General features: G+C 46.4%; 4 protein-coding genes across 5 annotated transcripts; 2 read left to right on the top strand and 2 right to left on the bottom strand.

Moving 5' to 3' along the window:
• Positions 1-50,417: 50,417 nt before the first annotated feature.
• ZNF593OS (ZNF593 opposite strand) lies at positions 50,418-66,836 on the top strand. Of its 2 annotated transcripts, none has more exons than XM_066572483.1 (3): positions 50,418-50,551; positions 65,668-65,780; positions 65,908-66,836. In XM_066572483.1, exons 1-3 carry the CDS (start codon positions 50,443-50,445, stop codon positions 66,052-66,054), a joined length of 369 nt encoding a protein of 122 aa, XP_066428580.1. In that variant the 5' UTR covers positions 50,418-50,442; the 3' UTR covers positions 66,055-66,836. The 2 variants fall into 2 exon arrangements, with proteins under 2 accessions (XP_066428580.1, XP_066428585.1); XM_066572488.1 differs by lacking the exon at positions 50,418-50,551 and adding an exon at positions 65,246-65,322.
• A 436-nt stretch (positions 66,837-67,272) lies between these two features.
• On the bottom strand, positions 67,273-77,893 carry ZNF593 (zinc finger protein 593). The gene is made up of 4 exons (XM_066572478.1): positions 77,843-77,893; positions 74,762-74,976; positions 67,848-67,910; positions 67,273-67,676 (listed from the first exon to the last, which is right to left on the bottom strand). Exons 2-4 carry the CDS (start codon positions 74,959-74,961, stop codon positions 67,556-67,558), a joined length of 384 nt encoding a protein of 127 aa, XP_066428575.1. The 5' UTR covers positions 74,962-74,976; positions 77,843-77,893; the 3' UTR covers positions 67,273-67,555.
• C1H1orf232 (chromosome 1 C1orf232 homolog) lies at positions 67,673-120,870 on the top strand. The gene is made up of 5 exons (XM_066572469.1): positions 67,673-67,934; positions 87,290-87,384; positions 90,623-90,703; positions 120,445-120,551; positions 120,640-120,870. The coding sequence occupies exons 2-5, from the start codon at positions 87,301-87,303 to the stop codon at positions 120,866-120,868; spliced, it is 501 nt and encodes a 166-aa protein (XP_066428566.1). The 5' UTR covers positions 67,673-67,934; positions 87,290-87,300; the 3' UTR covers positions 120,869-120,870.
• Positions 120,871-121,199: 329 nt separating this feature from the next.
• FAM110D (family with sequence similarity 110 member D) lies at positions 121,200-124,445 on the bottom strand. The gene is made up of 2 exons (XM_066572462.1): positions 123,774-124,445; positions 121,200-122,771 (listed from the first exon to the last, which is right to left on the bottom strand). Exon 2 carries the CDS (start codon positions 122,667-122,669, stop codon positions 121,542-121,544), a length of 1,128 nt encoding a protein of 375 aa, XP_066428559.1. The 5' UTR covers positions 122,670-122,771; positions 123,774-124,445; the 3' UTR covers positions 121,200-121,541.
• Positions 124,446-144,179: the final 19,734 nt, after the last annotated feature.

Raw genomic sequence — 144,179 nt, 5'->3', positions numbered from 1 at the left:
CCACATTTGGGGTCAGGAAGGAATTATTTTTCCCCCTAAGACTAAGCTCTCCGGGGTTTTTCTTCGCCTTCCTCTGGATCTTTGGGGTGTGGCTCTTAACTCCGGACCTGACTTAGGAGTCACCACCCTCGTTATTACATAGGATATAAGTCATTATTATTGGCTCCACTGCTTATTGCTAATAAATAAAGGTGTAACAACAAGCGGCTCTCGTGTCGTTCTTCTCAGGGTTATTATATCTCACAGTTACCAGGATGAGTTAGACAAGACTTCTCCATAGACCATGCCGATCTGGAGCAGAACCAGACTATTCCCGGTCCATCATCCGCTATCCCGATATAATATAAGGCTGCAGTCACACAATATGATAATCCACCACAACAGCCGGATGGACAATATCAGAGACTTAATGTCAGATGTTGCGTTATCTGCGTTGTATCACTGGGTCGTTATGTGGGGTCTGTGGCGGGTTCTAGAAGGGGCGCTACACTACATTCCCCCACCACATCTGAAGCTGCTCCTGGGGACTCCTTCACACGGACAGATTTGCGTGTGCAAAATGTACATACACAATACATAGAGAATAAAACCCATTGATGGGTTTGTCTGCTGCACGCAAATGGCCATGTGCAAAAAGTACAGTAAAATACGCCATTATGTATGCAAAAAAGCCTCGCACATAGCACAAATATATTGCGCTGAGCCACGCACAACAACGCATACGCCCGTGTGAAGGAGCCTTAAGGCCGACATATTTCCGCATGCATTAGCGCTGCATATTTGCGCTACGGGTGTTGCATTTCTGTGCGCATGTATGTTACTATATTTTTTGCTCACATATGCTCCTGCGTATTTGCGTGCGCAAAAAACACACGTTAACTCGCTCCCGGGGATCTTAATGGGCAATTCAGTTTAATTAGATATGCGCTATTTTTGTGCTTAATACGCATGAAAAGCGAACACGCTGCGTATATTTTTGCTCAAACAGAATACGTACGTGCATGTGAACGAGCCCATTTAAATCGATGGGTTCTATTCACTGCGTATTGTACGCGGGCGTTTTACAAACATAATACGCAGCGAAAATGTGTTCGTGTGAATAAGACCTAACTGACCGACACAAAGCAGAAGTATATAGTAGCAGATAAACCGATCCCAGCCATAGCATTGGTTCATCCAGCGCTCCACTGATTCGGTGAGCAGTGGCTGAAGAACCAATCAGAGCCATCGCTTTCTGGTGGTGAATCCCGTAACCAGTAAGTGATGTTGTACGAGCGGCGAAGGTCTGCGGGAACCGCACCGAATCACGCTAAACCTCTAGAGAGCAGCGGGAGGGGCCTGGACCGAGCCTGTTGGGTAATGGATTCTTTTTTTTTAATGTAGTGTAACTAAGGCTTATTTTCGGGGAAACAGGATATATATTAATGTATATATATATATATACAGGGGCGTACCTAAAGGCTCAAGGGCCCGGGTGCAAAAGTTCAGCTCGGGGCCCCCCCTTGGGCCTCCATCCTACACTCCCCCGTACCCATACCCATATCGTGCTGCATACATGATCTGTCCCTTGGCGTAATCTTTCCAAACATGACGCATTTCCTGAACATGAAAATTTGTTTGTAGCCCCGCAGGCCACTCTCACACACACCGCTTTTTACCGCTATTAGCGCGGTGTCCCGAGCGCCATACTAACCGCGGTACAACACTCCCATAGATTTTATTGAGCTTACTTAAACCTGCGCTGGAACACGGTGTCCCTAACGCTGTGATTTTTGAGAGCTGTTCGTTCTATTTTTGCATGTTTGTGGTTTTTAACACATCACATCACTAGGGATGAGCGAGTATACTCGCTAAGGCACTGCTCGCTCGAGTAATGTGCCTTAGCCGAGTATCTCCCTGCTCGTCACGAAAGATTCAGGGGCCGGCGCGGGGCGGGGAGCTGCAGGGGAGAGCGGGGAGGAACGGAGGGGAGATCTCTCTCTCCCTCTCTCTCGCCCGCTCTCCCCTGCTCCCCGCCGCAACTCACCTGTCAGCCACGGCGGCCCCCGAATCTTCAGGGACGAGCAGGGAGATACTCGGCTAAGGCACATTACTCGAGCGAGTAGTGCCTTAGCGAGTATACTCGCTCATCCCTACACATCACCCATCACAATGATGGGGTGCATTAAAAAGCGCTGTCACACGCTGTAACCTGTGTTCGAAAAGGCTGCTTCAAATTCCGGTGAAAATGCCAGGATTTCAAGCTGCGTTTTCTGAACACGTGTGAGAGCGGCCTCAGGGGGGTCATGTGTTTGTTGCACTTTTGAACCACAATAAAGAAAAACACATAAAAACCTGCATGCAGTATTTAAAGACCGCGTACGGTATTAGGGTGACTGCCCACTACAGGTTTTTTCACAGTGAAATTCGCAGCGTTTTTTTTTCTGCAGGGGTCTATGGGACTTGTAATGTTAAAATCATGATCGCGCAAAATTGCGATTTTGCAGTAAATTGCGATTTTGCACGATCACTATTTTAACATTACAAGTCCCATAGACCCCTGCAGAAAAAAAAACGCTGCGAATTTCACTGTGAAAAAAACCTGTAGTGGGCGGTCACCCTAAAGGAGCCGCAGACACTATTAATAACCGCATGCGGTTTTGATGCGTTTTTTAATTGTGTGTAAAGGGTGCAAATAAATACAGTAAATCTAGGGAGATGTATAACTTATACCAGAGAGAGAGAGAGATATGTGATAGATAGATAGATAGATAGATAGATAGATAGATAGATAGATAGATAGATAGATAGATAGATAGATAGATAGATAGATAGATAGATATGAGAGAGATATGAGAGAGATATATAGATAGATATGAGAGAGAGAGATAGATAGAGATAGAGATAGAGAGAGAGATAGAAAGAGAGAGAGAGAGAAAGAGAGAGAGAGAGAGAGAAAGAGAGAGAGAGAGAGATAGATAGAGAGATAGAGATGGATGGATGGATAGAGAGATAGAGATGGATGGATGGAGAGATAGAGAGAGAGATAGAGAGAGATAGATAGAGAGATAGATAGATAGGAGAGAGATAGATAGATAGGAGAGAGATAGATAGATAGGAGAGAGAGAGATAGATAGGAGATAGATAGATAGATAGGAGATAGATATGAGAGATAGATAGAGAGATAGATAGATAGATAGATAGATAGATATGAGATAGATAGATAGATATGAGATAGATAGATAAATAGATAGGTAGATAGATATGTGATAGATAGATGGACAGATAGGAGAGAGATAGATAGATATGAGAGAGATAGATATGAGAGAGATAGATATGAGAGAGATAGATATGAGATAGATAGAGAGATATGAGAACGATAGATAGATAGATAGATAGATAGATAGATAGATATGAGAGAGATAGATAGATATGAGAGAGATAGATATGAGAGATAGATATGAGATAGATAGAGAGATTTGAGAGCGATAGATAGATAGATAGATAGATAGATAGATAGATAGATAGATAGATAGATAGATAGATAGATAAAGGAGGGAGACAGACAGACAGATGCACACACATATATACACTTACCCCAGGGCTCGGTCCACTTCTCCTCCATGTGACAGCAGCAGCAGTAGATGTAAACTCAGAGGCTTCCGTGCAACAGGAAGCAGGGGGCAGCACATGATCACATGATCATTGTGCCCTGCCGTGCCATGTGACTTCCTCCCTCCTTCCCTGCCGGCCCATGGGAGTACCTCCCTGCTTTTCCTCTCAGGCTGGCCGTTCTGGCTACCGCATCATGCGGGGGAAAGAACGGCCAGCCATTAATGCACTGAATGTGCATGTGGGTATGGCAGAGGGCGGCCACGGGGCCCCCTGAGCACAGGGGCCGGGTCGCCATGGCGACCCCAGCACCCCCTGACGCTACGCCTATGCCTTACTTCAGACAATGATGATGTTAGCACTGGATACAGTGGCGTTGGGGAATTAGGCCTCCCGAGTCTAGCAAGATGGCTACCAGATGAGGGAGGGGCGGGGCTTGGGGCTGCAGATCTTCTGGGTGAGGCAAGATGGCTGCCAAAGGAGGAAGGGGCAGGGCTTAGTCCTGTCCCGGCAGCATATTTGGAATTTCAGCCGCACTTAAGCGGCGCTGCTAATTAGAGCCACCTGATTGGCTCTTCGCCACCACGTGGCTACACAGCGTGCACGCTGATTGCCTTAAGCAGCCGTGCACTACACACTAGAGTTAAGCAGCCGTGCACTACACACTACAGTTAAGCAGCCGTGTATTACACACTACACTTAAGCAGCCGTGCACGATGAGCCATGCACGGTGGGTCACATGATTTGTGCTTTGGCCGCGCTTTACACAGGACTACTCGTGTGCACAGGGAGTAGAACATTTGGCTGCGTTTTCTGCATATATTGTGTGGTTTTGCCCAAGCTTTACACAGGACTACTTGTGTGCATTTTCTGCATATATTGTTTGATTTGGCCGCGTTATTTGCAAATTCCGTGCTGAACTCACATTTGGCAGCGTTTCGGAAAGGACTACTCGTGCTTCGCTCGGACACCATCTGACATAAATCGCCGAGGTAAGCTGCTGCATCTGGCCATTTTTTCACGCTACATCAATAAAATACATTTGCGAATCCTGCGCTCAGTGGCGAGCGGAGATTTATTGCGATCTGACTTCCCCAGCGCATTGGCGGCCAAGCATGCTGCATCATTGTCCCCAAGCGCATAAGTATTGCGATCGCCTGCGCGAGGCGGCCAATTCGCAGCATGCTGCCAATTGCCCCCATTCTCCACGCTCAACCTATCTATCAGATAGGGCTCACCGGCAGAGAATCGCCCACGCCGGCTCCTGCGCCTGAACTTCTCGTGCTGAGAGGGTGATGTTTGGCCATGCTTATGTGCATGTTTTCCCGTGCATGTGCTCATATTCGTACGTGTTCGCGTGCATGTGTTCATATTGGCATATTTTCACCTATATGTGCTCATATTTGCATGTGTTTGTGTGCATGCGCTCATATGTGCATATTTGCATGCGTTCGCATGCATGTGCTCATCTTTGCATATTTTTGTGTGCATGTGCTCATATTTGCATGTGTACGCGTGCATGTGCTCTCATTTGCACGTGTTCGCGTGCATGTGCTCATATTTGTGATCTGGAATATGATTTCTCCAGCAGGCTTTGGGGTATTTTGTCGCTTTCCGAATTGAGTGTCGTGTGCACACATCGACCAGAATCAGACACAAATGCTGGTCTAAAACCGGGAGAGAGTCTCTACCATGTGTAGAGGCTCAGGCTTTTTATTATAACACATGACAACCGCCCTTCAATGGGCGTGCAACCGATTACATCAGTAACATATAAGATTCTCATTTGTCGGATCATACAGAATCCCCCACCTCTCTGTCCACCCCCTCCAAGTGTTGAGGTGGTATGGACTTCGTCCTCTAGCTGAAGTCATCTCCGTGTAGTGATGACTCATTGTTTACCTAGCTTCAGGATGAGGAGTGGAAGGGGGCTAGACAAACACTCAGTATTAAACACAGGATATAAGGATATACACGACACTATAGCCCTTAACTCTTAGAAGCTGGTTGTGCAACTTGTGTAACTTCTATGTACTTAACTAACATTAGATCAGACATCCATTGTCTAGCAAATACTATGATTAGATTGTGTGTGTGTCCTTTAAACTCCTGAGCTAAAAGTCATTACAATAGCAAAATACATTTGGGTTATATTAAACGATAGACATTTTATAAATAATCATCATGTCTATCACATTTGCACGTGTTCGCGTGCATGTGCTCATATGTGCATATTTGCATGCATGTGCTCATCCTTGCATATTTTCGTGTGCATGTGCTCATATTGGCCTATTTGCATGTTTTCGCATGCATGTGCTCATATTTGTATGTGTTCACCTGCATGTGCTCATATGTGCATGTGTCCATGTGCATGTGCTCATATGTGCATATTTTTGCCTGCATGTGCTCATATGTGCATGTGTCCATGTGCATGTGCTCATATGTGCATATTTTTGCCTGCATGTGCTCGTATTTGCATGTGTTCGCGTGCATGTGCTCATATGTGCATATTTTTGCTTGCATGTGCTCGTATTTGCATGTGTTCGCGTGCATGTGCTCATATGTGCATATTTTTGCTTGCATGTGCTCATATGTGCATGTGTCCATGTGCATGTGCTATGTGCATATTTTTGCCTGCATGTGCTTATATGTGCATGTGTCCATGTGCATGTGCTCATATGTGCATATTTTTGCCTGCATGTGCTCATATGTGCATGTGTCCATGTGATTTGCTCATATGTGCATATTTTTGCCTGCATGTGCTAGTATTTGCATGTGTTCGCGTGCATGTGCTCATATGTGCATATTTTTGCTTGCATGTGCTCATATGTGCACGTGTCCATGTGCATGTGCTCATATGTGCATATTTTTGCCTGCATGTGCTCATATGTGCATGTGTCCATGTGCATGTGCTCATATGTGCATATTTTTGCCTGCATGTGCTCGTATTTGCATGTGTTTGCGTGCATGTGCTCATATGTGCATATTTGCATGCGTTCGCATGCATGTGCTCATCTTTGCATATTTTCGTGTGCATGTGCTCATATTGGCCTATTTGCATGTTTTCACGTGCATGTGCTTTTATGTGCATATTTACGCCTGCTTGTGCTCATATTTGCACGTGTGTACGTGCATGTGCTCATATGTGCACGTGTTTGCGTTCATGTGCTCATATGTGCATGTATGCTCATAATTGTAGCAGATGCTCAATTTTGCATATTTGCATACTTTTGCCTGCACGTCTGCATGATTTGTCTTGATTGTCGCATGTGCTACTATTTGCATATTTGCATGTTTTCGTGTGCATGTATTGTCATGATTCTAGCATGTGCTCAGATTTGCATTTTTTCACCTACATGTGTGCATGTATGCGTATGCTAATGATTCTGCCAGGTGCCCACTTTTGCATATTTGCATGTTTTCTTGTGCTTGTGCACATGTATGGTCATGATTATGCAGTTTTCTAGCATGTGCTCATTTTTGGATATTTTTATGCCATTTGCTAGCATGTGCTTATACTTATGCAATGCATATGCTACGTGTCGTTGCGTCACCGTAGTGTGCTACTGCATGTTTATGCAATGCAAATACTATGTGTTGTTGCGTGCAGGTGCTGTGCATGTTTATGCAATATATACTGTGTTGTATGAATATCGTGCATATTAGCATGTGTTGTGTTATGTGACGCATATTAGTGTATGGATATCTGTGTATGCAGTACAGGTAGTGCATATTATGCATTGGTATGTGTGTTAGGCTACTGCGTGGTGGTGTGCTATCATGTGGTCATGTGTTTTTTTTTAGTTAGCGCGCATGTGTTGTGCTAGTGTTTTTATACAGTGCATGTGCTGTGGTCGTGTGTATGTGGTACATACTTGTGTGTGTAGGCTGTGGGGTGGAGCCAGAGCATGTAAGCGTGTCGTTCTCTGTGTATGTGTGGTGTGGTTGTGTGTATGCAGTATGTGTGGTGTACTAGCATGTGCTTGTGTGTATGCAGTACGTTAAAGCATGTGTAGGCTGTGTATGTGGCGTGCACGTGCATGGGCCTCCTTATGCAGTATGTGTGTTGTGTGAATATGGCACATATTTGTGTGTGTACGTGATGCATTTTTGTGCGTGTGTTTGCGCACATGCACTGCATATTAGCACATGTGGTACATATCAGCGCGTGTGGTGCATTTTTGTGCATGTGTACACTAGTGTGCACATATAAGCATGTGTATTTGCGCACACAGCATATTAGCGTGCAGAGTCTATATTACGATATGTGCATGCGTGGAGTGCATATTAGCGTGTGGTTGTGTGTCTTGGGTGGGCTGCCTGTTAGGGTGTGGTTGTGTGTGGGGGGGATACCTATCTGCTTGTGGTTGTGTGTGGCGCGTCTATTAGTGTGGGGTGTAACTGTGTGTGTGTGGGGGCCTAGTAGCATGCGGTTTTGCGTGTCTGGTGCTTATTAGAACGACGAGGTTGTGCATATGGATGGAGGGTGCCTAGTAACGTGTGTGTGTGGTGCCTATTAGCGTGTGGTTGTGTGTATATGCGGTATTGTTGTTTGTGTTGTTGCTTTGCCCTGCAAACAGCAGTTGGATAGGAAGCTCATCCGGTTGCTGCTTCCCTGTTCAGACTGAAGTTCTCAGTCAGTGTCTTGCGTGTTTCTCTGGTGTTGCTCTTTTCATGCGTGCTGCGTGTTGGGATCTCGCCGTGCGTGCTGCGTGTTGGGATCTCGCCGTGCGTGCTGCGTGTTGGGATCTCGCCGTGCGTGCTGCGTGTTGGGATCTCGCCGTGCGTGCTGCGTGTTGGGATCTCGCCGTGCGTGCTGCGTGTTTGGATCTCGCCGTGCGTGCTGCGTGTTTGGATCTCGCCGTGCGTGCTGCGTGTTTGGATCTTGCCGTGCGTGCTGCGTGTTGGGATCTCGCCGTGCGTGCTGCGTGTTGGGATCTCGCCGTGCGTGCTGCGTGTTGGGATCTCGACGTGCGTGCGGCGTGTTGGGATCTCGACGTGCGTGCGGCGTGTTGGGATCTCGACGTGCGTGCGGCGTGTTGGGATCTCGACGTGCGTGCGGCGTGTTGGGATCCCGACGTGCGTGCGGCGTGTTGGGATCTCGACGTGCGTGCGGCGTGTTGGGATCTCGACGTGCGTGCGGCGTGTTGGGATCTCGACGTGCGTGCTGCGTGTTGGGATCTCAACGTGCGTGTTGCGATCTCTATTTCATGCATATTACGTGATTGTAAAGTTGCTTTCTTAATTTCTGCAGCTCTCACTTGGGATCTCGCTCCTCTGACTCACTGCGCCTTTTGAGACCGTCACGCGGAGAGTTAAAGCGACATGGAAGCTACCGAACAAAATGATGTCATTATTCCTACAAACAGCGGGATTTTGGTCTCCAAAAGTAATAGTACCGTTGTTTTGAGATTATGTTGCAAAACAAAAGAGGAATTTCTGTAATGGAAGGAAGAATATGAAAATTTAAACTATGTAACTTACAGAGTCTTACGAGGAAGACATTGCACGGGCAGTAAAGTGTTATTAAAGGTAAGTGAGATGTTGGCAATCGCTATATGTATACGCTATATATATAGGTGGTGTATTGGCTATGTGCATAGACGATCTGGTTATGATTAATAAAATTTATTTCACGTGAAAAATGCAGTTAACATACACGCAATCGTCGTCTTTTACCCTTTTCTGGATGTGGATGCTGACATACAGGCCTAGTAGAATTGTAATATTTGTAGAGTTATAACTGTCTCTTATTTTTTATTGGGGGAGGGGTGAGAGATGGTCCATAATGGAAGGAAAACTTGTTGATTGTGGTGACTTTATATTGTCGGCTCCTTTTATGGCTTCTTCTTTTACTTAATTTTCTAATTCATTTGTTAGTGTATGTGGGTTACCGTATTTCACTGGGTATAAGACAATGTTTTTTAACAAAAATGTAACCCCAAAAATCAGGGTGCATCTTATACACATTAGTCAGGAACATTGCGCTGTCTTAGGCCGATTTTCCTGACTACTCCGCTGTGTCACGGGTCTGGCAGCAGTGGCATGTACAGTGTGCCTGAACCGTGACACACCTTCCTACTGATACACGCAGACATAACATACAGATATTCCATTACATGACATACATAAGAACATACATAAAACAGGGATTATAAACACCCACCTAACCTGTGACTGGGGGCATACTAATCCTAAGCATACGCTCGCTTACCATATAATAAAACATATCTTATAATAACCAATACTTACAATTTCTTGCTGAAAACGTGGGTTGGCCACAGCTTTATTAACATTTTTTAAACATATATTATAACCTTTACTTTTAACCTAACTACCTAAGTCTAAATTCCTCACGCTTTCCCATGCCTAAACTGTTGAACTTTTATTACCGGAACGGCCACAGGACGTTCGTAAGCCCCTTGTTACCTCGGGCTTGCAAACCCTCCTCTAAGCCGTAGCCCGCATGGGAAGCTCCCGGCCTACAATTCCCCAGCTGTGACAACTTCCGCCTCTCTAGAACACCTTGCATCCTTGCACCCTACCCCTTACCTGGGCGGGTGGGTGGGCGTCTGCTCTCCTCCTACGTCCTTCTTCTTCCACTCCTCGGTCGTTTGTGGCTTTTCCCGCTCTTCTCCTTACTACTTCCTGTTCTAACTCCTCCCTCCCCACTACCTTTGCTCGCTAATTGACTAAACCCCTCACCCCCCTGCCCCCAGTCCCACGCCGCCTCGTTAATCACTTTGCGGCTTGCAAGACTGGGGGCATACTAATCCTAAGCATACGCTCGCTTACCATATAATAAAACATATCTTATAATAACCAATACTTACAACTTCTTGCTGAAAACGTGGGTTGGCCACAGCTTTATTAACATTTTTTAAACATATATTATAACCTTTACTTTTAACCTAACTACCTAAGTCTAAATTCCTCACGCTTTCCCATGCCTAAACTGTTGAACTTTTATTACCGGAACGGCCACAGGACGTTCGTAAGCCCCTTGTTACCTCGGGCTTGCAAACCCTCCTCTAAGCCGTAGCCCGCATGGGAAGCTCCCGGCACGCGGTATGCGCCGTATTCCTATGGCGCATCCCGCCCCACCACGCCAACCCTAGCCAATGCCATTTCCACACCGTCCTGGAGTCCTGACAAAAACGTGTCCAAACCAACATCGTTAAGGTGCACTCCATCCTCCCTAAGTGCTCCTCTTTCCTTGTCCTCGAGTTCCCAATGGCGAACTGCCACTCCGCCCAACGATTTAACGAATCTGGACATCCTAAGGTTGATTAATCTTCTTACTCTCTCAATCGCGTCACCGTCTCTGGCACCCCGCCAGCATCTCCTGGCCACGATGTCTGACCATACGAGCACACAATCCTGGAAACAGTCCCGGAAACGCATCATGTCCTGTTTCATGAGTACTAGCAATTCGTTCATTTTTGTTTTTCCTAAGTCGTTCCCCCCAGCGTGAACGACCAGTATAACTCTCCGGGGGGTCCACCTGCTGATTTTGAGAACGAATTGCAGAATCCTGGGCCATAGAAGCCCCCGCACACCCATCCAGTTTACCAGCGCGCCACTCAGACCCAGATTCCGTCCCATAGGTCGAGTGGCCGCTCTTCTCTCCGCCCAATATATAAACGAATGGCCGATGATCCAAACATGCCATGGGTCAGACGCTGAAACAAGAAAAACATAGCAAATACCCACAAATTGCAAGAAAAACGCCTACATAACGCTAAGTCTTTCGTACACATCAGTCCTATTCCAAAACCACGTCTACCGTACGATCCGGTCGTATGTACGACTTGTACGCTTGCGATTTCCATCGCCCCAATCGTTTTAAACCGTCCTCCGACATACCATGGGCTTCCGCTGTCGTAGCGGCCCCAATCCTAAAAGAATGCGTCCCGAATTCCCCCGGCTCCAAACCGCACTTCTTTAACGCCGAACTCAAAACCGCCGAAAATTGGAAACGCGTGAGCGGGGAACCAGAGGAATGTACTAAAAACTGCCCGCTCTGTGGGCGCTTTTTTAAGAACTCACTGATGACCTGAACCGGGCACCATCCTGCCCCTAATTGGTTAATGGTGAGCCATTCACCTCTTCCGTATACATCCGTTTTCGACTTCCTTATACCTATCCGTATGGCTGATCCCGTAGCTATCACGTCGGCGGCCCGTAGGCCACCCAACTTGACTTTACTCGCCGGGACCATCTCCCCGATACGTAAGGCCCGCGAAAAATGCTAATGAAAAAGCCGTTCTAAACAACAGTGTTTTGTATTCGTCCGCACAGACCGCCTCCAAAACTGACAACAGGCTTGTCAATACTGGAAACGTGATTGGACGGCGTGTATCCGTCTGGACCTTTTCTTTTCTCCACCCGCGAATTATTTGTTGGAACACGAAATCCTTAGTCACATCTATCCTACCGTGTAATTTTAACAAAAACGCCACTCCCGCTAGATGCTTTCTGGCTGCTCCCACCGACAAACGCTTTTTACGCAACTCCGTCAGCATATCCAAGGTTGCTGACTTTGCCCTTTCCCCTCCTACCACTGCTCCCCCTGCAAATTTCAACCATAATAACCAGACTGAATTGTAATTTTTCCACGTTGCAGCCGCCACCGATGACTCCACCAGCTTCAACAACTCTCCTCTGCCAGATTCCATAAGGAAGGCGGGCAGCGTACCCCTTCGGCATCCGCCTGCGGGTACCGTTCCCTGAACAGCTCCATCTGTGAACGAGAGAGTGCATCAGCTGCTCTGTTGTCATATCCCGGGACATGCTTCGCACGCAAATACATATTGCCCTGTAAGCATCTTAGCACCACGTGTCTCAACAAAGCCAAAACCGGCGGGGAGGCCGACGATTGTTTGTTTATCGTCTGTACAACCGCCGCATTATCCGACCAAAAACAAACTCTCCGATCTCGTAACTCTGCTCCCCATAACTCAATTGCTACCACCACCGGGAAAAATTCCAGCAGAGTTACGTTCTTCGTCCACCGTTTTTCTCTCCATGACCTTGGCCAGGACTCCCTGCACCAATGGCTGTTGAAGATCACGCCAAAACCGCCCGAACCCGCCGCATCGGCAAACAAACTGATTTCAGTTCCTTCCACATCTTCCCTAGGGCATACCACCTGCCCGTTGAAAGAATGCAGGAAAACCGTCCATAAATGCAAGTCAGCCTTAATTCCTGCCGTCACACGTATAAAATGATGTGGTTCGCGGACCCCCACGGTTGCCAATGACAGTCTCCTGGCAAACGGCCGCCCCATGGGAATCACTTTGCAGGCGAAATTTAAAAGACCCAACAAAACTTGCACCTGCCGCAGCGTCACCTTTTTACATTTAGCCACTTCGCCCACTGTTTGCCGCAACCTGGCCACTTTATCCGCCGGCAACCTGAACACCATATCCACCGAATCAATTTCTATACCTAAAAACGTTAGGCATGTAACTGGGCCCATTGTCTTTTCCTCAGACAATGGGACCCCAGCTAAACGCATTAACCTCTTAAAATTTGTCATTAGGAAACCGCAATCACCCGATGTCTCTGAGCCGACGAACAAAAAATCGTCCAAATAATGGATCACCGATGTGATACCCGTCTCATACTTTAACATCCATTCAAGGAAGGAACTAAATAACTCAAAAAAATAGCATGAGATCGAGCATCCCATCGGTAAGCACATGTCGACGAAAAACTGGTCCTCGATTCTACAACCCAAAAGATGAAAGCACTCCGGGTGAACCGGAAGCAAACGGAACGCTGATTCAATATCAGCTTTAGCCAAATGCGCAAATCTACCCGCCGACCTTACCAGCCGAACCGCACAATCGAATGACGTGTAGGCTACCGCTGCTTCTTCTTTTGAGATGCCATCATTGACCGATCCCCCTATTGGGAACGATAAATGATGTATCAGTCGGAACTTCCCGGTTTCCTTCTTAGGTACCAGACCCAAAGGAGACACTCGCAAGTTCTCGAAAGGAGGAATACTGAAAGGGCCGGCCATCCGGCCCAACTCCACTTCCTTTTGAACCTTCTCTTTTACCAATTCGATATCGTCCCTTGCCGATTTCAAATTGGGGCATAACATAGTGGCAGGCTGATGCGCGTACGGAATTCCAAAGCCTTCTCGAAATCCTAACCTAAGGATTTCTGCTTCCTGTTTCCTGTGGTACATGTTTAACCACGGATCCAGGTACTGGCTTCTCACCGGAGTTCGCATTTCCGCCGGTGCTAACCACCGCGGGTACCGACCTCTGTTTCTTGAAACAGCGGATCGCTGCATGCTGCCCCCCGCATACCGAGCACTCGTGCCGGAATTTGCAGGTTGCGTAAAATCGACAATGGCCCTCATTGTACAACCAACAGGAGCCATTCGGCCTTGGAGATGCCGCGGGTGGTTGAGATGCCCCTCCCGCGGCTCCCCCGGGAAAGGAAGTCCTAGCTGGACGCTGCGCTAGGATCAGCTGAATCCATACATCAGTGGCCTTAGAGGCCCAACTCGTATGCGTTCCCGACACGCGACGCCGAAAATCTTCGTCATAGCGCCACCATGCTGCACCTCCGTGCAACCGATACGCGCTATAAATGGTATTTAGATATACCATCATCTCTGTCGCTTTGCGCGGCTGAAACTGACACGTTACATGAACCAAAATCACAAAAGCCTGCAACCAATTACCAAAAGTTTTTGCAATCTTCGGTTTTTTGTCAGCACCTCGCTCTGCCGACCGCTCCTTGTCAACCATTACGTGGTCCGAAGAAAGCAAAGACCATATATCAATATACAAGCCATTTTTAATCTTTTCCACTACATCATCGGGCAGACCCACCCCCAAAGGGGCAACACCACAAAACAACGAATCAGCATATTGTAAACTATCCGTTGGAACACTTTCTGTGCCCGCTGCTGAGCAAGCACCAATATTACCCGCAGGCGGGCCTGCGCCCCCTGGAGCCACACAGGACACTGAAAGCCCCTTTTCTGAATCAACCTTGCTCAACAGCGACCTCAGAACCGACACCAAATCATCTTTTTCCGCACCCGCTGCGGGATCCGACACACTTTTAAGGACATTGTATAAGGTAGACTCACCGCCTGGACGGACCTCCGGCGTTGCCAAGGGTGATGCCCTCGCTGTACCGCTCCCTTGGTTCCGTCCTACTTCATACGCGGACTGCCGACCAATCGATTGCCGAACCCTCCTCGTGTCATCCGATTGGGACGTGCCAGGCTGGTCCGGCCCTGACCGATCCTGCGCAAGCTCTTGCCACCTCCTGCGTTCCCGGACCTTCCGATAAAGGGATGACTGCGGGTCCGCTCTCCGTGGCTGCTCCCTTCGCACGCAATATTCGTCCTGATCGCTGCTAGGCACTTCGTCGCTTGACTCGCGCGGCCTGCTGCTGGCACTACGCCCTACGCTGGCCTTCTCTAGCTGCGCCTGGAACTCTCTATCCTGCCTCTCCTGCTTGGCTCGCTCTTTCTGCCTCTGCCTAGCGCCTTGGCCCTGCTTCTTAGAACTCCGGCGTGGGACCTGGCTATGTGTGGGAAGGTAAACTGCGGGGTCTGCTGGAGGGGGAATGTAGTGGGGGTTCACGTAGCACTGTCTGTATTCGTTGGTCTGGGCTGGTGGGCGCTGGTACAGGGTAAAGGAGGGTGGGAGTTGTTGTTGGTGGGGGTGGCAGGCCTGGAATGTGTCCATGTACCGGGGAGGGGGGGGGGGGGGTTGGCTAGGCCATGTGTCTAAATGTACCCTCCCCGCTCCCCCCTGAGGGCTATGTGGGGTCCTACATGGCCTGTTTCCTTCCCTGTATTGTGCTGACCCTGCACCCTGTGCTGGCACTGCAGGGTAGCGTGACCTGCCTCCCCCCTCCCTGCTACTGCTGGACCCGCTGGTGCTACCCGGGCTGTGTGTCAGGGGGGGGTTGCGTGGGCCCCAGCTTTCCGTGCTCCCCCTCTCTCTCCCTCTCCCCCCACCCCCTCCCCCCCTGCCCACCGGGCTTCTTCTTTTTCGCGCCCTCGGCGCTGCCTGTGCCGCCACGTGCGCTGCGCCGCCATCTTGCGGGGACGTGCGGCCGGACCGCGCGCTCCCCTGCTCCTCTCTGCTGCTTGCACTCAGCTCACCTCGCACTAGTCCGGTCATCCTGCGCCCGGCTGCGCGATGTTGCCTCAGTTCGGCGCCCGCTGTCACTCCCGAGCGCCGTCCTCCGAGCTCCGGACCCTCCGCTGGCACAGTCCTCTGAGCCTCCGATGCCGGTCCTCCTGCCGTACCTCTCAGTGCCGGCGCCGACTTCCGGTTAGCTCCTCCGTCCTTCCTGGTGCCTGCGCTGCCCTGGCTGGCTCTTCCTCCTCCCCTCTTCGGCGCGGGGCTCGGACTGAGCCTCGCCGGGGGCTGCTTTCGCCGGCGCGGTCTCCCTCGCGGTGCCTCTTGCGGGCTGACTGGCTCCTGTCCCGATCTCCGCTGCGGTCTCCCAGGCGGTGTATCTTGCGTGCTGGCTGGCCCCTTTCTCGGTCTCTGCTGCGGTCTTCCTCGTGGTGTATCTTGCGTGCTGGCTGGCTCCTTTCCAGGTCTCTGCTGCGGTCTTCCTTGCGGCGGTTCTTGCGTGCAGGCTGGCTCCTCTCCCGATCTCCGCTGCTGTCCTTCTTCTCCGGCTGGTTCTCTGGCTCCGGCGGTCGTCCTGCAGCTTGCCAGCACCTCTTCAAGCCATCCGATGCCGTCTTGCATCACTGCTTCTTGGATCATGGCACGTAAGTCGTCCATTTTCTTTCTTGTTCCTCCGCTGTTACTGTCTTCCACCCGACTCTTCAAGCTTGTCAGCTGATGGCTTCTTTCTTGCCCGACTCCTGTCTTCTGCGCTCCCCGACTTGCTTTTTTTGTTCTTTGTCTTTTCTGCTTCTATCTTTCTTCTGCTCGTCTGCTCTCCTCCTACGTCCTTCTTCTTCCACTCCTCGGTCGTTTGTGGCTTTTCCCGCTCTTCTCCTTACTACTTCCTGTTCTAACTCCTCCCTCCCCACTACCTTTGCTCGCTAATTGACTAAACCCCTCACCCCCCTGCCCCCAGTCCCACGCCGCCTCGTTAATCACTTTGCGGCTTGCAATTCAGCTGTCAATCAGACCTGGCCTCTGTGAGGCCCTTATAGCAACGGGGCCGGGACTTCTGCTCTCCAGAGCTATTCCGGGCCCTGTTGAAGTGAGGACCGCACAGAGGCCAGTTCTGATTGACAGATGAAGCAGGAAGTTTGTCCGGTACTTATAATCTGTGTTTTATGTATGTTCTACGTAGGTATGTCAGGTAATGGAATGTTTGCATGTTCTGTCTATCTGTACTGTGTGTATGTTGTGTCTGTAGAAAGAGGTTTCATGGCTCGGGCACCTTTTACAAGCCGCCGTGGCTCTCCACTCCACAGTGCCAAGGGGGCCCAACCTGTGAACTGGTACTAGGGACAGTATTTAAACATACTACAGTACAAATGAAAAATCTGTGCTGTATTATGTTTTAAAATTTGTATTCGCATTTTGGTGGGGGGCCTCTTGCACACGGTAAAATATGTAAAATATGTTTCAATTAGAGATGAGCGAGCATACTCGCTAAGGGCAATTGCTCGATCGAGCATTGCCCTTAGCGAGTACCTGCCCGCTCGAGAGCAAAGATTCAGCTGCGGGCAGGGGAGAGCGGGGAGGAACGGAGGGTAGATCTCTCTCTCTCCCTCTCTCCCCCCTGCTCACTGCCGCAACTCACCTCTCACCTGCGCCGGCACTCGAACTTTTGCTCCCGAGCGGGGAGATACTCGCTAAGGATAATGCTTGATCGAGCAATTGTCCTTAGCGAGTATGCTCGCTCATCTCTAGTTTCAATGCATAATTTGGTCATAAGAAAAGTAAATGGGATGGGTGTATGACACTGTTTATAGCGCTGCTGCGAAATTTCTTACAGGAAAAAAAAATCCAGCGTATAAGACGACCCCCAACTTTTCCAGTTAAAATATAAAGTTTGGGATATACTCGCCGTATAAGAGTACCCCTGCGGTGATTGACTGATGGTTGCTCCTGCAACATCACACCCATTCTCAGCACACATCCACTCATGCTTAGCCACCATCGCTCCCAGCAGCCACACACAGACACACACTCTGCTCCTCACACAGCCGCCCGCCTGCTCACCCACTTACTCAGCCACCTTCTCTCTCTCACACACACACAAGGCCATACTCACCAGCACTGGCAGGCAGCAGCCGGACACTTTCTGGTTATGTCAACGCGACACCTCACTGACAGAATCAGGAACTATTCAGCTGCCTGCAGCATCTGCCGGGTAAGACAATAGCCAGTGTATAACATGACTGCCGCCTTTGGAGACGAATGTACTGTGTTAAAAATTTGTCTTATAGCCCGGAAAATACAGTAAATAACATTTTGAGTATTGAAATGTTTTCAGTATTTTTGTATACACTAATTGCTTTTATTATTTTTTTTAGAAAATGTACAGGTGCCATCATAATACTGTACCAAGTGATCACAAAGTCAAAAAACCTTCGGAAAAACATACCGATTGTCCAAATAAGATGTCTGTAACTATTAAAGTAGTGGTAAAGCAAAGCAGGTACAGTATTTAGCCTATAGATGCTTAGAAATTAATTAGCCAATAACTACGCAACACCCTCAGAATGAACCTAATTGCAGGATTAATTAATTATACTTTTTTTTTGTTCTTTACTGGTCAGCTGATACATTTTTGCCAGAATACCCAACTGTGGTTACAATGTCCGGTGCTCACAATCACAGAGTTCTATCAGCAGAGAGCCTAAAGTTCCGAGATGTTGGGTCAGAAGTACGCTTAAAATTTATTGAAATTTTCAAAGCTGGAAATGGCCCATCTCACGCTTTGGAACTACATAAACTGGACCTGATGGAGCAGTACGATGAAGATTATTATCGGGTTGCATGTGATGCTGCTCACTGTCAAAGTTTGTACAATAAGCTATTTAAAGAAGAATATGGTGATTTTTACAAAGAAAAAGATTTTGGAGTCAATTGTTTCCAGAGAAGAAGTGTTAAAAAGTGAAGGTATTAAGATTACTTGCAGCACTTTATCAGACAACTTTTGCATTAGTATGTGCACACCTATCATGGAAAGGGTTCACACATTGGAGAGTTCTGGGAGTATTTGCTTCATGGACTCGTCCGGGAACGCTGACCGATACAATTGCAGAATCTTCTTAATAATGACTGACAGCCGTGTGGGTGGCCTACCCCTTGGAGTTTTGTTAATAAGTTCAGAGTCCGAGAAAGTACTTATTCAAGCTCTTCAAGATTACAAGTTACTTTTAACCGACAGTGCCTTTGGTGGACGAGGACAACTTGGCCCAGTTGTTTTCCAAACGGACGATTGTAAGGCTGAGCAGAATGCTATAAAAATGGTATTTCCAAGTGCCACCAGACTTTTATGCATCTTTCATATTTTGCAAGCTGTTTGGCGTTGGTTACTTGACTCTAAGCATGGCATTTCGAAACTGGAAAGACAGGAGAGCTTCACAAAAATAAGACAACTTCTGTACTGCAGTTCACCTGAGGAATTTGAAGAATTATTCCAGAATCTTATTACCTCTGATCTTTCCCCTGACCTTCGAGTGTATGTAGAAAATCTGTGCCGCCGTCGTGAGCATTGGGCATTATGCTTTCGCAAAAGACCTGCCCTATTGTGGAAATAACACAAACAATATAACTGAATCTGCCATCCGCGTTCTAAAAGACAATATTTTGCTCCGTAACAGAGCATACAGGGTTGTGCAGCCTTTGCAGTTCCTGGTTTCAGATTTGGCCCTGTATTCCGAAAAAAAAATTATACATATTGTTATAGTAGAAAAAAATCGAAAATGGCTTGTATAAAGTAAAGTCAAGTGAAAGTGATGTCTGGTGCACTGTAGACTTACAATTAGGTCTGTGTGAATGCTATGTAGGCAGAAACGGTGGACCATGTAAACACCAGCATGCTATAACTTTGCAGCAAAACATCTGCTGTTCAAATTCGACTCTCAGACCAAGAAACTCCTGTTCTGGGTTGCAACTGGAAAGAAAAATATTCCAGAAGGCTGGTTTGGATCTTTACGGTTGGAGAGTCCTCAAAAGTTAGAACCACAGGCGCAACATTATGCGTGTGAAGAACCTAGCTGCAGTAATGCAAACAGCAGCCTTGAATTCCCTGAAACTGACAGTCAATTATTCGGGAGAAAGCTCCAGAATGTTAAAAGAGATATTTGACGATTTACTATGCAGAAAACAAAACAATGAGAGAGATTCACATGGCTATTGGATCATTCCACAAAAAATATTTTAAGTTAAAAACAGAATCATCCATTTTAACTTTCTTACAATCTGGTGGCGCCAAAGAGACAATTTTAAGACTATCCAAAAAGGCGGGGAAAATAGGGGTACAGCCCACCGCCATTGCACGACGCCATTCGTGTCTCCAAACAAGGAGGTGTGTGCAGAGTGGGCGTCCTCGAAACACAAGGATCATGGATATGCCAGGCAACCCAAGGGATCAGGCCGCAACAAAGACCCGCATTCTCTGGCCACGTGTGTCAGAGAAAATATAGCACTGGGGCAAAAGCACTAAAGTATGTGTAATTTAAGTAGTAAAGCGCTTGTTTCTATTACTGGTGTCGTTTACAGATATGGAAAATATCATAGTATAAGCCTAGATTTTTTTTTGGCACAAAAAAGGGTCTGAATGTTGACTCCTTGCCTTATACGTCATGGCAGAGCTGACATTGAAATTAATGGCAGCTTTGCCGCGAGCCACTGCTCCAGCGATAATAGCTTCTCTGCTGTTATCGCTGGAGCTCATCTTGGCACCCACTATCAAGTGCTGAGTGCTGACGGGAAACACACACTGACTTCCTTACATGCACAGACCACACATACACTTACATTCCACGTATAGAGCTTCAACTGCGTCTCGGGACAGCAGCTGGTGACATCATTCACGTACTTCCTGGTGTCGGGTCAACGTTCACGGGTCCTCCCGCGACATGGCACCCGACACAAGCTCAGTACATTGTGTGTGTGTGTGTGTATATGTATGTCTGTGTATGTGTATGTATGTGTGTGTATATATATATATATATATATATATATATATATATATATATCCTGTGTGTGTCAGTGTGTCTATGGGAAATGGAAGTGTTAGTGAACGGCAATATATGGAGGATGGGAGTTTTAGTGATTTGGGTGAGGAGCAGTATGGAGGATGGGGGTTATGGTGATAAGTGTATGTATTTATGTATGTATTTGTATGTATTGTGCCTGTAGCAGCAGCCACAATACATACTCAAGTATAGCCGCTTTGAGTGTATAAGATAATGTTTTTTAACAAATATGCAACCCCAAAAATCAGGCTGCATCTTATACCCGTTAGTCATCAAAATGTTGCTGTTTTAACCCGATTTTCCTAATTACTCCACTGTGTCACGGGTCGGACAGAGGCGGCATGTACAGTGTGCCCGACTCGTCAAGCCCCTTCCTACTGATACACGCAGACATAACATACAGATATTCCATTACATGACATACATAAAACACGGATTATGAACACCCGGCGAACCTGTTTCAGCTGTCAATCAGACCTGGCCTCCGTAAGACCCCTATAGCAACGGGGCCGGGACTTCTGCTCTCCAGAGGTATTCCTGGCCCTGTTGAAGTGAGGACCGCACAGAGGCCAGTTCTGATTGACAGATGAAACAGGCAGTTTGCCGAGTACTTATAATCTGTGTTTTATGTATGTTCTACGTAGGTATGTCAGGTAATGGAATGTTTGCATGTTATGTCTATCTGTATTGTGTGTATGTTGTGTCTGTAGGAAGAGGTTTCATGGGTCGGGCACCTTTTGCATGTCACTGTGGCGCTCCGCTCCGCAGCAACAAGGGGACCCAACCCATGAACGTGTACTAGAGACAGTATTTAAACATACTACAGTACAGATTAAAAATCTGTGCTGTATTAGGTTTTAAAACTTGTTTTCACATTTTGGGGGGCCTCTTGCACATGGTAAAATATGTTAAATATGTTTCATTGCAAAATTTGTTCATAAGAAAAGTTAATTGGTATTACCAATGGGATGGGTGTCTGACACTGTATAGCGCTGCTGCGAAATTTCTTGTACCAGACAGACTTCACCCAGAGCTCACATGCACACAGATGAAATTTACAGCAAGTCAATGTGTCCTCATACCAGGTGGAATAGACAGTTAGCTACACAAGCTGACATAGGTAACTATGTCAAGTTACACCAACTGACACAGAGACCTAAGACATTTGGAGGCTGCACCTGTAAAGGGAATGCATATAACACAGACAAGGACTACAAGTGTCCAAACAGTCAATAATTTTCCCCAGGTTTTGGGGTAAAAGTTGGTACCTTGGCTTATACTCGGGTCAGCTTAGACTGAAGTATATGTGATTACATGCAAAATGCCTAATGAAATCGGAGCAGTCATTGCATGCAAAGCGTTAACAGCGGGAATCGGTTGTCTCACCCATCCCCGCTGTGGCTGCAGGAGGCCAACTGTCATTAGTAACAGTCTCCAGCAGTAGATGGTGTGGGCGAAGATCTGTAGGATGTAGATATAAGTCCATCCTAGCAAACTGCTTCCCAACGTATACGTACATTCGCGTGCTGCGGTGGGTAGGGGTTAAAAGGTTTTCCTGAGACTCCAGTACTGATGATCCATGCGCAGTGAAGTGGTGATCTGCATCTGATTCTCTGCCAACCAGCTGATGACCGGTGAGAACCGCTGCCACTTCAGTCTATGCCAGACGCAGTACCGTACATTGCAGAGTGGATGCACCTGCCATTGTGGCTCCATCTCATTTCCTTTAATGGAACAGAGCTTCTCTGACCATGTGACCAACGAAGGTGACATCACAGGCCTGAGAGCCCATCTCACCTGAGTGTCATGGCCACTTCAATCAGCTAATTAGTGGGGATCCTGAACAGTACCACCCCTTTAAAGTGTTGGAAATAAGGAGTCTGAAAACAAATATGGCCAAAAAAAAAAACCAAATGCAAATCACATTTTATTATTTATGGCAAATGTGGATTTTACACCAAGTTTCATTCCCCGATAAAAAAACAAAAGGCCGCTGTGTTTGCGGGTCTTTTCTGTTTACTCCATCATACTAAAATATTGTGCAGTTTTTCAGGATCCTCCGTCATAATTCTTTCAAAGAAAAAGCTTATAAAAAGATGAGTCACGGGCAAAAATCAGTTCATAACACGAAGGGTTTCAAGATTGTTCAACGTCGAGGGTCTCTTCACTGTCTGCCAGCCTTCCCATTTTCAAGGACGCCAGATCTACAGGAAATAATGAAAAATTTGCAGGGTACAACTCACATCCCACCAGTATTACTGATCCCTAGATCCGCTCCACGCACCTACATTGACCACTACTCCCCCAACCAGGTCAGAAGAATCAGACAGCAAGAGATTTCTTTATTTCACAACAGTCCTGATTTTTTCTGGAACGTCTAAGAAGACATTAAGCTAATTTTCATTCAAAGAAATGCCCGCGACAGCCACAATCAATGTTAACACAGATTGTGACTGTTAACCCTTTAAATTACGCTGCCAAGTCTGACAGTTGCATTTCAATGCTCTTACTGGTGTTCTCAACAAACCACGATGTACAGTTCGGTTGTCATGGCAGCCTGGGGCACCGAGGGTTGCCATGGTTGATTACCTATCAAGACTTGGCTGTGGCATTATTCCATAATAGGTTAGTATGGGTGATCAAATTATCACAGGTACAGGTCCTTTCACATATTCATAGCATATATATATATATATATATATATATATATATATATATATATTACACATATTTGCCATCACTTTGTCTATAATCGTCCATCCATGTTAACAAAAAGTAATACAGCAAAAGGGGAAAAAAAGTAATTAAGATACCACAGCAGAGTTTTACCCAGTGCCCGGACAGTCCCTTTTGCGTACCAGAGTGTTCAGCGCTGCAGATGTGCCGTGCAGCACTGAATTGCGCATGCACAGTAGCCGCCGGCGCTCTGTGATGACCTCGATCTTGGGATACTTCAACATTGCTCACTGCGGAAGTGGCACAGGATGGACGCCTACTATTGACTTCAATGGAAGCTGTCTCTGCGTAGCCCAGACCACAGTTCTGCATGCTGTGATTTACACCTGCGAGCGGATTCTCAAAGCAAGCTGTGGGCGGTATTCGCTGCAGAATCCCGCTCCCGATTTTGCAATGCAAATCCGCCTGTATGCAGTAGGCCTAAATCGTACTGACCCCAAGAATAAAGTGATCATATCATTTCTGCCACAGTGTGAACACTTACCAGTGTTCAAACCAGACACCCCCTTTTCCCATCTTCAAATGCTGGAATTGTAGCTTTTTAATTTCACTCCACTTAGAATTTTTAGCAGCACAGAAAAATACAGTTCGCCCCGCAAAACTAAGGCCTCAAGAATGGTATGTCAATCTATAAATAAAAGTATAAAGAGGTCCACACGTACGCATGCGCTCTCACATTCCATTAATGTAAATTCGCACATCAGAAGTTGCAGGTTTCAGCGCGCAACTATCTCCAACACACCCATAGGAATTAATAGAGAAGTAGCAAGACATTGATGTGGATACAATCGGGACCCCACTGACAATTGAAACACAGCACTGCCCCTTTTAATTTAAACCTGTGAGTCAGACTCTTCCGCTGCAAATCTTTATAACCAGGATATAATGTTGCGTGAAGAGAACAACATCCCCTGTGCGGGGTAAATAATGTGCTACTATGAGAGATTTAACTCTTACGAACGTAGCCATACGAAATGTGTATTTTCCATTTATGATTTAGATTTTTATTTTAATTATAGATATGGCAAATTGGGGGGTGATTTAAACCTATGACTTATTTTTGTAAAACTTTGTTCTAATTTTTACTTTCTTTTTTAGTTCCAACAGGGCAACTAGCGATGCTTTGATGACTCCTGCAGTACGATCTGATGCCATAGCATTACATCATACTGCGATCTGACAGGCAGTTTATCAAGCCACCCACGGGAATATTTTTCATAGGAAGCCTGCCAAGAAGGCCCCCACCTGCCATGACATGGGTGTTGGGGGCATACGCCCCCCCCCCCCGAACATCATTCAGGGGATTTAAATGCCACTGTTAGAATTAACGGCAGCATTTAAAGGGTTAATAGCCGTGATCGGACGCACTGCTGATTGCGGCTATTGTCCATGTGTGTCAGCTGTAACAAACAACTTACGTCTGCACAGTATAAAGAGAGGTGGCCCCACGATCTCCCTTCATGCATACCCAGACATTGCAGGATGTAAATGTACGTCCAACAGCTGGAAGGGGTTAATTACAGTCGGCATCTACAATAAGCAAAGCATCAGTTTTACTGGGGCTACAAACTTCATAAGTGTCCAACTCACCCGTTCTCTTCCTTGAGGTATAACTCCGCCTTGTTACTGACCGCGGTCAGGCGCCCAATAAACTCTTGATGGTTCCTGGAATTCGCAGTATTCTATTGCTTCTTAGGCCGGCTGCACACGAGCGTGACGGGCTCCGCCGCGGAATATTCCGCGGCGAAGCCCGTCACGGCGCCCCCCCAGAGACCCCATACTTACCAGCGGATCCGCCGTTCTGGGTCCCGCATGACGTTTCCCCGCCGACCGCCGCCGCGTCACATGACACGCCCACCGCGTCACATGACGCGGCCGGCCATGTCATGTGACGCGCCGGCCGCGTCATATGACGCGGCGGCGGTAGGCGGGAAAGCGTTGTCACGCTATCTTCCGCTGTGTTACAGTGGGAGATAGCGTGAACGGACGGCTTCTATTGACTGCAATGGAAGCCGTCAGCGCATACACCCGCGGCAAATAGAGCATGCCGTGGGTGAAAATGGGAGATTTCACGGTGCGGAATTCCGCGGTGGAATTGCGCACCGTGTGCCCTGAGCAATTAGGTTCAATAGAACCTAATAGCTGCGGGCAACGCAGCGGATTTTCGCCACGATTTACGCGGCGGAAATCCGTTCGTGGGAAGGAGGCCTTAGAGAGAGGAGAGACATGGGGTCTGATGGGAAAGGACAGGAAGAGTTGTCATGATGTGTGGCAATGCGAGTCACGAAGTCAGTTCACAAAGGTAGATTAACATAAAGCAATTTTACCGTGCTCTGTAGATTTTCGGGCCCCTGAATTCTGCGTGTTATCTGCCAATCTCTGTATTTTCCAGACTGCGACTAATCACAGCCTACTCACCCACCCAAGGGACTCCACTGATCTGGACACCAATTTCTCCAGCAGGTTCAGGGGTATTCTGTAGCTTCCTAATTGCGAAACTCTAATATAATGCACGTATAAGAACTCAGACTGAGACACGTGTCCAGTATGAAGCTTATAGAGTTCTGCCTGGAAAACAACCCCAGGGCTTCTTTTATTAAAACACATAATACCTGCCCTTTATGGGCATATATCATATGACATGAGTAATATATTATATATCCATTCGTTGAGCCATATAGAATTCCCTCCCTTCCCCACACCCCTCTCAGGCCCAGTGTACAAGCCATCTTTTGTCTCCTCAATATGTAGTCAGGCAAAGACCAGCTTTTTTGTCTCAGAAGTTGAGAGGGGGAAAGGGCTGGGGGAACACCCAAGATAGATATACCTTTAGTCTTACTGTATAGCAATGTAATTTAACCCTAGTGAGGCTGCATTGGAACTTTACATTGGACTACTGTTATAGCACACTAAAGTCAAATCACTACAGCTTTGTAATACATCTAGTTTATACAAATTAATAGACATTTTACGCTAATTAATCATCATTTCTACTAAAATGTAAACAATAGAAGAAGCTGCAGTGCAGGACCCAATGATAGCATACACCCCCAGGTTTTAAGGTAAAATAGTAAGCCCCTTGTTTCTTATATTTAAGGATGCTGTGGTGAAAGGGTTTGTTCAACAGGATTGGTGCCTAGCCAATGCGATGCCAATATTCCAAAAGGGGACAAAAAGTGAACCTGGAAACTACAGGCTGGTAAATCTTACATTGTGAGTAAAACGTTTAGAGAGTTTTTTAAGAGATGCCTCAAGAAAAATAGCTGTATAACTCTGTATCAGTATGGGTTTATGAGAGATCGCTCCTGTCAAACCAATCTGATTAGCTTCTATGAGAAGGTAAGTTCAACACTGGACTGGGGGACTCACTGGATCTTGTGTATCTGGACTTCTCCTTTGCTACTGTGCCACATAAAAGGTTGGTACATAAAATGAGAATGCTGGTCTGGGCGAGAATGTGTGTAAGTGGGTAAGTAATTGGCTAAGTGATAGAAAGCAGAGGATGGTTATTAGTGGTACATACTTGGATTGGGTCACCATTACTAGTAGGGTACCACAGGGGTCAGTACTGGACCCTATTCTTTTTAACATATTTATTAATGAACTGGTAGAAGGATTGCACAGTAAAACATCAATATTTGAAGATGATACAAAACTATGTAAAGAAATTAACACTAGAGAGGTTGCAAGGCAGTTGCAAGAGGATCTGGATAAGTTGGGGGTTTGGGCAGAAAAGTGGCAAATGAGGTTTAACATAGATAAATGTAAGGTTATGCACATGGGCAGAGGAAATAAATGTCACCATTACACACTAAATGAGAAACCACAAGGTAATACTGACATAGAAAAGGACTTGGGGATTTTAATTAACTGAAGCAAGAGCAACCAATGTCAGGCAGCTGCTGCCTAGGCAAATAGGATCATTGGCTGCATCCAAAGAGGTATAGGGGCACATGACAAGAAGATTATTCTTTCTCTTTACAAGTCACTGGTCAGACTACACTTGGAATATTGTGTACAGTTTGGGGTACTCAGGAAGGACATATCACAGCTTGAGCGGGTAAAAAGGCGGGCAACTAAACTAATAAACAGAACGGGTGGACGACAATAACCACAGAGGTTATCAATATTGGGATTATTTACTTTAGAAAAAAGACAACTGAGGGGCAACCTAATAACTATGTATAAATATATCAGGGGACAATAGAGATCTCCCCCATGATCTAGTTATACCCAAGACTGTGACTGTAACAAGGGGGCATCCTCTACATCTAGAGGAAAGAAGGTGTCTACACCACACAGAAGAGGGTTCGTTACCATAGGAACTATGAAACTATAGAACTTTCTGCCTGAGGACGTGGTGATGGCAAATTCGATAGAAGAGTTCAAGAGGGGCCTGGACGCCTTTCTAGAGCGATACAATATTATATGTTATAATCATTAATAATTTCAGAAGGGTTGGTGATTCAGGGATTTTTCTGATTTGAGTCAGGAAGAAATTTTTTCCCTTTAATGGGCAAAATTGGCTTTTACCTCATTGTGTTTTTTTGCCTTCCTCTGGATCAACATTGGTACGGTAGTACTAAATTAGCTAGAACAGCTGTAAAGGTGTGGTTGGAGGAGTTAAAATCTCCAGCCACACTGTTGGAAAGACGGAAAAAAGGTAGCTCAGAAGAGGTGAAAGCCAAAGGTCCGGTGCGCAGAAGGCTCAAGTCTAAGGGCTTCTACCCACTAGCGTTTTTTTCCAATGGGACTTTCTAATGTTAAAATCGCATTGCACAAAAAACACAAGAGCGCAAACTTTGTGTGATGCGATTTTAACATTAGAAAGTCTCATTGAAAAAAAGGCAGCGATATCACAGCGTTAAAAAAAATGATAGTGGGCAAAAGCCCTCACATGGAGGACGCTCTCTTAGACTCACACACACTCTGGTTGGGTATGATAATGAATAGAGATGAGCAAGCACCAAAATGCTCGGGTGCTCGTTGCTCGAGTCGAACTTTTCGCGATGCTCGAGAGCTCGTTTTAAGTAACGAACCCTATTGAAGTCAATGGGGAACTCAAGCATTTTTGTATATGACCGATGCTCCGCATAGGTCTTCACTTGTGAAACTCTGGAAAACATCCAAAAGTCATGGAAACACCACAGAAACGGATAGGGCAGGGCAGTGGCAGTATGCAGGGCTGCATCTCAGGCTCCCAGGTCCCAGTATTAAGCCACAATAGGGGCAAGAGTCCCCCCACCCCCCCTAACAATTTTTACTTCGGACAAACCCTCATTAGCAAGGCACACCTTAGCTAAGCACCACACTACCTGCGGGTCACACCGCTGCCTCTTCTCCTGGGATACATGCTGCCCAACCCCCTGCGCGACCCTGCGTCAACAGCAAACACAAAAGTTTCCCTGCACAGACTTCAGCTGCTCTCATGCCACACGCTCGCTTCACAGCTACACCACCCTCATGTGATGAGGAGGAACCGGAGGCACACACTGCAGAGGATTGGCAGGGCCAGGCAGTGACCCTCTTTGAAAGGGGCGGGGGGGGGGGCAATAGCCCACAATGCTGTTGAGAATCGATGATAAATTGACGTAGGATCATCATTCCAATCCCGTGCCACCTCCGTCGCAAAATAGTCAGGAGCTGCAAACGTGGGCATAAAGGGGACTTAGGTGCCAGCACTTCCACACATCTCCACAATGCAGCAATATTCTGTGTGGGAAGCACGTGAGCAGGCCCAGAGTCAGGCTCGGTCCCAGCCTCCATCTTGTGTGACCCAAGGTGCCGCGAGTTGTATAGCAATGGGAAATCTATGTGTCCCCACACAATTCATTCTGTGTAGGTGTTAGATAGCTCAACACCGCAATGGGAAGTCTTTGAGTTCCTTGGCCTCGCCTATGCTGTCAGTGCACAAAGATGGTATTACACAAGAAGAAATCAGAGCACCCAAACATGGCAGACTTTCACCCCGCCAAGGACCTTGGCCCTCGTTTCTACCCTAGTCAGTCAGTGTATTTGTGCCAGACAGGTAAAGCAACGCAATGGGAACTTATTGTGCACTCACAGCATAGGCGAGCCCAAGAAACTCAAGCAGGGTATTACACGAGGAAATCAGAGTGCCCAAACATGGCAGAATTTCACCCTGCGAAGGGCCTTGGCCTACATTTCTGCCCTACTCAGTCAGTGGGTTTGTGTCAGACAGGTAAAACACCGCAATGGGAAGTCTTTGTGCACCCACAGCATAGGCGAGCCGAAGGAACCAAAAGAAAGTAATTAACATGAAGAAATTACAGTGCCCAAACATGGCAGACTTTCACTCCACCGAGGACATAGGCCACTGCACACACCCTCAGCAAACGCCGGCATGAAGTGGACTCCGATGCTAGTACAGCTGTGAGGGTCTCATTAAATCAGTTACGTTTTCTTTCACCGCTCCAAAGACTGCATTAACGAGGAAGAAGTTCCACAGGCCCAACCTGGCGCAGTTGCAGTTCCCCCAGGACATAGGCCTCAGACCACACCCTCAGCAATCACGGGCATGAAGCGGACTCCGATGCTAGTACAGCTGTGAAGGTCTCATTAAATCAGTTATGTTTTCTTTCACCGCTCCAAAGACTGCATTAACGAGGAAGAAGTTCCACAGGCCCAACCTGGCGCAGTTGCAGTTCCCCCAGGACATAGGCCTCTGCACTCACCCTCAGCAATCGTGGGCATAGAGCGGACTCCGATGCTAGTACAGCTGTGAACGTCTCATTAATGCAGTAACACTCGTCTTCTTTGGCCCAAACCAGTGTCTCAGATAACTGTGGTAACACGAGAGAAAAGACATGATGCCCAGTGCTGATCCCCTGACCCCAAGCAGGAGGAGGAGGTGGCCTTACAAGGCCAAGAAACCATGACCAGGACCCGCTATAGTCTGTGTGGGAAGCACATTAGCGGGCCCAGGCTCAGGCTCGGTCCCAGCATCCACCTTGTGTGTCCCATGGTGCCCTGAGTTACATAGCAATGGGAAATCCATGTGTCCCAACACATAGCTCAACACTGCAAGGGGAAGTCTTTGAGTTCCTTGGGCTCGCCTATACTGTAAGTGCACAAAGATGGTATTACACAGGAAGAAATCAGAGTGCCCAACCATGGGAGAGTTTCACCCCGCCAAGCAACTTGGCCTCCGCCCACAATTCTGGCCTAGTCAGTTACTGTATTATTTGTGCCACATAGGTGAAACACCGCGATGGGAAGACTTAGTGCACCAATAGTATAGACAGACCCCTGTAACATTCCTGTAGCAAAGGTATAAACAGACCCCAGTAACATTTCTGTAGCACAAGTATAGGCAGACCCCTGTAACATTTCTGTAGTAAACGTATAGACAGACCCCAGTAACATTTCTGTAGTAAAAGTATAGGCAGACCCCAGTAGCATTTCTGTAGTAACAGTATAGACAGACCTCTGTAACATTTATGTAGCAGAAGTATAGGCAGACCCCAGTAACATTTCTGTAGTAACAGTATAGACAGACCCCTGTAACATTTCTGTAGCAGAAGTATAGGCAGGCCCCTGTAACATTTCTGTAGCAGCAGTATAGGCAGACCCCTGTAACATTTCTGTAGCAGCAGTATAGGCAGATCCCAGTAACATTCCTGTAGCAGCAGTATAGGCAGACCCCAGTAACATTTCTGTAGCAGCAGTAAAGACAGACCCCTGTAACATTTCTGTAGCAGCAGTATAGGCAGACTCATGTAATATTTATGTAGCAGCAGTATAGGCAGACCCCTATAACATTTTTGTAGCAGCAGTACAGGCAGACCCCAGTATCATTTCTGTAGTAGAAGTATAGGCAGACCCCAGTAACATTTCTGTAGCAGCTGTATAGGCAGACCCCTGTAACATTTCTGTAGCAGCAGTATGGGCAGACCCCTGTAACATTTCTGTAGCAGCAGTATAGGCAGACCCCTGTAACAATCCTGTAGGAGCAGTATAGGCAGACCCCTGTAACAATCCTGTAGGAGCAGTATAGGCAGAACCCTGTAACATTTCTGTAGCAGCAGTATAGGCAGGCCCCTGTAACATTTCTGTAGCAGCAGTATAGGCAGACCCCTGTAACATTTCTGTAGCAGCAGTATAGGCAGATCCCAGTAACATTCCTGTAGCAGCAGTATAGGCAGACCCCTGAAACATTTCTGTAGCATTAGTATAGGCAGATCCCTGTAACATTTCTGTAGCAGAAGTATAGGCAGACCCCTGTAACATTTCTGTAGTAGAAGTATAGACAGACCCCTGTAACATTTTGTAGCAGCAGTATGGGCAGACCCAAGTACCATTTCTGTAGTAGAAGTATAGGCAGACCCCAGTAACATTTCTGTAGCAGCAGTATGGGCAGACCCCTGTAACATTTCTGTAGCAGCAGTATAGGCAGACCCATGTAACATTTATGTAACAGCAGTATAAACAGACCCTTTAACATTTTTGTAGCAGCAATATAGGCAGACTCCTGTACCGTTTCTGTAGTAGAAGTATTGGCAGACCCCAGTAACATTTCTGTAGCAGCAGTATAGGCAGACCCCTGTAACATTTCTGTAGCAGCAGTATAGGCAGACCCCTGTAACATTTATGTAGCAGCAGTATAGGCAGACCCCTGTAACATTTTTGAAGCAGCAGTACAGGCAGACCCCTGTAAGATGTTTGTGGAAGCAGTACAGGCAGACTCCAGTACCGTTTCTGTAGTGGAAGTATAGGCAGACCCCAGTAACATTTCTGTAGCAGAAGTATAGGCATGACCCAGTAACATTTCTGTAGTAGAAGTATTGACAGACCCCAGTAACATTTCTGTAGTAAAAGTATAGGCAGACCCCTGTAACATTTATGTGGCAGAAGTATAGACAGACCCCAGTAACATTTTTGCAGCAAAAGTATAAGCAGACCACTGTAACATTTCTGTAGTAACAGTATAGACAGACCCCAGTAACAGTTCTGTAGCAGAAGTATAGGAAGACCCCTGTAACATTTATGTGGCGGAAGTATAGGCAGACCCCTGTAACATTTATGTGGCAGAAGTATAGGCAGACCCCTGTAACATTTATGTAGCAGAAGTTTAGGCAGACCCCTGTAACATTTATGTAGCAGAAGTTTAGGCAGACCCCAGTAACATTTATGTAGCAGAAGTATAATTAGACCCCAGTAAAATTTCTGTAGCAAGAGTATAGGCGAACCCCTGAAAATTGGGGTACCATGACTGTAGGCGAGGGCCAGAAAAATTAGTGTACCAAGAGTACAGATGTACCCTTGAAAAATTGCTCAACCGAGAGGGCAGGTGAAACCCATAAATATTTTTTTAAAGATGCAGCTAGCTGTTGCTTAATTTGTAACACAGCCTGGAGGCAGCCATGTTCAAAAAATTGGTTCATGGTAAAGTATCAATGCTTTTGAAACTTTAAAAAATTGGAAAAATTGTTAGATGAGTCTTTTGGGCTGCAGAAAAATTGGCAGTTCAGTGTGATGACAAGATGTTTCAGGCGGAGGAGTAGGAGGAGGAGGACTCATATCAGAGACAGATTGACAAAGCTAAATGCCCCTTTTTCCCTTTTATCTGCGGTTGCAGCGAAAAGAAACTTTAGGTTCCGCTGCTCTCCGCCGATGGAGAAGAGAAGTCTGGGGAAATCCAGGCTTTGTTCATCTTTATGAGTGTAAGCATGTCGGCACTGGAAGTTGACAGGCGGGTATGCTTATCCGTGATGATTCCCCCAGCTGCACTAAACACCCTCTCTGACAAGACGCTAGCGGCAGGGCAAGCTAGCACCTCCAGGGCATACAGCGCAAGTTGATGCCACGTGTCCAGCTTTGACACCCAATAGTTGTATGGAGCAGAAGCATCACGGAAGACGGTGGTACGATCGGCTGCGTACTCCCTCACCATCTTTTTACAGTGCTCCCTCCGACTCAGCCTTGACTGCGGAGTGGTGACGCAGTATTGCTGGGGAGTCATAAAGCTGGCAAAGGCCTTGGAGAGTGTTCCCCTGTCTGCGCTGAACATGCTGCCTGATCTCCGCGCCTCCCCTGCTACTTGGCCCTTGGAACTGCGCCTTCTGCCACTAGCGCTGTCAGATGGGAAGTTTAGCATCACTTTTTCCACCAGGGCCCTGTGGTATTGCATCACTCTCGTACCCCTTTCCTCTTTGGGAATGAGAGTGGAAAGGTTCTCATTGTACCGAAGGGTGTACACCCAGTAATCTGTGTTGGCCAGAATGCGTCTAACGCGAGGGTCACGAGAAAGGCAGCCTAACATGAAGTCAGCCATGTTTGCCAGGGTGCCAGTACGCAAGACATGGCTGTCCTCACTAGGAAGATGACTTTCAGGATTCTCCACCCCCTCCTCCTCCATAGCCCATACACGCTGAACAGATGAGAGGCAAGCAGCATGGGTATCCTCTGCAGTGTGCCCAGCTGTTTCTTCCCCCTCCTCCTGCTCCTCCCCCTCCTCCTTCAAAATGCGCTGAGATATAGACATGAGGGTGGTCTTGCTATCAAGAGACATACTGTCATCCCCCCTCCCCTGTTCCAACCGCAAAGCGTTGGCCTTTATGCCTTCCAGCGAACTTCTCAGCAGGCATAGCAGCGGGATGGTAACGCTAATGATTGCAGCATCGCCGCTCACCATCTGGGTAGACTCCTCAAAGTTTCCTAGGACCTGGCAGATGTCTGCCATCCAGGCCCACTCCTCGGTAAAGAATTGGGGAGGCTGACTACCACTACGCCACCCATGTTGGAGTTGGTATTCCACTATTACTCTACGCTGCTCATAGAGCCTGACCAACATGTGCAGTGTAGAATTCCACCATGTGTGCACGTCGCACAGCAGTCAGTGCTCTGGCAGATTAAACCAATCTTGCAGGGTCCTCAGGGTGGCAGCGTCCAGGGTGGTGGTCCATGGCGTCCAAGGTGCGCAGTCGCAGCGCACCTTGCCGAGTAGGTCAGACAAGTGCGAGTAGTTTTTCAGAAAGCACTGAACCACCAGATTGAAGACGTGGGCCAGGCATGGCACGTATGTGAGGCTGCCGAGCTGCAGAGCCGCCACCAGGTTACGGCCGTTGTCACACACGACCATGCCCGGTTGGAGGATCAGCGGCGAAAGCCAGAGGTCGATCTGCTCTGTCAGACCCTGCAACAGTTCGTGGGCCATGTGTCTCTTGTCACCTAAGCTGAGTAGTTTCAGCACGGCCTGCTGCCGCTTGCCCACCACTGTGCTGCCGCGCCACACCGACTGCTGGCGACGTGCTGCTCACACTTCTTAATTGAGAGGTAGAGGTTGCGTAGAAGGAGAAAGATGGTGAGGGTTTAGAGGAGGTGGCATAGACCGCCGCAGATACCAGCACCGAGGTAGGACCCGCTATTCTGGGTGTAAGTAGGACGTGAGCGGTCCCAGGCTCTGACTCGGTCCCAGCCTCCACCAAATTCACCCAGTGTGTCGTCAGGGAGATATAGTGGCCCTGCCCGCCAGTACTTGTCCACGTGTCCGTGGTTAAGTGGACCTTCCCAGTAACCGCGTTGGTGAGTGCACGATTTATGTTGCGGGAGATGTGCTGGTGTAGGGCTGGGACCGTGAAAAATAGTGGTGACTGGGGACCGAGTAGCGCGGGACCGCCGCCGCCATCATGTTTTTGAAAGCCTTCGTTTCCACAAGCCTGTACGGCAGCATCTCCAGGCTGATTAATTTGGCAATGTGCACGTTTAAAGCTTGTGCATGCGGGTGCGTGGCGGCGTATTTGCGCTTTCGCTCCAACGCTTGCGCTAGCGACAGCTGAACGCTGCACTGAGAGACATTGCTGGATGGGGATCGAGGACAGTGGAGGTGAGGGTGTAGGTGCAGGCCGGGAGGCGCTCGTGCCTGTGTCCTGAGAGGGGGGTTGGATCTGAGTGGCAGGTTGGGGCACAGGGGAAGAGGCAGTGGTGTGATCCGGAGGCGGTGAACGGCCTTCGTCCCACCTTGTGGGGTGCTTGGCCATCATATGCCTGCGCATGCTGGTGGTGGTGAGGCTGGTAATGGTGGCTCCCCGGCTGATCTTGGTGCGACACAGGTTGCACACCACTGTTCGTCGGTCGTCCGCGCTCTCACTGAAAAACATCTACACCTTTGAACACCTAGCCCTCTGCACAGAGGCTTGGCGCGAGGATGTGCTTTAGGAAACAGTTGGGGGATTCTTCGCTCTGGACCTATCTCTACCCTGGCCACCCCACTGCCTCTTCCAACCTGTCCTGCTGATGCACTTGCCTCCCCCTCTGAAGACCTGTCCTCAGTAGGCTTAGCAAACCAGATGGGGTCAGTCACCTCATCGTCTAGCTGCTCTTCCTCCAAATCCTCTGTGCGCTCCTCCCTCGGACTTACTGCCCTTACTACTACCTCACTGATAGACAACTTTGTCTCATCATCATCATCCTCTTCACCCACTGAAAGCTCTTGAGACAGTTGGCGGAAGTCCCCAGCCTCATCACCCGAACCCCGAGAACTTTCCAAAGGTTGGGCATCGGTCACGACAAACTCCTCAGGTGAGAGAGGAACCATTTTTTCCCATTTATGGCAGGGACCCGTGAAAAGTTTCTGGGAGTCTGCCTGCTCATCAGAATATTTAATTTTCATGGAGTGAGGAGGCTGGGAGGAAGGAGGAGCAGCAGCCAGAGGATTCAGAGTTGCAGCAGTGGACTATGTAGAAGACTAGGTCGCTGATACATTGCTGGATGAATTTCTGCCATCCATGACAGGACCTGCTCACACTGCCCTTTTTGTAATACAGGTCTACCACGTGGACCCATAAATTGTGATATGAAGCTGGGGACCCCAGAAACTTGCCTCTCTCCTAATCCCGCAGCAACCGGCTGTGATTCACCTGGACCAGGAACTCGACCTGTGCCCACATTCTCACTTGGACCTCTGCGTCCTCGTCCGCATCCACATCCATGTCCTCGATCCCTACCCCTACCCCTCATCATGGCGGATTATGAATAGAGCAGGGGCCAAATAAATTACCCCACTGTACAGCACTGACAACTGGGCCTTAATTCACTGCACACAGAGATTTGTAGATAGCGGAGGCTCTATGCTGTGACTAGGAAAAAAGTAACCCGCTGTCTCGCACTGATACCTTGGGGTATTTACTGCTCGCAGAGACTTGAAGATTATAGAGGCTGTGTGGAGTGGGAGAAGACTGTAAAGCCAGTGGATAGTGCTGGTAACGATCTCAACCCCACCAACGGAAATGGTATTGTGGGACACTCTGTACAGTGGCTGAGCTGAAATACTTTGCAGTAGCCCCGGTAATATTACAGTACTGTTTAGCGGTTAGACCGCGGCCTAATTCACTGCAGACAGAGAACGGTATAAATAATTATGGAATTATTTGCGTTCACTTTCACGCTGAGAGCGGAATTGTAACACAAAGCCCGAGATGAAAAAAAAAAATTTGTGCAAAATTGCTCCCAGCCAGCCACAACAGTAATGCACACGGTCAGATGTGGCCCTAAGAAGAACCGTTGGGGTTCTTGAGGACAGGATCCTACACTAACACTTTCCCTATCTCGACAGCAGCACTTTCCCTATACTCTCCCAGTGTGTGATTGAGGCGAGCCGCGGGCGGGACCGCTTTAAATACTCAGCGGTCACTTGATCTCGCCAGCCACTCACTGCAGGGGTGTGGGATAGGGCTGGCACATCACAGGAGGAAGTGGTAATGCCTTCCCTGCATGTCTATTGGCTACAAAATGGCGCTAAACATGCAGGGAAGGAAATGGAATTGACTCGAGTACCGCGTGGTGCTCGTCTCAAGTCACGAGCATCTCGAAAACCCTAATGCTCGAACAAGTATCAAGCTCGGACGAGTGTGCTCGCTCATCTCTAATAATGAACTTCGTTGCTGTTATGGCATATGCATTGTGATGTCTGTGATTACAGGGTGAAACTACAATAAAAGGTTGCTGAATCCAGATATTTTTTTCTTTACTAAAGATATGGTCTTGAACAGAATTTCCTTATGTGTTGCCAACCATCTTATGGAGGAAGATGGCGGTCCAGTTGTGAGAAACCCCCAGTTACCACAGAGGGTAATAGGCTGAACTGGATGGACATACATCTTTTTTGGCCTTACATGCTATGTAATCATGTGATCGCCAGTGACCCTCGGCATGGCAGAACTGCTGGCTCTTAGAAGGTCCAGACCAGCCCTGCCAGTAGTGATTGTCACCATAAAGGTTTGTTTGAATAGTATGATGTCCCCCAGAGGTCTGAAAAGAATTACACAATAAAAAAAGCCCACATCTGTAAACTAAGACTACACAAACTACGGTATGTATTAAAATTTCAAACAAAATGGGGAACACTTTACTGTACTTTATGTTGGTGTAAGTCTACTAATTTAAAAAAATTAATTATAACTATAAATTAAAACCGTCTTTTTAACTTTTACGTGTAGATGGAAAACAAGTTCAGTGAAAAAAAGGTATTAAATAAAAGCCCAATATGGGATGAAAAAATGCATTAAAAATAATTTTGTAGACCCAGGAAAAAAAGAATTATACCATAAAACTAGCACATGCATAAAATTGTCTGAAAGTGTCTGGTCCTTTAGGACTGGAACAATCTATTCATTAAGGGGTGAACAAGATGCAATGTAGGCCCTCTGGAGGCTGTGCAATCAAACTACCCCTACATTAAGGAAGAATTTTTGATATTTGTCGCACCCCAAAAAGATACTACTGAAAACTAGGCCACACTGGCACTTGTTATACATTTGTATTGGAAGCAATACAATTGATATTATTAGGCTACTGGGTAGAGATGAGTGAACGTACTCGTCCGAGCTTGATACTCGTTCGAGTATTAGCGTGTTCGAGATGCTCGTTACTAGAGGCGAGCACCACGCGATGTTCGAGTTACTTTCACTTTCATCTCTGAGACGTTTTCTGGCCAATAGAAAGACAGGGAAGGCATTACAACTTCCCCCTGCGACGTTCAAGCCCTATATCACCCCCCTGCAGTGAGTGGCTGGCGAGATCAGGTGTCACCCGAGTATATAAATCGGCCCCTCCCGCGGCTCGCCACAGATGCATTCTGACAGAGGTCAGGGAAAGTGCTGCTGATGCCGGAGGTGCTATACGGAGAGTGTTAGGATTGATTTTAGGCTTCAAGAACCCCAACGGTCCTTCTTAGGGCCACATCTGACCGTGTGCACTACTGTTGATGCTGCTTTTTGCAGTGTTGCACCTTTTTTTTTTTTGTATATTGGCCGTGCAGAGCATTGCGTCCAGAGCATTGCATCCTGCAGTAATTTTACATAGTCCACGGCCAGTAGTGGTAGTGAGGCAGGGACAGTGAAAGACATATCCAGTCTATATAGGCAGTGGGCTTTTCCAAAAAAATTTGGGAAAAAAAATCTATTTGGGCTGCCTGTGACCGTCCTGACTGTACTGCGTCTCTGCTGGGGGTAGTTGTTTTAATTCATACGCAGCCAGCTAAGTGTTACAGCAGGCTTGTGCAAAATTCTTTCCTGGCTCTGCGTTGCCTCTTACATCACCGCTGTCATCCTGTTCAGAGTGAAACAGTCTGCAGTAATTTTACATAGTCCACGGCCAGTAGTGGTGGTGAGGCAGGGACAGTGAAAGACATATCCAGTCTATATAGGCAGTGGGCTTTTCCAAAAAAATTTGGGGAAAAAAATCTATTTGGGCTGCCTGTGACCGTCCTGACTGTACTGCGTCTCTGCTGGGGGTAGTTGTCCTAATTCATACGCAGCCAGCTAAGTGTTACAGCAGGCTTGTGCAAAATTCTTTCCTGGCTCTGCGTTACCTCTTACATCACCGCTGTCATCCTGTCCAGAGTGAAACAGTCTGCAGTAATTTTACATAGTCCACGGCCAGTAGTGGTGGTGAGGCAGGGACAGTGAAAGACATATCCAGTCTATATAGGCAGTGGGCTTTTCCCAAAAAATTTGGGAAAAAAAATCTATTAGGCTGCCTGTGACCGTCCTGACTGTACTGCGTCTCTGCCGGGGGTAGTTGTCCTAATTCATACGCAGCCAGCTAAGTGTTACAGCAGGCTTGCGCAAAATTCTTTCCTGGCTCTGCGTTGCCTCTTACATCACCACTGTCATCCTGTCCAGAGTGAAACAGTCTGCAGTAATTTTACATAGTCCACGGCCAGTAGTGGTGGTGAGGCAGGGACAGTGAAAGACATATCCAGTCTATATAGGCAGTGGGCTTTTCCCAAAAAATTTGGGAAAAAAAATCTATTAGGCTGCCTGTGACCGTCCTGACTGTACTGCGTCTCTGCCGGGGGTAGTTGTCCTAATTCATACGCAGCCAGCTAAGTGTTACAGCAGGCTTGCGCAAAATTCTTTCCTGCCTCTGCTGTGCGTTCCGTAAGCGAAGTCAGCCTCCAACCACAGGCCAATAAGCGGCACATTTAATTACAGCGTTCTGTTTCTGCACTACTGGTAATACAGCATGCTGAGGGGTAGGGGTAGGCCTAGAGGACGTGGACGCGGGCGAGGACGCGGAGGCCCAAGTCAGGGTGTGGGCACAGGCCGAGCTCCTGATCCAGGTGTATCGTAGCCGACTGCTGCGGGATTAGGAGAGAGGCACGTTTCTGGCGTCCCCACATTCATCTCACAATTAATGGGTCCACGCGGTAGACCTTTATTAGAAAATGAGCAGTGTGAGCAGGTTCTGTCGTGGATGGCAGAAAGTGCGTCCAGCAATCTATCGACCACCCAGAATTCTGCGCCGTCCACTGCTGCAACTCTGAATCCTCTGGCTGCTGCTCCTCCTTCCTCCCAGCCTCCTCACTCCATTACAATGACACATTCTGAGGAGCAGGCAGACTCCCAGGAACTGTTCTCGGGCCCCTGCCCAGAATGGGCAGCAATGGTTCCGAATCCTCTCCCACTGCAGGAGTTTGTCGTGACCGATGCCCAACCTTTGGAAAGTTCCCGGGGTCCGGGGCATGAGGCTGGGGACTTCCGGCAACTGTCTCAAGAGCTTTCAGTGGGTGAGGAGGACGATGACGATGAGACACAGTTGTCTATCACTCAGGTAGTAATAATTGGAGTAAGTCCGAGGGAGGAGCGCACAGAGAATTCGGAGGAAGAGCAGCAGGACGATGAGGTGACTGACCCCACCTGGTTTGCTGCGCCTACTGAGGACAGGTCTTCAGAGGGGGAGGCAAGTGCAGCAGCAGGGCAGGTTGGAAGAGGCAGTGCGGTGGCCAGGGGTAGAGGCAGGGCCAGACCGAATAATCCACCAACTGTTTCCCAAAGCGCCCCCTCGCGCCATGCCACCCTGCAGAGGCCGAGGTGCTCAAAGGTCTGGCAGTTTTTCACTGAGAGTGCAGACAACCGACGAACAGTGGTGTGCAACCTTTGTCGCGCCAAGATCAGCCGGGGAGCCACCACCACCAGCCTCACCACCACCAGCATGCGCAGACATATGATGGCCAAGCACCCCACAAGGTGGGACGAAGGACGTTCACCGCCTCTGGTTTGCACCGCTGCCTCTCCCCCTGTGCCCCAACCTGCCACTGAGATCCAACCCCCCTCTCAGGACACAGGCACTACCGTCTCCTGGCCTGCACCCACACCCTCAACTCCGCTGACCTTGGCCCCATCCAGCAATGTCTCTCAGCGCACCGTCCAGCCGTCGCTAGCGCAAGTGTTGGAGCGCAAGCGCAAGTACGCCGCCACGCACCCGCACGCTCAAGCGTTAAACGTGCACATAGCCAAATTTATCAGCCTGGAGATGCTGCCGTATAGGGTTGTGGAAACGGAGGCTTTCAAAGGTATGATGGCGGCGGCGGCCCCGCCCTACTCAGTTCCCAGTCGCCACCACTTTTCCCGATGTGCCGTCCCAGCCCTGCACGACCACGTCTCCCGCAACATTGTACGCGCCCTCACCAACGCGGTTACTGCCAAGGTCCACTTAACAATGGACACGTGGACACGCACAGGCGGGCAGGGCTACTATATCTCCCTGACGGCACATTGGGTGAATTTAGTGGAGGCTGGGACAGAGTCAGAGCCTGGGACCGCTCACATCCTACCCACCCCCAGAATTGCGGGCCCCAGCTCAGTGGTGGTATCTGCGGCGGTGTATGCTTCCTCCACTAAACCACCCTCCTCCTCCTCCTACGCAATCTCTGTCTCGCAATCAAGATGTGTCAGCAGCAGCACGTCGCCAGCAGTCGGTGTCGCACGGCACGGCAGCACAGCGGTGGGCAAGCGTCAGCAGGCCGTGCTGAAACTACTCAGCTTAGGAGAGAAGAGGCACACGGCCCACGAACTGCTGCAGGGTCTGACAGAGCAGACCGACCGCTGGCTTGCGCTGCTGAGCCTCCAACCGGGCATGGTCGTGTGTGACAACGGCCATAACCTGGTGGCGGCTCTGCAGCTCGGCAGCCTCACGCACATGCCATGCCTGGCCCACGTCTTTAATTTGGTGGTTCAGCGCTTTCTGAAAAGATACCCACGCTTGTCAGACCTGCTCGGAAAGGTGCGCCGGCTCTGCGCACATTTCCGCAAGTCCCATACGGACGCTGCCACCCTGCGCACCCTGCAACATCGGTTTCATCTGCCAGTGCACCGACTGCTGTGCGACGTGCCCACACGGTGGAACTCTACGCTCCACATGTTGGCCAGGCTCTATGAGCAGCGTAGAGCTATAGTGAAATACTAACTCCAACATGGGCGGCGCAGTGGGAGTCAGCCTCCTCAATTATTTACATAAGAGTGGGCCTGGTTGGCAGACATCTGCCAGGTCCTTGGAAACTTTGAGGAGTCTACCCAGATGGTGAGCGGCGATGCTGCAATCATTAGCGTCACCATTCCTCTGCTATGCCTCTTGAGAAGTTCCCTGCAAAGCATAAAGGCAGACGCTTTGCGCTCGGAAACAGAAGACAGTATGTTGCTGGATAGTCAGAGCACCCTCCTGTCTATATCTCAGCGCGTTGAGGAGGAGGAGCATGAGGAGGATGAGGAGGAGGGGGAATAGACAGCTTGGCCCACTGCTGAGGGTACCCATGCTGCTTGCCTGTCATCCTTTCAGGGTGTATGGCCTGAGGAGGAGGAGGAGGAGGAGGAGGATCCTGAAAGTGATCTTCCTAGTGAGGACAGCCATGTGTTGCGTACAGGTACCCTGGCACACATGGCTGACTTCATGTTAGGATGCCTTTCTCGTGACCCTCGCGTTACACGCATTCTGGCCACTACGGATTACTGGGTGTACACACTGCTCGATCCACGGTATAAGGAGAACCTTTCCACTCTCATACCCGAAGAGGAAAGGGGTTCGAGAGTGATGCTATACCGCAGGACCCTGGCGGACAAACTGATGGTAAAATTCCCATCCGACAGCGCTAGTGGCCGAAGGCGCAGTTCCGAGGGCCAGGTAGCAGGGGAGCCGTGGAGATCAGGCAGCATGTACAGCACAGGCAGGGGAACACTCTCTAAGGCCTTTGACAGCTTTCAGGCTCCCCAGCAAGACTGTGTCACCGCTCCCCAGTCAAGGCTGAGTCGGCGGGAGCACTGTAAAAGGATGGTGAGGGAGTACGTAGCCGATCGCACGACCGTCCTCCGTGACGCCTCTGCCCCCTACAACTACTGGGTGTCGAAGCTGGACACGTGGCCTGAACTCGCTCTGTATGCCCTGGAGGTGCTTGCTTGTCCTGCGGCTAGCGTCTTGTCAGAGAGGGTGTTTAGTGCGGCTGGGGGAATCATCACAGATAAGCGTACCCACCTGTCAACCGACAGTGCCGACAGGCTTACACTCATCAAGATGAACAAAGCCTGGATTTCCCCAGACTTCTCTTCTCCACCAGCGGACAGCAGCGATACCTAAACAATACGTAGGCTGCACCCGTGGATGGAAGCATTGTTCTCTATCACCATCAAAAACGTGGACCTTTTAGCTTCATCAATCTGTGTATAATATTCATCCTCCTCCTCCTGAAACCTGACGTAATCACGCCGAACGGGCAATTTTTCTTAGGCCCACAAGGCTCAGTCATATAATTTTTGTAAACAATTTTTATACGTTTCAATGCTCATTAAAGCGTTGAAACTTGCACCTGAACCAATTTTTATTTTAACTGGGCTGCCTCCAGGCCTAGTTGCAAATTAAGCCACATTAACCAAAACGATTAATGGGTTTCACCTGCCCTCTTGGTTGGGCATGGGCAATTTTTCTGAGGTACATTAGTACTGTTGGTACACCAATTTTTTGGGGCCCTCACCTACAGTGTAATCCAATTAATTTTTTGCCCACCTGCATTAAAGCTGACGTTACATCAGCTGTGCTGGGCACTGCAATGGGATATATTTATGTACCGCCGGTGGCTTCCTGGCACCCACCCATGCTGTCGGTCCACACGGAGTTGTAACTGCATGTGTCCACTTCTAAAGAACCCCAGTCTGACTGGGGCATGCAGTGTGGGCCGAAGCCCACCTGCATTAAACATGACATTACCTCAGCTGTGCTGGGCACTGCAATGGGATATATTTATGTACCGTCAGTGGGTTTCAGGGAGCCACCCATGCTGTCGGTCCACACGGAGTTGTAACTGCATGTGTCCACTTCTAAAGAACCCCAGTCTGACTGGGGCATGCAGTGTGGGCTGAAGCCCACCTGCATTAAACATGACATTACCTCAGCTGTGCTGGGCAATGCAATGGGATTTATTTATGTACCGCCTGTGGCTTCCTGGGACCCTCCCATGCTGTCGGTCCACATGGACTTCACAATAGGGAGTTGTACCTGCCTGTGTCTATGAATTAAAAACCCCGGTCAGGTTGGGGCATGCAGTGTGGGCCGAAGCCCACCTGCATTTAATCTGACGTTAGCTCTGCTGTCCAGGGCACTGCAATGGGATACATTTATGTACAGCCGGTGGGTTCCAGGGAGCCACCCATGCTGTGGGTGCACACGGAATTCCCATTGACTATTTATAAAAAACCGCGGTCTGACTGGGCATGCAGACACCTTGACAGAATGAGTAGTGTGTGGCACATAGGTTCCCCATTGCTATGCCAACGTGTGCAGCTCCTGATGGCGGTGGCACAGGATTATATTTCTCATTGCTTCTGTACAGCATTGTGGGCTATCGCCCCGCCCCTTTTAAAGAGGGTCGCTGCCTAGCCGTGCCAACCCTCTGCAGTGTGTGCCTGCGGTTCCTCCTCATGGCAGACGCACTTATAAATAGACATGAGGGTGGTGTGGCATGAGGGCAGCTGAAGGCTGCGCAGGGACACTTTGGTGTGAGCTGTGGACACTGGGTCGTGCGGGGGGGGGGGGGGGGGTTGGGCAGCATGTAACCGGGGGGAAGTGGCAGCAGAGTGTCATGCAGGCAGTGATTGTGCTTTGTTGCAGGTAGTGTGGTGCTTAGCTAAGGTATGCATTGCTAATGAGGGCTTTTCAGAAGTAAAAATTGTTGGGAGGGGGGGGCCCACTCTTGCCGCTATTGTGGCTTAATAGTGGGACCTGGGAACTTGAGATGCAGCCCAACATGTAGCCCCTCGCCTGCCCTATCCGTTTCTGTGTCGTTCCCATCACTTTCTTGAATTGCCCAGATTTTCACAAATGGAAACCTTAGCGAGCATCGGCGATATACAAAAATGCTCGGGTCGCCCATTGACTTCAATGGGGTTTGTTACTCGAAACGAACCCTTGAGCATCGCGAAAATTTCGTCCCGAGTAACGAGCACCCGAGCATTTTGGTGCTCGCTCATCTCTACTACTGGGCTATCGGAAGCAGCAGACTTTAGCAGTTTTGATTTTAGGCTAAAAGGAAAGATCTACTGAAACTCATGTCTATCTTTCTCAGAAATGAAGGCTATTCCATGTGATAAAGTGTCAAGAAAATGAAGATTTGTTTTAAGGTGTGTACTTCTCCTTTCGCAGAACGGCACAAGCTCGTACTTGTTAAAAAATACAGATCTTGAAATGGGAACAAAAACAGAAGGTGTGAAGTTTAGAGGGAGAACATAAAATTCCTGAATCCTTCAATTATTGCAATTTGCAGAGGCATCACACTGCCACCACACTTTAGCTTATTTCTGAGGACCTTTCACATAGGACTGAATATACAGCAACAGCGTTGCAGAATACATCATGCCAGAATTTTGCAACAAAATCAGCATGAGTAATTGTGGATTTTGATTTGGTATTGTCAGCAGAATTCTTGTTTTTTCAATTCCGCATCAAACCTCAATTCCGCATTTGCCCAATAGAAAATAAAACCAATGGACTGCAAATGCAGAGGCAAATACAGATCAAGCAACGGTGAAATACTGATAACATGGTTGCAATGTCATCTGGAAGTCGTCCATATTATAGATACGACTGGAATGAAAGCCGTTGGTTCGACTTTCCGTGATGAATAGGACATGCTGCGATTCTCCCCCGTGAGCAGAAAATCGAAGTTTATTTCTACTTGTCCTTATACGGCTATTGCTGCGGGATTCACGGAGAGTGTCTGACTGCGAATCCCGCAGTAATTATCCGTCCACTGGTATTCGGTCTTAGGCTGCCTGCACACTAAAGTAAAAATTGCGCAAGATTTGTGCATTGCGAGATGCACAAATCTCGCACCCCATTCTTTTGGTTAACAAAATGTTTATTGATTTTATAATGGTCGTAGCAAATCAATCAAGACTTACAACATTACATTCACGTGTGAAGTCATGATGCAGCAAAAATGTAAATAAATCAAGAGTTACATTGTCTGAAACTAATTAGTTAATAAAATAAAATACTCATTTTCTACTTCTTCAAAAACTGTAACCCCTACTAAAATAAATTTCTATAAACAAAGGAAGATCACAAACGGAAGTACTGAATATGGGAGGACTAAGAAGGTGGGAAGAACACATAACAGAATGTCGGGAGGGGAGGAAGGAATAAGGCTGTGATATGGCTTATCATGTGAGTAAACCTGAGATGGGAAATTAATATGAACGTCGTCTATTGACCTTGTCGGAACTCATCTTCCTCATAAATCCATTGGGGAAGTAGATGAAATACTTGATGGTAAACTGTATTGTCCTGAAAGTAAAAAAGCTTTGGCTGTTGGGTTCCATAGACGCATGGACTACAAATAGTGATACCAGGACGTCCAAGTTTTTTCATACAACACTTCCCGATCCATAAGGATAGCTGCCAACTTCTCATTGGCAATAATCCAAGATAATTTTGTCTTCACAAAGTCAACACTGAGGTTTTCCGCCAGGAGCGAGTGATTGCTATACGTGCAGCGAGGAAGCAATAGGATATTCATTTGTGTGTGTATTGGGGATGTTATAGATTTGTTTGCCCAATAGAGCTTACCAAGGCGATTTTTGTAGCAATAAATTTGTAATAGAGAATATTAGAGTATATACCTGGATCCAGAATCTACGAAGCCTTGGGCAATTCCACCAAATGCGTAGGAAGGAACCTCCCCATCCTCTGGATTAAAAACAATCCTAGCTTTTCCTCTTGGAACCAAATACCAACGCATTAAAAGTTAATTGCCCCCCTCTGTAATAGCTATGTTAATAGCAGTAGAGATGGCTATTTTATGCCAGTCAGAGATTGGTCATTCCTCGCCCAACTTTTCTTCCCCAACTTCGCATATATGGGAGTTTATCCGAGGACGTTATAAAGTAAACGTACAATTTGGCAATTGTTCCAGGACCCCTGGATTTTGTGTTGCATAGACTTTCGAAAATAGTTAACTGAGCGATACTTTGTCTATTTTCAGCGAGTGCTAAGACATAATGTTTAATTTGCTGAAGACGAAACATGGGATGGAGTGTACAGTCTGGAAAAACTCAAATTGTCTGAAACCAAGTTTATCCACAAAATCAACTACTCTGGTGAGAGGGTGGGGCTAGAGGGGTTCTCATAGTGATTCTTCTCTAACCGAAAGAGAGAGGGCGGGGCTAGAGGTATCCACACTCTAGCCTGGTCACCGCTCTCAGGAAAGCCCTCTAACCCCACCCCTTATATCTCCAAATATGGGGAGATATTTAAGAGATCCCCTGTAGTTTCACCCCCACTCTCTCCTCACTATGGGGGATTTCAAAGCTCTTTTGCGATTTTCTCCCATTGATTTCAATAAGGGCCGACACAGATTTTTTGTATCACTTGGAGGGAGTGAAAACATTGCAAATGAGAATGAAACTACTGAAAATCATTGGTTTTAAAACTGTGCGTTTTCAATCACTCTCGCATCGCAAGAAAAATCTATTGCCAGTGTGGAAGAGCCCTTACGGTGTGTATATTTATACATACATTATTTATTTTCACCCTTAGGCCTCCCTCACACAGACGTTTTTGTACAGCGTTTAGCGCTGCCTTTTCAGCGCTGTGCTAAACGCTGTACAACGCTGACACTCAGCGGCCTCAGCCAATCAGAGCAATCTCTTGCTAGAGGTGGGGATTTCAATCCCCGCCACTAATAATAGATGCTAGGTCCGCCATGACAGGGTCGTCAACAGCACCAGCTAAGTGAGTATTGATTTTTTTTTTTTTCAGCATCCTTGGCTGCATTTTCAGCTGTGCTGATAAGGCAGCCAAAATGTTGTAAAAAATGCACGATAACACTGCGTTTTTGCAAACACCTGTGTGAGGGAGGCCTACAAGATTTCAGTTTGTTCTTCAATGGCATTGTATAGATAACGGGTCACACTAAGGTGGAAATAAATCTGAAATGATTCATGTTTTGTCAGATTTTTTTAACAAGACAAAAACATGGCATTTTAACAGGGGTGTGCAGACTTTATATCCACTGCATATACTTTTGTATATTCTGGTTCTGTGTACAATTCTTTTATGTAATATGTTATTGGGTACAGCTACCCCTTTGCTTGTTTCCTATCATGTTTTCAGTTCTCTGTCTGCTCCATGCTATGATTAACAGTTTCGGGTTGGGTCCTTTGCTAAAAGTTAGGTTAAGAGCGAACACGAACTTTGAGCAGTTTTCCCGGCTGATCCCACTAAAGTAGGAGAAATTATCACATGACAGTGATGATGATGATGATGACAATGATGATGAACAACTATGGCATTATGGGGCACAGTTGGAACCAACTGAGCTTTCAGAAACGCTGGTGAGGATGGCGACCTGTATGCTTTGTGGCTTGCATGCTGACAGTTATATTGTTAGCATACAGCAAAGAAATGACTATTGGATAGCCACAAATATAGATCCTTGGTATAAAACCAAAATGGCGGAATTTTTTCCGCCTTCTGAGAGGGGGGCAAAATGGACTTATCAAGAGAAGCTCTGTAGACAGCTTGCCACGGCTTTTAAATGGTAGAGTCATCGCTCCACTGCCTCTACCAGCGCTATCGCTCCAACAAATGGCAGCAGTGCCGAATTCAGTTTGGAAAACACGATGAGAACGTTTTTATATTCACTATGCCGACCTGATACACATCATCACCAAAAGATGATCACCACCACCTGAACAACCTGGTTCAGTCATAACTGGACTGTGTCCTTTCTCTGGCAGATACCATGAGCTCCGATTCCATGGATTTCAGGGTCAGCAGAACTGGTCCAGTTTGCCAAGGATCTACTATCTTGTCCACCCTCCAGTGTAGCATCAAAGAGGGTATTCAGCATGGCAGGCGGCGTCATTACCCCTAAACGAACAAGACTGTCCATCAAAAGCTTGGAAAAACTCACATTTGTAAAAATGAATCAGGCAGGCATCGATGAGGATTTTAAAACCCCTGTGCTTGATGCCACTGATTAGCTCTTCCACTGTTGGTGTCAACTCGCTACTAATACTACTACCACCACCGCCTGTGCCTACCAGACATACGCAAGCGCAAATCAAAAGGAGATCTCTTTCCTGTTGCCCATTGAATACTGTGCCGCCACTACTGATACAGCTACTTTTACCACCACTCCTGCTGCTGCTATTATCAGGCCTACACAAGCACAAATTAACCAGATGATCCCAAAAAAGGAATATTGCCTTAAAAACAGCTCAAAAGTACCTACATACACTCTTAGGGCTCCTTCACACGGGCGTACTTGTGCGCAAAATACACAAAGATCAGAACCTATTGAATTCAATTGGTTTGTTCACATTCCCGTAATTTGGTTGTGCAACAAAAAAATATAGCATGCTCTATTTTTTTGCGTATTTGCACACCAATGGTCCCAATAAAAGTCAATGGGGGGTGCACAAATGTGCACGCAATACGCAAGGAGATGCATAATATACTGTGTAATTCCGCTGGAAAAAGAACACATCTGCAACTAATAAGCCATTTCAAGTAGTGTGTCTTTTTTTCCTTGTGGGCGGAAAAAGTACAGTAAAATATGTTGATGTATGCGCAAAATGACATTGTTTGTTCCGCAAAAAACAGCACTATGGCCACGTAAATGTGCATACAGGGATTTTATGGCTCTTACACAATGTTATACACCAGTTTTAGCCGTATTGATGAAGTTTGGGTTCAGGTTGAATTAATTAAGACTGAACTGGATTTTTTGCCCGAATTCGGCAAACTGGCCAAACCGAACTTTTAAAAAGTTTGCTCATCGCAATTAATTTTGATAAATATGTAAGTTCAAGCCAAAATAATTGGGAGGTAGGGAAGGTAAACTATGATCACTGTTCTATGATTTTTCTTTAATATGCAAACCATATATTTTCATTGAGGAGGCGCAGAGAATGATTAACATTTACTAAAACGCAGTCTTTGACCTATTGTATGCCATGTATAATTTTTTAAGACCGTGTGACAACACCTGTATAATAGAGTTATATATACACTTCTGTAACCACACACTCCTCCCCTTGCATACCAAGGTAGGAACACTGCTGGTAGCAAGATCTGAAAAGAGCTGTCAAACATATTGCCTTGAACACATTATGCACAGCTCTTTGCACGTGACCGGTTATCTCACCATAATGAACAACCCTCAAGCCATAGAACTTAATTTACACATACTTTTCACAAACTTTAATCAGTGTTCTTACTGTCCTTCAAGGCTGCTGGTGACTCTTCCTGATCAGTGTGGTGAGTATGTGCACAATTCACTCTACTATTAGTATTATTTAGTAATCAACACTTCACGCACAGCTCTTTAGGCTCCGTCTCACAAGAGCGTATTTAGACTGGTGCATAAAATACGCAGTAAACACGTTACATGTGTATTTGTTGCGTACTGAATATTACACGTGTAAAAAAAATAGCTAAATATGCCTGAGTGAGCCCTTAGGCCAGATTCACACGACCATATTTGCGAACGCAATAGGCAATGAATACAACACATTGATTTCAATGTTCAATGAGTTTATTCACATAAGCATATTTTCCTGTCACTCAAAGAAAAAAGCAGCATGCTCTATTTTCCTGCACATTTGCACACCAAAAGTCCCCATAGAAGTTAATAAGGTTGCGCAAATGCGTGCAAAATACGTTAGGAGAAGCGTGAAAAACTGCATAATCATGCAGGAAAAAGAATAGATCTTGAACTTAATAGACTAATTATGTCTGGGAGCATTGGTGCATTTTTTTTTGCGTTTGCAATTGTGCATGACTTGCAAAAGTACAGTAATTTATGCCGATTTGTGCGGAAAGAAGCAACGTTCGTCACGCAAAAACGCCCACAAATACACATATGCCCGTGTGAGGCCAACCTAATTTCACTCTACTATACTTGGAAGAGAATTGCATGCCTTACATACCTTGTTGTCATCCTAACCTCTTTACATATATTTAAAACGTTGACTATATCTGTTTCCGTAATATGTGATTGCAACTACTCATTAATGGATGAGTTTGCAGTGAAGGTCTTGTTTATCACATGGTTTAAGGGCCAGTTACACTGGATGATTATCGCACAAAATTTGTTCAAACTCAAAATGTGTGATAATCGTTACGTCTAAATGTAAAACATTGTTTACTATTTGTTTAACTTTTTGTTTGTCGCTGTCTTTCAACCAGCATAAAAATTATCGTTGGATCACTGGCTTCTCACTGCTTGTAAACGCTCCCCACTCACCAAGTCACATAGAATGTGAAGTGCTGAGCAAGAAGCCAATGAGAAGTTGGTGACAGTGGTGATCTGTCTGTCTAAACACTCTGCACAAGCGGTAACAACTAACATATATATAGTAACTGATCTTACAAAACACTGCATTAGGGCTCTTTCTCTTGGGCATTGCAATTTTTGTCCGCCCGCATCACAGCCGAAAATCTCATGAACCAGAGCAAGCTGTGAACAAATCTTGTGTTTTGTCACCCATTTACATGGCCGGGTGCGGTGTATATACTCCGCAGCCCAGAATTCCAGCGGTCCGGGGAGCTCTCCCCCTCACTCAAAAAAACAAAACAACCTTCACTAGGTCCAGTAGGTTCAGAGAACTTTTTTCTCGAAATACAGACCAGTTGTATTTTGTATTGGCACCATTTTCGAGTACATATGACGTATTGAAAAACTTTTTATTCGGTAGGGGGGAAATGGGAAAAAAACAGCAATTCTTCAACTTTTGGTGCTCAAGTGACATGTTGATTGTATTCTGCTGGTCAGTGTGATTACAATGATGGCATATTTATATGTTAAGGCTCATTTACACCAGCCGATAAACGCTAAAAAAAATTGCTAATCGGCGATCCTTTTAGCGATAATCGGTGCGTGTAAATGTGCACCCATCGTCCGCTTTTCGGGCACTGTTAGCTGATCGTTAAATTCAAGCTAACCTAAAAATTGTCCTTCACTTTTATCAGAAGCTCTCCACAGGGGAGTGCTGATAGTATTGTTTTCCCATGGAGAACGAAGGATCTGAGCGGGGGAGGGGGGGAGGTGCTGATAGCATTGCTTTCCCATGGAGAACAAAGGATCTGAGCACAGATAATAGCCCTCAATACTTAGTACTTCATGCAAAATGATCGCTCAAAGCTGTCACTCAAACTGTCTTTTGAGTGATCATCTACTGGTGTAAATCGGACTCTAGAAATCACTGATACAGAGAATAAGCCTTACCTATTTGAACCCCTTAACGTTACAGGACCTACATTTCTGGAGGCTAGGGGTTTGTATGGAGGGGGATCGGGGATCTATCCCGCTCCATACAATACATGTGCTGACTGTTTTTTACAGCTGACACATGCCCGCAACAGCTTCAATAACTAGTGTCGCTGATTGGAGCTGTTAATACTTTAAATGCTACCAATTCTGGCAGCGGCATTGAAGTGCCCTGATCGATGTTTGGGGGTCCTGCAGTTGCATCACATAGATAATTCACATCTTATACCATCCTTTTTACATGGAAACCAGTCTACATGGAGGAGCCATTTCTTAATAGCCAACTCAAAGTAAGCAGGGAACCCCTTACTCTATGTCCAGTTCTTCCTCTTCTTGGCTGGCAGCAAGCCTAATTCTCCAACATTATAGTTTTTGTCATGTTTTACTACTTTTGCTCATTAAAAACAGCATAAGCCAAAAGCTGCCTGCACACGGGCGGAATCCGACTCTGTGCCCAGCTGTCATTTGCACGTACCTGTCCTGAAGTTTTTTTTTCTGGGCTGCGGATTGTTTGCACAGCGAGTCGTCGAACATGCGCAATACAGATTTTTTTTTTAATCAATGCTTTTTCTGCGTCATCACCTTTCCGCAATGTCACTGAAGTCAATGAAAAGCTGTCCGTGTGAAATCCACAGAGAAATACAGCATGCTGCGATTTCTCGCCCATGAGCAGAAAATCGCAATCGATTTCTGCTCTTGTAGAGGAAGTCGCATTTTTTCCATAGTATGCTATGGGCAATATTTGCTGCAGAATCCAGAGGCGGCTGCCCGCTCCGGATTCCGCAATGCGTTTCCGCCCGTGTGCAGACAGCCATAAGCTTGTGTTTTGTTCAGGGTTTTTATGGGGAATGAGATGATTTTCTCATTGGTAGCATTCCGGAGTACATACAAGTTTTTGTTTACTTTTATTCAAAAATAATTTAAGGGGTGGGGGGTAAAAGGGGGAGGAATAATAATTTAAAAAAAACTATTTTTTTTTGTTGTGTTCCCCGTGTGAGGTATAGGGGTTAGAGTGGTTTCACATCTGTGTTGGGGATTCTGGTTTCCTGCTTCGTTTAATAAGCAGGAAAGGGGAATACCCTAGCCGAAAGCTATGTCTATGTTGTAGCCGAACAGACCCCATTGACTATAACGGGGTCCTTTCGGTTCCCACTCAGCTGCCCAGCATTTTACTGGTAAAAAAAGGCTTGCATACACCGCTTTTTCTTCTAGTATTTTTTTCCCAGATCTGTGACGGAACTTCTGACCAGAGGTTCTAACGCTGATGTCAAACCACACTTAGGGCTTATTCAGATGTCCATATATTGGCGAGGTTTTTCCGCCCAGCCGATATACGATGTCCCTCTCTGCAGTTGGAGGAGGCGGGACAGGCCAGGAGCAGTCCATTGAGCTCCCACCCCCTCCCTCCGGCCCTCGCCACTATTTGCAATGGGAGGGGAAAGGGCGGAACTTAGCTCCGCCCCCGTTCTGCCCTCTCCCATTGCAAAGAGTGGCGAGGGTCGGAGAGGGGGCGGGAGCTCATTGCACTGCTCCCGGCCCATACCGCCTCCTCTAACTGCAGAGAGGGACAGCGTATATCGGCCGGGCGTGAAAACCCAGTCGATATACGGACGTCTGAATAAGCCCTTACCCGACCAAAAATATTTGTCACTTATCCAGAGGGTAGCTGGGAGTCTGATTGCTAGGACCCTGGAGATTATGAAAACAGTACACACTATGCCCCCCTGAACACACTAGTCAGCCCTCTCCATAGATAGTCGTGGTCATATATGCACATTACCACAAATTTCAAGAAGGAGACTTAGAGTGTGCCGTTCTCATGATCCCTGAGGTTTCCAGCTGCTGGATCACTGGATTATACTTTATGGTCTATCCTGTAAATAGGTGAGGTTTTTGATAGGATATCCCTTTTAACCCCTTGAAGACCAGACACTTTTTAGGGATTTTACCCAGGTGTTGGTTTAACTGCCCAATTTTTTTTCCTTCAGCTACCAAAATTATTTTTGCTGCGGTTTTTATTTCAAAATATTTTTATTGAGTTTTTCTACAGTACAGACATTGTGGAAAACCTTTTCATGCTTAACAATTTCGCGATTATCCTTGCTTAGATCTGGGGGGAACATTAAGTTTGTCCCTCGTGGCTGTTGTTTGTTGTATCGCGTCAAAACATATGCAAATATCCTTTTCTTATAAACATTTTACCCATTAACCTCTGCCGCCCGGCCACCCACCCACCCTCCCATCCCCATCATCTGCTGTCAGCAAAGGTTTAATTTAGATTTTAAGTATAATTGTAACTTGTAGCTTATAGAACATTGTAGGATTTAAGTATAGTAAGAGAAAGTGAAAAAGCAGTGAAGGAGGAAGAAGGGGGGGGAGTAAGAGAGTTTAGTTGGAAGGAGAGAAGAGGGGGGGTTAAGGGGAGAAGAAGGGGGAATGAATTTGGTCCCCACTCCACGGCTCAACACTTAAACATTGTTTTTTTAAGGCACAACTCCACTCACCAGCCATTGTCCGAACCCTGGGGAGCTGCGGAATGTTAACCAGGGCTCCCATGTGGCGTGATATGCTGAATATTTCTCGTCGTCTTTTGCTCTCAACTCTTCCATGCGGCTTATTTCGTCCAAAGCGGTTACCCAATTTGCCTTTGTGGGGGGATCTTGGGATCTCCATAACCTCGGTATCACTGTTCTCATGGCTAAAAGATAAAATCTTAAGGAACTACTCCTGTTTACTCTTAATGATCCCGGGAGGATCGACAGGAGGGCCATTTCAGGTGAAAGCACCAGAGAGTCACTGTTCAGGGCATTATGTAAAGCTTCGATCTCCGTCCACAGTGTCCTGACCTGCGGGCAGAACCACCATATATGTGAGAGAGTACCTTTCTCTCTCTGGCACATCCAACATAGGTCGGACACCCCGGGATAATATTTGGCAAGGCGCACAGGGGTACGGTACCATCTCGTTAGTAGCTTGTAGTTGAGCTCCTGATGGCTACTCGAGACTGTCATCTTGTGGGTCAGGCATATAGCTTTGGCCCAGTCCTCCTCGGTCACTTCCCTTCCCATCTCTTTCTCCCATGCCCTCTTAAAGCCGCCCCCCAAGTCCAGTCTCTCACCTGCCAAAAATAAGCTATAGACTGCGGAGATCTCACCTCTTGTCCTCTGAGGTCCCCCGCACATCCCTTCAAAAGGGGTGTCTGGTCCCTTCAGGTCGGAGATCGGGCCCAGTGCTCGTATATAGTGGCCAATCTGGTAGTGTTGGAACCACACGCCTGTCACGTGCCTCCCACCACCCAGGAAAGTGTCCAGTGGCAAGAGACCCTCTCCATCCACTACGTCTCTAACCCTGGAGAACTCAATGCCCAGCCCATCTAAAAGGGGTAGTCCTGTATCTCCTTGAGGGAAGTCCGGATTTCCTCTCAATGGTGTCCAGGGTCCAGGGACCTTCACCAGGCCTTGTCGCCGCGCAAAGCCATCCCACGTTTTTAGTAGGGAACTTATAAAAGAGGAGGTCCTGATACCCCTCCTTCCCAGCCCATCGCGTAACCAAAAGAGTCCCTGGGTCCTTCCCGCCGCTACCTCTTGTTCCAGTTCGACCCACCGTTTATTTGTCCCCTCCCGCACCAGGTCCAAAACCGTCTTGCATATGGCGGCTCTATAATAAAGGAGCAAGTCCGGTAGTCCTGTCCCGCCTCTCTTCTTTGGTTGGGTCAATAATCTATAGCTTAGGCGTGGTTTAGTTCCCCCCCACACGAAGTGCGTCATAGCCTTTTGGATTTTAACAAAAAAATTCCGCGGAATTTGTATGGGTAATGCTTGAGATAGGTACAGGATTTTAGGAAGGGAGTTCATTTTAATGGCACTAATCCTGCCAAACCACGAGAGAGTCTTCGGCCTCCATCTCTCGAAGTCTTTTGTTATGGCAGAATATATGGGTTCGTAGTTTAGATCATATAACTTCCCAGGGTCTGTAGAGAGGGTCACTCCTAAATATTTAATGCTATCTTCTCGCCAGCTCAGGGGGAATAGGTGTTTAAGCTGCGTGGCTTCCGACGTCGGGAGTGTAATATTTAGAATATCTGATTTTTTCAAATTAATCTTGAAGTTGCTGACAAGCCAATGCCTGGTCAGGGTTGGTGATATAAACTAATAGGTCATCAGCAAACAAGGCAACTTTGTGCTCTTGCTTGGCTGTTTTGTAGCCTTGAATTTCCTTATTTTCCCTCAGGGCGTTCGCCAGCGACTCCATAACCAGGGCGTATTGTGTTGGGGACAGTGGGCAGCCCTGTCGCGTTCCATTCATTATGTTGATTGGACTAGAAAGCTTCCCGTTGACGCGTATCTGAGCTGTAGGGTTGTTGTAAAGGGCCATTACCCAGCTAATCATCCTATTGCCCAGCCCAATCTTCCTTAACGTAGCTTCCAGGAACCTCCAATTTACACGGTCGAAAGCTTTTTCGGCATCTACCGAGAGGAGGCAGAGAGGGACCTTTTCTTCTCGTGCTCTCCCCATCAGTGATAGGGTCCGTATCGTGTTGTCCCTGGCTTCTCGTCCCGACACGAAACCCACCTGATCTTTATGGACTAACCCAGGGACAATAGGACGTAGACACGCGGCAATCGTTTTGGCAAATATTTTGATATCAACGTTCAGTAAGGAGATTGGGCGATAGTTCCCACAGGACATGGGGTCTTTACCCGGTTTTGGAATAACTGTGATGATCGCTTGTAGGGCTTGGCACGGGAAGGGACATTTTTCTGAAGCTGCGTTAAAGGTCTCCGCATGCCTTGTAGAACCTAGGAGTGAAGCCATCTGGCCCCGGGCTCTTCCCTGTTTTCAAATTTCGAATTTCTGCTAGTATTTCTTGGTCCATCATGTCTTCCTTTAGTAGTTCTTGGTTTTCTACTGGGATCATTGTGGGTGCGTGTTTTTTGTAGATAATGGTCTATTGCGGATGTTTCCACTGTCCCCTCTATGTTGTATAACTCGCCATAATATTCCCTGAAACAGTCCAGGATGTCGCTTGTTGCATGGACCTTTCCCTTGCTTACCGAGTTTATTGCAAAAATATGTGCCTGGCTCTCCCTTGGGTTTAGCGCTTTCGCCAACCAAGAACTGCATTTATTACTGAACTCGTAGTATCCTCCTTTCATTCTATCCCTCAGATGTAAATAGGTCTGGTCCATAATCCCCAGAATTGCTGGCGCAATGTTGATATCTCTGTTTTTAAAGATGGGGAGGGGTTAGACTTATTGGCCTGTTCCTTTTTTTCCAGCTGGGAAATCAGATTCGCCAGTTTGGCTACTCTATCTTTCTTAAGCCTTGTCCCGTGGGAGATAAAAACTCCTCTCAGGACGCATTTCAGGGCTTCCCACTGGATAGTTGGGGAGGTTGTGTCCTTTTTGTGGGTTTCTATAAAGGATTCAATTGTTTGCCTGACCTCCTGCAGGCAGCAGGGGTCACCCAGAAGGTTGTCATTTAACCTCCATATATTTAGTCCCCTTGTTGTCTCCCCTCCCAGTAGGGCCCCATAGACAGGCGCGTGGTCCGACCAGATGAAGTTACCTATAGAGCACCTGGGGTTCCAGTCCAGCAAGCCGTGGGAGACAAATAAATAGTCCAGGCGTCCATAACTATTATGGGCGATGGAATGGTGGCTAAAGTCGCTGATCTCCGGGTGCAATGTTCTCCAGAGATCAACGAGTTTAAGGTCGGATAATCGTCTCCGCAACCTACGCAGGGCTACCTGAGAGAGACTGGACTTACCCACAGATGTATCCAGAGCCGGATCCCAGACGAGGTTGAAGTCTCCTCCCAGCACCATGTATGAGCCCGCTGCGAATTGGTCCAGTTCCCTCAGAACCCGACATCCATAGGCGATCTGACCTGTGTTGGGAAAATAAACGTTAGCTACCGTTATTAAACGGCTTCCCAGGTCGATTCTGAGAAATATATTATCTGCCTTCGGCATCCACTCTGGAGGCAAGGACCCTGTAAGGGAGGTTCTTATGAATTGCAATGGATGTTCCGCCAACTTTCTTATCTGGGTGTGTGCTGTGGTACCAGCTTGTGTAATATTTATTATTGCTCTTAGGAAGGTGGTCTTTTCTGTAGTGGGTCTCCTGCAACATGGCTATCATAATCTTTTTTTATGCATATGGGCTGAAATTTGGCCTCTTTTGGCCGGGGCGTTTATACCTCTGACGTTGTACATGCAGAAAGATAGATTCGTCATGGTGGTGTATTGATGATTGAGAGTGGAGCCGCTGCTGTTCGTGGAGCTCAGGACCAGAATGGGTGATGGGGAGAGAAAGGGAAGGATAGTGATAGTAGAGAGGGGTCGAGGAAATACAGAATGAGGTGGCAGAAAGTATACATTCTGCCGACTAGGACATACATTCCCAGTCTAACTAACGGGGAGCCAACCTTCGGTCAGCTATAGACGGCACTGTCGTGACGTCAACCCTGCAAGGGGGGAAAAACACCGATACCCAGCCAGCCCGGATCTCCCGCCACCCCCGCCGGCCAACCCTGTGGTCAGCCATGTAGCTCGCATCATCAGTCAACTTAGATAACAGTAGCAACATAATAATGTGCATAACCAGCTATCAGGCATCAAATAAACGCTACAGTCTATTGGTCTATGACCCTGCTTGTTTAGTGCTGTAGGCGTGTCCAGACGGCCCTATGAAGCATGACTCGATTGCTCACAACCTGTCGCAAAAGTCCAGCTTCTTAGGTTATATTGAGTCAGCGTTGTGGTCTGTTGGAGCGGTTTTTGGTTCTAGGGCCTCGGGGTCCCACCTCTTGCCAGGTGTCCCTGGGGCCCTGTATGGGTAGTGATGGTAGGTGGGGCCAATCCGGCAGTGCCACAATTGGGAGTTCCAGGGCCCCTAGGAATCTAGGGAGATCGGCTGGGGATCTAAACGTCCCTGTCTTGCCGTTCCTGGAGGCCATAAGCTGAAAAGGGTATCCCCATCGGTATAGGATTTTATTGGCTTTTAGAACATCTAGCAAAGGTCGTACGGCTCTCCGCAGTTGCAGGGTACGTTTTGCCAGGTCTGAGAAAATTGCAATCGTGGCCCCATTGTGGGTTAGAGTGTCCATTCTATCGCGGGCACACTTCATTATAGCTTCTTTTTCTTTAAAGTAGTATATGCGACATACAACGTCTCGTGGCCTGCTGGGGTCATCCGCTTTAGGGCCTAAAGTCCTATGTATGCGATCGATTATAACCGGTTGATCAGGGCTGCGATTCAGTAGTGAGCTAAAGAAGTTGCGGGCCCAGTGCTCCATTTGGGAGGGTGTCACCTCCTCGGATAGACCCCTCAGCCTTAGGTTGTTACGCCTGTGGCGATTCTCGAGATCATTGATATGTGCCAGGATGTCTGCCATTTGCAGGGCTTGCGCATTAATTACTTGGCTGTGGGTGTCTAGCGTGGTAAGGACTTTTTCCTGGGTCTCCTCTACCGCGTTTACACGGTTCCCCACATGTTTAAGCTCTTGGTGTATAAGGGATAGCGCCTCTTTGTGTGAGGCCTCCAGCCTCTGGAAGTCCCTTTTTGTCGGGAGAGATCTCAAGTGCTCCTTCCAGTTCCAGTCATCGTCAGTGGAGGATTCGTGTGGGGAAGTCGAGCAGGTTGACGCATTTTTAGTTGTCATAGCGTTGCTCCTGCGTGTTGGCTGTGGGCGACTACCACTTCCACCTGGCAAGTCATAAGTGTCCCCTGGGGTGCTTAGTTGTTGTGTTGCTTGTTTTGCGCTTGCACCCCCCCCCCCTGTAGTTCTGTGGCAGGGCACAGTTCTCCATTTGTGACTGTGGTTGAGCAGAGCTCCTGGTGTATTCAGGGCTCCCTTTATTCTGTGTGCGGGCTGCATGCGGTCCCTTATACTGGTAGCATGTGTGACCTTCAGGGGGATCGTGGTCTGCCTCCTGTGTGGTCTTACTGTGTTGCGCTGGGCACTCAAGGGCTCCCCCTGTTATATCAGCAGTCCATGGGGAAGGTTTGTCAGCACCCCTCTCCACTCTGTGGCTCTCATCCAGGGTTTCACTGTACTTATCTGTCCCTGGTGGTACTAGTGGTGCCAGCGCTCCTCTCTCCTCCGCTCCGCTTGCCTCTCCACTGTCTCCGCTGGGCTCCGTGAGTTTCGGGCGCACGTGGTCCAGCGCCATCTTGGCAGCGCGCGGCCGCTAAAGAAGTTTTCTATCCTCCGCAGCTCGTCCTCCGCCGCCTCCTGTGTCTTCCCTGCGGTTCTCCTCTTCCCCATGAGGCCGTCGGGGGTGTCTCTGTGCCGTGTGGATCGCGGTAAGCTGGGTCTGTCGGCGGGTGCAGCGGGAGCTCGGCGAACGCATGTCTCACTCCGGCATCGGCAGGCTCCGCCCCTTTTTTGCTGTGGTTTTTTTCTGTATTGGGGGTAAAAAGCTAAACAAAATTGATTTAAAAAAAAAAAAAAAAACATTTATAGTTTTTTTTAATTAGTAGATTTAGGCTAGATACAGTCACAGTTTTGGTTGGCGCGACTTTGGGTTATTTTCTTTTTTATGTATACATTTTTATTTTATTCTGTAATTTTGTTTTACCTATTTATGTAATTATTCTTTTTACCATCTATGGCCCCCATGACATCATATAAGACCTGTGGGGGATATTCACGGTTTTTTTTATTTGATACTTTTCCACTGCAGCTGGGGGCATCCATAGGAGAAAACATTCCCCTGCTGTGACAATAGTCACTGGCAGTTAACCCTGTAGCTTTGCTTTGGGAACCAGCCGTCACGTGACCGCCGGCTCGAGTAGTGGAAGCAGCACTTCCACTTCTTAGTACATAGTGCTCATGGAGCGCTGTGTAGTAGGGAAAGAAGGCAGAAGGAGTTTAAAGCCACTCCTGCCTTCTCTGTCAGGTTCTCAGCTGTGACTAACAGCTGCCAACCCGACCTGCTTCTGATTGATTGCAGAACTTGGGCTTTAATCTCCCGCCGTATTTTCTATAAATCAGATTATGATGATTTATTCAGTTGTCAAATTTGAACCTAAGGCCACCTGCACACGTCCAGATTTTCATTGTGAAATTCAGAGCGGGCATCCACCTCCTGATTACACAGCAAATACCTGGAAATATGGAAAAGCATCCTTTCCTGCCCATGAGCGGAAATCAAGTCTGTTTTCCGCTCGCGGGAGGGGGGGGGGGGGAAATCGCAGCATGCGAAGCCGTCTGACTCATGGCCATCCCGCATCATTGCGGAAAAGTCGCAGAATCCGCATCATTGCCTCGCAATGGGCACATCATGATCTGTACTGCACGTTTGCACCGGCCGGCACATCCGCAGTACAGAATATAAAGAATCCAGACCAGCCTTCGCATGTTTGCTCATAAATGTAGTAACTGCATGCCCTGAAAGTTCAAATAAGTGATTAATAAATAGTAGCCCACAAATGTAAGTGGTTTGAAAAGAACATATCAGAGCTTGAGCAGGTACCAAAACTGGCAACTAAGTTAATAAACGGAACGGGTGAACTACAATACCCAGAGAAATTATCAAAATTTTGGTTATTTAGTTTAGGAAAAAGACGACCTAATATCTATGTATAAATATACTAGGGGACAATACAAATCTCTCTCCCGCGATCTAGTTATACCCAGGACTGCGACTGTAACAAGGCCGCATCCTCTACGTCTAGAAGAAAGAAGGTTTCTACAGCAACATAGAAGGGGGTTCTTTACTGTAAGAGCAGTAAGACTATGGAACTCTACCTGAGGACATAGTGATGGTAAACTCGCTAAAAGAGTTTAAGAGGGGCCTCATTGCCAAATTGGAGTTCAGAATAAGCTGACGTGTGTGTACATAAGGAATATCACTATATCTGGCCATTGAGTTGTTGCCTGCATTTCCCCCCTTTGTATGGTGTGCATTAGAGATGAGCGAACCTACTCGGCCACGCCCCTTTTTCACCCAAGCACCGCGATTTGAGTACTTCCGTACTCGGGCGAAAAGATTCGGGGGGCACCGTGGGTGAGTGGGGGGTTGCAGCGGGGAGTGGGGGGGGGGGAGAGGGAGAGGGCTCTCCCCTGTTACCCCCCGCTCCGCCACGCCTCCCCCCACCCCCCGGATCTTTTCATCCGAGTACGGAAGTACTCAAAAATCGCGGTGCTCGATCGAGTAATTACTCGAAACGAGTATATTCACTCATCTCTAGTGTGCATCTAAATCTCAGTTTGCTCTAAGCTGGTGGGAGGAGCCCGACTGCTGTGTTGTGTTCCATTAACTGCAGAAAACTGCAAATTCTGGCCTCTGTAATACAGAGACACTACATAATCATTTAGGACCACTGACTACTAGGGGTCTTTCTTCCTTCTAACTAGTTTGCTGCTGTCTTGTGATGCTGGAGATGGGACAATGACAGAACGATGGGGGGATGTCATCTTGAGAGCATAGGTAAGCAGAAAGGATAGCCATGCAAGGTACTACTGGAGCTAATAGAAGTTATGTGCTGCTATTTATTCACATGTACACTGCTCCTTTTAGGTAAATAAGGTTGTTTTGATAATTATCAGGCTGGCTATTATACAAGCACAAGTTGTTTAAAAAGCTAGTAACTAGAGATGAGCGAGCGTACTCGGAAAAGCACTACTCGCTCGAGTAATTTGCTTTATCCGAGTATCGCTGTGCTCGTCTCTGAAGATTCGGGTGCCGCTGCGGCTGACAGGTGAGTCGCAGCGGGGAGCAGGGGAGAGCGGGCGGGAGAGAGGGAGAGAAAGATCTCCCCTCCGTTCCTCCCCGCTCTCCCCCGCAGCTCCCCGCTCCGTGCCGGCACCCGAATCTTCAGGGACGAGCACAGCGATACTCGGATAAAGCAAATTACTCGAGCGAGTAGTGCTTTTCCGAGTACGCTCGCTCATCCCTACTAGTAACCATAGTCTGCTGTGAAGTCCAGATGTAAACAACCAATATTTTTCGTTGGGGGCGTTAAAAAACATTGGTAGCTGTACTTAGTGTAACTTATTTTCAAAGCAGTATTTGAAATTTAATTATGTAATTTGGCACCACGACCCTTCTTGCATCACATTTTTGGGTTGCAGAAATGACTGCAAGAAATCTGACATGTATGTTCCCACAAGGCAGATGTTCAGTGGATATTCCGCATCAAAATCAGCACCACAGTTGATGTGGATTTTAAGATAGATCCATAGCAAATTTCATCCCTTCAATTGAATTGAATAGGTAAAGTATGCTTACACAAAAAATGGCACCAAATGGTGTGGATCTTGACCTAGATTGCTGTGGTTTTTTCTGCTATGGAAAATCCACAGCAAACCTGCGAGGTGCAAGCAAATCCTAAAGCAGGGAATTGCTGCTCGCATTGAGACAAAACTGATGTAATCTAACTTAGCAGCCAATGGCTGTCGAGGTCAAGCAAGAATCAGAAGACCGAATAATATTCTGGAAAACTTGGATTGGCAACAATTGGGCTGTGCAGCACAGAATGAGGAGGCACAGATTTCATTAGCAGATGATCAGCAACAGTCAATTAAGCAGAAAAATGGTTAGAAACAATCTGTGACAGAAATCACAAGTCTAGATGTTAAAAGGCTGGAGTATCAGCAAGCTTATAATAGAGACTGCGTACTATAACTGGCGAGTTTTGTTTTGATTGGTCAAGCAGACTGCACGTATTTTGGCAGGTCCCATTTTTATGGGATAAAGCCACACATTGCTTTATATTGGTGTTCCTCAGCGTTAAACCAAGTATGTCCTACTTAAAAACCCATTAAAAGCACAGCATAAGAAAAAGTGAGAGTATCCCTCTGAGGTATAAGTACCACACGTTGAGAGCCCAGGTTCTAGAATTATGAAATATATAGCCTCAAAAACATGTAGGGTACATATATGACAAGTGGCGCCTTGCAAATGAGCTTTCAGGTGCTTTGTGAAGTACCTTTGTGTTACAACCTTCCAGACCTGGTGAAGTTGTAGGACTTTAGCTCAGTATAAAAAAAGCCTTTGCATGTTTGCTCATTATTGTAGTAGCTGCATGTCATACCAGTAATGCGATGACGTGGTAGATTAGTGATGAAATTGAAGAGCAGGGGCTATGTTTTTATTGGTCTTCTCCAGTTTGAGCATTAAGCTATTCCCACTGCGCATGTTACGACAGATGTAGCACAGAAACAGTTGTTTTGTTTTTTTGCTACGATTAATTGGCAGCATTACGACCTTCATCGTGTTGTACAAAACGCCATATGGAATATTTTTCATTTAGAATTTGTAGCCCAATCTCCATTTGAAATGAAATGTTCTAAAAGCATGAACCCAGCATTACAGAAATCTGCCCCAGCAATAGTGATAATAGCTCGATTTTATGTGTCAGAGATTAGGAAAGCCAACATGGTAAACCCTTTTGTTTATATGGGTTCAAATTGTTCCGATTCCCGGTCCTAAGCTACAATGAGACTTGTTAACATTTTACAGATAAGAGATGTTGCGACAGTAATGTCTGCATTTTCCTCTCATCTCCCAGTTTGTTTAACCTACTTTCTCTGCCCCCATGCTCCCCTCTGGCTGTATTAAACCACCACTGGTCTGATCTCTTCTGACAGCTGTTCTTTTTGGGAGGGGCTTGGTTGATGTGCTTATAATGAGAAGGTGGGGTCTTAAGAGAAGATCAACTGTAGATCAGCATTGCGTCACATAGCAAGCGTTTAGAGGAGACGGCACCGCTCTGCATGAACAAGGTGAAATGGAAGCTTGCTTTTGTAGGTACGACAACTAAGACAAAACAATATTTTTGGGGGTAAAATGTGTAAACAGATTTTAGAAGCCAATATCAGATGAAGTCGGGTTACGCAAAAGCAGCAGCAGGATGGACCAAACAAAGACATGCTGAGACGGCATGGAGCTGTAAATGGTCACTAAAAGAAATATAAGCATTCAACGAAGAGACGGGGCTGGACAAGGAACGTCTCCATCTCACTATTAAAGTAGGTGCTTATATGCCAATAAATCGGAACGCTTCCTCTGGTATCGGTAATAAAACCATGTAGTCTATACCTTTTTATAATTTAATGCTCATGTTGTATTTGTTTAATATATGTTTTTTTCCAGAATCATTTATCGCAAGCCCCTTTGAGCTGGAAATAAAGATTCCCCAGATTCTAAAAGACAGAATGTTAATCCGGCTTGGACGACTCACCCCTGGATACTTCCGACTGCTGCAGGTATCCTTACATAGGCTTTATACGTGTGGTTTGTCATCTCACAAACACTTTTTTTCTCCAAGACTGAGTGTATTGATATGCCAGCTAATGTGACCTTATCTAGATAAACCTACTCATCCTATTTCAGTTGCAGGTTTCTGGAGAACTGGCAGCAGAGCCCAAAGACAGACTAGTAAATCACTTGGCTCTACTCTTTGCCCTTATGGGCCTCGGACTATCCTACTACAGCGTTCGTCAGATGGTGCAACAGTCAAACCTTCCACCTTCACAATAATGATGTAACAGCAGTAAAAGGCTTGCAGGCTGGCATGGAGACAAAACTGCATGTATAAAAGAAAATGGCTAGGGATTATCATCTTCTTGCCTTTAGCAACACACTGAAAATGGCAATTGTCATGTTGAGAAGGTTTGGAAAGAATGCATTTGAAGGAATGAGAATGTAGAAGCCCATATAAGTGTAACTGTATGGATAACGATAAACCGCAGCAGCCATCAAGGAAACTGTTACACAAACGTGACCTTTATTTGAAGTATAAGGCTGAAGTTCTGGTAAGGAATCTACCTATAAGAGCTCATCTGTACTATAGGCAGTTAATAGAGACGCTTCCCCATAAATGAGATTGCCATAAATTCAAGCACAATAATAAGAGCTTGTCCCTTTGTGTTTGTTGGTCACACTCAATCTAGGATAGCTGGTGTTTAACTAAGCTGTTATCTGTTTATTGGCAAACTAGATCCCATTAATGTATCCTCTATAGGGTAAATATGTACAATCAGGTGGAGAATCTCATTGTATGGAGATGTAGCCACCTTTTATTAGGATGCCGACACATTCTAAACATTAATTCAAGACTCACTCGTGATTAAAGACTACGCAGTTGTTTTACCAGTAGCTCTGATCAGACTGATGGGCCATGCCCAGTTCTAATCTGCTACAGAGACATCATCTTTAGATTGTAATGGAGAAAATGCTTTACTTTAACTGGAACACATTGGTTTCTATCAAACAGATTAAACCTCTGTAACAGAAAAGTCTTGTACTTTCTTTCAATTTGTTTTCAGTCATTTTTAATGGTTTTATTAAAATGTTGACTTCTACAATGAACAAAGATCAAATTAATTTCCTTAAATTTGAACTAATTCTGTTACTATATCCCCTTGGAAAGGCAAACTGTAGGTTCCCATTCAGTGTTAACAGCAATGTAAAGGTTAAACACTACAGCACTAATTGTGCATCCGTGCGAGATGAGAGAACAGATGAAATTGGAAGTGACAAGCGGATGTGTTTATGGATGCCTGAGCAAGCCGCACATTCATTCCCATCCTTACAAAGAGTAGGTCATCTTGTTATATAACTTATGATTGGATGAATATCATCCGCAGCTACCAGCAGTGCAGTGACTTTCAGACAATGCATATGTAAAACAGGACCCGAAAGGCAAAAGTCATGCTGCCAGGCATCAAGCAAACAAAAAAAAACCAAAAACTCGAATTTGAATGTGGAACTATATATATTTTACTGTATATTATATGCACATATATGTGATTTACTGTGAAACTCATTAAGTGTTTATAACAGACCTACAAGATATAAACACATCACAGTCGTTTTGTTGGCTGAGGCCACAGCATTCATACACTGCACAACGGTTGCCACAAGTGGAGTCAGAAGAGTGGTCGATCAGCGGCGTGCCAACGTGATGCTACAGCAGGCATGAAATTTGAACAGAGCGTCCAGCTGAATAGGAAAAGGAAAGTCAGTCTGGCAAAAAGAACTATTCCACTGGCACCTCCTGTGTCTTGACCTCCACTTGCTGCGGCGGTTTGTATGAGCCCATCCCTGCTGCTCTTTCTGCTTCCTCCTGGGTATAGGGCTCGTCTTTAAGCTGCTTCAGCCTGTAATAGACAGAGGACATCTACTACAAGATCTGACATTCTCACACGTGAGGCCCTGTCAGGCACACCCACAGCAGTTCAGTACACCTCCCTCATCAAAATGCACACGCTCAAACAAGCTTACACAAGCTGCAGTTTTACAGTGGCTGCATAATGGTCACAAATCTTTACCTGCGCTTGTGAACTTTCGTTTTAAAATGCTCCTTCAAGGTCTTCAGGTCAACGAAGTATCTCCTTAAAGATGTGAAATAATTTCTGGTGAGAACGGGCCTTAGGTGAATAGATTATATAGCTGCTGTTTATGTGTATGCAAAGACAGATGTATTAGTAGGGCTGATTGTAGGGAGGGCCATTGCCCTGGACCTTCCAATATATTGTAAGACCAAACAATATTATACAGATTTACAATATCCAATCAAAACACTGGGTTGAATTTACTTAAACTTACTAGCCATGTTCATGTTCTTCTCCACTGCCAGAGAGTAGCATATACTCTTATGTTTGACATAACAATAAATGCTCTGCACACAGTTTATTCCTACCATAGTGAGTATTGCAAGGCTACGATGCATACCACTGTAGAGACATTTAATGGCATATTTGGCCCTTTTGTATATGACATGCATTATATACAGTATGTGACATACACTGGGCGCAAGGCGCCCTATGGATACATTTGGTGTGTGCAGTGCAGGGCTCCAAATGAACACCAAAATGCTTGTCAATGCAACCAAGATTTTTCAAACAGTGGCAAGACTTTAATCTTGTCGCCATTTATGACTGGCAGCGCTGCCGCAGTGCAAGTTGACATGCTGCACATCTTCTAAAATACTAACCTTTAACACATCCACTGCCTGCCAAAGAGTAAACCAACATAAATCATAATGAAGAACAGTGTACACTAGCAGTGAGCAATGGAGATCACTCACCATTAGCTCTAAGTAAATATGTGTCAGTCTCTCCTCCTCCACCCTCTGCTCTCATACACTTCCTGTCCTGACATTATGCTGTCTCCAGTAACACAGATAACATCACTAGATAGCAAATTAGGAAGAAGGGAAACCTGTAGTGGCCAGCACTTTAGAGGGATTTTTTTTTTATTAGCACAAAAGCATTATTTTAAGTAAAGTAAATTGAATAAGTTTTGATAGTTATTCCACTGGCTTATAAAAGAACAAATTGTTACATGCAAAGATGATCACTCGAAAGTCGCTCAAAAGACAGTTTGAGTGTCAGTTTTGAGCGATCATTTTGCATAGATACTAATGGGCACTAATGCCCATTAGTAGCTTATTAGCTTCATTTGCATTTAAATGAAGCTCCCTTCACTGTATGCAGATAACAGGTGGTCTGTTACCTGCATGCAGCTCCATTGTTCTCCCACAGGACAGCAGCTGAAAACAATGTTATCAACACTCCCGTGGAGAAACACAGGGTGCTGCCCCTGCTATCAGCAGGCCAACCGAACGATGGTTTTTATGCTGAACTAAAAATCATTGTTCAGCCAAAAAGCTAACAATGGTCGCATTTACATGCAATGATCATCGCTCAAAATACATTATTTGAACGAATTTTGAGTGATAATCGTTGTGTGTAAATGGGCCTTTAGAACAAGGGAAAACAAAAGTATAGAAACAAGAATTGATTCTCTAGCCACAATACAGCTATTAATAGCTGTAGTAGGATATTTTAGGCTACTTAAGTTTTAAGTGTCTCCCCGTAAGGAATTAGAAGACAAGTGATTGGCAATGAAATGGTTTAACCCTTTAGATGCCACAGTTTATAGTGGCCGCAGCATCTAAGTGCACAGACAGAGGTAAATCTCCTTCTGTCCCACCCTATAATGTGATCACAAGATGAGGAAGCGCTCGATTGGATAACGCTGACAGTGGAACACACTGCATTACAGACACATAGTGGTTTATTATAAAAACGAACATTCACATAAACAAAAAAAACATTTAAGTGACCTTCCAGTTTCAGGACAAAATTCTGTCTCAGTACTGAAGGGTGGAGAGGGATCTTACCAGTACTCTGCCTAGTCTTTTCATTCCGCTGGTTTGATGCTTCGTTTCTGAGCAGTAAGGCTGGGTTCACACAGGGAGGACTTGCCGCAGAAATTCCATTTCTCAGAAATCTCGTCCCCACGGGGCGGCAAAGCCGGTGCTGCGGCGCGGATTCCCCGGCCGCAGCGTGTACATTTTTTTCCTTCTTCCGCTGCGGCCGCGTTCTCCTCAATGCAAGTGCCAACCGCAGTGGAAGAGTGAGCGGCCAGGCAGCTTCAAAACCCGTGGCTAAGTGCCGCGGGTTTTGAAGCAGCGCTTCTCCCGGCGGAAAGCTCGCTGTTTTTCGCTGCGGCCAAACCGCGAGATTTCCACCAGGATTCCGGTGTGTGTGTGAACCCAGGCTAATAATGACTGCCGCCATTTTCTAGTGATTTAATAGATGCTGTGAAGTGTTCTACGACTGTCCAGTGCTGATCATGTGAACAGAGCTAACCAGCTACAGTACATTGATAGCTTTAATACTACCAATGCACTGTCATCTTGGCCACCTGAAAAACGCAACTGGTGGAAAGACGGGCAAGGAGGAGAAGATAAAGGACAGGTAAGATACCCCTCCACCCTCTGCTCCAGGCACAGAATTCTGTCCCAAAACCAGAGGATCGCTTTAACACAGCAGTATCCAAAAGCCATTCAAATAAAAATTTTAAAAAACACAAAGAAAGGATTACTGGTTTTCGGCCATCCCAAAATAGTGTATGTACCCCACAATTGTATCAATAAAAGTAACAACTTTTCCTGGTGGTGTCAAGATACACTAATACCGTAGCTGTGTATGTACAAATATAAAAGCGCATTGGGGTGGAATAGGGGTTTCTGTGGGATGAAAGGATCAGGTTCTGAAGGAGAATTTAGAAGCAAAATAAATGGAGAAGAGAGATTAGGGAATATGATAAACCTGCCTAAAGAGATGTGTTTTTAGGGTATGCTTAAAACTGTGGGTATTGGAAATTACATGATTGTCTGGGGTAGCGCATCTTAGAGAACTGGTGCAGCCCAGGGATAATCTTAGAAATAGGAGTGGGAGGTTCAGAATACGGCAAATCTTAGAGTAAGGTCATTAGAAGTATGTAGAGCACTAGCAGTGTGACAGAGAGGAGGAATGAGATGTAGTATGGTGCAGCACTGTGGAGAGCTTTATGGATGAGAGGGAGTATAAATTGTATTCTATATTGGACTGGTAACCAGTGCAGTGAGTGGCACAGAGTGAAGGCTTCAGTATAATTGCTGGGCAGGAAGAGGAGCCTGGCTGCTGCATCCAGGATGGGTTGGAGAGGGGAGAGTCTAGGTTGGGACATCGAAAACCGATATATCAAAATATTGATATATCGGTAATGCTTTGGCGATACTTTTCATCAATATTGTTATGTCTGATATATCGGTAACATCGATAGTTTAAGGCGATATAATATTGATTTTTGTAAAGAAGAAACGTGTCTTGTGGTCTGGTGACCAGATGTTCTTTCTTTACATTCTGCCCTTTCCTTTGTGTTGGTACAGGATGTAGTTTTGCTCGAGGCACTGATGAAATTATAAACAAGTTCTAGAAACTTTTGGAAAGTGTGAGGTGACTCTGTCACCAATAAGGTTTGCTCCAGACAAAAAGTGGGGCCTTCGGCCCCTTTTCCACATGCGTTTGTTCATCACGTTAGACGCAGGCTCCGAACGCTTGCGTCTAACGCGATGGCTGTGGGCAATGCTTTCTAAATGAAAGCATTTCCACATGTAGAAGGAGGGCTGAGCAGAACAGGAGACGGACATGTCGTGCGTTCAGCGTCTAACGCGAACGCGGTGCCCATAGAAAAGATAGGAGACCCATTTCTTGGCTCATTAGATAACGATTATTGAGGCCAATGATAAAAAACTTCTTTTCCTATACCTAATTTTAATTAGATGTTTCATCTGTAATTTTTATTTTCATTTGTAACTTTAATATAATTTCATGTTATTAATAGTTATAAGTTAATAAATTCAATAGTTTAAAGTTTTAAAAGAAAACTATAATTTTTTTTGTTGATTGTGTTGCTTTATTAACCCTAGACCGGTTTTATTTTTATACAGCATTTAAAAAAGTCGATATATCGAAACATCGATAGTTTTCCATCAATATTTTACAATAATCGATAGTTTGTTCAGTCTAGTGTAGGGGGGGGTGTGATCAGTAGTGAGTCACAACACTCATAGCAATAGATTAAATATACTCAGCTCCGTTAAACCCACAAAATGCCTCAGACTGGTAAAACTGGCTTTGTTAAAGACTGCTTAATTCCTTTTGGTATGTTAGCCGTAGTAGGAGATTATAAGATGCTTGTTCAACAATACGTACCATATTTTTAGAATTACAGTCTTAAAAATGAACAGTTTTAGTTCTCTTTTGCAAAAATGATGGATGATTTGAAAAGTTGCTGGCGAGAGCCTGACGGACATTTTCATCAGGGCGATCCTTGTCATCCTTGCTGAGCTACAGTGTTGCTTAGCAACGGCTCTAGCTATAGACATGTGCTTGTAAAAGGGCATTACACTGACAGCAGACAACCCTATTGGCCCCAAAGTCCATGGGAGGGTTAGATCCCCTAGGCTGGAGCCCGCAGCGGAATCCCACCCTGCCTGAGGACTCTGCATACCTCTGCCGGAAGTTGGCGGCATCTGCGCGGACCTCTCCACTTCCGGGTTATCTGTACTGCGGATGCTTTGCACAATGCGCCATCGGACATGCACAGTACAGACTCCCTTTTTTTTTTTTTAAATCTCCGTTATCCTGCGGGATCCGTGTCCATTCTGCAGTGTCAGCTGCAGATCGGACGGCTTCCATTGACTTCAACGTAAGCTGTCCGTGCAGGAACCACACAAAAATGGAGCATGCTGCGATTTGTTTTCTGGAACAAAAGGTCCGCATGCTTAAATCCATTTGTGGACGCCCATGCTTCTCTATGTGCGGCCTGATTTGCAGGTGCCCCACACAGATTCCGCAAATTAAATCTGCCCGTGGACATTGGGCCATTCTTTGATCAACGGCTTTTACTGAACTTCAATTGTGTTACAAGTTAACACTTCTACGGATGATGGAGGGGTTTGAGATCACTCAATACCAGAACAGTTTATTAGAAGTCCCAAAACTCTGTAGAACTCACACGAACACTTGTAGGACAGCTCTATTTAGCCTATGTCCACCTCTGTGGCATCATAGCAGCACGCTAATACTGTGTCTCAATTGTAACAGGCTCTTTGGTCAGGGCCACTGTGTCAGCAGCAGTTTCCTCTCTTAACCCTTTCCAATCCAATTTGTAGCCTGGTTTTCCTAGGGGGGCTTACTCTTTTTCTGCCATTATACAATGGTGCTATATGCTGGCTAAAGCCAGTACTGCATGAGGCGACACGTTGGATAGGCTCCGACAGCAGAGAGGCTGGCAATATACAGTAAGAGAACCCTGACGGACGTCTTCCAACATCGGAGCTGTAAATCATAATGTCTTCACAGGTCAGACAGTGGATTGGAAAGGGTTAACTCCCGTCTCACCCTGTCACCTGACTGGCTGTCGGCTCAACCTGTAAACACACATCCGATTGGTGCACAGCTTTCTTCAAACCCCCATGCACTCTACTCCTGGGCTTTTCGAGTGCAGTCCTTTGCACCCCAGAGGCAAGTCAGGCACCCATTTCTGCTTTGGTTACAGTTTCCACTGTTGTAGAGCGGTCTTTTTCACTTCACCATTTTTTTAAACTTCTCCATATCAGTGACTGGTTGCAACTGCACTGCAGGCTGTTTGCAGCACCACACTGCCAACTGTCGGCTGCTACTAGATGCTTCGAGGAGTTCTGGAACTGTGGGAAAAAGGAGGCAGGGCTGGACATATCAGGTTAGGTCAATTCTTTGGAAACTGCTGACATGGTGACCCTGACCAATTACCTGCCTGTTACAATTGAGAGACAGGATCAGAGTGCTGGTATGAACATAAAGTGCTGCCCTACAAGTGTTCCTGTGAGTTGCACAGACTTTGTGACTTCTAATAAACCTTTCTACTCTATATGGCATATGCCAAAATGTGCTACTTCTTTTATGCCAGAAAACCCTTTAATGTAGGTAAAGTTTGATTAGAAGTAAATGTCCAGTTTATAAGGCATATGCATACAGCATCTTCACACTTGTATTATTTCTTGTCCACCAGTTTCCGTGGCCCTTTTGGCAGTCAAAGCGTAGTATGACACCCTATTTTATTTAACCCTTTCCAATCCACTGTCTGACATCTAAAGACACTATTATTTAAGGCTGTACAGCTCCGATGTTGGAAGACGTCCGTCGGGGTTCTCTTACTATATATATTGCCAGCCTCTCTGCTGTCGGAGCCTATCCAACGTGTCACCTCATGCAGTACTGGCTTTAGCCAGCATACAGCGCTGTTGTATAACAACAGAAAAAAAGAGTAAGCCCCCTAGGAAAACCAGAATATAAATTGCATTGGAAAGGATTAATAAACACCCACAGTAAGGCCGCCCTTATACTGTCAAGAAAATCATGCGAGATTTGTGTGTTGCGAGACTCTCAAATATGAACCCCATTCTTTTGAATGGGTTCATACACATTAGTGATTTTTTTCCTGCATAGTACCGTGATGCGATGCTATACCAGAAACAAATTGCAGCATGTTCTATCTAACTGCGGTGGCAGCATCACCGGCCTCATTGAAAACAATGGGAGAACTCGGCAATCCTCTGAGATGCGAGGCTGTTTTCAAAAGAAAACGCCTCGCATCCACAGGGCATTCATATGAATGGCGAGGGCGATATCGGGCCACGATTCATAGCCTGATGTCACCCTCGCCAGTGTGAAGGGGCCCTAAGTAAATAAGATCCTCTACAAACTGAAGCCATGATGTCAGTGTGGACAGAACAAGGCGTCTGTAATAACTGCATTTACAACAATGTAATAAAGATTCCTCTGAACTGGGAGAAAGTTCCTGCCATACTAAAATCCTCACATCAAACCCAGAAAAGTTCAGAAGAACACAGGAAGTTATTACTCACGCGCAATGTATACAGTAATGCTGAGCATTTCCGGGAAGACTGTAGTCAATTTCCTGATTTAGTAAACCATGGGCATTTTTAGGAAGGAGGTCTGCATGAATCTGATCTAAGTCTTTAACTCTTCTTTTGGTTTTCCACAGTTTTGAAATATTTTTCTTTTTGTCACTTTTGTGATTTCCAACCTGCTTTGAGCGAGTCATGTTTGTGATCGTGGTCTAGAAAGAAATATATAGCATAGAAAAAAATATGATGAAACAGTAAAAAGGTTGGCATCAAATATAATAATACCGCAATTATGTGTAGACCAGAGCTGGAGTGATCCCAGGAGCTGGGCAACTAATACTGTGTTACCCCAAAAATAAAACCAAGTCTTATATTAATTTTTGCACCAAAAGAAGCACTAGGTCCTATTTTCAGGGGATGTCTTATTATACTTACCTAGCAGGCTTCCTGTAGTCCTCGGCCACCTACAGAAGATCGCTTCCTGGTTACAGGATTCATAAATGCCACCCCCAAGAAGTGATGACTGTGATTTGTTCTCGAGCGCTGCTCAACCAATCACGTCCATCGTGTTGTGGAGGTGGGATTTATGAATTGGCTGAGCTGCGGCATTGATTGGTCAATTAATAAATTCCACCTCCACAACGCGATGGTTGTGATTAGTTCTCGAGCGCTGCATTGATTGGCAGCGCTTGATGAACCAATCACTGCCATCACTTTCTAGAGGTGGGATTTATGAATCCCGTAACCAAGAATTGATCTTCTGTGGGCGGCCGAGGACTCCAGCAAGTGTGCTGGAGCTCCAGAGAGCAGCAAGAAGACCCTGCCCAAGCCTGCTAGGTATTGTTTTTTTTATTTAATGTAGCCAGTGCTTATTTTCAGGGTAAGGCTTATATTTCAAGCCTCCCCCCCAAAAAAAATCAGGGTAGGTCTTATTTTCAGGGAAACGGGGCAAATCTAAGAGTTGTTTTCTGGGGGTTTTTTTTAGATTTTGTCCACCCATGACAACAATTTCAGTAGAACTAATCTAAAAAATGAAAAAGAAGAAAAAAAACCATCAGTAAGGCCGCTTTCTCACCTGCCTTAGCGCTCAGTTCAGCGTTTCTGTCTCTGCCCCATTTTTAGAGGAGAGAAACTAAAAAAAATTTTTTTAAAAAGATACTTTTTTTCACCATTGATTTTAATAGAATTTTAAAAAAGGAGGGGGGGAGGAAAGCAAATAGAGTTTAATTTGATTCCATTCCGTTAGGTTTATGTTTTTTTGGAAGGGAAAATGATAGTTTTACATCCCAAAAAAGACGTAAACTTGACAGAAGCTTCTCCCTTCGTGTTTTTTTTTTTTTGAACCCCAATAAAATCAATGAAGGAAAATAAAACATCCCCTTTCCCTGTTTTATTTCAGTTTTTCTTCCCCCCCAACTAGAGCAGACAGAAACCCGAACTGACCCTAACACAGGTGTGAAAGCAGCCTTCTCTACATATCCCAAGAGGAGCACTTATAGCTATAGACTACTGCAGATTGTAGGCTAAGAAGACGTCTTCCCGCTGAGATAACATTTACAACGTTTGCCTTAGTCACATGACCGTATGCATAAACCGCTGCGAGAGTCTGCCAGCATTTTACCAGTCTATGTGAGCCGCAAAGACTGTACTGCGCATGGGTTCTGGTTTCCACCGGGGCTAGGAGTGGAGAAATGGGTTTGCCTGGCTCAGTGATAGGGAAGGGGCAGGTGACGCCCCCAGCAGTGGATTGGCTGCTGCTCCCCGCACAAAGCATGTCAGGTCCCGCAGGTTCCGTGTTAAGCCCCTAGAGTGACAGCGCGGGACGGCAGCGATGACAGATTCCAGCGGAGAAGGGCTGCCACTGGCTGAGGAGATTGACAGCGGGGGACCGGAGCGGAGTTGATCCCGCACTTCTCCTCCTGCAGTGGACAGCAGGGCTGCCTTCACCGCCACCTACATCCATCCAGGCATGGTGAGAGCAGGCCCATATTAAGCGCCGGGGCGATTGACAGCGCAGAAGCGGCGAGGGGACAAGGGAGATCAGTGGGGTGAGTGACAGGAGAGGAAATTATGGCATGGGGGCCTCTGCAGCAGCACCTCAGGCGAATAACAGCCACCACCTGACATGCTGTCTGCGGGGGAAGGGAGGAGATGGCCGTTACGGGGTAACCTCACGGGTATGTGTGACAGCAAGGGTTAGGGTTATGACTGTGCATTAGGCTTTGGCTTATGACTGTATACAGGAAGCAGATGGGACCTGGGGACCTCAGATGCTGACACCTGGGACATTACAAGCTGTGTGCGGGGAGCAGCCAATACACTGTCCAAGGTGTGACCTGCCTCCACCCGGTCAACAAGTCTCCACCCTTTCTACTGGTGGAGACAAGATACACCATTACCCTGTGCATGACAGCGTATCTCACACATGGAGTCATGCGCACTGTGACTGTTTTTTTTATTTGTTACATTCTCTGCTGTGCTTCATAGCACGGTCACGGATGCACAGCGTTGCATATACTGGCCATAGAAAAGTATAGGGCTCTGTGTGTAGAGCATGCTGCCATCTATTCCTCACATGTACTTACATGCCGCGTTTACACACTAATGTGAATGGATCAACAGAAGTCTATTTACTTTCATTGACTCCATTCACCATGTATCATGCAGTCATACTATGTGCCAAAATTATGGTCATGTAAATGAGCCCTAATTCAAAGGCTAGGCGCTACACTAGACTGCGGGGACCCCATGGATCACTAGCACAGGGACCCCAACTCCCTCCTCATTTGCATGGCTGAAGTAAGGAGGAGTTCGGGGGAGACAAGTATACCCACTACCGCTCTATGGCAGATATGGCATCCACGTGTCCTACAGAGCATGTGACCGGGGTCACGAGGGCCGACAGCCCTGGCTGAGCTATCCTGATTTTATGCACTTCGCCGCTGTGAAATCCCCATCACTGGGCAGCAGACGTTATGAAGCAAGTGGCGGGAAAGGCCGCCAGCGGAGCAGGAGCAGATACACACTATTGTCGGGGGAGAGAGAGGGGACACTCACGTCCTACATGCAGTAACTCACCACAGTCACAGTCCTGCTCCTTCACTACCACGCTGCATAAAACCAGAAGCGCTGCAACACAAGAGAACAAATGCATATTTGTCGCCTGTATTTCTATAAACGAAACTGCTCGGCGGCCATTTTCTCGTAGACTGTGTCGTACGTGATAGATTGCGTCTCTACAGTAAAATGTCTTCCTTTCATAGCAGACTACGAGACGCCCGGCAGAGGAAGTAACTCCTGCTTGCGTCATGCCAGAGAGGAAACGCAGTCCCAGCTGCACTTTAGAGATGGACTCTTGCCGATTCTTACAGCGACCTCGCAAGGTGGTGGCGTGTAATAGCAGTGTGAACGCCGGCGGCTGATGCCGGCGAGAAACTCAGTGAATGGGAAAAGCCCCTTGAATGCTGGCAGATAGTGTTTATAGTAGTGATCTGGGGAGTGGCATCCTTTAATGAAGGGATGTTACTGGGATAAACTTATCACCCGTGCACATTATGGCCCATGTACAGAGGGTGCTGCCACAACCCCCGTGGCTAGAGGTCGCCGTGTAGCCCTGGCCTACAATAGCCTTATTGTTGTAGAGCAGGTGTTATAACAGAATTACGTCACCAGAGTTCTTTCCCCCGTCTATACCACAGGTTTCCATCTTTAGGCCGGGCTCACCGAAGCGTTTGGTAAAGCACTGTGTGTACCATGCAATGTTGTACCGCTGTGTGAGCCGGTGGTGAGTGGGCATAGCGCCGCGTATGGCAGTCATTTTGCCTTGCGCTCCACACTATCTCCCCCATGCTCTCCTGCACAGGCTTCCTGGCTTCATTTTTTTAATTTGCTGTTCTGTCTCTTAACGACATTGTGTATAAACGCCGTACATGTAACAACGCATGCACAGAGGTTATTATGTGTCCATAGAGAATAGGGCTGGATTGCGCGTTCTACGTGGTAAAATAGAACATGCTGCGTTCTTTTTTTACGTGCGGATTCTACACAATTTTATACGCAAGAGTGAGTAGATCAATGAAAATCAGTGTATTATCATTGCCTCCATTCAGTGCATAGAACGCATTGAAATTAGGCTTGTGTGAGCCTCCCCATAGGCCTCCTTCCCACAGCCGCATGCCGTTTTCCAACCATATTTAGGCCCCCTGTCCACGGGTGTTACGAAGTCCCGCGGCAGATCGCCGCCCAGGAGCTGCACGTGAATCTCCACCAGTCAGCCTAATCTGATAGGCTGGCCGCGGAGAAGCGGGGCAAATCGCAGCATGCTGCGAATTGCCGGCCGCGTGCAGAGAATCACTATGATTGTCTGCTCGTGGACACGGGGCCGACGCTCTCCATAGCAATGCTATGGAAAGCCTCAGACGGCGTGATTCGCCGGCGAATTCACGGTCGTGGACAGAGGGCCTTACACATTAATTACTTTTTGACACTATCAATTCCCAATCTTCACGTATTTAAAGCCATTCATACAGGGCATTGCTGCATGGATGTTAAAAAATATGCAGAAGTGACGGTAAGCAACGATTGGCAGAAATCCTCAGAATGGCATTAAAATGCCCAATTAGGGCCAGCTATCTCCTTTTCCCAGCGTGGTACACAGGGTAACTTCCTCCACCTCCCTTTTTTCTGATGTGAGTCTATGTGAACTTTCTGCGTATCAAGTCGAAAGATAGGGCAAGACATTTCTTTTCATGTGCCATATAAAATTGCAAACAGCCGGCAAGAGGAGGAGGGGAGGGAGTGGGAGTTTAGCAGACATGCTACTAAACTCCCTCCCTTCTCCAGCAGATACCTTAGGCTCCCATAGGAGTCTATGGGAGCCGCTGTATTCCAGCCAGGAAGATAGTTCCTGAACTATCGTTCCTGCCTGGCGTAAAGGCGCCCGGCCGGCCAAGACAGCACATAGGAGCGCATTTCGGCTGGGCGCTTTTATGCCGCAGGAATATGCCCATCTGAACTGATGCATTGTAAACCAATGCATTAGATGGGCAGCATATATCGTCCGGCCGTGAAAACGCAGCCAATATGCACTCTTGTGAATGCAGCCTCAGGCTGTATTCACACAGTCTGATTTCTTTTTGGAACCATCAGTCAAAAATCTGCTATTTTTTTTTTTTTTTTATGCGACTGCAATGCATTTTAGCCTTAAAAACACATTGCATTGCTGTACATGTATTTTTCATGACTATGAAGAAAAATTGTATGTTGTTCCAACAGTTAAAATTCAAATTGCATGCCATGCGTTTTTTTTCTCAAATATGATTGTTCTCGGGAAGAGTAACCAAGTAATCTTGTAGATATACCTTTTGTGTAATATATATATATGCCTCTTTGGCTCTATTCCATTTAAGCCTGAGGAAGGGCCCCAAGTAAGTTTGAAAGCTCGCTGTAACATCATGTATTTTTGTTAGCCATTAAAAGGTATCATATCTACAAGATTACTTGGTTTCTCTCACTGGGAACAATCACACAATGCTCTACTGGCTGACACGGTACCAAACCTTTTTTTTAACCCACCCATAGAATATAATGGTCGTTTATCAAACAATAATCACCCACAAATATGACATGCTGCAACTTTATTATTTTTATTTAGCTCATCAAAGATAAGTCTCCCATGTGTATAAACCCACAGAAAATAATGTGTTCTTTACTAGTGCGAGTTGCGTCCATATCGCATTGTACACAACTCACAAGTTTCTCTTCCCTGTTTGAGCGCTCAGCTAGTCGTGCTAAAACAGCGCAGCTATCTGAGCGTTAAATCACGTGAATACATAGCAGCTGCGAGCACATCGCGGCTACTATTAGCAAGATTAGCTCCCCTTCCCTTTGCCAGCCGGCTCTCATAGGACAGGTCCTATCTTTTGAGACGAGAAATCTCTGCGTCATAAAAAGGAAACCATGGGTTCTTTCAGATGTGATTTTTATTTATTTATTTATTTTTTTGACGCACTTAATGAGCATGTGAAAGAGGCCTAAGACTACCTTCACACGGGCGAAAGCGATATCAGACTCGTTAACGTGCGTTTTACCTGCGGATGCAAAAACGCCTTACATCACGTCTCTGAAATTCTGATTGATCCTCTAGCACTTGTTTCATGCGCGTCGGAGGATCAGCAAATGTTTCCCATTGATGTCAATGGCAAACCTCACACTCGCGTGCACATCGCACAGCATGCGGTGTCTGACTGTCCCATTAAAAAAATGGGCACTGTATTCTGAGAGAAGCGAAAAAGTAGGACTTGCAGTTTTTTTTTTTTAACCTCGCAGTATCGCTGTGAGGGTGGGGGGAATCGCTCGTGTACGAATCCATTCAAAAGGATGCATCTCGCAATGCACAAAACACACGCAAGATTCACACTCCTGTGAATACAGCCTTAGGCTGATCTCACACAGCCACTTTTTACCGCTATAACCGCGGCATTTTCAACATCGCTGTTTAAATCTCCCATTGATTTCAATGGGGCCTCGCAAACATGCGTACGATTGCGGGGCTAGATGGCGCTCTTCAGCGCTGTCTGCTCTATTTTTTGACATTTAGCACATAATTATGGGGTCCGCTAAAACACGCTACAGCTGACAATGAAAGTAACATCGCAGCACATTGCCGCGTTCATGTGTGAGAGTGGTCTTAAAGTAAGAAATAAAAATCCCCCCTTCTTCCCTGTATACACAGAATATAGATGCTTTGTTCACACGCAGTTGGGATCCTGCAGAAAATAAAGCAGTTGTTGGCTGACTCAGAATACAGGCTGCTGTAAATGGTGCCTAAACTGTAGGGGAAATGACCTATTTGGAAGCTAAAATCAGGTGTGGCTCGTAAAAGGAGAGAAAGTATAAAGGTTCCTGCACAGTGGCAAGAGCGGTATCAGGCCGTACTTCACAGCCCGATACCGCTCTCACAATCCTTCTAAAGCCCTGGATGCGAGGCGTTTTTACAAGGAAGCAGCCTCACATCACAGCCAGACTGAAGAAAACTCCTCCTGCTGCCGGCCCCATTGAAAACGTGGAAACCCCTGGATGTGAGGTGTTTTCATTAGAAACAGCCTCGCATCCCCGAGGACGGGGTTCCCTTCATCCGCGCTGCAGCTGTCAAAGCCAAGGCAGGAGATCACTATGTTCTCCCATTGCTTTCAAACTGGTTGCTGCCGCCAGCCCCGCTGAAATCAATGGGAGAAGATGACTTAAGGAATCTCCTGCTGCAGCTATCACAGCCGCAGCAGAGGATCGTGATTAGAGATGAGCGAACGTACTCGTTTCGAGTAATTACTCGATCGAGTACCGCTACTTTCGAGTACTTCAGTACTCGGGTGAACAGATTTGGGGGGCAGCGGGGGGGGGGGGTGGCGGCGCGGGGGGTAGCAGCGGGGAACAGGGGGTAGCCCTCTCTCTCTCCCTCTCCCCCCCCCCCCCCACTCACCCACGGCGCCCCCCGAATTTTTTCGCCCGAGTACGGAAGTACTCGAAAATCGCGGTACTCGGGCGAAAAAGGGGCGTGGCCGAGTACGCTCGCTCATCTCTAATCGTGATCTTATCCCGATATCGCCAAAGGCTGTGATTTGTTTTCTGCATTGCAGTGCTATGAAGGAAAACATTGCAGATAAGTATGAACCCATTCGAAAGAATGGGTTTCATATTTGTGCAAGATTTGTGCACCTCGCAACACACAAATCTCGCACGATTCTATCGCCAGTATGAAGGCAGCCCAAAGGACAGATAGAACTTCTCTTTATTGTATCCAGGACTGGCATTATCTTCAAAAACTGCATGTGTGGCTGCAACCCTAGGGAATGTTCAAAAGGAACATAGTAAATATATAACCATAGGAAGCTGTCTGGCTTTAGGAAGATGTGAGGAATTATTTATCTGCTGATACTATTTCCACACAGTGAGCTCCTATTCACATGTATCACTTACACGTGAAACTGGAACTCATGCAAGAAGACAAGAAGGGAAGGTGTTGCGTGTAGAGATACCACAGAGATAACCAGAAAACAAGGTCCATACCTAGGAGAATTGGAAGTTCAATGCGTAATTACAAAATAAATAGATGAGACGAAAGTCCTATATTGTGCAGTCCCAAAACTGCAGCATGAGGGCTTTTACCCACTAGTTTTTTTTTAACGCTGCGATATCGCTGCGTTTTTTTTTACTGCAAATGTCAGTGGGACTTTCTAATGTTAAAATCGCATCACACAAAAATCGCAAGTTTGCGCTTCTACAATTTTTGTGCAATGCGATTTTAATATTAGAAAGTGCCATTGACATTCGCAGTAAAACAAAAAAACAAACGCAGCGATATCACAGCGTTAAAAAACCGCTAGTGGGTAAAAACCCTGAAAAATTAAATAAGCATCTACCTGTCAGAAGTAGTGGATGTAGATCTGCCGTGCTACACTGTTTGACTGTGGGCCAAATATATTGGCAACACCTGAGGAAGCCAGGTTTTCACCAGTCGGGTTCTGGGCTTTGCCGTGTGATCCCCAGCCGTTACAATAGAAGCGATCCAAGTTATGTGACTGTTGACTCAATTACAATCGCAGTGCAATAACTGAGTGTGTAAACAGAGGAATAGTCAAAGGAGTCTGGCATCAAGACAAGTTATGTATACTACAACACAAGAGACAATCCAGATGTCATGACAGAGTAAGCTCAGCACGACATAAAGGAGGCCAGGAGTCGGGGCAAACAGGAAAATGGTCAATATAGCAAGCCAGGAGTGGAGAATGCTTAATAGGGTAGAGCCAGTGACTAGGAAATTGGCACAAATGAATAATGCTCCATTTACACGGGACGACTGTCAACTAAACTATCTGCAGGAGACGTCACCGCTAGTTGTTCACTCTCGTGCAGAACGTTTAGACAGGCAGATCATCGCTGAGTAACTTCTCGCTCAGCGCTTCACATTCTACGTGAAACACTGAGCAGGGAACATTTTGACGCAGTGAGAAGTGATCGATCCAGTGTTGATTTTTATGCTGGTTGAAACTGAGCAACGAACGAATAGCGCACAATGGCTTTGCATTTAGACATAATGATTATCACGCATTTTTGTAAGTTTGAACAAATTTTGCACGACAATTGTTATGTGTAAATGGCCCTTATCATCTTTAGCTGGACAAAGAGGCCAAACACTTGGGCACCTTCCTTAGGGGAGGAAGGTGCTTATATAACCTAAGATGCCCTGGGACTCACAAAACGCAAGCAGCTCAAGTATTTTGGCCAAAATCTAACTAATACCTCGCATTTATTATGTACTATTCACATGCAGTGCGGATTTTAAACGCCGGGGGAGCCCAGGGTGACAGTACCAATGTGGTTCACTTTTTAAGGTGCAGGGCAACCCGCCGAACTATTATGGCATCATTAATAGGTTGCTTTTCTGCATGCTGCACTCCATGTATCAGGATAGTTTGGCACTTTGTATCTACTCCGTGCAGAAGTATACACCAAGCAGCTACCACCCTCTATATAGAAGGTTGTGTGAGTGGCTGTCTTATTGGTGTCCTCCACAGGTGTAATTGGCTCCCTCATTTGGCAGTATGGCTGTCTGCATGCCGAGGTAATGTACATGTTTGCCTTCCTGAGTCAGTAAGTATATGGCCGTTTCCAGTGATTGAACAGCACAAGACCAAATATATGTGGGAACAAGTGTCGGGCATCAATTGCCCTACATTCGTCCAATATAAATGGGCCTTTAGATGTAACTACGAAAAACCCTAAACAGAATGAATTACACTTTATAAACAAAGGAGAGTGAGGATAGGTCCACCACTTGCTGGAGCAGAGTACTAATGTCCACGTGTGGACTTGAATTGCAGGGCACCCGCACAGACGATATGTAGTTCAAGCCGCTCATAGAGAAACGTGGGTGTCCACAGCTGAACTAAAGCATGTGGACTTGTTTTGCGCTCCATTTCAACACGGTTCCTGCACGTACGGCTGCCATTGAAGTTGTCCGATCCGTCAATTGCAGATTCCGCGTGAAAGCAAGATAGTCACACAACCTTCTACAGTTCCTGTCACCTTACCTATATGATTCGAGGGCACAAGATTGCATAGACTTTAAACATCTGAAAGCCTCCCAACCTACAGTCACTAGCAACCTCATATTACCAGCCATAATTGATGCCAGATCTTTTGTTCCTTACCCGCTGTTACAGGAGCACAAGTTGTTGGAGCAGAAGTAAGAGGGAACCAGACTTCCACTCAACATATTTATTGGTAGGCAGAACCCGCATCTTGACTCACCGACATGTTTTTGTATTCTTCGTGCTCCCAAGGGTTATAACCACCCAAACCCCTGCAGTTCCAGTCACCTTCTCTATATGACTCAGTGACACAATATTAAATACAATGGCTAAATACACAGTACTATCATATCATATCTAAATATCTCCACCATGCTGTGACTGAATAATTCCAACATATTGTTTATAAATTAAGGGAACCTGTCATCAACAATAAGCACCATAAGCTAAGCTATGGTGCTTATAATTTAGATGAAGCAGAGTCTGGGAAGCTGTGTCTCAAACACAGGAGCTTGACTCTTGCCTGCTTTCATCTCTCTGAGAGGTGCACCTAGCCTGAAAAGAGTCAAGGTGCTATGTGTGTGCTAAGGACACCACAGGAACAGGGGACCGTGCGAGTATGTAACGCAGCTCCCCTGCCACCTAAACTATCAGCACCATAACTTAGTTTAAGGGGCTTATGGTTGATGACAGGTTCATCATACGGTAAGTGAAAACTACTACTACAGCGATCATATAGATACCACACAGCTAACACACTGGTCTGCAGAATATTATCTCACTAGAGATTAGACATATTAATAAAAGACTGATCAGACACAGTCACAGGCAAAAAAAAAGTGACTGACAGGCAGCTACTGTGTTGACCCATTCCTCATCAATCAAGACCTCCAGTGCCTAGTAGCAAATACAGCCTTGCATGCAAGTAACTCCTCAAATGTTACACGGCTGTAAAAATTTCTGCACAGAGCAGTGGGAAGAAATTTCTCCCAGTTGATATTGAGAAATGTGGACCATTGGATGTTTATAATAATGTAGCTGCTGTAGTTGTATGCCAATGAACACAATACCAGGTATAAGAATACCAGTACTTACTTTTGCCACAGAAGGCCTCATGTCCACTGCACGCGCGGATTCTGTACAGGGAATCCCACACGGAATCCAGCATTGCCCATGATCAGTGAGCCCTGCTTAACCTCATCCGGTAGCGGCATCCATGTGATCCGTCCACTTCCGGGTTTGCTGTATTGCGCATGGTCCTTACAGCCTGCAATCGGACATGCACAGTACAGTTTTTTTTAATCCGCTTTCCCGCGGATCCGTGGCATATCCACAGTGTCAGCTGCGCAGAGTCCTTTTATTCATTACATAACCTTCATCTTTTCTTACAGTTATCATGAAGCCAAGATGGTCAAAAAATATTAACTTTAAAGGCCCGCAAACATGAATTTTCTAATTTAATAACATTCATAATATATTTTAAGTAATTGTTTAACACAAAAAAAGCCAGTGGTTTCACATCTGCGTTGGAACCCCCGGTCTGAGGTTCCGTCACAAGATCCGACACAAAATACCGGAAGAAATAGCACTACATACTGCGCTTTTTCTTTCGGCAAAAAGCCAGGCAGCTGTGCAGAAAGCAAACGGACCCCATTATAGTCAAAGACGGAGCCGTTCGGCCGGGGGATCCCCCTTTCCTGCTTTGTTCAGAACACACGAAGTAGATGTGAAACCACATCGATAAAATTGTAAAACTGGATACTGTTCATGGTAATTTGAGCAACCACAAGTGACACATTAATTTAAAAAAACCATTAAGCATGATGCAACTATACGTCAATATCAGATCCTTTCATGGAGAGCTACAGAGGCTGCATAAAGCCGTACGAACGTCTACAGCTTTAACTGGGAAATATATAATACTGTATATATATAATACTGTATACTCTAGCCCTTATTTGAAAATCGTGAGCCTTCTTGACATAAAATGTCAGAGCTAATTGTTTTGCTACTGTTTCTGCATTAGTTCAGCCTTTCACATGTCACCTATTAAGTTTCCCCTCTATGAAGAACTTCCTGCAACTTTAATGAGGTCACAGAACCCCAGAGTGTTACAACCAATGAGACCAAAGAGCTGTGCACCTGAGTAGCTTTGCATATTGTGAGATGCCACACATACCCAAATTAAATTTGCACACCATTAGATGCTCAGCTAATCTTGCAGGAGACACTACATGTTGGAAGACTTGGTGCATAATTGAAGAGCACTTGATCATTTAGTGTGCAAATCTGGATGAACATCAAACCTGGATCTGCTCTGCATATTGCTAACGCTCTTCACAGGCACGCAGATTTTACTGATTACAGGAAGGTTGTGTCCACGAGTCCTGCATTACAAGGTATTACCGACCCCAATTCTCTTCTACGTCTTTCCCAGCATTTTCTACCATGAGCCAAAGCTTCTGGAACGTTTATAAAGCAAAAGTTCTGCAAACATTTAATGCAGAGGAAGATGGAGAAACACTTGAAGAGGTAAGCACTAAAGGGATTAAAATATGATATCTGTGATCGATTAGACAATTGAAAGTGTATTATAATGTGAATACATGAACAAAATAACAATAATTCTGCACAAATGCTCTTATTTATTTGGGTACAGTCATGATTAAGCTAGCCCAACAGATGATCCTCTACTGAGTCCCGGCTTTGACACAATAATGGGTCCAAATGGTCTAGAATGAGACTATCAAACTTAAAGTCAATCACTTGCCACTAGGGTCTGTTTTTTTATGGGTTGAATTACAAATTACCTATTGAAGAGATATCCTGTGTATATAATAAGAGCAAAGGTAACCGTATAAATTAAAAGTAGATGTATACAAAAGATGGAGGGTGTGTCATAGACGTCCTGATATGATGCTGGAGACAAAGCACTCTAATTCCGTATTCCACTCTACACATGCCTCTGCAAATGTACTATATATACTAGGCACCAAGTAAATTGAATTTACAAGGGAGGAAAAAGGAGGTAGCTAAAGTCTACCGGTAATTACTGTTTTAAAGGTGACTCCTTAAGATAGAAATACGAGGGGCTGCTGATAAGTCTTTCGCTTTACCCAGAAACGAGATAGGAAGATGAAACTTTACATTTATTCCACATACTCTCCACTGATGTCAACACACTTCTTACATTGGTATTCCAAGTTCTGTAAGCTGTGCAAAAAGAAGGATTTCGGTTGTGCCTCAAACCAGTCATCCGTAGCAGCCATGGCATCAGAAATGGTGTGAAATTTGGTACCCTTGAGGTGTTTCTTCCGGTTTGGAAACAGATGATAGTCAGAGGAAGCTAGATCTGGTGAATAAGGTGGGTGGTCAACCATCTGGAAGCCTAGCTCCACCAGTTTTGCCGTGGTTGCTTGTGCAGTGTGAGCGGAGGCGTTGTCTTGCAGGAACAAGATTCCTTTGGACAGCTTGCCGCGCCTTTTGGCTTTCAGAGCTGCCTTCAATTGGTCCAAAAGTTCAATGTAATACCTTGCATTGATGGTGGAACCATTTTGAAGGTAGTCCACTAGCAGCACGCCCTCCTTATCTCAGAACACAGACGTCATAACCTTAGTGGCTGATTTTCGCACCCTGAACTTTGAACAAGGAGAACCACTGTGCCTCCACTCTTTTGACTGCTGCTTGGTTTCAGGGTCATACAAAAAAATACAGGTCTCATCCATAGTGACCAGTCGATCCAGGAAGTTCTTATCAGTCTGGAAACGCTGATAAATGGACCAGGAAGTTTTCACTCACATGCTTTTCTGATCTGTTGTCAAACATTTGGGGACCCACTTTGCAGATAGCTTCTTCATGTTCAAATGTTCATGGATAATGACACAAACACGTTCACGAGAAATCCCTATGATGTCTGCTATTCCTTTAGCTGAAATTCGCCGATTCTCCAGTATGAGGTTGTGCACAGCATCGACCATCTCCGGAACAAGCTCTCTTGGTTCTCCAGGACGTTCCTCATCATTGGTGTTGAAGTGGCCCGCTGTAAATTTGGCAACCCAGTTCTTAGCTGTAGAATATGAAGGACATTGATCCCCCAATGTCTGCGACATATCACCATGAATATCCTTTGTGGACTTTCCTTGCAGAAACAAGAATTTTATTACTCCTCTGCTCTCATTTGCTGTAAATATCGCCTTAGAATCTTTCATTTTGTTTTCCCGCGTTCCTATATCACTGTTGCCATAAGCTACAAACACAAAATTTTGAAAACATATATTAGACACATAAGGTTTTCATGCGATGTAACATTCATTACTACAGAAACAAGAACGCAAAGCCACAGACTTATCAGCACCCCCTCGTAACTATATGCAGCATCTAGAGAGGCTGGGATTACAGAAAAGTAAGATTATATGCTGTTTCTGTAACTTCCATAGAAGTAAATAAGGCTGCCTGTCCATGGGGAGTTTTTGCATTGCGTTATCCGCGGCGATAATCCGGACATGGGTGACGCAGTGCAAGCTTTCCATAGCGTTGCTATGGAAAGCGCAGCCCCCCTGTCCAAGAGCAGAGAATCATAGTGATTCTCCGCTCGCGGGATTCAAATTGCAGCATGCCACGATTCTCCGGGGTGAGCTTATCTGTCAGATAGGCTCAGTGCGGAGAACCGTCAACTGTCTCCTGCTCCCCAGAGGCTGGATATCGCTATGCTCGTGGACAGGCAACCTTAGGCTGGGGTCACACGGGGCGGATTCCCGCCGGAAATCTCGCGGTTTGGCCGCAGCAAAAACCATAAGATTTCCGTGGGAGAAGCGACGCGGAAAAGCCTGCGGCGGCTTTGAAGCAGCCCGCCTGCTCGCTCTTCCGCTGCAGCCGGCACTCCCATAGAGGAGAGTGCAGCTGCAGCGGAAAGAAAAAAGAATGGACATGCTGCGGTCGGCAAAGCCGGGCCACAGCCGCGGTTTCGGCCGGATTAACCGCAGTGGATTGGCCGTCCCGTGTGGATGAGATTTCTCAGAAATCTCGTCCACATGGCTGGCTAATCCCGAGATTAGTGGCCGCAAATCCGCCCTGTGTGAACCCCCCCCTTAGAGTTACATAAACCGCATAGCTCAGCTGTCTACTGAACGTCTGAGATGTGAAAGCAGCATAGCTCACTGTGCTATCGGTTTACGTAACTCCTATTCACTTCTACAGAAATTGCAGTAAGGTTCTCCACTGCTTCCATAAAACCCGGCCAAATGTAGTGGCCAGCGGAAGAAGTGTGGCGGACTGAGGTGGGAATACCCCTTTAGGGCTTTTACTCACCAGCGGGTTTTATTTCGCTGCGATTTTGCTGCATTTTTTTTCTCCAAATGTCAGTGGGACTTTGTAATGTTAAAATCGCATCGCACAAAAAAAGTTTTCGTTGCTGCGATTTTTGCATGATGCGATTTTAACATTAAAAAATCCCATTGACATATGGAAAAAAAAAATTCTGCGAAATCACTGCAAAAAACAAAACAAAAAAACACTAGTGGACAAAAGCCCTAAAGGTGCATCCACACATCGCTGATTTGGTGTTAATTTTTTTGCAGATTTTGGTGCAGATCTGCATTGAAAGGGGAAATCTGCTGCAGAACCGCACCAAAATCGGCAGCAATTTAGTCACATGTGAACGCACTCTGGAAGTAAAAAAAAAAATAGTAAGGAGATATAAATTATGTGTTAATGGCATTCTAAAATATGAGAAGACAAGAAATAACTACAGTATGTGAATAATCTATTTCAGAGTGACACCGCAGAGATTATTGAGCCTGAAATCCCAGAAAATGAAGATGATGGGTTAAATATGTCCCAAATTGCAAAAAAGGTAAGTGGAATATGACTTGGCCTACATTGACAAGTATAGTATGTGTGTCCTAACAGAGTCGTTTCTCATACGTTCAGGTGAAGATGCGGCTTTCGAGGTTATTCCGATGTGCGTATATCGACTGTGTTTTCACGCCAGGACAATATACGCTGTCCCTCTCTGCAGGGGGAGGAGGCAGGCCGGGAACAGTGCACTGAGCTCCCGCCCCCTCTCCGCCCTTCGCCACTCTTTGCAATGGGAGGGGCGGAGCTAAATTCTGCCCCGTCCTGCCCCGTCGCATTGCAAATAGTGCCAAAGGGCGGGAGCTCACAGCACTGGGCCTGGCCCGCCTCCTCCACCTGCAGAGAGAGAGAATGAGAGTGCGTATATTGTCCGGGCGTGAAAACCCTGCCAATATACACACGTCGGAATAAGCCCTTAATGGGAAACCACGACAAAAATTATAATTATGGTTGAAACGCAGCTTCTTACACATAGTCACAGCAAAAAAAATAAATAAATCTTGTTCATATAACTTTCACTATATGAGTATCGCATCTTCTTTATATAAAACTATATCCAACATCAACAAAATAGTTTGAGGAGGTCCTCGAAAGGAGCAAAAATTATAATTAATTCACTTTTGGTTACTAATCAAAGGTTGCTTGGCTGTATTCATGTTCCCTCTCTCTCATTATCTTGTTTGGATAATGGGTTTTTCTCGTGCCTGCCATATTCTAGAGTGTATTAACAATACAGCCTGGTTTGGGATAACAACCCAAGAAAAACTTCTTAAAGTTACCACTTCATTGTGACCCAAAAATTATGTACTGTAAAAACGTGAGGATACTCGATGCCTAATTTTCCTTTTTTTTTTTTTACTTTCAAATAGTAAAGATAAATGGGATATAACTGGACAAAAAGCAATAACAATGATTTTGTAATAATTTTTAAATTAAAACTCACATATAACACATTTCCCTCTGTGGAAAATATTAAGTCGTCTCTAATGTCTGGTAGTGCCCACTGCCACCCAACCTGCAGCAGGGGTTTCATATGGTTGTAATTGAAAACAGCAGAATTATGCCGGTAATTTTGCATGAAAATACACAGCAGTGCAGATTTTGGTGTGGAATTCCAAGACAACATATCTCACAATGCTGTTGCAGAATAGTCTGTCCCATGTGAAAAGTCCCTACCAGTCTTTGACATCGACATGGAGAATTTTTTCAGCCCTGCAATGTTTGAGGGCTTTTTGTTGCATGCACAGCTCCCTCATCATCTTGACGAGACTTGGATCTGGATTTTGACTTGAGCCCTCCATTTCTAGTTTATCACAAGATTCCTTCTCACACACAATTATTTCCCCTTTGGGAAATAGAGATTTTCCTGCAACTCACCGGAAACGCCATGGGCAGTAAAATGGTACCGCAATATGCCAACCTTTTCATGGCAAAACTAGAGAGTGACTTTTTGGCTTCCTGCCCCAGCACACCATTGGCCTACTTCCGCTACATTGATGACATCATGATCATCTGAACCCACACCGAACAAGAATTAATAAAATTCCATGAGAGATTCAATGCATTCCACCCCACCATAAAACTGACATTAAGCTACTCGTACACCGAAATCAACTTTTTGGACACCACCATAAAAATTTCAAACAATTCAATACAGACATCCCTATACTAAAAAACGATTGATCGGCCCACATACTTCAGATGGGATAGTTACCATCCTAAGCACATCAAAAAGTCCATTGTCTTCAGCCAGGCCATTAGATACAACCAGATTTGCTCCAACCCAACAGACAGAGAGTAACATTTATACCATCTTAAAAGGACATTTATAAATCAGGGCTACCATCCCACCTCAGTTGATGACCAAATCACCAGAGCCACCAGGATACCCAGAAATCAACTACTCCAATACACAGAGAAGGAAAGAAACAATCGTGTACCTCTAGTAGTGAGCTACAATCCTCAACTAGAGGTACAAAGGAAAACTGCAAAGAAACTCCACCAAACCCTACACAAGGATGGCCGTCTGAAAATCATATTCCCGGACCCTCCGCTTCTGTGTTACAGGCAACGTCCAAATTTGAGGAACCTTATAATCAGGAGTGCATTGCCATCAGACACACAAAAAGGAACTTATCCCTGTATTGTAAGGAGCTGTAAGACCTGCTGAATATACTGACTGCGGACAGGATACAAATCCCCAACACACAGCAGGACTATAAGATCCCGGGGACATTCACATGTTCCACGTCTGATGTTGTGTACCTGATCATGTGCAGTAAATGTCCTGTTGGGGGCCTTTATGTTGGAGAAACAGGGCAAGAGCTGAAAGTGAGGATGAGAGCTCACCGCCATACAATTAAAGAGCGAAAGACCGAATTACCTGTGGCTGAGCATTTTTCTAACCATGGACATGACATAGGAGATATTAGAGTTATCATATTGAAGGGTGGTTTCAATTCACAAAGCCAAAAAAGAATTTGGGAATATAAATGTATAACAACTTTTGACACGTTCAATGGAGGATTAAATTATTGCCGAGGTTTTATGGGTGAATGGCAGGTATAAGACATCTATAGCACAGATAAGACTGCTGGCCTGGTGACACCCCCCCCCCCCCCCCTGCTACCCAACAGTAATTCAGAGACCATAAATTTTCACTCCCTTATCAGTGTCTAGTTAAACATGATTGTGCACCTGTTGCAGCATTCCTGACCTGATGACTCCCCAACAGTAAAGGTCTATTTAGACTCAATGATTAACACTCAAATTTCACTCAAAAGCCGTCTTTTGAGCGATAATCATTGCGCAGTTTTCCTTATAAGGAGTTCACAGCGGGATACAGCTGATACTAATGTTTCAGCTGTATCCTGCTCCCTGAAGACTGGTGGGGTATGAAGAACAGAGCTGTCCAGCTCCATTCTTCATACCCCACTCGACTGCATAACAGCCAGGTGCTACGAGCAGAGAACAGCTGGAAGCAGAAGACAAGTGGGGCCACCCCGCCTATCTTCTGTGTCCTCTGGGCGCTCTGTACAGGGAACAGCTGGATGCAGAAGACAAGCGGCCCCGCTTGGAGTGCTCAGCTGTATAATAGTTGGGCGCTCGGAGCAGGGAACAGCTGGATACAGAAGACAAGCAGCCCTGCTTGACTTCTGCATCCTCCCCTCAGAGCACAAGGTGATTGCTCAACGTTTGAGCGATCACCTTGCGCTGTAAATGGACACCACGATTATCACTCAAAAGTTGCTCAAAAGGCATCTTTTGAGGCCACTCTCAAACATGTGCTAGGCAAAACACCGCAATTTTGATTGCAGCGTTTTGCCACAATTTTACTTCCATTTTCGGTCGCAGGTTCCTGTGGCCGACAGTGGGTTTTAGTGCACCCCATCCTTGCGATGGGTGATGAGGTGTGCTAAATGCGGAAAAATAGAGCAGACAGCACTCGAAAATCACAGTATGTCTGCAAGGCCCCATTGAAAACTATGGGAGAGTGGCCTTAGAGTCAGCTTATGGGAACAAATAATAGCTACTATGATCATTCATCCTCATAGGCCTCATGTACATTTTTATGCTCACTGACCTTGAACAATCAACCGACGAACAAGATCATTGGTCCCTTTACAAGACCTAATTGCCAGGCAACTGAGCATTTGGAGGGGTGTTCATGGTAACGTCACAATTTTGTGGTGCAAAGTAGCACCCCATGTGAGGATTTTCGGGGGAAAGGGAGCTTGAAATATAAGCCCTACCCTGAAAATAAGCTCTAGCTACAGAAAAAAAACAAAAAAAATGAATGCCTGAGATTGGTTCATCGAGCGATGGCTCTGATTGGCTAGGCCAATCTAAGCCAATCAGAGGCAGCGCTCTGTGGAGGCGGGGATTTTCCAAGCCTAGGGCAGAAGATATTCCTGAAGACCCATGCCAGGGATCGGGGAGAAGATGCCGCAGAGCCGGACAGTGCTTCCTAGGTGATGTATGTGGGGGTTTTTTTAGTTTTCTGCAGCTAGGGCTTATTTTAAGGGCTTTTACATTAGGAATTCCTACTTTAAACGTTGCATCGCACAAAAAACGCCTCTTCATGCAATGTGATGCAACAGAGAGAAAGGCTCCATAGTGAAACATGGGCTACAAAACATCACCAGTCGTGTGCATATCGCGACACCTGCAAGGTTTTTGTCTCGCAATATCGCATGCTACAAAACATACTTCACATACATGCGATTTGTCGCAACGCAAGAAAATTGTGCAACTTTGTCGCCCATGTGAACGAGTCCTAAATGTCACAGAAAAAAAATGTAGCAAAATAATTTTGGGAGCTGCAGAAAAAAATACAGCAGTAAAAACACCACATGGGTAAAAAGTGTCTGGTCATTAAAGACCAAAACACCCTGGTATGTAAGGGGTTAAAAAGCACTATGCCCGCTATCTTCCTTGGTGTAATTTTTGGTAGCTATACTGTTTTTCATTGTCCAGTTGTTTGGCGGTTTTAATAACTCCGTTTCTAGATTTACAGGCATCTATAATTTATTTGTATGGTGCATGATGATTCCACATATTTCAAAAACACTGATCAAACCAAGTATATTTGAATTAAACTTCTTTCATGTTGTATTGTCACATTGTTTTCCATGGTTGTCATTATTGAAGCAAAGCAGCAGCAAAAAGTGAGAAATACTGTACATTGTGTAAATAAAACACCACCACAATGGTTTATTCAGATGTATCCATCATATCACGTTTTTTATGATTGCTACATCAGAATTTATCTTTAATGAAGTTTAAATAAGGCATGTTTCTCTAAAAAGATGTTCTAGACACCTTTCTTTAAAGTGGTGATTAGAGATGACGAAGATGTCAGGCAGTGCATTGGAAAGTATTAACAAACTGACTGCAATAATTTACAAAAAATACACTATTTCTTTTCCTGGAAGATCACTACTATAGATGAGCGAGTATACTCGCTAAAGGCAATTGCTCGAGTGAGCATTGCCTTTAGCGAGTATCTCCCCCGCTCGAGACTGCAGGTTCGGGTGCCCGGTGCGGGGGAGCGGTGAGTAGCGGCTGTCAGCAGGAGGGAGCGGGGGGAGAGAGAGATCTCCCCTCCGTTCCGCCCCGCTCTCCCCCGCAGCTCCGTGCCTACTGCCGGCACCCGAACCTGCAGTCTCGAGCGGGGGAGATACTCGCTAAAGGCAATGCTCGCTCGAGCAATTGCCTTTAGCGAGTATACTCGCTCATCTATAGTAGTGATCTTCCAGGAAAAGAAATAGTGTATTTTTTGTAAATTATTGCAGTCAGTTTGTTAATACTTTCCAATGCACTGCCTGACATCTTCGTACATTCTGATTGAAGCTTGTACAGCTCCAATGTCAGAAGACGTCCGACAGGGTATTCTTACCATCTATTGCCAGCCACTCCGCTGTCGGAGCCTCTCTGGCGCACACACACACTGGCTTTAGCCAGCAGATGGCACCGTTGTATAACAGCAAAAAGAGAAAGCCTCTTGGGAAACCCTGAATCTAAAATTGGATTGGAAAGGGTTAATATTCTTTTGTTCGATTGTGAATAAGAGTCCATTAATTTGCCAAGATTTTCCACGATTTTTCAAAAATGCCATAGTGGGAACATACCCTTTTTTATATTTCCCATTCTTCTTTTAATACATTTGTGGCTTTTGGCTCAAAAAACTGCCATCTTGTTTCAAATTACTAAAAACTATATACAACATTTTTTTCAGTAATCTAAAGCAGTGTTTCTCAACTCCAGTTCTCAGGGGTGGGGTACTAGCACAATATGTCTCCCTCGGAACTATGGGTGGAGACATGGGTTGGCCGGTCTTAGTGACAGGGACCTCCAAGGACATGCCCCCCCTAAACTTTCGTGGTGGACACATAGGACAGTATAGTGGCCAAAGCATGTCTCTTTCTCCTCTATGCGTGAGGGAGCTCCTCATTGGCTGCACATCAAACTGTTATGCATAAAATATAAAGCTCCCCACCGGCTGTACGGACAGCTTCTGTGGGGTCACACTGACCCCACTGATGCCTCTTGTTGATTCCAGGGGGGAAACCTGGAGATTTACATCCCCAGAGGCAGACTTTGTCAGAGCTCCCCACCGGGTTCACGGAGAAGTTGTGCGCAGTTAACACTGACCGCACTGATGCCGCTTGTCGATCGCTGTTGAGGGTGGACCACCGGAAATGTACTGCTGAGGGTTGCAGGTGAGGGGGCAGAACTTGGGCTGGCAGTCCTTGGGAGACCACCGCAGATGTAGTGCCATACAGGCTGACCTTGTGGAAGCTCCCCACCACTGATGAGCAGAGTTCGCTGAGGGTTGCAGGTGAGGGGGCAGAACACGTGCTGGCAGTCTTTGGGAGCCTTGCCCACCATAGCGTCCAACAGGGTGCTAATCACAGCTAATGTGCCCTGTCACTCATGCCGAACAATCCATGTCCCCACCCATTGTTTCTGGTGGCGACATAATGCACTAGTACCATCCTCAGGGACCCCAACAAGTCATGTTTTCAGGATATCCTATAGTACGAACACCTGTGGCAATGGCTGAGGCACCGACAATAATTACATCACCTGTGCAATACAGAGAAAATTCTAAAAAACATGACCTGTTATGGGTCCCTGAGAACGCGAGTTGAAAAACACTGATCTAAAGCATACATGTAAGGCAACATTCACACTATGGTAAAAATCATGCGTTATTTGTGCGTTGTGAGATGCACAAATCTTGCATGAATACATGAACGATTTTTCCCGCAACGCACCGTGGTGTGGGAAAAATGGCAACATATCCTATCTTTGGGAGTTCCCTCAAAGTGCATTGCCCAGTGTTGTCAATGGTACAGGAAAACACATTACATAGCGTGCGATGTGTACGCAAGTACGATGCAACGTTTACCATTGAAAACAAGCATGTGCTGAAAGCCACGTCAGAGGTTCACAACCTCACAGAAGTGATGGAAGGTGTTTTTCACAGATAAACGCCTTGCATTCTTCAGTACATCGCACGTGCACATGAGCGATATACGGCCTCTTTCTCTTCAGGTGGACATGTGATCTCAAATCTGACCAGCTCAGATTTATTTGTGTTTATGTATTCTTTAATTAGTCAGTTTTGCAGTCAGCATAATATCTGTTTGATTATATTATATGATCCCTACCACAGAGGCTCTTTAGAGGGGTACACAGACACTCACAGTATCACAGCTATTGGTGATGATTAGACGCTTCTGACACACAGTTATAATAGAGGAGATCACTGGTCATCCTCCTGACTGTATACTTATGGACTGTAGTTTATTTATGTGAATACAGAAGGTAGTGGCAGTGTGCTGTCAGCTGACAGAAATGGTGTATGGAGTCAGCAGCCAGGAATATATTTTAACTGACACCTGGTCAGTTTTTTACTTAGCGCAGTTGCATTTTTAAAACCTAACAGTACAGGAATAAAATAAAACCTTGCTTGCCCGACGCTTACTAAACAGAATTGTCCCTCTCTAAAAACTGTTGGGCTACCAACTCACAAAAATAGATTTCAGCAACCGCACTTAGAAGGCAATTTTGTGAGACTTCCCCAGAGCAACCTTTTGTGTCCTTTGGTAGAGCAGCAACTGAATGCGTATCTGCTCCTTAAAGGGGTCTTTTTCATTAAAAAAGAAAAATTCTATACTTACTTATTCCTTCCCCATCAGTCTACTTACCAGATCTTCACCTCCCCTATCTTCTCCTGTATCCTGCAGTCCGGGGGGGGTCACTTCACCTCCAGCTGCCTGATTCTTCTCCTTCCTGTAAGGTTACGCACATTGCTGGCAGTCTTCTTCCTGCCAGCCAATGTGCGTTATGTCACAGCTCACAGGCCAGCAGGGGGAGTTCGATCTACTGCAGAGAATGCTTATGCGAGCTGTCTCTGAAATAGATCAGAATTCCTTCCTTAGCAGTGAAGGCTACAGCACAGGGACGTGACTTTCACTGACCAGGCTGGAAGGAATGTAGGGAATGCAGCCTTCATAACAAGTCGGACAGCATGATGTGAGGTGACCCCAGGGGCACTGCAGAAGCTCAGCCAGGAGAAGATGTGGTAAGCAGACTGTCGGGGGAGAAATAGGTGAGTATAGAATTTTTTTATTTTTTTTTTAATGACAAAATCCCTTTAAGTATTTACCTACTGGCTTGCTGATTAATCAGTCAGCAGGTGGCAGTCCACCTGTTATTCTGAATGCAGCAAAAAACAGAGGGAAACCTACTTCCCCTGTATGATCATGCCTTTAGTTTTGTCACACCATATAATATTAATGTTTCTAATATTCTTAATAAGTGTATCTTTCTATCACCAATTTACAGCCCTTATCTTTATTGGAAATTGTAAAAAAAAATTGCATGCCAGATCTCTAGTTATAATACCATAGAAAATGAATAAGACAAGAATAGACCAAGACAACTTCAAGAAGTGACCAGTAGGATATTGGAAATGCACAGATATAACCTCTTGCTCTTGATAACCTTTTGTAGAGTCTGGGAGGGTGTTCAATTTTTTTTTTAAGTAAAGAGACGGAATAATAAAAAGGCCATGCATGTCTTAGAGGTGTCTCTCTTGGAAGCTCAGAATCCTATATAGGTTTTCAGAGACCTATAAATCAGTTATGAAGTTAACAAGGCCTAACAGGGCAAGTGTTTATTCTGATAAATTGTTTGCTGTGCTTATTAATGTATGCCCTTGATGTTCATGATGCTCATATTATCTTATCTAGACCAGTGTTCCCCAACTCCAGTCCTCAGGGACCTCCAACAGGTCATGTTTTCAGGATTTCCCTAGTATTGCACAGGTGATGTAATTATTGTCAGTGCCTCGGACATTGCCACAGGTGTTCTTACCATAGGATATCCTGAAAACATGACCTGTTGGTGGTCCCTGAGGACTGGAGTTGGGGACCCCTGATCTAGACGACCATGTAGATGGTCTGAAAAAATAATGAGATTTTACTTTGTGTTTGATGTAAAGTAATTTTGTCAGCTCCTCCGAGGCGTAAACTTAAAGATATGAGGCACTGAGTTGGGCTGTTTGAAAATAAAAGCAAAACTCGCCCACAACCAGTAGAGGATTCATATCCTCTATGCAGGAGTCCTTTTGATTAGACAAGGAGATGCAGACACCTTACTGGCTCTAAGGTAAACTTTAAGTAAAGAAAAGTCTAGAACGACCCGTATTCCTAATAGAACTTCTTCATATTAAAAGCACTGCAGTATGCGCAGTCCAACATCACAGATGCTTACATGTTTCAAACATTTCCTGTTTTTATGTGTAGCATAATACAAAGCATAAATTTGTGAACGTAAAAGCTGGAGAGGACAAATCAGAAAGCAGTACCTTAATTAGCAGCATTTTTTAATATACAGAAAAATATAATATACAGTGAATCATCCTGCAAATCATTGATTTATTAGTAAAAATACAGTGGATATAAAAAAATATCTACACACCCCTGTTAAAATGCCATGTTTCTGGAATTTTAAAAAACGTGAACGACTTATTTCCAGCGTGGAAAATGCAAACCTTAAAAAAAAACAACTGCACTGTACATGACCGACGGCGACCCGCCACGGTTCACAGGGTCGCCAGCCGGCCTCGCAGCCAGAATCTGCAGCGGGCCTCCTGCATGCTGAATCTGATCCACCGCGTGATTCCAGCCTCAGGCTGTGCATATTTATGTAAACATTATTTTTCATTGGAATTGTACAGATAATGGGTCACATGTAGAGATGAGCGAACGTACTCGTCCGAGATTGATACTCGTTCGAGTATTAGCGTGTTCGAGATGCTCGTTACTTGTAACGAGTACCACGCGATGTTCGGGTTACTTTCACTTTCATCTCTGAGACGTTAGCGCGCTTTTCTGGCCAATTGAAAGACAGGGAAGGCATTACTACTTCCCCCTGCGACGTTCAAGCCCTATACCACCCCCCTGCAGTGAGTGGCTGGGGAGATCAGGTGTCACCCGAGTATAAAAATCGGCCCCTCCCGCGGCTCGCCACAGATGCGTTCTGACATAGCTGAGGGAAAGTGCTATCGTGTTGGAGCTGCTATGGGGAGAGTGTTAGGAGTATTTTAGGCTTCAAGAACCCCAACGGTCCTTCTTAGGGCCACATCTAACCATGTGCAGTACTGTGGAGGCTGCTTTTTGCAGTGTTGCACTTTTTTTTTTTTTGGTATATCGGCCGTGCAGAGCATTGCGCCCTGCAGTAATACTCCAGGGACAGAAGTGCTTAGGCAGGGAGAGCGTCAGGAGTATTTTAGGCTTCAAGAACCCCAACGGTCCTTCTTAGGGCCACATCTAACCGTGTGCAGTACTGTGGAGGCTGCTTTTTGCAGTGTTGCACATTTTTTTTTTTTGTATATCGGCCATGCAGAGCATTGCGCCCTGCAGTAATACTCCAGGGACAGAAGTGCGTAGGCAGGGACAGAAGACATATTAATATTATTGATTGAATATAGGCAGTGGGCCTTTGCTAAAAAAATGTGGGCAAAAAATCTATTTAGCCTGCCTGTCACTGTGCTCAGTGTTCTGGGTCTGTCTGTGCTGGGTGTAGTAGTTCTACAAAATCATACGCAGGCAGCTAAGTGTTACAGCAGGCTTGCGCCAAATTATTTCCTGGCCCTGTCTGGGCTCTGAAATCACCGCTGTGTTGCAGTTCACAGTGCAACACTCTGCAGTTCTGTGACATACTCCAGGGACAGAAGTGCATAGGCAGGGACAGAAGACATATTAATATTATTGATTGAATATAGGCAGTGGGCCTTTGCTAAAATAATTTGGGCAAAAAATCTATTTGGCCTGCCTGTCACTGTGCTCAGTGTTCTGGGTCTGTCTGTGCTGGGTGTAGTAGTTCTACAAAATCATACGCAGCCAGCTAAGTGTTACAGCAGGCTTGCGCCAAATTATTTCCTGGCGTTCCATAAGCGAAGTCAGCCTCCAACCACAGGCCAATAAGCGGCACATTTAATTACAGCGTTCTGTTTCTGCACTACTGGTAATACACCATGCTGAGGGGTAGGGGTAGGCCTAGAGGCCGTGGACGCGGGCGAGGATGCGGAGGCCCAAGTCAGGGTGTGGGCACAGGCCGAGCCAGTGCGGTGGCCAGGGGTAGAGGCAGGGCCAGACCGAATAATCCACCAACTGTTTCCCAAAGCGCCCCCTCGCGCCATGCCACCCTGCAGAGGTCAAGGTGCTCTACGGTGTGGCAGTTTTTCACAGAGACGCCTGACGACCGACGAACAGTGGTGTGCAACCTTTGTCGCGCAAGATCAGCTGGGGAGGCACCACCACCAGCATGCGCAGGCATATGATGGCCAAGCACCCCACAAGGTGGGACGATGCCCGTTCACCGCCTCCGGTTTGCACCACTGCCTCTCCCCCTGTGCCCCAACCTGCCACTGAGATCCAACCCCCCTCTGAGGACACAGGCACTACCGTCTCCTGGCCTGCACCCACACCCTCACCTCCGCTGTCCTCGGCCCCATCCAGCAATGTCTCTCAGCGCAGCGTCCAGACGTCGCTAGCGCCACTGTTTGAGCGCAAGCGCAAGTACGCCGCCACGCACCCGCACGCTCAAGCGTTAAATGTGCACATTGCCAAATTGATCAGCCTGGAGATGCTGCCGTATAGGCTTGTGGAAACGGAGGCTTTCAAAAGCATGATGGCGGCGGCGGCCCCGCGCTACTCGGTTCCCAGTCGCCACTACTTTTCCCGATGTGCCGTCCCAGCCCTGCACGACCACGTCTCCCGCAACATTGTACGCGCCCTCACCAACGCGGTTACTGCCAAGGTCCACTTAACAACAGACACGTGGACAAGCACAGGCGGGCAGGGCCACTATATCTCCCTGACGGCACATTGGGTGAATTTAGTGGAGGCTGGGACAGAGTCAGAGCCTGGGACCGCTCACGTCCTACCCACCCCCCGAATTGCGTGCCCCAGGTCGGTGGTGGTATCTGCGGCGGTGTATGCTTCCTCCACTAAACCACCCTCCTCCTCCTCCTCCTACGCAACCTCTGTCTCGCAATCAAGATGTGTCAGCAGCCGCACGTCGCCAGCAGTCGGTGTCACGCGGCGTGGCAGCACAGCGGTGGGCAAGCGTCAGCAGGCCGTGCTGAAACTACTCAGCTCAGGAGAGAAGAGGCACACGGTCCACGAACTGCTGCAGGGTCTGACAGAGCAGACCGACCGCTGGCTTGCGCCGCTGAGCCTCCAACCGGGCATGGTCGTGTGTGACAACGGCTGTAACCTGGTGGCGGCTCTGCAGCTCGGCAGCCTCACGCACGTGCCACGCCTGGCCCATGTCTTTAATTTGGTGGTTCAGCGCTTTCTGAAAAGCTACCCACACTTGTCATACCTGCTCGGAAAGGTGCGCCAGCTCTGCGCACATTTCCGCAAGTCCCACACGCACGCTGCCACCCTGCGGACACTGCAACATCGGTTTAATCTGCCAGTGCACCGACTGCTGTGCGACGTGCCCACACGGTGGAACTCCACGCTCCACATGTTGGCCAGGCTCTATGAGCAGCGTAGAGCTATTGCGGAATACCACCTCCAACATGGGCGGCGTAGTGGGAGTCAGCCTCCTCAATTATTTACAGAAGAGTGGGCCTGGTTGGCAGACATCTGCCAGGTCCTTGGAAACTTTGAGGAGTCTACCCAGATGCTGAGCGGGGATGCTGCAATCATTAGCGTCACCATTCCTCTGATATGCCTCTTGAGAAGTTCCCTGCAAAGCATAAAGGCAGACGCTTTGGAATCGGAAACGGAGGCGGGGGAAGACAGTATGTCGCTGGATAGTCAGAGCAACCTCATGTCTATATCTCAGCGCGTTGAGGAGGAGGGGGAGGAGCATGAGCAGGAGGGGGAAGAGACAGCTTGGCCCACTGCTGAGGGTACAGATGCAGCTTGCCTGTCATCCTTTCAGCGTGTATGGCCAGAGGAGGAGGAGGAGGACTACTGGGTGTCGAAGCTGGACACGTGGCCTGAACTCGCGCTGTATGCCCTGGAGGTGCTTGCTTGTCCTGCGGCTAGCGTCTTGTCAGAGAGTGTGTTTAGTGTGGCTGGGGGAATCATCACGGATAAGCGTACCCACCTGTCAACCGACAGTGCCGACAGGCTTACACTCATCAAGATGAACAAAGCCTGGATTTCCCCAGACTTCTCTTCTCCACCAGCGGACAGCAGCGATACCTAAACAATACGTAGGCCGCACCCGCGGATGGAAGCATCGTTCTATATCACCATCCAAAACGGGGACCTTTTCGCTTCATCAATCTGTGTATAATATTCCTCCTCCTCCTCCTGCTCCTGCTCCTCCTCCTGAAACCTCACATAATCACGCCGAACGGGCAATTTTTCTTAGGCCCACAAGGCTCAGTCATATAATTTTTCTAAACAATTTTTATACGTTTCAATGCTCATTAAAGCGTTGAAACTTTCACCTCAACCAATTTTTATTTTTACTGAGCTGCCTCTAGGCCTAGTTACCAATTAAGCCACATTAACCAAAGCGATTAATGGGTTTCACCTGCCCTCTTGGTTGGGCATGGGCAATTTTTCTCAGGTACATTAGTACTGTTGGTACACCAATTTTTGGGGGCTCTCGCCCTACAGTGTAATCCAATTAATTTTTTGCCCACCTGCATTACAGCTGACGTAACATCAGCTGTGTTGGGCACTGCAATGGGATATATTTATGTACCGCCGGTGGGTTCCAGGGAGCCACCCATGCTGTGGGTCCACAGGGAGTTGTAACTGCATGTGTCCACTTCTAAAGAACCCCAGTCTGACTGGGGCGTGCAGTGTGGGCCGAAGCCCACCTGCATTAAACATGACATTATTACCTCAGCTGTGATGGGCAATGCAATGGGATATATTTATGTACCGCCGGTGGCTTCCTGGCACCCACCCATGCTGTCGGTACACACGGAGTTTAACTACATGTGTCCACTTCTAAAGAACCCCAGTCTGACTGGGGCATGCAGTGTGGGCCGAAGCCCACCTGCATTAAACATGACATTATTACCTCAGCTGTGATGGGCAATGCAATGGGATATATTTATGTACCGCCGGTGGGTTCCAGGGAGCCACCCATGCTGTGGGTCCATAGGGAGTTGTAACTGCATGTGTCCACTTCTAAAGAACCCCAGTCTGACTGGGGCATGCAGTGTGGGCCGAAGCCCACCTGCATTTAATCTGACGTTACCTCAGCTGTGATGGGCACTGCAATGGGATACATTTAAGTACCGCCGGTGGGTTCCAGGGAGCTACCCATGCTGTGGGTGCACACGGAATTCCCATTGCGGAGTTGTACCTGCCTGTGACTATTTATAAAAAAACGCGGTCTGACTGGGGCATGCAGACACCTTGACAGAATGAATAGTGTGTGGCACATAGGTTCCCCATTGCTATGCCCACGTGTGCAGCTCCAGATGGAGGTGGCACAGGATTGGATTTCTCATTGCTTCTGTACAGCATTGTGGACTATCGCCCCGCCCCTTTTAAAGAGGGTCGCTGCCTAGCCGTGCCAACCCTCTGCAGTGTGTGCCTGCTTTTCCTCTGGCAGACGCACTTATAAATAGACATGAGGGTGGCGTGGCATGAGGGCAGCTGAAGGCTGGGCAGGGACAGTTTGGTGTGCGCTGTGGACACTGGGTCGTGGGGGGGGGGGGGGGGTTGGGAAGCATGTAACCCAGGAGAAGTGGCAGCGGAGTGTCATGCAGGCAGTGATTGTGCTTTGTTGGAGGTAGTGTGGTGCTTAGCTAAGGTATGCATTGCTAATGAGGGCTTTTCAGAAGTAAAAGTTGTTGGGGGGGGGGGCCCACTCTTGCCGCGATTGTGGCTTAATAGTGGGACCTGTGAACTTGAGATGCAGCCCAACATGTAGCCCCTCGCCTGCCCTATCCGTTGCTGTGTCGTTCCCATCACTTTCTTGAATTGCCCAGATTTTCACAAATGGAAACCTTAGCGAGCATCGGCGATATACAAAAATGCTCGGGTCGCCCATTGACTTCAATGGGGTTCGTTATTCGAAACGAACCCTCGAGCATCGCGAAAAGTTCGTCTCGAGTAACGAGCACCCGAGCATTTTGGTGCTCGCTCATCTCTAGTCACATGGAAGGTAGAAATAAATCTGAAATGATTCATCTTTGTCTGACAAAAACATGGCATTTTAACAGGGTGTGTAGACTTTTTATATCTACTGTAGTAGAGATTATTATGTTTCAGGCCAACTAGAAATCTTGAATCCAGCCATAAGATCCATATGGATCTTTATTTAGGAGTAGTCTTCTCCAATTACCACTTCTATCTGGTCTGTTGATTCTTTCAATACCCAAAAAGTTAACCATTTGATATCTCTATTATGTTCCTCTCTAAAGTGCTTTGCTGCTCCAGACAAAGTGCACAACTTTCTTCAGTGTCTGAGATGTGTTCAGTGATTTCTCATTTTTAGTTTTCTTGTAGTCGATCCAACATGGATCAACTTACAAAGAACACACTCTATAATATATGTAATGTGGGAGTCACAATTAATAAAAAGTTTTAATATCATAAGATTTGTATTGATTAAAATAATTAATCTTCATAGCATAAATGACATACATTGCATCTAGATCCTCCACATCTAAAAGATCACTCCCTTCTCCCCGTTTCCCCCGCAGTTAGGGGTTCATTTTTTCACATTTTCTTTATCCTTTTTTTTTTTTTTAATGAAAATTTAGTATAATCTGCTATAACTATAATAACACCTGCAGAGATGTGATTGGGTCAAGTACTGACTGAAAAAAACTCGGGCAGATCAATATTGTGAAATATCGCGCTGTACTAATTGAAAACGTTTAATAAAAACTGATTGAAATTAAAAGATCACTCCCTTCTCATCTAAAACCTCCTTTTTGATCTTTATTTTAGTTTAGAAAAGGCTCACTGACAAACTGTCACCCGCGTTTTCCGTTACTAAAGAACAGCCATTCTCAATTATTTTACCTAAAGAGCTCTCCTGATGCAGTATTGGTAAATATTTCAAGATAATGTCCTTTAAGTTATCACTATAAGCAATAGTAAAGGTCAGACATTGAGTCTCACCCATTCCATTTTTCTTGTCTCCAAAAAGTAGAAGCTAACAAGTAGTGTTAACATAATTATTGGCCCTGTCAAAGGTCCACTTCTTATAGCCTCTTTCCTCCAATATCATATTGTTACAGTCTCAGTTATTAAAGTGACTCCTTAGTACAAGTTTTCTAAGACCTGATGTTTTCTCCCAGAGGGATAGAACTTTGTGTAAAAGGGATGACAATGCCAATATAGTAAAATGTAATATCATATTTCCTTTGTGTGGTTTACAAAGTAATAAGGAAGTAGCTTTACCTAAGGGCGCCGGCAGCAAACCGCCCGTGAATCACTCCGGCCGACGCTTTCCATAGCATCACTATGGAAAGCGTCGGCACCTGTCCACGAGCGGAGAATCATTGCGATTCTCTGCTTCTGGTGGGCAATTCGCAGCATGCTGCGAATTGCCTCGATTCTCCGCCAGTCAGATAGGGCTGACCGGTGGAGAATTGGCGGCGGTTCCGGCTCCCGGCTCCCACGGCGGAGATCTGCCACGGGACTTTGCGTCGCTCGTGGACAGGGGGCCTTAGTCAGCATTTCCAACTAGTATCGAAATAAAAAACACTGTTCAAAAATGTTACTAGTGAGCCTAAAATGCAAACAATTGTTACTGAAATAAACAACAAACGAAGCTAGTGCAATATTTTAATTTGAATCCCACACCAGAAGCAGCTCATTATCTGCCATTCCACACGATTGACCTCTAGTAGGATTCACATCTGAAAAAATGAACTTCTTTTCCTACCAGGCTATGGTAGCCACGGAAGGGGGAATGTTGAGCCAATTTGTAGATAGAAAACGCTGTCCACACAAAAATAATTGTACCTCAGCAAATAATCCACCACTATTACAATTAATTATCACAAATTAGGTGAGTTTGAACAACATTTTGGCAGATGCAATTTGATTGTAGGCTATGTGGAATTCAAGAGTACAAGTTCATAACATCACATGTAATCCAGCAATAATGGGCTTTCCATTCCAAATTATATAATGATCTAAAAATCTCTGTGCTATCCTTTAACCCCTTGTGCCTTCCAGCAAGTGTCACTTCCATAGCGCAATGTGTATGTATATCTGTACATGAATGATGAAGCCCATGTTAGCTCCAGTCAGCCATTACAGGACTCTCCTCATCAAGCTGTTATTGCATGTGACATACATGATGCATAATGAATGTAGGGTTTTCTAGGGGCAAGAAGGAGTAATACAGCAGTATCTGACCCTGCCTCTGTGTAGTAGCCAGTGCCATTGCTTGTTTATGCATCTATACTACACACAACTATCAGCCTCTGCCCCAGCCCCCCATCCTTAGTCCCTCACAGCGTAGCCCATCTTATATGTTATCGTATATGTCATCATCATCACACTGGTGCCATTTTTCTGATAGTACACCTCTTGGGAATAGATGACTGTGCAGTAGTAGCAAATCTTAACAAATTTCATTAACACACAGGATGCGGGGGAAAAATCGTAGAAATCGACATATGATGTGGATTTAATTCTGTAACATGTCAATTCTTTCTGTGGATTTTCTACATGGATTGCACCTGTCCTGTGGTATGAAATCTGTGATGAATCCATAGCAACATGTGCATATAAAACTTGCATATTTTGCAACAGATTCAATCAGAATTTTTCAGGATTATATTCAGGAAGCATAGTGTATGGCACTATCAGAATTTTTTATTAGTGTGGAGAATGGAGATGTGCTGCAAAAGTGACGGGTCAAAAATATTGGTGCAAACTCTGCAGAGACGAGTCACAGCCAAGAGAAAGCATCATGGTGGTCTAGGCTACATGGAGAGAAAAAGGAAAGAGAATGTCTACAAGTGGATTCAACCTCACTTGTAAGTCACTCAGTATCTATCTTTATTCTTACTCTGTGTCGGATTATTACTTGATTGACTGTATGGTCTGCAGCATAGTCTTGATTAGTGGAATACTTGGTTAATTTTGGGATCAGACTGATTTCATCAAAAGCATTGTGAATCAGGATGGACGATTCCAACTCCCATTAAGGGCTCCTGTTCACGGGCGAATTTTCACTGTGTTCCTTGCGGCGATAATCCGTTGCTATGGAGAGCGCAGCCCCCCTGTCAATGAGCGGAGAATTATAGCGATTCTCCACTCGTGGCCAGCCAATTGCAGCATGCTGCGATTCTCCGCAGTGAGCCTGTCTGTCAGATAGGCTCACCGTGGAGATCCGTCAGCTGGCGGTGGCTCCCGTGGCGGAGAGCCGCCGTGGGATATCGCAACGCCCATGGACAGGCAGCCTAAAGTAAAGGGTAGTAAAAATCAGTTTCATTAATTTGCCTTCCAAAAAGTCCCCAATACAGCTAAAGCACTCCAAATTGCATGGGAATATAGCCACACATCTGGAACACTGTGCTCCTCCCAAAAATTGGTCAAATTAGTGTACAGTGGTGAAGCGGTCAATCTTAGCACAAGGGTGTCGCTGAAAACAAAAAAAAGCCAACATAAGGTCTCCTACATCAATAATTGCAGCAAGGAAGGCAACTGATATGGTGCCTGTTTTAAAAGCAATGTCAAAAATTTTACAAGGACACATTCTGCCAGGTGAACACATTATTAGAATACAAGCCTCCTACTCTTCCGAGGAAATGCAGTAGACTTATGAAAGAAAGTGAGAGAATTCAAAAAGATCTAGATAAGTTTGAACAGTGGGTGGCAACTAACCTAATGGTATTCAACAAGGAGAAATGCAAAGTCCTACATCTGGGCAACAAAAATGAAAAAAAAAAAAAAAAAATAGAATGGGAAGAATTGAGCTAAGCAGCACATGTGAAAAGACTTGAGTGTACTAATAGATCACACACTGAACACGAGTCAACAGTATGATGCAGTAGCAAAAAAGACTAACACAATTCTGGGGTGTATTAAGAGAAGCATAGAGTCTAGATCACGTGAGGTAATTATCCTCCTCTAGTCTTCCTTAGTCAGATCTTATCCGGAATACTGCGTCCAGGTCTGGGCATCCCAATTTAAAAAAGACATAGACAAACTGGAGCAAGTTCACAGAAGATTTACCAGGATGGTGATCAGTCTGCAAATTATGTCCTATGAGGAAAAATTTAAGGATCTGGGAATGTTTAGTTTGCAAAAAAGAAGGCTGAGAAGAGACTTAATAGTCGTCTCCAAATATCTGAAGGCCTGTCACAGTCCAGAGAAGTCAGCCCTATTCTCATTTGCACAAGGAAAGACTAGAAGCAATGGGATGAAACTGAAAGGGAGGAGACGTAGATTAGATATTAGAAAAAAAAATTTGGCAGGAAGGGTGATCAATGAGTGGAACATGTTGCCACGGGAGGTAGCGAGTTCTCCTTCAATGGAAGTCTTCAAACAGAGGCTGGACAGACATCTGTCTGGAATGAGTTAGTGAATCCTACATTCAGCAGGGGTTGGGCCCGATGACCCTGCATGTCCTTTCCAACTCTACCATTCTAGGATTCTATAAGACTATGCCAAGGGAGAAAGCAGGTGTGGTGCTTGTTTTAAAAGCAATGTCATAAAGTTTGCAAAGGACAAATTCTATCAGGTGAATAGAACAGCCAAGCATGGTCCTTCTCTAAGACAAAGCTATAGAGCTACAGCTATTCCTTGTGCTTTAGAAAATTTTAATTTTAGATGGAGGAAGCATTGTGGAAGCAGGAGAAGGAGAGCACCAGAAGTTCCTCCATCCCCACCAGCAGCAACAGTACCTTGTGGGCAGAGTGTGCTCCTCGTGGAAACCTGAGAGCTGTAGCTCTGTATTTCCATATTGACATATTTTTCAGTTGGGGAAAATTAGGAGGAGGAAACATGGCGGAAGCAAGAGAAGGGGAGCAGCAGCAGCACCAACAGCACTTTTGAAGGCACAGTGTGATCTTTCATATAGTGATCTGGTAAAGTATTTATGTAATGAGCCTGGTTTTAGGCTTGCATCTATGTGCTAAACCTGAATCTGATGCTCTATCTGTAATACTTTGTATCTGGAGGGTATAAAAAAAAGACTGGGAGATTTGCTGTGTTGGGCTGTGCTTCCTTTACATCGCTTCTAGAGATGAGCGAACGTACTCGTCCGAGCTTGATACTCGTTCGAGTATTAGCGTGTTCGAGATGCTCGTTACCCGTGACGAGTACCACGCGATGTTCGAGTTACTTTCACTTTCATCTCTGAGACGTTAGCGCGCTTTTCTGGCCAATAGAAAGACAGGGAAGGCATTACAACTTGGCTCTACCTCCCCTCCTCTTCCCCTTGCTGTTGGGGTCCCCCAGGGCTCGGTCCTTGGCCCCCTTCTCTTCTCTATCTACACAGCCCCTATTGGACAAACCATCAGGAGTTTTGGCCTCAAATACCACCTGTACGCTGATGACACCCAGCTATACACCTCTGCCCGTGACATCTCTGCACCCTTCCTCCAAAACATCACTAACTGTCTGTCCGCTGTCTCTAACACCATGTCCTCTCTCTACCTAAAACTAAACCTCTCTAAAACTGACTTACTGGTATTTCCACCCTCCACTAACCGACCTCATCCTGACATCTCCATCTCAGTGTGTGGCGCCACCATAACTCCGAGACAACACGCCTGCTGCCTTGGGGTCATATTTGACTCTGATCTCTCTTTTGCCCCCTACATCCAATCTCTTGCCCGAACATGTCAGCTGCACCTCAAGAACATCGCAAGAATCCGCTCTTTTCTCACTGTGGAGACGTTAAAAACGCTTATTGTCGCCCTCATCCACTCCCGGCTCGATTATTGCAACTCGTTGCTGATCGGCCTCCCCTGCACCAGACTCTACCCTCTCCAGTCCATCCTGAATGCGGCAGCCAGGCTCATCTTCCTGTTCAGCCACTACTCGGACGCCTCTGTCCTGTGCCGGTCACTGCACTGGCTGCCCGTTAAATACAGAATTCAATTCAAACTCGCTACCTTCATCCACAAAGCCCTCCACAGTACAGCGCCACCCTATATCGCCTCCCTCATCTCAATCCATCAACCAGCCCGGGCTCTCCGCTCTGCTAATGAAACCAGACTGAGCGCCCCTTTAATTCGAACTTCTCATTCCCGCCTCCAAGACTTCTCCAGAGCAGCACCGGTCCTCTGGAACGCACTACCAAAGGCTACCCGAGCAATCCAGGACTCGCAGAACTTCAGGCGTGCTCTAAAAACGCACCTCTTCAGGGAGGCATACCGCATTCCCTAAACAAACCTCTCTGTACTCCGCCTGATAACATGCTCCCTGACCTACTGACTGCAATCCCTGCTAGCCATCATAAACCGCTCCTGCAGTCACACCGTTTCTGCCGTCACACGGCTAAATGTCTGACCATTGTCTATGTGTATAGCATCGCTCACTCTCCACCTCGCCATACTGTGCACATCTCCAGCCCCTTTACCCTCTGTATCACCCCATTACTTGTAGTATGTAAGCTCGTTGGAGCAGGACCCTCACCCCTATTGTTTCCATCAACTGATTACTATATGTAACCGTGGTTCTGTAATGTTTGTATTTTGTCTTTCTGTATTCCCCCCTGTCTATGTAAGCGCTGCGGAATATGTTGGCGCTATACAAATAAAGATTATTATTATTATTATACCACCCCCCTGCAGTGAGTGGCTGGCGAGATCAGGTGTCACCCGAGTATATAAATCGGCCCCTCCCGCGGCTCGCCACAGATGCGTTCTGACAGAGATCAGGGAAAGTGCTGTCTTGCTGGAGTTGCTATAGGGAGAGTGTTAGGAGTATTTTAGGCTTCAAGAACCCCAACGGTCCTTCTTAGGGCCACATCTAACCGTGTGCAGTAGTGTGGAGGCTGCTTTTTGCAGTGTTGCACATTTTTTTTTTTTTTGTATATCGGCCGTGCAGAGCATTGCGCCCTGCAGTAATTATACATAGTCCAGGGCCAGTAATGGTGGTGAGGCAGGGACAGAAGACATATTTATTGAATATAGGCAGTGGGCCTTTCCAAAAACATTTGGGAAAAAAAATCTATTTGGGCTGCCTGTGACTGTCCTCAGTGTACTGGGTCTGTGCTGGGGGTAGTTGTCCTCCTAATTCATACGCAGCCAGCTAAGTGTTACAGCAGGCTTGCGCAAAATTAATTCCTGGCTCTGCTGTGCGTTCCGTAAGCGAAGTCAGCCTCCAACCACAGGCCAATAAGTGGCACATTTAATTACAGCGTTCTGTTTCTGCACTACTGGTAATACAGCATGCTGAGGGGTAGGGGTAGGCCTAGAGGACGTGGACGCGGGCGAGGACGTGGAGGCCCAAGCCAGTGCGGTGGCCAGGGGTAGAGGCAGGGCCAGACCGAATAATCCACCAACTGTTTCCCAAAGCGCCCCCTCGCGCCATGCCACCCTGCAGAGGCCGAGGTGCTCTAAGGTGTGGCAGTTTTTCACAGAGACGCCTGACGACCGACGAACAGTGGTGTGCAACCTTTGTCGCGCCAAGATCAGCTGGGGAGCCACCACCACCAGCATGCGCAGGCATATGATGGCCAAGCACCCCACAAGGTGGGACGAAGGCCGTTCACCGCCTCCGGTTTGCACCACTGCCTCTCCCCCTGTGCCCCAACCTGCCACTGAGATCCAACCCCCCTCTGAGGACACAGGCACTACCGTCTCCTGGCCTGCACCCACACCCTCACCTCCGCTGTCCTCGGCCCCATCCAGCAATGTCTCTCAGCGCAGCGTCCAGATGTCGCTAGCGCCACTGTTTGAGCGCAAGCGCAAGTACGCCGCCACGCACCCGCACGCTCAAGCGTTAAACGTGCACATTGCCAAATTGATCAGCCTGGAGATGCTGCCGTATTTTTTGTAGAAACGGAGGCTTTGAAAAGCATGATGGCGGCAGCGGCCCCGCGCTACTCGGTTCCCAGTTGCCACTACTTTTCCCGATGTGCCGTCCCAGCCCTGCGCGACCACATCTCCCGCAACATTGTACGCGCCCTCACCAACGCAGTTACTGCCAAGGTCCACTTAACAACGGACACGTGGACAAGCACAGGCGGGCAGGGCCACTATATCTCCCTGACGGCACATTGGGTGAATTTAGTGGAGGCTGGGACAGAGTCAGAGCCTGGGACCGCTCACGTCCTACCCACCCCCAGAATTGCGGGCCCCAGCTCGGTGCTGGTATCTGCGGCGGTGTATGCTTCCTCCACTAAACCACCCTCCTCCTCCTCCAACGCAACCTCTGTCTCGCAATCAAGATGTGTCAGCAGCAGCACGTCGCCAGCAGTCGGTGTCGCGCGGCGTGGCAGCACAGCGGTGGGCAAGCGTCAGCAGGCCGTTCTGAAACTACTCAGCTTAGGAGAGAAGAGGCACACGGCCCACGAACTGCTGCAGGGTCTGACAGAGCAGACCGACCGCTGGCTTGCGCCGCTGAGCCTCCAACTGGGCATGGTCGTGTGTGACAACGGCCGTAACCTGGTGGCGGCTCTGCAGCTCGGCAGCCTCACGCACGTGCCACGCCTGGCCCATGTCTTTAATTTGGTGGTTCAGCGCTTTCTGAAAAGCTACCCACACTTGTCATACCTGCTCGGAAAGGTGCGCCGGGTCAGCGCACATTTCCGCAACTCCAAGACGGACGCTGCCACCCTGCGGACCCTGCAACATCGGTTTAATCTGACAGTGCACCGACTGCTGTGCGACGTGCCCACACGGTGGAACTCTACGCTCCACATGTTGGCCAGGCTCTATGAGCAGCGTAGAGCTATAGTGGAATACCAACTCCAACATGGGCGGCGTAGTGGGAGTCAACCTCCTCAATTCTTTACAGAAGAGTGGGCCTGGTTGGCAGACATCTGCCAGGTCCTTGGAAACTTTGAGGAGTCTACCCAGATGGTGAGCAGGGATGCTGCAATCATTAGCGTCACCATTCCTCTGCTATGCCTCTTGAGAAGTTCCCTGCAAAGCATAAAGGCAGACGCTTTGCACTCGGAAACGGAGGCGGGGGAAGACAGTATGTCACTGGATAGTCAGAGCACCCTCATGTCTATATCTCAGCGCGTTGAGGAGGACGCGGAGGGGGAGGAGCATTAGGAGGAGGGGGAAGAGACCGCTTGGCCGACTGCTGAGGGTACCCATGCTGCTTGCCTGTCATCCTTTCAGCGTGTATGGCCGGGGGAGGAGGAGGAGGAGGAGGAGGAAGATCCTGAAAGTGATCTTCCTAGTGAGGACAGCCATGTGTTGCGTACAGGTACCCTGACACACATGGCTCACTTCATGTTAGGATGCCTTTCTCGTGACCCTCGCGTTACACGCATTCTAGCCACTACGGATTACTGGGTGTACACACTGCTCGACCCACGGTATAAGGAGAACCTTTCCACTCTCATTCCCGAAGAGGAAAGGGGTTCGAGAATGATGCTATACCACAGGGCGCTGGTGGACAAACTGATGGTAAACTTCCCATCTGACTGCGCTAGTGGCAGAAGGCGCAGTTCCGAGGGCCAGGTAGCAGGGGAGGCGCAGAGATCAGGCAGCATGTACAGCGTAGGCAGGGGAACATTCTCCAAGGCCTTTGCCAGCTTTATGGCTCCCCAGCAAGACTGTGTCACCGCTCCCCAGTCAAGGCTGAGTTGGCGGGAGCACTGTAAAAGGATGGTGAGGGAGTACATAGCCAATCGCACGACCGTCCTCGGTGACGCCTCTGCCCCCTACAACTACTGGGTGTCGAAGCTGGACACGTGGCCTGAACTCGCGCTGTATGCCCTGGAGGTGCTTGCTTGTCCTGCGGCTAGCGTCTTGTCAGAGAGGGTGTTTAGTGCGGCTGGGGGAATCATCACGGATAAGCGTACCCGCCTGTCAACCGACAGTGCCGACAGGCTTACACTCATCAAGATGAACAAAGCCTGGATTTCCCCAGACTTCTCTTCTTCACCAGCGGACAGCAGCGATACCTAAGCAATACGTAGGCTGCACCCGCGGATGGAAGCATCGTTCTCTATCACCATCAAAAACGGGGACATTTTTGCTTCATCAATCTGTGTATAATATTCCTCCTCCTGCTCCTCCTTCTGAAACCTCACGTAATCACGCCGAACTGGCAATTTTTCTTAGGGCCACAAGGCTCAGTCATATAATTTTTCTAAACAATTTTTATACATTTCAATGCTCATTAAAGCGTTGAAACTTGCACCTGAACCAATTTTTATTTTAACTGGGGTGCCTCCATGCCTAGTTACCAATTAAGCCACAGTAACCAAAGTGATTAATGGGTTTCACCTGCCCTCTTGGTTGGGCATGGGCAATTTTTCTGAGGTACATTAGTACTGTTGGTACACCAATTTTTTGGGGCCCTCGCCTACAGTGTAATCCAATTAATTTTTTGCCCACCTGCATCACAGCTGACGTTACATCAGCTGTGCTGGGCACTGCAATGGGATATATTTATGTACCGCCGGTGGGTTCCAGGGAGCAACCCATGCTGTCGGTCCACACAGAGTTGTAACTACATGTGTCCACTTCTAAAGAACCCCAGTCTGACTGGGGCATGCAGTGTGGGCCGAAGCCCACCTGCATTAAACATGACATTACCTCAGCTGTGATGGGCAATGCAATGGGATATATTTATGTACCGCCGGTGGCTTCCTGGCACCCACCCATGCTGTGGGTGCACAGGGACTTCACAATAGGGAGTTGTACCTGCCTGTGTCTATGAATTAAAAAGCCCGGTCAGGTTGGGGCATGCAGTGTGGGCCGAAGCCCACCTGCATTTAATCTGACGTTAGCTCTGCTGTCCAGGGCACTGCAATGGGATACATTTATGTTCAGCCGGTGGGTTCCAGGGAGCCACCCATGCTGTGGGTGCACACGGAATTCCCATTGCAGAGTTGGGGATTCCCAGTTGTACCTGCCTGTGACTATTTATAAAAAAACGCGGTCTGACTGGGGCATGCAGACACCTTGACAGAATGAATAGTGTGTGGCACATAGGTTCCCCATTGCTATGCCCACGTGTGCAGCTCCTGATGGCGGTGGCACAGGATTATATTTCTCATTGCTTCTGTACAGCATTGGGGATATTGCCCCGCCTCTTTTAAAGAGGGTCGCTTCCTAGCCGTGCCAACCCTCTGCAGTGTGTGCCTGCGGTTCCTCCTCATGGCAGACGCACTTATAAATAGACATGAGGGTGGCGTGGCATGAGGGCAGCTGAAGTCTGCGCAGGGACAATTTGGTGTGCGCTGTGGACACTGGGTCGTGCAGGGGGGGGGGGGGGGTTGGGCAGCATGTAACCCAGGAGAAGTGGCAGCGGAGTGTCATGCAGGCAGTGATTGTGCTTTGTTGGAGGTAGTGTGGTGCTTAGCTAAGGTATGCATTGCTAATGAGGGCTTTTCAGAAGTAAAAGTTGTTGGGAGGGGGGGGGCACTCTTGCCGCTATTGTGGCTTAATAGTGGGACCTGGGAACTTGAGATGCAGCCCAACATGTAGCCCCTCGCCTGCCCTATCCGTTGCTGTGTCGTTCCCATCACTTTCTTGAATTGCCCAGATTTTCACAAATGGAAACCTCAGCGAGCATCGGCGATATACAAAAATGCTCGGGTCGCCCATTGACTTCAATGGGGTTCGTTACTCGAAACGAACCCTCGAGCATCGCGATAATTTCATCCCGAGTAACGAGCACCCGAGCATTTTGGTGCTCGGTCATCTCTAATCGCTTCCCCTTTCTCACAGTGCATTCTGTCTTAAAGGGGTTGTCCCGCGAAAGCAAGTGGGGGTATACACTTCTGTATGGCCATATTAATGCACTTTGTAATGTACATTGTGCATTAATTATGAGCCATACAGAAGTTATTCACTTACCTGCTCCGTTGCTAGCGTCGTCGTCTCCATGGTGCCGTCTAATTTTCAGCGTCTAATCTCCCGATTAGACACGCTTGCGCAGTCCGGTCTTCTCTGTTTTGAATGGGGCTGCTCGTGCTGGAGAGCTGCCCACGTAGCTCCGCCCCGTCACGTGTGCCGATTCCAGCCAATCAGGAGGCTGGAATCGGCAATGGACCGCACAGAAGCCCTGCGGTCCACCGAGGGTGAAGATCCCGGCGGCCATCTTCACAAGGTAAGTAAGAAGTCACCGGAGCTCGGGGATTCGGGTAAGTACTGTGCGGTTTTTTTTTTTAAGCCCCTGCATCGGGTTTGTCTCGCGCCGAACGGGGGGGGGGGGCTATTGAAAAAAAAAAAAAAACGTTTCGGCGCGGGACAACCCCTTTAATGGTCTATGTAACCCAATGGATATACTACAGAAAACTAAGTTCTGAATTAGTTTAGTGTATTGGGTGTGGATAGGTAGGTATTTATGGTATTGGTGTATCTTCTCTCCACCGGAACTAGGGGTGGAGACAAAGGGTTAGGCTAGGTCACTGACAGGGAAGGTGCTGGTGATGCCCCCAGCAGTGAATTGGCTGTTTCCCACAGCATGTCTTGTGCCAGCTCCAGCTGTGTTACTGGATGAAGGGTGAAGAAAGGGCCCTACAACCACTGCCAGGGAGATCTGACAGCCGCCGGTGGGGAACGGGGACAAGGACAGCGGGGGCGGTAAGGTAACAGCGGAATGAAGGGTGAAGAAAGTGGTGGCTGCCAGCCGCTGGCAGATGGGGCAGCAAGGTAACAGGTGAAAGTAGGGAGGGTGAAGAAAGTGGCTGGCAGCCACTGGGGGACAGGGACGGACACATCGGGGCCAGCAAGCACGCATTACAGATGACATGGGAGGCCGGTGGGGTGACAGCACAGGAGCACCGTGGGTTACTGTTAACTCTGGTTGTGGTCTCAGGCTGCCAACAGAGCGTCGAGGTGCAGCGCCCAATCGGCTTACAGGTGTGTTGTCAATCCGGTCCTCGGCATACCAGCAGCTCCCATCTCCTCTGGCAAGTGTCCGCTGAGGTTCCTCCCGCCGGCTACTCCTATCACTCTCCTCCCCGCTAGCCTCTGATGGATGGATGGCCGGCAATTAACGGTGAGAGCGGGACAGCAGAGACCAGACCTATCGGCAGCTAGGGGTGTGACCGATGCGTTAACTCCAGCTAAGGCCCTAGCTGCTTGGGTATACCTTGAGACTAAATGTTCCCCTAGCATGTGGGGGAGAAGTGCCTCACATTAATCAACGGTCACTATTAAATGGACTGCTCCATACAACCCTTGATTTAGCCTGATCAGTGGAGATCCAAGGTGGCAGACCCCCATTGACCTATGTGAGATACTGAGGGGCGTGAGAGTGGATGGTTGTTACGTTGCCCCTAGGTTCAGCTATTATGCCTGGTGGGGCTGGAGGAAGTTCTTGTCCCACTGTTTGAGACATGAAATTCCAGGAATGCAATGTAACAAGTAGTTGCTGGAGATGTTTTCATTAAAAGTCTTTGGGCCTGGAGTTTTGGAATGGATGGCAGGTTGGTAGTGAGGTCATCCATTCCTCTTCCTTTATTCCAGGTTGAGGGGCAAGGTAAATTTGCACAGGTGCTGAGGGTGGGCCAGGAAGAGGTATATAAGTGGCAGTTTTCACAGACACAGGAGAGACTGGATGGCTGCTGGACCCAGGCAGTCGGTTATACCTACTGAAGGAAAAAGACTGGTTGTTTTGTGCACCTGCAGCAAGTGACCTGTACAGGCAGGGATTGACTTGTGAAATTAATGCTGGAGAAGCTGGACTGTTGTTTTCATGCCGGAAGCCAAGGCTGTATTTCCTTTGATTTATTGGACTGAAAAATAAACACAGGTCACGCCTGTACTTGGACTTTAAACGTGTCACTGGCTGCCGAACACCCCGCAAACCTGCACTCTACCGAGCTGTCTTCCCACACCTACTATTACAACTAGGCCATCAATAGTTTACAACTGAATAAACCCTTTAAAGTGAAATCTTTAGATTGTTGAAACATGATTTTTCTGACTAGAATACATATTTTAGTATTATACATATCCAGCTCAGCATGGGGAAGTATGAATTCATTTTGTATCTAGTTTTTTTTTTTTTTATTTGAGTGGTCATTTAAATTTGTTAAGGCCTTTTTACACGGGACGGGTGTCAGGCGCTCTTTCCCATGTATACTCGCTCCTGTACTGTTACACAGGAGCGAGTATCGCTAGATCACTCACAGCGCAGCCAGCAGGGAAGCGTAGTGGCTGAAAGAGAGAGTTTTCTCCCAGCTCTCCTGCTGTCCCTCACCATTCACTGCAAGCAGCGGCTGTTCAGTATTGAACATCTGTTCCTTACACTGAATGATCATCATTTTAATTTGAAGCATGCTGAAACTCATTCAGTTTCTGCATGCTATTACACAGGATGATTATCGTTCAAAACACGCGGGAGCACAGGGTTTGGAACGATCAGAAGGATTATCGTCCCGTGTAAAAGGGCCTCTTATTTTGTTGAGTTGTCTCTGTAATATAAACCAGCATGGGAATGCAATGAGGATTATAAAAGAAAGTGACCTGGTAAAATCTTGAGAGATTGAATTTCTTTTTCTATACTGTAAATGCCAATTTTGGTGTAAATGTGCAATACATTCCCATCAGTGAAGGGTTTACAATTATATATTTAGATACATGTTTGTGTACTGAAGAGTATATATTGCTTCCAGGTTCAAGGAACATTTGGTTGGAGAACTGTAACTTCATTGTTCACTAAAGAAGAAGAGCAAAGGACAGACGAGCGAATTGAACAAAGACCCGAGATGGCAACAGAACAGTAAATGTTAATTTAAGTAGAGATGATCAAGGTAAATCAATGTTGATAACGGTAAGGAGAATTAACAAGGTTTACTGCTTTTTTGCAGGACTTCATCGTCATGCACTTCTGACAATCCTGCACAGAAAAGTTCCTCAGCACTCTGGAATGTATTCACTAGCAGGTGGCAACAGAGTACTGTTCAACACTCTGAAGCAAGAGGAGTACTGGCAGAACCTCCAGAAGAACACAATGAAGCTCAGCATGTAGAGGAGACACCCTTTAGGTGGGGTTTCCTTACTAGCAAACTAGCAGAGTTAAGAAGCAAGAATGAGTAAGAACTACAGCTTACAAGAACAATATATAGAGATGCTTAATTGAGGAACTCTATATCTTAATGACTTGTCCCCAGGCTGAACAGATTTTGCCCTAATGCAATTGTGTAGTATAAGTAAGGTTGAAAATGACCATATCTCCATTGTTTATGGCTAACCTTTTCCACATAAGTAATTTCTACAATCCATAACACATATATGTAAAAATAGAAAATGGACAGAAAAATTGAAACTTACCAGATCTTTTTTCCCATTTTTATGTGACCTTAAAACCAACAAAATAAAGTTTCAAATTAGACAATTTCCTGAAAATACATATAACTAGACAAAATGATTCCTCTACATATCCTAAATGCATGAAAAATGTTATAGTAGACTTATTTGGTTTATTATCATATTTGTGTTTATTCTGTTTTTAATATATTAATATTGCCAGCAGCTTCATTAAGAAGTTGATGGCATGGAGCAGTGACAGGCTATGAAATGGTTGTCCATAAATTGGTAGGCAGCCTGGGAACGGTTTTGTCTCTGTATGAATTTAGTATCACATTTTACACTTCTGTTTTAGAAATAACATGGTTAGGATGTAGAAAGTTATTCTGGTTTATTTTTCTCGCACTGTAAATCTCCATGGGTCCTCTATGGCTGGTAACAGCAAGTTGTAAAGTGAACCATGTCAAACTGTAGACTCTCTTGTCAACTGCTTTTTCTCCTGCACTTTAATGCTACGTGCTTGGTGACAGCTATATATCCACTTTATTACACGAGCATTACGCTCAATCACAGATACAGGCGTTTTCTCTTCTTTGTCTTCTTCTGTAACACCAAGAGCGCCACTCACTCTGTCCATGGATTCCAGGCTACCCATTGGTGTATTTTCTCCATTATGACAGCTATTAAGCAAGTTCAACAAGCTACCTTCCAGCCCACAGCTCTCAAAAAATGTGTGGGCTTCAAAATCACTAAAGGTCAGCTGCTCTTCTAATGGGACTTCTTGTACAGTAGAAGAGGTGGCGCAAGGAGTCTGACAAACAAAGGTTTTCTCTTTTCCTCTTTGCAGCCGAGGTGACAGTGGTACCTCCTGAGTGCAGGTTTGAGCTGGATTTTGTGAAAACCGGAAACTTCTTTTTAATAGTGGTGTCCCTTGAAGAAGCCGAATCACCAGCCCTGCCTCCTCATTACTGGTTTCTTTGCTAGATAATGCCACATCCCGCTTTTGTCTGTAAATAATAAGGGAGTCTGGTCGATTCATTCTTTTGCCACTCAATCTCCTCAAACAATGAGGATTGGTTGTTGGAGACCCTGGGGTTGTTTGTGGGTTACTTCCATAGTTGGATGTGAAAAAGCTCTGGGACAAAGGAGATTTGCTATTTAGACTACGTGCTTGTTCTTTCTGAGGTTCAAAATTACGATTTGTTTGCTTTCTCCACATACTTGGAGAGAGAGTACTGCCATGAAATAGAAGAGTTTGTGGTGGTAAGGAAGCCATTGCTATGGCTGGATTTCGAAGCACATCATTACGCTTGTTCAGATCAGAATCACTTTGCCTTTGAGTTTCCTGTTCAGTAGTTGAGCTAAAGAGGTTGTTAAAAGAGTATTCTGGTTGAAATTGTGAATCACAAGGTAATAAGCTTGATTTCCGTGACAGTACAGGGGTGAAATTGGCATTGATAGCTGGGTTTTGCCTGCGATGTATCACTTGTGGAGATTTCACATACTTGGCTTTATCTGCCTCAAGACGGTCAGATGCGGTCACCCTTCCATTGGATCCACTGCGAGGTACAAGATGTACCACAGGTGTCATCGTAACATCTGATTAGTCATGGATTGCTGAAGGAGAATGCCATGTCATCTGCAATGCAGTTGGTCACCAGTACTTCAGGGTATAAGCTAATGAATGCAGCAGCTGTAAAATGGAGTATAAAAAGTACATTTTTATCATTGCTGTCATACAACGGTATAAAAAGTTTAGAAGGAATTTAAAGCAAAAACATTTAGAGATTAACACTGAAAATACTCATATACTAAATAATATACAGTAACTGATAATAAGACAGATAATACTAGCCAGAAGTGTCAGAAATCACAGAAAGGAATATATATATATATATATAAGCAGAATATACACACACAGTCTCTGCATCTTTAGCCAACCAACAGTTCAAAGATCTAAAAATACAGACATCCGAGACAGACAGAAATAGACACGAATTTCCACAAGATGATAGGACACAAAAAGCTAAATGCTAGCTGAGCATGAGATGAATTTAGCTGCAATATGTGATTAGGTTGAACAGTGAGGATATGTTCACACGGTGAAATTCTGTCAAATGCTACCTCAAAAAGCGTTTCAAAATCGTTGGCACAAATCCGAAAGCGGATAATTGCATTTCTGCATCGAGAAAAGACTTCCTGATGTCAAAACGTGGAATTCTGACACGGAAAATTGTGCTTCCGCATCAGGAAATTACTATTTGATGCGGAAACATGATTTTCCATGTCACGATTCTGCATGTGCATTCTGCCCACTGACAGGGCAAATTCCGCATGCAGATCTGTGCCAAAGCCGACAGCACAAAGCTGTGGATTTTGATGCAGCTTTTGAGGCAGAATTTGCCATGGAAAATTTCCCAGTGAATTCCACTGTGTGACCATACCTTAAGAATAAGTATATTATACAGGCATACAGGGAGAGAAATACAGTAAAACAACCCACAGTTGTCAAAGTACAATAAAGTATTACATTGTAATATTATGACAATAACCACATGTAAGAATAAACTCTGATCTTAGACCACCGTGTGGCTTTACTTCTGCCTGCGGACATTACAGTCACTCAGCTTTCCTTTATATTAAAACCTAGATGCTGCACAAATCACACACTCAGACAGACAGACAGACTTCTCACCTGGAGCAGCTGTTGCAGAAGGTGCCCCCATTCTGTCCATGAGTCACATTTTTCAGCTTGCTGAAGTGCATAAAAGGACAGGTATCTGATAGAGGTTGTGAGATACACTCGATCCCTGGTTTTTAATGTGGGTGTAAAAGGTGGTTAAAAGTACAGTAAGGGTGCATGAGAGAGTGCAATAAGTTACCTACTGTGTCATAGTGCAATGTAAAGTGAGAATGTTTGTGCCTGTCACACAAGGAAATCTCCACCCTTTCCAGACAGAGTCTCCTTTCTCATCCGTTTGCCGACTGCTCTGGACATTAACTCCTCATTCACCCTATACGTTGTGCTCTTTTGAGAAGACCACCTTCCTATCCAGACCACAATTCCGGTGATAGATTTTCATTTCCAATATTAGACTATGTATTCTGGCCATCTTCTTTAAGAAGATCAACCTCTAGAACATCACTTTTTGAATTAAATTTTGGTTGGTCATCTTAAAAAGAGTTTTCTCTGTATTGTGGCATTTTGTGCTTCCACTGTAAAGTATATAAAATTATTATGCATATCCGGAAAACTTAAACAGAACTTGTCTTCGGTTTTATGCCCCCAAGCTGCCACCAATACATGAGACTTCTGCCCTGCTTAGTAGCCCGCAGAAGTGCCTCATTACCGAAACAACAAACTTTAATACCTGGGCGTGCTTTATGCAAAATAGCAGTTTGCAGTCACGGAGTTAGAGGCACTGCCAAGAGATGTCAAGATCCTCCAGCAACAATCCTGCTTATTCCACCGTGACCGACGTGGAGCAATAAGCATAAGCTAATTTGCATGCTGTGTCGAAGCACAGAAGTATTAAAATTCCTTTTTGTAGTAATGAGGCACTAAAGTCTACTTTAAACAGTGGAGGAGCAAAAATGTCAGTTACTAGTGATAGTCTGGGGTGCAAAAAATTGGTAATAGGTTCCCTTTAAGGCTAGATGCACACTAGCATATATTGGAGCCATATGCAGGCTGTGTAATTCCACAGACAGCACACAGATCCATGATAGCCTATGAGGCTATACACATTGATGTTTTGGTTTTTTTTCCCGAAAACTCATGACATATCCTATTCTTGTCCGTTTCACGGACGAGAAATATGACCTGCCACTGCATGTCAATGTGCTGCGTCCATATATTTTGGACAGCACATGGACTGGTGTGAGTATGCTGTCTGATCTCTCGGCACAATTCGTAGTTATCATGGCTGGTATGGTTTTAAAGGGAAGAATGGGGAAATGTTCTAGAGTCATGCCATTGTAGCTGGGCAAGGATTAACACTGATTGCCCTAACAGATGATTCATTATATCTTATCCTAAATGCAGATACCAGATGGCAAAGTCTGTTCAGGGTAGGGCAAGCAGATGAATAAACACAAGGGCAGTTAAACATTCTGGAGTGGGTGTTTCTGTAATTGTGTTTGTTTCCAAGGAATGATTGTAGAGTTTATTATAGACCTCTGAAATGTAACAGCACTTTCATGTCTTGAGAGCCTTCATTTAAAGAAATGAAAGTTTTGTTTTTTTTGCAAGGAGTAAAAATTTAAATAAAAGCATCTAAATGACACAATTTTGCTTCCGGACTGAAATTATTCATTGTGTATTATCCTTTCTTGTTTGATAAATAGTAAGCAATGAATCTATGCTAGACTTAGGGTGAATGCAGATGGCCGGTTCGGATTCCAACTGCGAGAATTTCCGCAGCAGGATGCAACCCGTGCCCCTGCAGTGACCCGCGGCTCACCTCCTCCAGTGTCTTCTCTCCACTCTGCGATGTGCTGGCTGGCACACAGCAGCACATGCGCAGAGCAGAGCCGGCGCGTCAGTGGTGACGTTTCAGAAATAGGATATGCCACAATTTTGTTACCGCGCATGTTTTCACGTGGTCTGCTTAGGATTGCATAAACTAATGCTATCCTATGGCAGTGAGAAACGGCGGAAATTTGCGCAAAATCTCGCTGTGGAATTTCCACCCATCTGCATTCAGCCTTAGCTTCCCTTACCCGGGAGCAATAGTCGTTTTGTGAATGGAGGAGAAGTGGGCTGGAGATCACCACAGTCATCTGCATCCATTTACTGCAAATAGGCAGTTGCTCAAAACTTGAGCACTTCCTGTTTACACGGACCAACAATCGCTTGGTTTTTAGTCCTGCTATAAACCAAATGCCTCTGAGAAGAGAGTTATTTGACGTTCAGGGCGATTATCGTCCGAATTTGTTGTATCCATCGATAATTTGGGTGATGTTTGCCCTATGCAAAGCTATTTTAATGCCTTTTTGACAACTGCATTTCAAGTTAACATAATCATGTGGTCAGCCTTCATCTTCATTATTTGAGACAAGTTAGGCCGCCTGCACACGGGCGGAAATCCCGCGGCGGGATTTCTGCCGCTCAAAGCCTGCATAGGAGTGCATTACAATACGCACTCCTATGCAGACGGCTGCGGTTTGGCCGCGCGAAATCTCGCGCGGCAAACAAACCGCGGCATGTCTTATTTTTGTGCGGGGCTCGCAGAGCCTCGCACAGAAACGTCACTCACGCAGCCGCCGGCTCCGGTCCGCGCATGCACATGAAAGAGCCGGGGCCGCCGGGAGCGGGTGAGTACGCGCTGCTCTCTGCAGGCGCTCGGGTCGGGTCCCGCGGCGAGAATTTTAGCCGCCGGATCCGACCCGCTCGTCTGCAGGCGGCCTTATTCACAGGTAACTGTGCAAACAAACTTTTTCATCACACAATAAAGCTGTTTGCTTAAAAATGCTTCTGCCCCTTCACTGCAGTAGACACCACCAAATGATTTGTATTTTTAATACCATATTAAATTAGATACCACTAAAAATATAGTGTCATTTATACATGCCAGTGCCTTGTTCTGTAGCTAACATTTTTTTGCTTGCTCATTATATGCCAGCTCAGTACAGTATTTTAGAATGTAATTTTTTTTATTCTTCTTAACCATCACATATAAGGTAAAATGGTATTAGGAGTGCAGAGCAGATTTTAGTCTTGTACATTACACCAAACAGCCATAACATTCGTACCCCGGCCTGATTTAATGTACGTCCACTTCATGCAACCAAAACAGCTCTGACTCAATGAGGCATCAATCCATAAGACCTCTGAAGGTGTCCTGCGGTATGTGGCATCAAAATGTTAGCAACAGATCCTTAAGGCTACCTTCACACGGGCAAGAAAATCGCACGACATTTGTGCGTTGCAAGACACACACAAATATGAACCCAATTTTCATGAATGGAGTCATACACGTGAGCGATGTTTTCGTGCATGGCACCACAATGCTATGCAAGAAACAAATCGCAGCATGTCCTATCTAGCTGCAAGATCTTGCATCACAGCCCCAACGTTTTCAATAGGATCAGCAGCAGCGCTTGCTCCATTGAAAGCAATGGGAGAACTCAGCAATCCTCTGCCGCGGCTGTGACATCCCTGAAGTGATGCGAGGCTATTTTCACATGAAATCGCTTCACATCCCTTGGGCCTTCACATGGATGATGAGGGCGATATTGCCTTCGCCCATGTGGAGTTAGCCTTAGAAAGACCATCTCAACATCTTCTTACACCCTTATGAGGGCAGCACAAAACATGGATAGCACTCTAATTACAGTGATATGTCTACTGTGTGGATCTATGCAGTAATTTGGGAGAAAAAATACATTTTATCAGTAGCAGTACATACATAGAGTACTTAAAGTAGTCCTGAATATTCATGAGCTGCAGCTAGCTACACCCACCCAGCCCTCCAGTCACTATAACTGACTGCTGTCTTTCTATTACCATGCATAAAATGAGGAGTGCCAATCACTGGCTGGGGGGCGGGATGGGTGTGGCTAGCCTGCAGCTCATGAATATGCAAGACTAGTTCTGGGGCCTGAAGGCGGACCCCTTGGGCTGGAAGGCACTGCTCAAGCCACTAGGGAGGAACAAGGTTGAAACTCGAATAACTTGGGCATTAATGATGCTGGCAGGACAAAGCCATTTGGATGCCGGTCTGCTGATGCAGCTCTAAGGCCTTATGCACACAGCCGTGACGGGCTCCGCAAGCGGAATACCGCAGCGGACTCCATCACGGCACCCCCCAAAGACTCCATACTTACCTCCGGATCCGCTGCGCGAAGTCCTGCATGACGCTCCAGCGTGCATGCGCAGTACAGCGCATGACGCACCGACGGTGTCACATGGCCCACCGGCAGCGTCACATGACACGGACAGCGGTTGGCGAAGCGCGTATTCACGCTATACTTCCGCTGTGCTACAGTGGAAGTATAGCGTGACGGGCGGCTTCCATTGACTACAATGGAAGCCGTCCGCGCGTATACCCGCAGCAAATACGACATGCCGTGGGTAATTTCATGCTACAGAATTCCGCAGCACGCACATTGAGCTATTAGGTTTAATAGTACCTAACAGCTGCAGTGAAACGCCGTGGAAATCTGGCCGTGTGCATTAGGCCTAAGCTTTGTTTGTGTTTCTCAAAGATTCACAACATCGGCACGTAGAACGTGGCATGAACACGGGCAAATGGGAAGCCCTAAAAAATTAAATGGAACGGCTCAACATCGACCTGTTGGGTATCAGCGAGCTTCACTGGACAGGCAACATTTTTTTCACTAGCTATGATTACACCGTTTTGTACTCCGGCAAAGACACCATCAGACGAAATGGAGTGGCATTCATCGCAAACAAGGCAGTCGCCAAAGCTGTCCATTGTTTCAATGCCATAAATGATAAGATCATATCCATACGCATCAATGGGAATCCTCGCTTGATCTCGATTCTGCAAGTTTATGTGCCCACAACTGATGCAACAGATAAGGACATTGAAAAATTCTATGCCGATCTTCAGCAAGCAATCAATCAGACTCCCTGCCAAGGATATCACTTTTATAACAGGGGATTTCAATGCAAAAATCAGCTCTGTAGAAGACCTACCTGACGTTGGCAAATTCAGATTGGGTGAGCAGAATAATGTTCCAATGTTGCCTATCAATCACGAATACATGGCTTAAGCAGCCAAAATGCCGTTTGTACAAATGGATGGCCCAAAATGGCGTGCACCGAAACCAAATCGAAAACTTCCTATGTCAATTGTGTTGGAAAAGCTCAATTCTGGCTGTGAGAACACTTCCGGGTGCAGACTGCGGCTCCGATCATCATGTCCTAGTTGCAAAAATCAAGGTCAGATTCAGCAACATCTAAAGGTCACTAGCAATACGCCATTTTGATGTAGACAACTTCCCTTCATGATACACAGTCAAAGTAAATAACACATTTGAAGCACTCAGCACCATCAGAAAAGACCCTGACAAATTATGGGAGAAAATCAAATCCATTACACTGAATACAGCTGAACAAATCATCCCCTTCAAAAAAATCAGCAAAATGACCGCAATGACTATCGGATGAATCCATCAGAATCGCCAACAAGCGCTGAGCAGCTAAAGCAGCGGGCACCATCACTTAATTCAAAAGCTAAATGCAGAATTTCAAAGAAAAGTCAGACAAAACAAGGAGCTTTACTGGAACGACCAATGCGCGAAACTGGAAGAATCAAACCAGCAAGGCCACCCCCGAACTCTCTTCGCCCATGTGAAGCAGACCTGGGTGCCGTTCATACCACACAAGGCAGTAACCATCAAAGACTGAAATGATGATTTATTACAAGAAGAAAATCAAATCAAGCACAAGTGGCGAGAATATACAGCAGTGCTGTATGCAGGCAATCAAGTAGACAACCCGTTGGATCACGTACCTCAAGTAGAACAACAACCAGCATTCTGAAGGAAGAAGTCACATGGCCCTGAAACAACTACCAAATAGGAAAGCTCTGGGCATTGATCACTTACCAGCCGCACTGCTCAAACCAATGTCAGTCAAGATCCTAACCAACCTATGTCAAAAGATCTGGACTCTGGAGCTCCAAATCGTGGCCCAAAGACTGGACAAGATCTGTTTTCATCACACTTCCAAAAAAAGATGATGCTCAAGAATGTTCCAATTACAGCACCATTGCCCTCATAGGTCACAGGAGCAAAATTCTTTTAACCCCTTAGTGACGGAGCTTTTTTCCCCATTTTCGTTTTCTCCTCCTCCCTTTTAAAAAATCGTAGCTCCTTATTTATCCATGGATGTCGCTGTATGAGGGCTTGTTTTTCGCAGGACGACTATTTATTGTACCATATAAGGGGGGCGTGACCGGCGCATGGAGGAGTGAGACGCTGCTCAGAAAGCTCCCGCGGCGCTCACCTACTCAGAGGACCCGGGCACCAGCAGATCCAAGCGGAACACTCTGAAAACACTCCCTGAGGGAGATGGGGAGGCGCAGGACCGAAAGGTCAGAAGCTACAGTGGAGGAAAGTAGCGGCGGCACCATAGAGCGCTTCCTCCACACTCCGCGCTCAGCTCCCGGCAGAATCAAGATGGCGCCGGAGCGCCACGTGCGGGACACCCCAGCGGCTCCTACACAAGCAGCGCGCACCGCTACAGAGACCGGAGGCTTCACAGAAGCAGAGGGATCCCCTCCACAGAGACCCTCCACCTCCTATCACAGCGGCAGCAGCAACAGCAGCAGCCCAAAGGACCCCCCCCAGCGCCCATGGCAGGGCAACATTGAATACTCAGGGCAACAGCCCTGCAGCACAGCAGCCTCACACAGCCCCTCTCCCCACTACACAGCAGGGACAGACACATGCTGGGGGTAGTAGTCCTCCCTGGGACATTCAACAATCTCCCACAGATTATATAATGGAGTCCTCCAAGAAAGCAAGGAGGATGCTGCCAACAATGTCCCCACATGATACAGGGGAAGACACCTGGAAAACCCACATAATGGCTATACCCACAAGAGACGATTTAAGTGCTCTGTTTGCTAAGTTTGAAGCCTCTAACAAACAAGCCCTGGAGTCCATACATGCCGAGGTACATCAGATTGGCCATAGACTGCATCAGGTTGAGGAAGTACAGAGTGAAACGGCAGCAATTTTGGAATCACATAAACAAGCGATACAGGCCCAGGCGGATCAGATCGCTAATCTTACTATGCACATAGACGACTTAGAAAACAGAAATAGGAGAAATAATCTGCGTATTAGAGGCCTCCCTGAGGAAGTCGAAGGGGACCAACTTGAACCATGGGCACAATCGCTCTTTATGCGCATATTGGACAGACCACCCGATCGCCCTGTCGAAATCGACAGAATCCACAGAGCACTGGGCCCTAGAACAGCTGACCCTAACCGTCCCAGGGACATTATATGCAGGATCCATTACTTTCGCGACAAAGATGCAATAATGCGCAAAGCAAGAGATCTACCAGACCTCCTGACCCACGGCGGTAAAACCATCATCATACTGCAGGACCTGGCCCGCCACACACTACAGCTACGAAAAGCCTTACATCCCCTCCTGTCAGCCCTCAAAGATCAAGGAATCCAATATCGCTGGGGATTCCCGTTCTCGCTGTCAGCCAGGAAAAACGGCAAATCTGCAGTTTTCCGCTCGCTGGGGGACCTGCCCAAATTCCTAGGCACATTTGAACTGCCTCAAATAGCACTCCCGGATTGGCCTGTTCCCCCCAGCCTGCTTGCGCAATCCACCAGAGAGCAGTGGCAGACAGTCCAACCAAGGAGACAACGGGAGAGCCGCAGGGAAAGAGACCATGCCACTTAAAGAATGACTTGCAGGTCCTAACGGACCAACGGCACTCACCCCACGAGATGCGGGCCTTGGAGAGCAGGACTATAGATGGACGCCTGCGCGTGTTGTTTCGCGGGGCCCTGCATAGGGACTTGCGGTTCTTTACCACTAACGCAGAGGTTCGGACCCGATAGTGCCTGCCGCCTTAAAGTTTTCTGACCGTTCCGGGCTGCCGGTGCCCGGGGTTTACCTTTACTGTTACCTTCACCGGAGACCTCAGTGAGGTCACCTAGCTATATGTCATTAAAGGGGGGCGCGGCGGGAGCTCCTGTACCCTTGATGCGCTTCCACTCTCCCCACTGGGTGACAAGCCGCCCGACTAAGGGCGACACCTGGCGATTCGCCAGAATCTCAGATTCACCACGACACGGTTGTTTCATACTGTTTACTACTCTTAATTCCCCTCCACATTTCCGCTCTCCTTCTTACCCCTCAACTATATCCTACTCCCCAATTCTTGTCCGCCCGATCCCTGAAAAACCTCGCACAGCGATCACATGATAATGGCTAACCTCACATTCGGCACCTACAACGTGAGGGGCCTAAACAAGCCGGCCAAAAGAGGACAGATACTAGGCTACCTCCACAGGCAACACGTAATGATCGCCCTATTCCAAGAGACCCACTTTCAAATAGGAAGTATTCCTAGCTGGAAGCACCGCCATTACGCAAACTGGTATCACAGCCCACACCCACAGAAAAAAGCCAGAGGCACATCTATTGCCATCCACAAGCAACTCCCTCACAAACTTCTCTCATCGGAGGCCGACCCCGAGGGACGATATCTGTTTGTGAAGATTCAATTGCGCTCGGAAGTGGTTACCATTGCTAACGCTTATTTCCCTAATCAGACACAGGTCCGCTTCGGGATCCGGATGCTGGGGGCCCTAGCGTCCTTCGCAGATGGCTCCGCCATAATACTGGGGGACGATTTTAACCTGGGACTGAATCCAGATCTCGACTCAACGGGGGGTAAGTCCAAAATTGCACACACAGCAACACGCAGGCTTATAAGAGAGCTGACAAGTTTAAGGTTAGTAGACATGTGGTGGGTACTCCACCCTAGAGATAGGGACTACAGCTACCACTCTCCAGTACGCAAAAGCTATCACAGAATAGACTACCTATTTATCTCACACAGACTCCTAGACAGAAACCCTAAATGCTCCATTGGACCTTTCTTATGGTCGGACCACGCTCCGGTTTGGGGATCCTTAGATGGGGGTCAAAAAAACAGGCTAAACAAAAACTGGAGGCTAAACGACAATTTGCTAGGCGATAGGGCATGTTTACAAGAGATCCAGCTAGCAATAGAACAGTTCAAAGCCAACCACATGACAGATGAAACCCCGGCCCCAATTAAATGGGAAGCGCTCAAATGCGTACTAAGGGGCATCTTCATCTCTCACGGGTCACGACTAAAAAAGGAGAGAGACAGGGCCTTAGAGGGATTAGTCGCTAAACTGGGCACCCTAGAGTCATCTAACAAAACATCACCCTCCGACCAGAGAGCAGCAGAAATCTCAGGTTCGCGGTCAGATCCTACAGCTCTTAGACCAAACCTCACTCTGCCAGAGAGACAGGACAAAAGGGTACTTCTGTGAGTACGGGAACAAATGCAGCAGAGGGTTAGCTAGGGCCCTCAACCCAAGGGCACCACTAACATATGTCTTCTCCATTCAGACATGAAAAGGAGTACAGGTTCATACCAATAGGGAGATCCTAGACAGTTTCCACTCCTACTATCACGATCTCTATAATCTGCAGAGAGAAAGGACAGAGACACCGGAGCAAACAGACTTAGCGCAGGGTGCCTATCTAAAACAAAACAGCCCTAAAAGTATCCCTGTAGCTGAGCGAAATGCCCTGGAAGAGGACTTCTCCCTGTCAGAGATATCCGATACAATTCGGGCTCTCAAGATCGGTAAAAGCCCTGGACCGGACGGCTTCACCCCACGCTTCTTTAAAGTGTGCGGCGAGGAACTGGCCCCTTTAATGCTAGACGCCTTCAACGACTTATCGCACGAACATCCATTCCCCCCCCCAGGCTCTCGGGGCCAATATAACAGTCATACCAAAACCTGGAAAGGACCCCTCGGCGTGTGGCAGCTATAGGCCCATTTCACTACTGAATGTCGACACCAAAATCTACGCCAGCATGCTAGCGGCCCGCATGAGACCCCTTATACCATCATTAATAGACAGAGACCAGGTCGGATTCGTCCCGGGGAGGGAGGCAGGGGACAACACGATTAGAACACTGGCCATAGTGTCAAGGGCGCAACGTTCAAAGGACCCGCTTTGCCTGCTATCTGTGGATGCCGAAAAGGCATTCGACAGGGTGAACTGGAGGTTTCTTGAGGCTGTCCTGCAGACGATAGGCCTAGGCCTGCGCTTCTTAAGCAAAATAATGGCCCTGTACAATGGCCCGGTGGCCAGAGTGCGGGTTAATGGAGAACTGTCTGAGCCAATTAAGATCAACAATGGCACCAGACAAGGGTGTCCCGTCTCCCTTCCTCTACATATTGGTAATGGAAACCCTAGCGAACGCACTGCGAGCTAATAAAAATATTCGGGGGGTTCAGACGGGCCAGACGGTGCATAAAGTCGCCTTATAGGCAGACGACCTACTAAGATACGTCACTAACCCCAGAGTGGCCCTCCCGTGCATAATGAAAGAGTTTGAGTCGTTTAGCAGGGTGTCAAACTTTAAAGTCAATCTCAGCAAATCAGAAATACTAAACGTAACACTGCCCGAGAAAGACATAGAGGCAATGCAGACAAAGTTCCCGTTTGTTTGGAAAAGGGATGGATTCAGGTACCTGGGGACGGTCATCACAGCAGACCCTGAGAAACTTTTTGAAAAAAACTACACCCCGCTAATTACAGCCCTTGAGAAGGACTTAAAGGGGTTGTCTCGCGGCAGCAAGTGGGGTCATACACTTCTGTATGGCCATATTAATGCACTTTGTAATATACATCGTGCATTAAATATGAGCCATACAGAAGTTATTCATTTACCTGCTCCGTTGCTAGCGTCCCCATCGCCATGGATCCGTCTAAATTCGCTGTCTTCTGGCATTTTTAGACGCGCTTGCGCAGTCCGGTCTTCTGCCTGGTGAATTGGGCCGCTCGTGCCGGAGAGCTGGTCCCGCGTCGTCATCGTAGCTCCGCCCCGTCACGTGTGCCGATTCCAGCCAATCAGGAGGCTGGAATCGGCAATGGACCGCACAGAGCCCACGGTGCACCATGGGAGAAGACCCGCGGTGCATCGTGGGTGAAGATCCCGACGGCCATCTTAAAGAAGGAAGAAAGAAGTCGTCGCAGAGCGGGGATTCGGGTAAGTAATATATATATATATTTTTTTTAACCCATCCCTTGGGTTTGTCTCGCGCCGAACGGGGGGCCTATTGAAAAAAAAAAAAAAACGTTTTGGCGCGAGACAATCCCTTTAACCAGATGGAGAACCCTCCCACTATCATGGTTTGGGAGGATAAACACAATTTAAATGAACTCCCTACCCAGGTTCCTATACATCTTCCAAACAGTCCCTATAAAACTAACGGGAACATTCCTTGCAAGAATTAGACGTCTAGTCATGAGATTCATCTGGGGCAACCATAGACCCAGGAGGAACTGGAGCGCCCTCACTAGCCCCAAAACGAGTGGAGGAATGGGAGTCCCCAACTTCGCACTTTACCACAAGGCCTCCCTGACCAAATGCATACTAGACCTATTCCACAGCAGGGACCGAAAAAGATGGGTGGAAGCAGAACAGGACTCCACACAACACAGGGGACAGGGTTACATTTGGATCCCAGGAAGGGACAGATTCAGGGACATGGGGCTTTCCCCCTTTATAGAAAACCTGCTCAGCGCCTGGGTCGGTCCTGCCGTAAGGTCGGGACTGATCACATCCCCAGGCCCACTCACTCCCTTAGTGGGCAACCCGGACGCGCCAGACCTCCCAAAAGGTACCCCACTACTAACAGGGACAGCGGAATCAGTCCCCAGAATTAGGGATATTATGATAGGTGTGAGGCTGAAGACCCTACAGGAGATACTAGACGGAAGGGATCCCCCGACCGGAGCGTGGTACCAATACCTACAGTTGTGCCATTACATCAGATCTACGGGTAGCTTACAACAACTAGGAGGGGCACTCGCAGCTTTTGAAAAGATCTGTATTTCTAACCCAGCCCCCCCCAATTACCATCTCATCAATGTACAAGCTACTACTAGAGAGGGACACGGCAGATAGGAACAGACCTCTGGAGATGACCTGGGAAAGGGAGCTAGGAATAGAAATAACAGCAGAGGCCTGGGAGAAGGCATATACCCTGACTCAAAAATCAAATGTCTCCAGCAAGCTTCAGGAGCTTAACTACAAGATCCTGACCAGATGTTACAGGACCCCAGTGGGATTGGCGAGAGCCTACCCCCAGTATCCGGATCTCTGCTGGAGGTGTCTTAGCGAACAGGGAACCTTTGTCCACCTCTGGTGGTCTTGCCCCCAGATACAACCACTGTGGAGAGAGGTTGAGGACTTATACATAGCTACCTGCAAGAGCGCGGTTGACTTTTCCCCTGAGATGGCCTTATTATCGATAATACCGGGACCATTGTCAAATATCAAAAACTCTCTCCTACGCTTTTTCCTAATGGCAACAAGACAAATTATCCCCAGAAAATGGAAATCTGTGTCCCCCCCAACACGTCTGATGTGGCTGGAAGCCATGGATAACCTGAAACAGATGGAGGAGTTGTGTGCCAAAGATGAGATGAGGCATTCTAAATTTTATAACACCTGGGCAGTTTGGCTACAGTTCCGGGCTTCACCCGAACTAGAAGCATGGTTGTGTGATGGCTCTGCTGCACTTTAATCAGTTAAGATAGCCACAACGTGAAAGTTAAAATAACGAGACGCGCCGGCATAAATGAAACGAATAACAAGACGATTTCAGAATTTCAGATTATGGACAAGACGGACCTACTCCATGCTTTTCTAATCCTTCACACCTTACCCTATTTTACCCTTCTTCCCCCTATCTGACAACTTTTTCCTCCTCCCCTCATATCCGTCCCCCCCCCCCCCCAAATCCCTCCATCCTCTCCCTCTCCTTTCCATTCTCTTTGGCCATCAAGGCCTCCCACACATATCAAAACTTACCTATAATTTCATTGACTCGATTTTGCTTTATCAAGCTTTAATTCTCCCGCAAAGAAAAGAGTTGCTCAGTGTTTAAGACTCGGGGAATTCAAATGTTATACTTTGAATTGTTATGTTACACTTGTATTATTTGTTTCTTAAAATTCAGCACGGGATATCAGGGAAAAGCCAAAATCGTCAGGCGACGTGACAGTGACTCGTCCCTGACGGATATGTAAACTGTATTGTTGCTGTACTGTATCTCCCAATGCGGGCAATAAAATACTTTTGAACCATATTGTACCATATAATGTACGGAAAAACTTTTATAAAATTCTAAGCGGAGAGAAATGGAAAAAAAATGACATTCCGAATCTATTCTATGGAGTAGTTCTGGAGTTTTGTACCACCTGGAAGTTATTTTATAGTTCAGCTCTTGATATTTTGTTGAAACCGAGCTTGAGTGTGAATTGCTTAAGATGATCAGGGTTTTCTCTTGGGAGAATGTAGTGCCGAGATCTTTTTCCCATCTGGAGATATAAGAGGGGTTTTCCTTATTATGGATGAGAGTATTGTAGATTTTTGAGGTGATCCCCTTAAAGGGGCGAAATGTCCTGAGGAGTTTATGGGAGAATATCCCTCGACCTGCTGGAGGTGCTCTAAAGCAGAGGGATCCCTTTCACACATCCTATATCTGTGCCCAGGGCTGGCCCCCTTTTGGCGGGATATACAAAGGACGCTAAAATCAATTCTGGGTTACAAAGTAAACCTCACACCCAAACTGCTCCTCTTAAATATATTCCCCCGGAAGACGTCAGGAAAAAGCGACCCACTACTCCCTCTTTTACTGGATGCAGCGAAAATACTAATTCCGAGACATTGGAAAGAAGTAGACCCCCCCTAACATCCATGAATGGTGGAATGAGGTTAATTTAATAAATAGCTACAAAAAAACGAGACGCCTACAAGAAGGAGAACCAGAAAAGTACTTCAATATCTGGAACAAGTGGATCTCTTATGGGAACAAACAATCCTCCAATTAGAAACACACCAATCTGCGTACCATGTGCATCATCACAATAACCCTACTCTATTTCTTAAAACAACCTACAATTTGGATCATAAAGCAAGCTACTAAAAATCGACCCTGTTTTTTCCCCCTCCTCCCTCCCCCCCCCCCCCCCCCCGTTCATACCTACCCGTATTCCCTTACCCTCTAACCTCTCCTATCATACGTAACTCAATTACAAGACTTAAATGTTTGTGAACAAACCTCCTTGCATTTTATTGCTGTATATTCCCCTCCCCCTTTTTTCCTTTCTGTACCCAAGTTAAAACCAAAATAAATAAAGAATTTATAAAAAAAAAATAAAAAAATGACATTCCACCATCTTTCGGTGCATCCTGTTTCTATGGCGCACAAACTGCAACAAAAATGACCCAATAACTTTATTCTATGTGTCAGTATGATTACTATGATACCAAACTTGTATAGTGTTTTTCGGACCATGTTCACCGTGCGGGGTAAATAATAGATTACTTTGATAGATCAGACTTTTACTGATGCAGCGGTACCAAACACGTATTTTTGGTTTATTATTTTTATTTTTCTATTGCAAATATGGCAAAAGGTTTTTTTTTTGAACTTTTATAACTTTTTTTTTTAATAATTGCTAAAACTTTATTGATTTTATTTTTACACTTTCTTTTAGTCCTCCTAGAGGACTACAACCAACGATGCTTTGATCGCTCCTGCAGTATGACATAATGCTATAGCATTACGTCATACTGCTTTTTGACAGGCAGTCTATCAAGCTACCCCAAGGGGATGGCTTGATAGGCAGTCTGCTAAGGCAGCCCTGGGGCCTTTCAGAAGGCCCCCGGCTACCATGACACCTGCAAGGCTCCCCAGATCTCACCGCAGCTGGGGGGGGGGCCGTACGGGGATTTAAATGCCGCTGTCAGAATTGACAGTGGCATTTAAAGGGTTAATACCCGCGATCGGCCGATTGCGGCTATTGCCCGCGGGTGTCAGCTGTAATAAACAGCTAATGCCTGCGCTGTATGGAGGGAGATAGCGGCGCTATCTCCCTCCATACACATCCTGCAACAGCAGGACGTAAAAACACTATAGGGCTGTCACTAAGGGGTTAAAGATCATACAAAAATGCATTGCGACAATTGTTGAACGGAAATTGCCTGACCTTCAAGCTTGCTTCCGCAAAGGACATGGCACCAGACACCAAAACGTGAACTTACGCTGGATCATGGAGAAGACCCGGGAGTATCAAAGGATGTGTACATGTGTTTCGAGTACAGCAAGGCATTTGATTGTGTCGAACATAACAAGCTTTGGAAGTGTCTGAAGCAAATGGGCGCCCCAGAACATATTGAATAGCTTATAAGGTCATTTTACAACAACCAAAAAGCAACAGTCAGGACAGCTTATAGAAACACGAATTGGTTCAGAATCAAGAAAGGCGTATGGCAAGGCTGCATTCTATCACCAGTCCTTTTCAATTTGTACGCAGAAACAATCATGAGGCGATGCAATCTGGATGAATCAGAAATCAAAATCAAAATTGGTGTTAGAAATGTCAACAACCTTCGATATGCAATTGATACCACCCTGCTTCCGGAAAGTGAAAGGGACCTGGAATACCTTATCCAAGGAGGGGAAAAAGGAAAGCGTACATATGGGATTGTACCTCAACAGCAAGAAAACAAAAGTTATGATCACGTTAAGCAACGGTACAGTGAACATAAAAATTAACAACAAAGAAGTCAAGTCGGTCCAAGATTTCATCTTCCTTGGATCCAAAATCTATTGTAACAGGCAATCTGGACCTGAGATCAAGAGACGGATGACACTTGGTAGGAATGCAATGCAAGAAATGGAAAAGATCTGGAAAAGCAAGGACATTAGCATTGCAACAAATACCAGACTAGTGAATGCAATCGTCTTTCCCATAACGTATGGTTGTGAAAGTTGGACACTCAGAAAAACAGACAGAAGAAAAATTAATGCGTCTGAACTATGGTGCTGGAGAAGAATCCTACCTTGGACTGCCATGACAACGAACAAGGTAGTGTTAGATCGCGTCAAACCGAAAATATCAATAGAGGGCAAAATCATCAAACAGAGGGTGCACTATTTGGCCTCCTGCACGAGGGCAGAAATCCCACAGAATTTCCGCCTGTGCCTGCTGCCATAGGATTGCATTAGATAATTTGACAGCGTGAAATCTTGTGCGGTAAACAAATTGCGGCATGTTCTATTTCAGTGCGGGCCTCGCAGCCGGCACACAGAGCGGAGGAAATGGCATAGCAGGTGAGCCGCGGTGGTCACTGCAGGGTTACGGCTCGCATCTCGCTGCAAGAATGCTCGGAATAGGATCTGACCCGGCCGTCTGCAGGAGGCCTTATAGTGAGACAAAAGAAGGAACATTATTGCTTTGCAGTTCGACAGATGGAGCACTAATACTATGGGCAGGTTACTGAAAGGTCAGTAGGGTTAGCAGCCAAATGAGGACAGTGTGCAGAGACAACTCATGGAATGGAAGAAGCAAGAAGAAACTTCTCAGTGGACTGGGCCCAGATAGAGAAGAAAAATAAGCTTGAGAAAGGCCTCACGGCTGAAACGTTGCTGTCTGTGTGATGGGAGAATAAAGAGTATATTTCATATAGCACCTCTACACGCTGCCAGGATTTTCTTCTACATTACATGGACTTCTGCACGGAATTTCTGCGGCAAATCCGCCCCGTGTGAACCCAGCCTAAAGATTAGAGGAACTACCCATTAACAAACACTCATAGTTAACATTGTCCAGTTAATGTAATCTCCAGCATTAACTGCAGCTGTTGCTATAATTTAACATCCCTTATCAACAGCTAAGGTTTCGTTTTTTATGCCAGCTTCTTCTTTAGTCTGGAATGTCTTTATTCTACAATGTTAATTCTTTTATCATAGAAATTATACAAAGCAAAGATAATGTATGTTATGTTAAAGATATTATATCTTGTCAAAATTACTTTCACCTAGTATAGCGTGTTAGGGCTAATGCCCACGGCCAGATTTCTGCCGCATTTTACGCGGCAGAAATCCATGGCATTACTCCGAAGCAATTAGGTTCTATTGACCGTAATAGCTAAATGTTCAGGCTGCGGAATTCAGCAGCGTAAAAGAAACCGCAGCATGCTCTAATTGCCACGGAAATAGTGCGGCCGGCTTCCATTGCAGTTATTGGAAACAGGCCGTCACGCTATACTCTTGCTGTAGCATAGCGGAAGTATCACGTTAATAGGCCGCGTCATCCTGCATTGCCAGCGCGTCACGCGCTGTACTGCACATGCGCGCCGGTCTGCTAGACGGGACGCGTACAGCGGATCCAGAGAGGGGAGTATGGGTCTTTGGCGGGTGACGTGACGCAGTTGGCTGCAATATTCCGCTGGCGGAGTCCGTCACGGTCGTGACTAATATGAACTCTAAATTCAAATTTACCAGCTTCTTTAAATTTATGGAATGTATGTTGTTGGATAGCTAGCATTTTTTCATATATGCATAAATTATTAACCACAGAGATTTCTTTGTTGATATGTGGAAGGTCAGGTTTTCTTCAATATCTATTAAGGATATCTATTTTGTAGACATCAACAGATAGGCCTCAACAGTTCTGTATATTACAGGAAAATTAATTATATCTATAAAAAGTAATGCTTGATTCAGGGACACTTTTATATTCCGATTAGTACATCTATTTATGATAGAGTTGGTGGCACTTCATAGTGGTTGGATAGATTTACAATTGCAGACAATATGAAGTAAGGAACTAACTTGAGCCCCAATTCCTCCAGCAGTACATTGAGCAAGTAGTATAAAGATTAACCAGAGTAAGACAACGGCTTAAATATGTATTTGCAAAAGATTTGTGATGGTTGAAGCAACAAAAAGTACAGTGTACAAATTTAAATACATTGTACCATTGATCTGAAGACAAGGTGATTAGTGTTGAGGAATTAGTGAAATATTTGGGTTGGGACTACCCGACCCAATTTTTTAAAAATTCAGACACCTATTGATTTAAACCTACAACTCCAGAACTGCAAAGCATCACACTTGTCTGTTCTGTTCCGGGGACGGACAACACAAATAAAGTCAGAGTATTAAAAAAAAAAACACATCAAGATGTTGCCCTTAGTCAGATTTGGACCTGTGTGTGTGCGCTTGTTATAATTGTAGGTTCAAATCAATGGATTTTTAAAGTTTTGTTTGCCTTTATTCGTGTTTTTCTTTCCCTTCTCTGAATCAGAAAAGACAAGTGTGGTGGCTCAGTTGTTAGCACTGCTGCTTTGCAGTGCTGGAGTCGTAGGTTTAAATCTCACCAAGGGCAACATCTGGATGGAGCTTTTTAAAGTCTATGCAGAGGTTATCCTTCATGGGATTTGAACTTAGGGTCCCAGTACTAAAAGGCAATAATGCTAATGGATAAGACACATTTATAAAAGGAAAAAAACCACTTAGCCACACACCCTTCTTTGACGTTTATTTGTAAAACGATTTTCTGGAGATTTTTGCTAAAATTCTGATCCAGATTAGCAAAAATCGACATGATTTTATTGTCTGGCCAATCATGACGAGTAACACTAAAGGTGATCTTGAGGTCGTATTCCTATTTTTCCATAAATCTGGGTAGAGAGTTAGTAGTTTTAGAATTCAATAGTTTGTAGAAATTGCCAGTATTTGCTTCTAGTTGAAAAATGTCCTCAACGTGTGAGGTTCATATGTGGGAAAGACTAGAATTATGTTTACCATTAATTCCTTTTCCATGAGTCCATCATGACAGCACATATGGAGGTTGCCCTGCCTGAGCTCCTTGGGACAGGAAGAAGGAGAGTTCTTAAGGCCACCTCCCACCATCCATCTCCAGTGACTTCAAATCATCACAACGGATACGTGGCCCAGTTCTTTTATTGCTGAAAAATATCAATAACATGTTACGTGCACATGTACAACACATGTAATTCAAGGGTGGAAAAGTATGTGCTCTCATGATGGACTCATGGAAACAGAATTAACTTAAACATAATTCTAGTCTTTTCATAGCGTCCATCCTGACAGCACACATGGAGGTATACCAAATCACCAACATTTTTTAAGGGGGGGGGCTACTGCCTGGAGGACCTTTCATCCGAAGGCCAGATCCCTACCCGCATGAAGATCTAACCTATAATGCTTTGAAAACGTATGGATATTTGACCAAGTTGGCACCCTGCAAATTTGTTCTGCCAACGCACCCCCACGTTCGGCCCAAGTGGAAGCAAGATCCCTAGTAGAATGGGCTCTTATTCCTTCTGGAACCACTAAATCTTTGATTCTATAGCACTCTTGGATTACTATTTTAATCCATCTCGCTATTATATCTTTTGATACCAATTTGCCTTTGTTCCGTCCCTGGAACTGCAGAAAAAATGTTTTTGATCGTCAAACTGCCCAACATACATCCAGAGTGTGCAGTCGCTGTTCTTTTAGGTTTTTAAAATTTTGGTAGAATGAGGGCAAAATTATCTCCTGTTCTCTATGAAAGGAGGATACTACTGTCAGAGAAAATTCCGGGCTTGTTTTAAATACTTCCCGATCTTCTAGTATTTTTAAGAAAGGTTCTTTAAGGATAGAGCCTGAATTTCCCCCACTCCTCTAGCTGACGTGATAGCTATTAAGAATGCAACTTTGATGAATAAATTCCTTAGAGAGATGTACTGAATCGGCTCAAAAGGCGAATCACATAGACCCTCTAGAACAATATTAAGGTTCCATATGGCGATCGGTCTCCTTATAAAGGGTTTAAGCCTATCTGCCCCTTTTAAGAACCGTTGAACCACCTATTCTCAATAAGGCGAACGTCGAATTACCTTATTAGACAGACCCTGACTTTTAAATTTCTGCCTTTCAGTAACCAGGCTGCTAGTTTTAGCCAACGGACCTTCTGAAAAAACACCAGACCCTAAGACAAAAAGGTCCTCCCTGAGAGGCAGTGCTATGGGGGATTGTATCGCCAATGAGTTCAGTATTGGGAACCATGGCCTCTTCGGCCAGGCTGGTGCAATAAAAATCACTGTCGTCCGACTTTTCCATATTTGTTGGAGACACTGGGATATTAACAGAAGAGGAGGAAAAGCGTACGCCAGGGTCATATCCCATTTCTAGGACAGTGCGTCGAGTGCCACGGGATGATCCGCGGGGTTCAGGAAGAAGTAGTCTCGGCATTTGGAATTCTTCCTCACTGCAAACAAATTTACCTGCGGTAGGCCCGACTGGGTCGTAAGGTGCTGGTATACTTCCATGTTGAATGCCCAATTTCCTGGATCTAGTTTTTTTCTGCTTAAAAAGGTTACTACACAGTTCAAGGACCCTTTCAGATGAACTGCAGATAGTGACTTCACGTTGTTTTCTGACCATTACAGAATTCTTTGCACCATATGCTGCAAGTGAGGATGGCGCGTGCCTCCCTGGTGGCAAATAAAAGAGA

Source organism: Eleutherodactylus coqui, chromosome 1, assembly GCF_035609145.1.
Source record: "Eleutherodactylus coqui strain aEleCoq1 chromosome 1, aEleCoq1.hap1, whole genome shotgun sequence".
Taxonomy (NCBI): domain Eukaryota; kingdom Metazoa; phylum Chordata; class Amphibia; order Anura; family Eleutherodactylidae; genus Eleutherodactylus; species Eleutherodactylus coqui.
This window is presented reverse-complemented; position numbering and strand designations above follow the sequence as displayed.

What these genes read in the sequence shown, in the direction of transcription:
- ZNF593OS (XM_066572483.1), top strand. Translation starts at nt 50,443, where the DNA reads ATGAACAACCCTCAAGCCATAGAACTTAATTTACACATACTTTTCACA. An exon ending in GACTCTTCCTGATCAGTGTG is followed by an intron (nt 50,552 to 65,667) that starts GTGAGTATGTGC and finishes GTTTTTTTCCAG; the next exon opens with AATCATTTATCGCAAGCCCC. An exon ending in GATACTTCCGACTGCTGCAG is followed by an intron (nt 65,781 to 65,907) that starts GTATCCTTACAT and finishes ATCCTATTTCAG; the next exon opens with TTGCAGGTTTCTGGAGAACT.
- ZNF593 (XM_066572478.1), bottom strand. Translation starts at nt 74,961, where the DNA reads ATGACTCGCTCAAAGCAGGTTGGAAATCACAAAAGTGACAAAAAGAAA. An exon ending in CATTACTGTATACATTGCGC is followed by an intron (nt 67,911 to 74,761) that starts GTGAGTAATAAC and finishes CACATCTTTAAG; the next exon opens with GAGATACTTCGTTGACCTGA. An exon ending in ACGAAAGTTCACAAGCGCAG is followed by an intron (nt 67,677 to 67,847) that starts GTAAAGATTTGT and finishes TGTCTATTACAG; the next exon opens with GCTGAAGCAGCTTAAAGACG.
- C1H1orf232 (XM_066572469.1), top strand. Translation starts at nt 87,301, where the DNA reads ATGAGCCAAAGCTTCTGGAACGTTTATAAAGCAAAAGTTCTGCAAACA. An exon ending in ATGGAGAAACACTTGAAGAG is followed by an intron (nt 87,385 to 90,622) that starts GTAAGCACTAAA and finishes AATCTATTTCAG; the next exon opens with AGTGACACCGCAGAGATTAT. An exon ending in TGTCCCAAATTGCAAAAAAG is followed by an intron (nt 90,704 to 120,444) that starts GTAAGTGGAATA and finishes TATTGCTTCCAG; the next exon opens with GTTCAAGGAACATTTGGTTG.
- FAM110D (XM_066572462.1), bottom strand. Translation starts at nt 122,669, where the DNA reads ATGACACCTGTGGTACATCTTGTACCTCGCAGTGGATCCAATGGAAGG.